Source organism: Delphinus delphis, chromosome 15 (assembly GCF_949987515.2).
Source record: "Delphinus delphis chromosome 15, mDelDel1.2, whole genome shotgun sequence".
NCBI lineage: Eukaryota > Metazoa > Chordata > Mammalia > Artiodactyla > Delphinidae > Delphinus > Delphinus delphis.
In genome coordinates this window covers 81,430,141-81,531,443 of record NC_082697.1, presented here as the reverse complement: position 1 = coordinate 81,531,443, position 101,303 = coordinate 81,430,141, and the positions used below count along the sequence as shown (strand labels likewise).

General features: G+C 48.8%; 8 protein-coding genes across 16 annotated transcripts; 5 read left to right on the top strand and 3 right to left on the bottom strand.

Moving 5' to 3' along the window:
• The first annotated feature begins 5,435 nt into the window (after window positions 1–5,435).
• On the top strand, window positions 5,436–15,166 carry ZSCAN21 (zinc finger and SCAN domain containing 21). Its single transcript, XM_060032383.1, has 5 exons — window positions 5,436–5,456; window positions 5,907–6,077; window positions 11,222–11,711; window positions 12,005–12,197; window positions 13,841–15,166. Exons 3-5 carry the CDS (start codon window positions 11,319–11,321, stop codon window positions 14,674–14,676), a joined length of 1,422 nt encoding a protein of 473 aa, XP_059888366.1. The 5' UTR covers window positions 5,436–5,456; window positions 5,907–6,077; window positions 11,222–11,318; the 3' UTR covers window positions 14,677–15,166.
• Window positions 15,167–25,907: 10,741 nt separating this feature from the next.
• Window positions 25,908–36,480, bottom strand: ZNF3 (zinc finger protein 3). 2 transcript variants are annotated; one of them, XM_060032398.1, is made up of 6 exons: window positions 36,215–36,480; window positions 34,943–35,071; window positions 32,068–32,196; window positions 31,057–31,148; window positions 30,640–30,766; window positions 25,908–28,927 (listed from the first exon to the last, which is right to left on the bottom strand). In XM_060032398.1, the coding sequence occupies exons 3-6, from the start codon at window positions 32,120–32,122 to the stop codon at window positions 27,858–27,860; spliced, it is 1,344 nt and encodes a 447-aa protein (XP_059888381.1). In that variant the 5' UTR covers window positions 32,123–32,196; window positions 34,943–35,071; window positions 36,215–36,480; the 3' UTR covers window positions 25,908–27,857. The 2 variants fall into 2 exon arrangements, with proteins under 2 accessions (XP_059888381.1, XP_059888382.1); XM_060032399.1 differs by lacking the exon at window positions 36,215–36,480 and adding an exon at window positions 35,542–36,071.
• A 14,871-nt stretch (window positions 36,481–51,351) lies between these two features.
• On the top strand, window positions 51,352–54,058 carry COPS6 (COP9 signalosome subunit 6). 2 transcript variants are annotated; one of them, XM_060032365.1, is made up of 10 exons: window positions 51,352–51,453; window positions 51,655–51,780; window positions 51,995–52,126; window positions 52,441–52,529; window positions 52,625–52,687; window positions 53,024–53,071; window positions 53,148–53,262; window positions 53,352–53,444; window positions 53,524–53,642; window positions 53,782–54,058. In XM_060032365.1, exons 1-10 carry the CDS (start codon window positions 51,375–51,377, stop codon window positions 53,920–53,922), a joined length of 1,005 nt encoding a protein of 334 aa, XP_059888348.1. In that variant the 5' UTR covers window positions 51,352–51,374; the 3' UTR covers window positions 53,923–54,058. The 2 variants fall into 2 exon arrangements, with proteins under 2 accessions (XP_059888348.1, XP_059888349.1); XM_060032366.1 differs by having other exon boundaries at window positions 53,542–53,642; window positions 53,782–54,057.
• Window positions 54,059–54,392: 334 nt separating this feature from the next.
• Window positions 54,393–61,743, bottom strand: MCM7 (minichromosome maintenance complex component 7). Of its 4 annotated transcripts, none has more exons than XM_060032355.1 (15): window positions 61,616–61,743; window positions 60,342–60,421; window positions 59,873–60,037; window positions 59,588–59,712; window positions 59,334–59,514; window positions 58,892–59,029; window positions 58,453–58,602; window positions 58,138–58,252; window positions 57,915–58,046; window positions 57,614–57,697; window positions 56,942–57,335; window positions 56,586–56,669; window positions 55,828–55,996; window positions 54,946–55,055; window positions 54,393–54,757 (listed from the first exon to the last, which is right to left on the bottom strand). In XM_060032355.1, exons 1-15 carry the CDS (start codon window positions 61,644–61,646, stop codon window positions 54,556–54,558), a joined length of 2,160 nt encoding a protein of 719 aa, XP_059888338.1. In that variant the 5' UTR covers window positions 61,647–61,743; the 3' UTR covers window positions 54,393–54,555. The 4 variants fall into 4 exon arrangements, with proteins under 4 accessions (XP_059888338.1, XP_059888340.1, XP_059888341.1 ...); XM_060032357.1 differs by lacking the exon at window positions 61,616–61,743 and adding an exon at window positions 60,717–60,744; XM_060032358.1 differs by lacking the exon at window positions 61,616–61,743 and adding an exon at window positions 60,510–60,541.
• Window positions 61,744–61,919: 176 nt separating this feature from the next.
• Window positions 61,920–65,825, top strand: AP4M1 (adaptor related protein complex 4 subunit mu 1). Of its 2 annotated transcripts, XM_060032363.1 has the most exons (15): window positions 61,928–62,121; window positions 62,223–62,311; window positions 62,688–62,794; window positions 62,873–62,969; window positions 63,100–63,210; window positions 63,299–63,379; window positions 63,594–63,656; window positions 63,755–63,821; window positions 63,922–63,975; window positions 64,103–64,209; window positions 64,311–64,405; window positions 64,751–64,795; window positions 65,029–65,079; window positions 65,214–65,325; window positions 65,497–65,825. In XM_060032363.1, exons 1-15 carry the CDS (start codon window positions 62,064–62,066, stop codon window positions 65,719–65,721), a joined length of 1,362 nt encoding a protein of 453 aa, XP_059888346.1. In that variant the 5' UTR covers window positions 61,928–62,063; the 3' UTR covers window positions 65,722–65,825. The 2 variants fall into 2 exon arrangements, with proteins under 2 accessions (XP_059888347.1, XP_059888346.1); XM_060032364.1 differs by lacking the exons at window positions 65,214–65,325; window positions 65,497–65,825 and adding an exon at window positions 65,376–65,473 and having other exon boundaries at window positions 61,920–62,121.
• An 88-nt stretch (window positions 65,826–65,913) lies between these two features.
• TAF6 (TATA-box binding protein associated factor 6) lies at window positions 65,914–74,597 on the bottom strand. Of its 3 annotated transcripts, none has more exons than XM_060032359.1 (15): window positions 74,110–74,597; window positions 70,628–70,843; window positions 70,449–70,535; window positions 70,171–70,324; window positions 69,908–69,964; window positions 69,704–69,823; window positions 69,330–69,475; window positions 69,155–69,232; window positions 68,941–69,042; window positions 68,652–68,834; window positions 68,192–68,266; window positions 67,931–68,056; window positions 67,210–67,383; window positions 66,722–66,919; window positions 65,914–66,578 (listed from the first exon to the last, which is right to left on the bottom strand). In XM_060032359.1, the coding sequence occupies exons 1-15, from the start codon at window positions 74,143–74,145 to the stop codon at window positions 66,198–66,200; spliced, it is 2,133 nt and encodes a 710-aa protein (XP_059888342.1). In that variant the 5' UTR covers window positions 74,146–74,597; the 3' UTR covers window positions 65,914–66,197. The 3 variants fall into 3 exon arrangements, with proteins under 3 accessions (XP_059888342.1, XP_059888343.1, XP_059888345.1); XM_060032360.1 differs by having other exon boundaries at window positions 74,449–74,597; XM_060032362.1 differs by having other exon boundaries at window positions 74,555–74,585.
• A 314-nt stretch (window positions 74,598–74,911) lies between these two features.
• CNPY4 (canopy FGF signaling regulator 4) lies at window positions 74,912–79,140 on the top strand. The gene is made up of 6 exons (XM_060032354.1): window positions 74,912–75,094; window positions 77,020–77,146; window positions 77,245–77,341; window positions 77,582–77,704; window positions 78,208–78,325; window positions 78,418–79,140. The coding sequence occupies exons 1-6, from the start codon at window positions 74,992–74,994 to the stop codon at window positions 78,540–78,542; spliced, it is 693 nt and encodes a 230-aa protein (XP_059888337.1). The 5' UTR covers window positions 74,912–74,991; the 3' UTR covers window positions 78,543–79,140.
• A 286-nt stretch (window positions 79,141–79,426) lies between these two features.
• MBLAC1 (metallo-beta-lactamase domain containing 1) lies at window positions 79,427–97,447 on the top strand. Its single transcript, XM_060032353.1, has 2 exons — window positions 79,427–81,244; window positions 97,281–97,447. Exon 1 carries the CDS (start codon window positions 79,812–79,814, stop codon window positions 80,625–80,627), a length of 816 nt encoding a protein of 271 aa, XP_059888336.1. The 5' UTR covers window positions 79,427–79,811; the 3' UTR covers window positions 80,628–81,244; window positions 97,281–97,447.
• The last annotated feature ends 3,856 nt before the right edge of the window (window positions 97,448–101,303 follow it).

The window sequence follows — 101,303 nt, the reverse complement described above, 5'->3', positions numbered from 1 at the left end:
CCACTACTTCATGTCCTTTCTGAGCTCAGTTATTCTCCCACCTGCATACGCCACCTCTGTGATCCCACAACTACGTTTATGGAGCAGCCTAGCATAGTGTTTACACACGCAGGCACTGGAGCCAGTGTGCCCAGGATCAAATCCTTCATCTACCACTTACGTGCTGTGTCTTAGTTTCCTCATCAGCAAAATGGACATAGCGTTGTAAGCATTAAATGAGCCGTTACATGTAAGGCAGCTACAGCAGTGCCTGACCTATGTGTTCCAGATATACTAGCTATTATTTCCTCCATGGTCCTCTCACTCTTTCCTGAATATTAATTTACCCCTCACAAAAGTCTCCCTTCTTTAAGTGAAACATGTTGGCAGTGTCCTCCATCCCATGAGTCCCTAAAAGACATTACCTTGAAATGAGGTCTTTGTGAAAATTTGGGACCCGTGACAGTCCCCGATGTTATGGACAGAATTTCACATGGCCTCTGAGTCTCTCAAACTGCACTAATCCCTACTCAATTCTTTCCCCTGCCCCAATCCTTCTTCAGCTCTTGCAATTCCAAATCCTCCGGGGAATGGTATTTCCTCTGGAGTCATGGGCATTACTGCACAGGTTTAAGAGGCCTTTCTTGTCCCAAACTATGCACATCCCTTCACCAGTAGTCACCACCACTGCCTCCAAGTCTCAGGAGTCTTTGGCATGGCCTCCACTCCAGATGCTTGAACACACACGTGCTAGCACGACTCCCCCCATCTGGATCATCTGTCATCGTGCACCCTGCATTTGGGTCTGGACTCCACATTTTAAAAGAGAGACAGACCAACCGCAGGATGGTAAAACCAAAACCACCTCAGATGTGCAATAAAGGGTTTTGCTTGGTGAGGAGAAAACGTATGAGAACTTGGTCTCTGCCCTCAAGTATCTAAAGGCCTGTCATGTAGAAGAGGCATTCAGTTTGTCCTGCATGCCTCCAAGAAATCAATCTAAATCCCTTTCAACAAACATTATTGTCAGGCCATGTGCTGGGTGTCAGGAATAATAAAAAAGAAAGAGGTCCAGCAGTGAGTAAGGCAGATAAGTAAAGCCAGCTCTTCCCAGCTGTTACCAGGACTTTGGACAAATTAGAAAAAGGCACCCCTTCCTCAAGACACTTGCCTGCCTTGTGCTAGTGAGTTGTGATAACCGTACAACTCCTGATAAGAAGATGACTGGTGGCCCCAGGGTTCTGCAGGGCCCAAGGTGCACACCCAGAAGGAATGGCCCTAGTGGAAGACGCTGGGAGAAGGAACCTCATTGCAGAGCCAGCCAGAGCAGGTGTCTGCATCGAATCAGGTCAGGTATGACACCCAGGGGTCCTGGACAGGAAGGGATTTTGCAAGGGGGAGGGCTGGGCCAGATGCCCTTGGTGATCTCCTTCTACTCAGAGATTATGCAATTTTTTTCTGGGTTCTTCCACCAACAACGGGGAACAAGCCGGCAACCTGCTCTTGTAAAAGCTTTGGCGGGAAACTTTACTGTCTCTTGTTAAGAGGGCAAGTGGCCCTCTCCAGAGCAGGTAGGACAACAGCAACAAAAAAGGACCTGTGATGGGCAGAGCCACATCCTAGGACAGGGCGGTGGGGAAGGGCAGTGCACTGACATTAAAACGGAGATCAGAAATAGTATGGTAGCCAAGAGTTTTGAAGATGAAAATGTCCTTACTATTGGTACAGGTAATTACAAAGCTAGTTCACTCTCATGTAATCCAAATGCTTTAAAGTTCTCAGAGCAGGTAATTATTATGCCCATTTTCCAGATAATTAAGCTGCGTCTTCAAGTCCTCCAAGGCACATTAGCAACAGCGCTCCAGCTCTAAGATATGGGGTTGTCTAACTACATCACCTTTATTCTCTTTTCATTTTCTTTAGCTGAATGAATGTCTTTGCAGCTTCCCAACAGGCTGTACAGGTGGACTCCCTCTGGGAAGAAAAGAGGCAAGTTTTCAGAGCTGTGATGGGTAAGGAGCTTGCCTTATTCTAAAAGAAACGAAGGTTTGATCACCCTCTGCTGGCCAAGCATAGTGATGGCAGCAAAAGTAAGTGATGGCGAGACTGAGCGAGGAAGATCCAGAAAGCAACCTTTTTAGAGAGAACCATGACCACCCTGCTGGAAGAGGAGGGAGGAAGCCCAGACCTGCAGTAACTAGCGTAGCTTTTCCCTTTCCAGACCTCTGCTACAAAGCGGGGTCTTTTTCTTTTTCAAACCAAATAATCTTTCAAGACAAAAGACTTCGTTGTACAGCAGAAACTAACACAACATTGTAAAGCAATTATACTCCAGTTAAAAAAAAAAAGACAAAAGAAAACCGAGTAATGCAGAGAAAGTTAAGTGGGAGAGTATGGAGGTCATTTAAATGAGGAACCGTGGACTCTCAGAGGGTCATTATACACTTCACATTCCAAGATTCAGAAGCAACTTTCAGACAAGATCATAGAACTGTTGTAGGTGGTTTTGGGGACAGTCACACATGGTAGTTTCCAAATATTTTGAAGGGCTGACAAGAACAACTACATGCATTTTGTGAGAGAAAATGATCAATCAAGACTAGGATCAATGTGGGACTTCCTTGGCGGTCCAGTGGTTAAGACTCCGCGCTTTCACTGCCGAGGGCCTGGGCTTAATCCCTGGTTGGGAACCTAAGATTCCACAAGACCTGTGGTGCAGCCAAAAAAAAAAGACTAGGATCAATGAGTTGAAATTACAAGAAAGCAGATGTTTGCTTTTTGTTTGTTTGTTTTAATTTATTTATTTTATTTATTTTTGGCTGCGTTGGGTCTTCATTGCTGCGTGTGGGCCTTCTCTAGTTGCGGCAAGCCGGGGCTACCCTTTGTTGTGGTGCGCGGGCTTCTCATTGCAGTAGCTTCTCTTGTTGCGGAGCGCGGGCTCTAGGCGCGAGGGCTTTAGTAGGTGTGGCTCGCGGGCTCAGTGGTTGTGGTGCACGGGCTTAGTTGCTCCGCGGCATGTGGGATCCCCCCGGACCAAGGCTTGAACCCGTGTCCCCTGCATTGGCAGGCGGATTCTTAACCACTGCACCACCAGGGAATTTCCCTAGATGTTTGCTTTAATCGAAAGAACTTTTAGCAAGTAGAATTCTCCAAAAGGCGGGAACTGTCCTCTAATAAACTCCCTGCCACAGAGCTTTGCATGTTAGGAGACATCACATTGTGCATCCCCAAGATGACACGTCACTTAGTCACCATTTATTGGTCTCGTCTGTATTATCATGGACCGTGTATTATTATGGACCATGTCCATAGTTATTTGTTTACATATCTGCCAAGAGCTACGTGTATTTTTCATTTTTCATTTTCTCCTTGTGCCTGAACCCAATGGCTGACACACTGTAGGTTCTTGGTTAGTGTTTGCTGAATGAATTCATTGGAAGAGTATGAGGTTCTTGTAAGTCTAAACTGTTCTGAAGAAGAAATGCAGAGCCACCAGCCACAACGGCTAACTTTTCCTTCGTCTGCTCTCTTGTGGTTTTGTCATATGGCCATGGTTATATCAATAGATGATAATGGATCATGTAAGTTAACTTATTTGACCACAGTCTGATTTGGATGGGACCATATTGATCTTTTTAATCTGCTGAGATATAGTAAGGACACAGGATTGAATTAGAGCATCTGGATTCTACTCTCAGCTCTGCTACTAATTAGCTCACTAGTGTTCCTCGGAGCTGACCTCTTCAGGCACAGGTGGGTTTCTTCATCTGAAAACAAGAACTTAACCAGTTTTTCCCTAAGGTCTCTCTTGCCATCAGTATTTTGCAACTCTAGGCCCTTTGCTGTAGAAACAACAATGGGCTTGGAACGGGAAGGATTTCCTTTAAGCCTCAACATCACAACTTACTGGTTGCATGACTCGGCAAAGATCCTTTTGTCTAAGAGGTTGGACAGAGCGCTGCCAAGGCATCAATACATGTGTGGCTCAGAAATTCCTGGGTGGTCCAGTGGTTAGGACTCCGAGCTTTCACTGTAGAGGGCACGGGTTCAATCCTGCAAGCCTCACAGTGCGGCCAAAAAAACAAACAACAACAAAAACAACAATGAAACGTGTGGCTCATAGAACTATGCAGGTTTCTGAGGTTTCTGGTTTCCCCCTCAGCCTGAGTGACTCTGTTCTATCTAGCTCTTGGCCACATTGCAAAAGAGCATGTGGGATGGGAGTTGTGACTATTTTTTAGAAACAATCTGCTACACACATTTATCTTCAATTTATCAATCCTTTGAAACATAATCCTGAGAATACTTACCCCTGTGAAATATTAAAATCTCTGTTTTATAGATCAGGAAACATGGGCTCAGGAAAGTAAGTAACTTCTCCAGTGTCATACAAGTGACATGTGGGAAAGTCAAGATCCAAACTTGGCTCTTTCTTCAGAGTCTATATTTTTAAGCCCCTTACTGCCTCTGAGTTAGAAGAAGTCAGGATAATTGTTGTGTTTAAGGCACTAAGTTTTGGGGTAGTTTTTTATGCGGCAATAAAGAATTGAAACCAAGTGCTTAACACAGTACCGGCCCACAGTAAGTACTCAGAGGAGGTGTGTGGAGGGAGTGGTAATGGTGAATGAATGCCATTGGGGCTGGAGGTGAAGGGAAAAACTAACAGGAGTCTGGGGCAAGCTGTAGGTCATCCAGCCCCAAAATTCACTCTGCAAAACTCCTGTCCTCCCCATTCCCAGGGCTCTCCCACTTCAAAGCAGCACAAGATGATGCAGGAAGTGGCCGTTTTTGAGCAACTCTCTTAGAAAGTCCTTCCTTGTATTGAACTTTTCTTTCATTTCCATTCATTGCTCTTAGTTCTGTCCTCTGGGCCCCAGAAGACAAACTTCATTTTCAAGTGATGACACTTCACAAATTTGAAAACTAAGACTGCTTTGTCTCTCATTCTCCCCTTGTCCTCTCCTACCTAAGGTAAGAAAAATTCTCCAGATTCTCCTAGGTGGAATGGCATGGTGTTCAGGGCTCACACCTCCTGATGATTTCATCATTTCTGGATGATCACTGGGTTTTGAACACTCCTCTTAACGTTTGCCACCCAGAAGGGGCCCATCTTAGACGTCTGACCAGTGCGTGGGGGAATGAACGAAACAAGACTGACTGTGTGATAACTGTTGAAACTGGTCAGTTGGTACATAGGGGATTCACTGTTGATCTTTTGTATGTCTTTGAATTTTGTTTTTTAATTTAAATGATCATAGAAAACATCAGGGAAAAACGTCTCATCTCTACAAATTTATGGTGCATTCAGACACGGTATTCCCTGCGCAGGCACGTTGCTGTCCCTCAACATGTGTGCCTTTTGAGGGACCAGCCAAAAGCAAACTCAGTGAGGGCCAGATGGGGTGGGGCTGAGATCGAAAACATTGAGAATCTACAGTCCCGTAACCTGCAGTTGAGCAACAGCGGCGGGGGAAAAGGTAGGCAAGGACCTCTGTACAAAGTCCTGCAGCATCAGGAGCTTCTGGAAGGCGGCCTCAGAGACTTCTGCCCAGGAAGTTTCGAACCCGCAAAGCCCCAAGGGCACAGCTACTTCAGGTGGATGCCGCCGGGCATCTGAGTGTGATAACTGAATCTCGGGCTTCGTGGGCTAAGCGTGGGGCTCTGTCCATAAATGGGGACCGAGTTCTCACGCGGTGACCGGCCTGAGGGTCACAGGGGAACCGGCCTCTGAAGTCCACGAGGAGGACCAAGGCCGCCGCGCCGAGCCCACGCCTCCCCTTGGCCCGGGGCGTCGGGGGCGGGGTGCGAAAACCGCCAAGACTTCATCTGGTCGACCCCTCCTTGGTTAAAAAAAAGAAGGAATGGGAAAGAGGTCCCCGCCTGTTCACGTTGCGAGGCCGCCTCCACTAGTCACTTTCGCTCCTCAGCCTCCCGAGTACCCGAGACACCGAGATGCCAAAAAAAGACCTCCCAACTTCCTAGAGGGGCCTCTGCGGCCCCGCACAGCTCTCCGTGGGCGGGGCTATGACGCACTTCCGGCTGCGTCGGCGGTGGTGCGCGTCGAGGTGTTCTAGCGGCCCCAGTGGATTTTACTCACGGTAAGCCTCCCGGTCCCCGGTTCGCGTGGCGGGCGGAAGCGGGAGTGTCCGCCGAAGGGTGCGGGGAGATACGGGTGGGTTAGGCAGCTGTGGCCTGTGGGGACTCCCCAGACCGGTCCTGGGAGGGTGGTGGGAGGAGCCCCCAGTCCCTGCCCAGCCCCAGACGGCGGAGGCGTTTGCTCCCTTGAAAGCATTCCCCCCGCCCCCACACCGCGCACACCCCCAGGGGTTTAAAAAGGTGAAAGTTGGTTTCTTTCGTGTTCCAGAGCAGTTTTTCTCTGCGCTCCCTGAGCCGAACGGCCCGTCAGTCTGAGCGGGGCTGCTTTCTCTTTTTCCCTGCCTCTCGGTAGGCGGTCCGATTTAAAGGCTAATTGATAAGAATTCGCCCGAGGGGGTTGGGGACCTCGTGTGAGAAACTGGGCCTCAGAAGTCCTGGGTAGTATCTGTTCCAAGGGAGGGAATAGGGAGGGCTTTGTTCAGGTTAGAAAGCACGTAACAGGGATCTGCTCCAGTTTGGAAACACATTTTTAGAGGACCATTTATTTATAAATAGTTTGTCAAGAGAAAGGTGATCTGGTGAGTGAGGTACTTGGAAACTTCTTATATAAGGAGCAATTGAAAGAACTGTGAAGAAAAGAGAACTGCTTTCAGGTATTGGAAGCCTACAACGGAGAAAGTAAGTTTTGGTCTAGGACCAAACTAGGATCAGTGAAGAAAGAAGATAAAAAGTGATGCAGAATTTGGCGCAGTTTAAAGAAAACCTGTAACAATTAGAACTGTCCAGCAGTAGAAATCTGTGCCTCATGAATTATCAAGTTTGCCTGCGTAGGAGTTTTCGGGTACAGAATGAGTATGTCAGAAGCATTCTAGCATTAATTGGTAAGTCGTGTTAAATTGTTAGACTGTAATAATTTGGTTTATTTATGCCTCATCTTGTTCTAGAATGGATTTGGGGCACTTTGATAAGGGCATATAAGCTTTGGGAAATCGGCATAAAAGAGGGGGAAAAAACCTCGGAACAGAACAAAGGCCTCTGCTTGTAGTAGACCGTGAACTTTTCCTTGATGGGCCTCTCGTGCTAAACATTCTAGCGAGCTTAAAATAGTTCACTGTGGATGAAGACAGTGTGAGTAATGAAGCCTCTGTTTTCTATTCACATGCTTTTTTATTTTATAAGCACCTTATTAAAAATTCGAAAGCTAAGACCTTGAGGGCATCCCTAAATGAACCTTTAGACAAACTCTACATGACCAGTGTGGTCATGACCAATACTGGCTTTGCTAGAGGCAGACAAGAGACAAGGAGATCTGAGAGGCAACAGGGGCTGAAATCTTTGAGACCTTGTTGGCCTTGTGATGATTTTGGCTTTTAATCTGTATGACACACAAAGCCTTGAAAGGTGTGAGCAGAGGAATGATGTGATCTGAGTTGTATTTAACAGGCAACAGATGATGGACTGGTGGGACACAAGTGCTGGAGGTAGCGAACTCTGAATCTCTTAGTTGTAGAGATTTGCTCATGAGTTGTGTGCATTCTGTGAAGGAGGAATTGGGTCCCCAGGTTTTTTTGGTCCGGAAAAAATGGTGGAGTTGCCATTAACTAAGATGAGCAGCTTTGGGTGAAAGATGGGAAGTACAGTTTCAGGCGTGTTAAACTTGAGATGCCACTGGACATGCTGGTGGCAACGTCAAGTGGGTAGTTTGTTATGTGAGTCTGGAGTTCAGAAGAGAGGTCCAGGCTGCAGATAAATTGGCGGCTGTTGAGTATATAGATGGTACTTAAAGCCACGTGACTGGATGAACTCTCCAAAGAGAGTGAGTACAGTTAGGAAGAAGGCTTCAAGCACCCAGCCCTCCACTTGTCTGTGGCCTTGCTGAGGCGTGAATTTGAATTGTGGGCACTGCAAAACTGGTGTGCTAGAATAAACCACTGAGCTATTGAGCCAGCCCAGCCAGTTGCCCAGCAGCAACATCTAGGGAAACTTTCTTCTTTAATTATGACTGTGTATGTGTTTTGCAAAGGCGATTGTGTGATATAGTGGCATCTGTGAGTTTGAACTCGCCAACTTCTGGGAACAGATCCCATGTGAACATGATACAGGACACTCACTGTTTAATGCCTCCTGTGCTGGGTTATAACTCCTAGTGTCTTGCAGAGTTTCCCAGGCTGGATCCCAGAAGCTGAGCAGTCTTTCCTGTTCTTGGGGTGCCCTCCTATGAAGAGAATGGGAAATTTTGTAACCAGTTATGTTACAAAGTTATTCCAACACTTAGGAGGTCCACTTGAAAGGATTTCTAAGGAATGCTCCCAGCGCTACTACATCTATATTTAGGTTATTTTAGCCTTTGGTGCTAATGCCTTTATTTTAAGAGACTAGATGACAGTGCTTCCCACCCCCCCACCCCCCGCTCAGTTTTCAAGTAATTCTGAACTTGGGAGCTTTCAGTAGTGTACTGGGTGCAGAGGATAGCATAAACGAGTGTTCAGTGCTGATGCTGGTCCACTGTGTTGGAATACCTGTTGGCACCTCATAGGATGCTTCAGAATTTGGGTACAGTAGAGGGGAGTCCCAGCTAGCATCCCAAGAGTTCTGAACTAATTAGCAGCTGATAATTATTGACTTTCTCGTAAAAGCAAGGTTACGTATTGAGGTTTTATTCCTAGAACCCCACTTCCTATATTTTTTTAATTACCAAAATTGATTACAAAAATAAAGGGGAAGAGTCATATAAAATACATGTTTTTAATACATATTTACTAAATGTGTGAAACTAAACATCTGATATAAAAGCTGTAACATAAATGTACCTTTTTTGGAAGGTCCTGCATGGGCTGGAATTGCTGCTTGTTTGTTTTTCTGGGTTTCTTTTTTTGAAGGGCATGGAATTTGGGCATTAGAAGTAAAATCTATTTTATTTATTAAAAACTGCTTATGATTCCTTTGGAGATTTTATGATTTTCTGGCTACAAAAGTAATAATACCCATTATAGAAAATGTAGGAAATAAAAAAAAGACTTTAAAAAATTGAAATCATTCGTAATTCTGTAACCCAGAAATATCACTGTTTGTGTTTTTATCTTTTTCCTTCATTGTGATTGTGTGTATATTATGAGTGTGTGTGCAAGATGATATTTCAAGTGCTCTCAAGCCAGATCCATGGAGATTGACACGCATGTTAGAAATTAGCATACTCAACTTTTTAAATGCCTTAGCTTTAGATTATCTGCAACTCCTGTTCCCTCGTCTTCAGCTTTTATAAGCCATTTATACATCCTTTTTATGTTCTCTACCATTGTTATCAATATAATTTCATGTAATGAACACCCACATAGATTTTTTATGTGTTTGGCTCTTTCTTGAGACTGCTGGAGTTTTCTTGGTCTAGATTATTCAAATTCAGTATGGGAACACCTATGTGACAGGAAAGGTGCTGCTTAGAGTTTGAAAACATGCTCATCAGGAAGGCCAGTCACAAGTGTGTAAGATTAATTAACTTACGTAGTTTTCTTTCAGAGTACTATATTTAATGAATGCCAAGAATGATAGACTGATTCTGTTGTCTGTTTACTCACTTCTTTTCCATCTCCCCCACAACTTGAAAGCTGTGTGAGTAGGCGTGTATCTGTTTTAGGCATCCCTGCAGTCCTAGCATCGAGCCCATGGCAGGTATTCAGCAAATGTTGAGTGAGTGGATTTCACTTTTTTGGTATATGAAGAAAATGGAAGTAATTATATTTACTATAGATGTTTTCAGTATTCTAATGTATCAGCTGACAGATATATATAATATTTAAAATTTAAAAGAAAAAATACTCTTAAACATCTTTTGTATTGTCTATTGTGGTTTAATTTTTCCCTTCAGTTTCCTCTCAGCAGTATGTGTCTCATCAAAAGAAATACCTCTGAAAGAACGTAGGTTACTTTTAGTCTAATCTCTTGTCATTCCACTGGTCTTTCTGTGAAAGCTAAACATAAATGGCATTTTAAAACAAGAGTATGCCCTGCTTAAAATGGGTCAAGTGAAGCTCAAATTATATCACTAACTATGCTCAATCATTTAAAAATATGCTAATTAATTCCAGGCTTCTAACATGATTCCTGGTTATGCTAACTAGCCTGTCATTTGACTAGTAAATTTTTAATCCTGAAGCTAAAAGTTGTAGGTTTAGACAGACTTCATTTGGCCAGTAGATGGTCTGTTGAGATCTCAGGAATTGTAAGATTCTGAAACAATTTTTGGAGCAAAGGTAATTTAAATTTAGTTTTAAGCTTACACCACAGTGCTTTTTTTTTTTTTTCCCAAATCGAGGTATAGTTGATGTGCAATATTATATAAGTTACAAGTGTACAACATAGTGATTCACAATTTTTAAAGATTATACTCCACTTATAGTTATTATAAAATATTGGCTATATTCCCTCTGCTGTACAGTATATCCGTGTAGCTTATTTCTTTTATACATAGTGGATTGTACCTCTTAATTTCCAGCCCTATATCGCCCCTCCCCCATTCTCTCACCCCACTGGTAACCACTGGTTTGTTCTCTGTATCTGTGAGTCTGTTTCTTTTTTATTATATTCACTAGTTTTTTTTTTTTAGGTTTTGCATATAAGTGACAATATACAGTATTTGTCTTTCTCTTTCTGACTTTTCACTAAACGTAATATCCTCCAAGTCCATCCATGTTGTCGCAGATGGCAAAATTTCACTCTTTTTTATGGCTGACTAGTATACCATTTTGTGTGTGTGTGTGTGTGTACACGTACACACCCCACATCTTCTTTATCTGTTTATCTGTTGATGGACACTTAGATTGCTTTCATATTTTGGTAATTGTAAATAATGCTGCTATGAACATTGGGGTGCATGTATATTTTTGAATTAGTGTTTTCGTTTTCTTCAGACATATATGCAGGAGCGGGGTTGAGCCACAGTGCACTTTTTCAGAGAGTGGAGGCAAAGTCAAATCAAAATAGGATATCCTGAGCTGACTCCAGAAAGATATTTGACAGTCATTGTTATATGGTAGTTTTACGATGGCCATAATTTCCACAATTTCCTGTGCTAAAGGTGTGGCTATAAAGACCAAAAAGCATACATACTTTTTCTTTTGGTAATTTTATGGTAACCATATTTTCATAGGTTTAACGTGTAGCCCTAAAGAACCAGAAACCCAAAGGAACCAGTACTCCTGCTACACAGAGCCCCATTTTAGTGACACTGTTTCTGGAGTACCTATATGATGACCAAGGTACTGGGCATGGCCACAGTTCTGGGCCCTAGAACTCCACAAGAGCAGGGGCCTGTGATTGTGAAGGTCGAGGAGGAGGAGAAAGGGAAGCGCCTTCCCAGCTTGGAGACATTCCGCCAGCGCTTCAGGCAGTTTGGGTACCATGACACCCCTGGCCCTCGGGAGGCCCTCAGCCAGCTCCGGGTGCTCTGCTGTGAGTGGCTGCGGCCTGAGATTCACACCAAGGAGCAGATCCTGGAGCTGCTGGTGCTGGAGCAGTTCCTGACCATCCTGCCCCAGGAGCTCCAGGCCTGGGTGCAGGAGCACTGCCCGGAGAGCGCTGAAGAGGCCGTCACTCTCCTGGAAGATCTGGAGCGAGAGCTGGATGAGCCAGCACAGCAGGTAGGCTGGGGAGACCTTTTACTCTGTGAGGTCGGAAGTGTAGCAGTCCAGGCAGGAGCGGGTTTGTTCACACACTGAGAATAACTGAATGGACCTTCCGCTGAGTTAGACCATGTTTCCTCCTATTTTTCTTCTGCTGTCCTATATGGAATTAGGGAATTACCCTTGGGAGTTGAATGGGATGGATGCTTTTCTCTTTCCTAGAGGTTCTACATAGCTGTCCTGAGGTTTTCTTTTGTTCTGGTTCTTAAAGTGAGCTGTGCACAGACCCAGCCATTCCTAATTGTCTCTAGGCCTCACCGCCTCCCAGTGAACAGAAACAGTGGTGGGAGAAGATGGCATCCTCAGGAACAGTGGAGGAATCCCTGAGCAGCCCGCAGCCACGGTCTGTGGAGACCAGTTACAAATATGAGTCTTGGGGGCCCCTCTACATCCAAGAGACTGGTGAAGAGGAGGACTTCACTCCAGAGCTGAGAAAGGTTCAAGGTAGGACCATCTGTCAGGCCCCCACTCGGTGCCCGGGCCTTTGTGGTTGAAGAAACACTCGTCCTAATTCCTGGTTGTGAGGTGGCCCCCCTAGGCTGACTCAACTGGTCTGGCTGACAAGGCAGAATGAGTTCCTTTCCTCCCTCAGGTGTGTCTCAGTCAGTCCTGGCGTGGGAACAGATGACACGCTCGTAAAGGGAGAGTTGAAGTGAGTTTAGTAAGGGGACTGTTCATGGAAGCGAGGACAGCTTGAATGAATCAGTAAGAGGTGGTGCTGGTTCATTTGTTAATGACTTAGTGAACCTGCTGTGATCAGTTCGGGATTATGCAGAAATGGTCCTGGTAATTTCTTTTTCAACTTATGCCTCATTAAGCTATTTAAAATGTTTAACTTTTCTTAAGTTATTTACTTCCCACACATAGTTCATGGCAACTTGAAGGGAGATCTGTACGTGTAGCCAAGTGACTGCTCATCATAGGGACTGAAAGGGATTTTAGCTGCTGCTTCAGTCAGCAGTGGACAGTGAGGAGGGGGTGAGCCTAGAAGCAGCTGGTAGCAGAGGAGGGAAATAGATGGTGGGTGGAGAGAGAGACAGGGACGAGGAGAAAGTGGCTTAGAGGAAAGTACCTTGTTGACTGAGGCTTCTGGACTTGCGGAGGGATGACAGTTCTCAAAGGGAGCCCATTTTTCAGTGTGAATTTCTCTTACTCCCCTTTTCTGTGTATGTGGATGGTTAGGTGGATTTTTTTTTTTTTTTTTTTGCGGTACACGGGCCTCTCACTGTTGTGGCCTCTCCCGTTGCTGAGCACAGGCTCCGGACGCACAGCCTCAGCGGCCATGGCTCATGGGCCCAGCCGCTCCGTGGCATGTGGGATCTTCCCAGACGGGGGCACGAACCCGTGTCGCCTGCATCGGCAGGCGGACTCTCAACCACTGCGCCACCAGGGAAGCCCTAGGTGGACTTTTAAGAGGTGTGACTGCCTCGTGAAGTGCTCTAAAAAAGCTAAACTGCTTCAGTCTGATTTTGACAGTTACTTTATAACTAAGAGAATGACAAGACATAGCCAATGTAGGTGAAATGATGAGAATTAAACCCTCATGGGAGTTAAGTACTGTCATTCAAATTAGTAAGGATCTGGGACTAGAATGATTATAAGTGGACCAAACGTTCTCTTTTATTGCTTTTATATTCAGCTTTTGTGAGAATAAGGATTTTGTGAGTTTGCCACTAGCCTCTTCTCCCTTAATTATCCTTTTTATTTTCCTTTATCAACTTTGACCCTTCCACAGTCTTTCTTTCTTGTTTCTTTCTACCTGAGCATCACCCATCTCCTTTGCTGCTGTCTCAGTATGCTTGGTTTTGCCTAATTGCCCTCTATACCCGAAGTTCTCCTGGCAGAGAACACCATGTACTTCTCATACCATGATAGCTTCTGGCAGGGGGCTTGCATGAAAGTTTGGCATCGTAAACTAGATCTGATAATGACTTATTTGTATTAGTGTGATACTGTAACTTCATAGAGCAATATTTGGTTACCCCTTAGAATCCATCAGTGTCACCTGGTGATTCTATTTCTCATTTAACAGTTTCTTCTCAGGACAGGAAACAACTGACATGTCCTTATTCTACTTACTGTTTCAGATCGTAAGTCGAACACCCAGAATGAGGAATCAACAGATAAGCAGGAAAGTTCTGAAGAATTTCACGCAGAAGGATTCAGAAGGGATTCTATTCCCATGATTATTGCCAACAAATGTGAGGCCAGGTTAGAAAGGCAGTGGGTTAACCTGGAAAAGGGAAGAGGAACAAAAATTCCTCTCCAAGACAAAGGTCCCTCAAAAGGTAGAGAAGTAATGACTAAACCTGCCCCAGCAGAGAGACGTTACATATGTGCTGAGTGTGGGAAAGCCTTTAGTAATAGCTCAAATCTCACTAAACACCGGAGAACACACACTGGGGAGAAACCATATGTGTGCACCAAATGTGGGAAAGCTTTCAGCCACAGCTCCAACCTGACCCTTCACTACAGAACACACTTGGTGGACCGGCCCTATGACTGTAAGTGTGGAAAAGCCTTCGGTCAGAGCTCGGACCTCCTTAAACATCAGCGAATGCACACTGAAGAGGCTCCTTACCAGTGTAAAGATTGCGGCAAAGCCTTCAGCGGGAAAGGCAGCCTCATTCGACACTATCGAATACACACTGGGGAGAAGCCGTATCAGTGTAACGAGTGTGGGAAGAGCTTTAGTCAGCACGCGGGTCTTAGTTCTCACCAGAGACTCCACACTGGAGAGAAGCCGTATAAATGTAAGGAGTGTGGGAAAGCCTTCAACCACAGCTCCAATTTTAATAAACACCATAGAATCCATACCGGGGAAAAGCCCTATTGGTGTAATAATTGTGGGAAAACCTTCTGTAGTAAGTCCAATCTTTCCAAACATCAGAGAGTCCACACTGCAGAGGGAGAAGGGCCTTAATTGTCAGGTATGCTCTCTTGATGGTTTTTGTTTTTTTAACTTCAGAACGTGAATGCTAGGGAGAAAGCCCAGTAATTGCAATGTAAACTCGGGGGTAGATTTCGTTTCACTCGACGTCGAGGGGACAGTGAGAGCTCAGGCGGGGACGCGGCGGGTTCCTCACCTTGCCCGCTGGCTGCAGCAGGGTCCCCTCACCGCACTTCAAGTCCCATAAACCATGTGGACATTGCCTTTTGTATAGTTAAAGTGCTGTGTATCTGGTATAATTAAGAAGGAAACATTAAAACTGTTTAACTGTTTTAACATATATTCAAGAATTATGATTTGTAAAGAAATGAGCCATGTTGAACACAGTTTAATCCGATTCAGAATAAACTTAAAACATCTTGTGATGCCTCAGGACTATTTTATTAAAAAATTGTATGTTAGTTATTCAACACTATTCTAGAGAGGAAACTTCCTACTGGTTTTGCTTTTGGAAAATTTGGATTTGGGGTAAATAGAACTTTTCAGTGATTGTGAGTGTGTGTGTGAGGAAATTGCAGCAGGGTGTGCAGGGTAGCTGCAGCTTAGTCTTCATCGTGCTTTTCCTGCATACAGAACACGTTTTTCCAGCATTTGGGAACATTTTGTCAGCCTCATGCTTTTGGGGCATGTATACTCGTGTCTCTGCCGAAGTCTGTGAAAATCTGACTCCTTGAGAAGCTTCCTACTAAATTCCAGAAGCCAATAATACACAATATGATTACCTTAAATCCATCCTGTTTTTTTCCCTGTGACTGCAAACTCTTTGATTTAAGGTATGGCTTTTGGCCAGTTGGTCCTCCTGTTACCTGGAAACCCAACAACTTCACTCTTCGCTCCTATCATTTGCTTATCTTCATATTGTGAGTTTTTTCCACCTCTTATTAGTAGTCACTGAAATATCTCTTTGTCTGCTGCTGCAGCCCTAGTGGTCACGCAAACCTGACATGCCAGGATTGGGGACAGCAAGAAAGTGTCATGTCTAGTACCAGTTCTGATCGCTGGAAACTGCCTCGTATGCCATCCTGGGATCAGATTAAACTACAGGTAATGAGTCTGTGCAGCAGCCAAAATATTAGGGCGGTGGGGGGGGGGGTCATTACTGAAAAAGAATCAATAGTGCTTGAAATCTGAAGGGTTCTTACTGTTCTGGTGGCCTGCCGACGATCTGGACGTCCCTGCCAGCTCCTTTGACTGGACGTTTCGTGTGAGCCATCCTGTTTGTATATTAACCGTCCCGGAGGCCGCAGAGAATTTAGTGATTAGGTAGCAGCTGGCTCTCTGTAGGGCCCCCTCCGAAACTGCTCCAGATGAAGGCTGAGCCTGCTGAGCCCTCGTCCTCCTCTGCTGAGAGTGGACTGGGCCCCCCATCTGTCCTGCCACTCACCTTCCTGACTCTGCAGTGGTAGTTTCTGATGGGTGTTACTGTGACGCAAAGGTCCACATACTTCCTTTCAGCTCCCATTGGTCCATCTGCGAGCTGAAGTCTTCCTGTGGTCTCCTTGTCTCCAGGCTTTCAGCCTTATTCTTTGCAGACCCCTTGTCTAGACAAGTCACAGCCCGGGAGGCCACTTCTCCCTCCATGGAAAGTTGGTGCCAGATAGACTGCTCACAGCTCTGCCCACCAGATTCCTTCCCCTCACTCTGGCCTTTAGGGCCACTCCTGAACAAGGCCGTGTGAATCAGCACATTTTTGGTTCACACACCAAAATATTGAGCTGATCCCTCTGTGAAACACAAACCCTCCTTGTTCCTTCCACCAAGTCAAAGGGGAGTGAATCCACAGGTGTGAGCAGAGGGAGGCAGCAGGTCAGCAAAGGTAGGAAACGTGAGGCCTGAGCCTCCTGCTTACACACCTTGGGACTTCTGGACCTGCTCAGGTCGCCTGAATGACTAAATCGTGTTGTTATAAATCACGGTATCGCAGTCTGTATGTATTGGGGAAGGCGGGGACGGATCTTGAGGAGAATGAGCATTATCTTGAGAGGCATCTGCCTCAGGTGAGATTTTTGCATGGTTTCCAGGCAAAAAGAGGCTCCTTTCCTGTATCAAGGGGGAAGGGAGGTGCTTTTGTTAGGCCAGAGGGCTTGGGAATTTAGGGTTCCAGGTGCTCAGGCACACCTACCCAAGTGTCACATACATCAGGATCCCAGTCTTTCCCGATCAGGGCCTGGAATTTTGGCATCAGTGACTTGGTGAGGCTTTTCATTTAGCCACCTTTGCAGTTCTGCCACCCTGACAGTTAAATCCTGCGCCTGGTTTTCAGGCCAGTCTGCTCTCAGTACACAAGGTGCGGTTCTCCTCCAACGCTGCCATGGAGGACTTCCGGCTGTCACAACAGGCCCTGAACTGGTAGTTGGCTGACCCAAGTCTATCATTTCCTTTCTTCAAAGCTTGAGAGAGAGAAACTCTGCAGCCCTTATAACTGCCACTCTCCCAGTAATGCTTGGGTTATATAGAACTATTGCATAAGCTGATGCTTTCCCTGGTGCCTGTGCCTCATCTCTTGCCAGAACTAGTAGGAACAGTAGCAGCTGCCATGGGGTAGAGCGCCAGGGGTTGCCACCGTTACCTTTATCACCAGGCTCCTTTTTTACCATCTGACCAGCAAGTGACGCGCTCCAGAATCCCATCCCGAGGGCTCCATTTCTAGGGCACTCCCACTACCAACTGTCATAGTTTGGAGTTCCTCTAAAACAGAGCCCAGGACCAGGGCATGGGGGCAGATAGGTTACTTAGGGAGATGACCAGAGGAAGCAAGGAGAGAGAGAGGAGGAATAAGCCAGTAAGAGACGCATTATTGAGCTGGTTCTTCTGTAGGCAGCCAGTGCTCAGGTCTGCTGGGGACCTTCAGAGACATGAGATCACAAATGGGGGAAGCTGGTATACCTGACCTCTGCTCAGTCCCAGTTCCCCCCTCCCATGGTTAGGAGACCAGTTCCTGCTTGGCTCCAAGAGAGTGGCTGAGGACCCCTGGTGGGCTGGGAAGGACACTGTCCCAGGGGGCTGCAAGGCTGGCTTGGTCTGGAGATGCTTGTGAGTGTTGCCCCATATGTCACACACGGACACACATTTAGACACACACAGATACACATGTACACTGGACCCCTGGCTAGGGCTGCCAGATTTAGCAAATAAAAGCACATTTAGATTCCAGGTAAACAGTATATTTGGAACATACTTCTTATGCTAAAAAAATAAATTCAGATGTAACTGGGCATCTTATCCAGCAATCCTACCCCCAGTATATGTGAACAGCGATGCTTCCACCTCTCTGTCTAACCTAATACAGATAACAAAAGCATAAAGAACCAAAGGAAATATAAGAGAAACTGGACATCATCAAAGTACTTCCAAGGACACCGTCAAGAAAGTGAAAGGACAACTCACAGAATGGTAGAACATTTTTGCAAATCATGTATATATGATAAGGCACTTTTATGTTGAATATATTTTACAACTGAGTAATAAAAGAGACAACCAAGGGCTTCCCTGGTGGCGCAGTGGTTAAGAGTCCGCCTGCCGATGCAGGGGACATGGGTTCGTGCCCCGGTCCGGGAAGATCCCACATACCGCGGAGCGGCTGGACCCGTGAGCCATGGCCGCTGAGCTTGCGCGTCCGAAGCCTGTGCTCCGCAACGGGAGAGGCCACAACAGTGAGAGGCCCGGGTACTGCAAAAAAAAAAAAGACAACCAATTAAAAGATAGGCAAAGGATCTAAATAGACATTTCTCCACAAAAGATACAAAAACGGACAAGTACATGGAAAGGTGCTCAACATAGCTATGAGGGAAATGCAGATCAGAACCACAATGAGACCACACCATACCCACTAGGATGGCTATAATAAAAAAGATAATATCAAGTATTGAGGATGCAGAGAAATCAGAAGCTTATATGCTGCTGGTGAGAATGTAAAATGGGACAACCACTTTGGAAGGCAGCCTGGCATTTCCTCAAAAGTTTAAACAGAGTGTTTGAGAAATTGCTACCCTAGATATATACCCAAGAGAAATGAAAACATTTACACAAAAACTTGTATACAGGGCTTCCCTGGTGGCGTAGTGGTTGAGAGTCCGCCTGCCGATGCAGGGGACACAGGTTCGTGCCCCGGTCCGGGAAGATCCCACATGCTGCGGAGCAGCTAGGCCCGTGAGCCATGGCTGCTGAGCCTGCGCGTCTGGAGCCTGTGCTCTGCAACGGGAGAGGCCACAACAGTGAGAGGCCCGCGTACCGCAAAAAACAAACAAACAAAAAACTTGTATACAAATGTTCAAAGCAACATTATTCATAATAGCCAAAAAGAAGAAAAACCCCAAATGTTTCCATCAGTGGATGAAAGAAAAAACAAAATGTGGTATATGCATACAATGGAATATTATTTAGCCATAAAAAGGATGAAGTGCAGATTCACATTACAACATACATAGATGAAACTTGACGTCATTGTACTAAGCAAAAGAAGCTAAACACGAAAGGCCGCATATATAATTATGAGTCCAGTTATGTGAAATGTTCGCAGTAGGCAAATCCATGGAGACAGAAAGTAGACCGGCAGTTGTCTAGGGCTGGGGCAGCTAGGGGGAAGTGGGGAGTGACTGCTAAAGGGTATGGGGTTTCTTTTTAGGGGGATGAAATGTTCTCAATTTGTGACGGTTACACAACTCGATACTAAAAACCACTCGATATGGTGTATGGATTATTTATCAATAAAGTTTTTTAAAAACACACACAAACTCAAGCAAACAAATACAGAGCCTTTGCCGAAGGGCCAGCCTTGGTGAGGCAGTGGAGGATTCATGCTGAGGAGACCCATGGATGCCCACACAGGCTGCTGCTTAGTAGAAGATGCACTGGGGAGTCAGATGTGAAAAGACATGAAAAGATTCATGCCAGCAGTTACCCTTGCATGTAATAACTAGGGAAATTTTCCATCAGTTTCAACTGGATTGAGGATCAAGACTTCTGTGTGAGGGCTTCCCTGGTGGCACAGTGGTTGAAGACCCGCCTGCCAATGCAGGGGACACGGGTTCGAGCCCTGGTCTGGGAGGATCCCACATGCCGCGGAGCAACTAAGCCCGTGCGCCGCAACTACCGAGCCTGTGCTCTAGAGCCCGTGAGCCACAGATACTGAAGCCCGTGTGCCTAGAGCCTGTACTCCACAACCACAGGAGCCACCGCAATGAGAGGCCCGCACACGGCAACGAAGAGGAGCCCCCGCTCAGCAGCGAGGACCCAGCACAGCCAAAAATAAATAAATTTATTTTTAAAAAGTGCTTCCCTGGTGGCGCAGTGGCTGAGAGTCCGCCTGCCGATGCAGGGGACTCAGGTTCGTGCCCCAGTCCGGGGGGATCCCACATGCCGCGGAGCGGCTGGGCCCGTGAGCCATGGCCGCTGAGCCTGCGCGTCTGGAGCCTGTGCTCCGCAGCAGGAGAGTCCACAACAGTGAGAGGCCTGCGTACCACAAAAAAAAAAGAATTCTGTGTGAGAAAACCCCCTCCCAAATGATGATCTGACTTTCAGAATGCAACCCTTTCTAGATTTCAATGCCTCTCGCTGTTCCTGGGATGTGGCAAACACGGTCCTCTTCAAGAGCCCTTTGCAGCTGCTGTTCCTTCTGCTTGGAATGCTTTTCCCCTGATATGAACGTACTAGGATTTTAGCAACCAGGGAAAGGAGGGAAGGACACTGCAAACAGGGAACAGTACCAGCAAAGGCAGGGTGGAGAGAGTATGTGGCACACTCTTGAGAGAAGGTGCTGGTGGGTCCTGGGGTGGCTGGTGTGTGGAGAAGCCTTAATGGCAGATCGTGGAGTCAGTGACGGAAATCTGTGACAGGGCAGCGTGACAGTTCCTGGATAGGTGTGAGACATGAAGAAAATGGGGCGGGGCTACCCCCAGGGAATCGTGCAGCTGCTGGGGTTCGGTGTTTCCATGGTGTAATTAGAGCAGATAAGTATTACTAAGAAATTCTGTGTTTAATTTGGGGTACATGACAGGTAATGTTAGTAGCTTTAAAAGCAACCTTTTTGTCACTTGCTACTCTTTATGATTCTGATGGTGCATCAGCTTCTTCCTGCAGAAGAGACGACATAAACTTTCTTTTCACTGGAACTTTTCACCTGGCGTCCACACTGTGACAAGGCAGATGGGGGCAGGTGGGGGGAGGTGGCAGTGGTATTTCATGGTTCTGGACAGTCTTGTCTAGACGATGCCTGCCTGCCCCTGGCCTTAAGTATCGTGCCGCACAGAACAACACGCAGCACAGAAATTTCTGGGCATGAAGGTGGCGGTGACTGCAATGTCGAGATAGTCTGGGGCGGTATCCAGGGGAATATGCTGGAGTCTTGAGGGAAGGAGAGGTCACACCCTGGTGACTAAAAGAGGAAGGGTTGTCTGTATTTACCAACCCACGTTCTCAACTCAGCTTTAATGCCGTTTCCTCAATGAAGCCTTTCGTGACCACCATGTGCCTCACCCCTCCCCATGGGGAACACAAGCTAGCTTCTTTTGATTCCCCCGTTTCATTTGTAAAGAGAGAGTACCGTGGTGTAATCAAGAGCCCAAGCTCTGGAGCCAGACTGCCTGGGTTTGAACCCCTGCTCCACTGCACTGTGTGTCTAGGTTTTCTCATCTGTAAAAAGGGGGGTGTTGGGCTTCCCTGGTGGCGCAGTCGTTGAGAGTCCGCCTGCCGAAGCAGGGCACACGGGTTCGTGCCCCGGTCCGGGAGGATCCCACATGCCGCGGAGCAGCTGGGCCCATGAGCCATGGCCACTGAGCCTGTGCGTCCGGAGCCTGTGCTCCGCAACAGGAGAGGCCACAGCAGTGAGAGGCCTGTGTACCGCAAAAAAAAAAAAAAAGGGGGGGGGGATGTTAATAGGACTAACAGCACGTATGACTGTGTGACAATAATACTGACTGTACTGAAGACGGTCCATGCTGGCGTGTAGGTGAGCGGCCAGTAAAGGGCAGCTGTCATGATGGTCACCAGCCTCTCCTGGGGTCTCACTCTGGCTCTCATTAGGCTGGCGCCTCCTTAGTGCAGAGCAATGGGTGGTTCGCCTCTGTGCCCCCCATGGCACTCGCTGAGCTGCTGGCGAAGGGCTTCAAGGATCAGTGAGAGGAGGTCTGGGGAGACTGTGATGAGGGAGGGCAAGCCCGGGCTTTGGGCTCCGAAGCCTCTGAGTCTCACTGCACCATTTATTGCGCCTGGAGAACTCCTCTCCCTCCTCTCCTTCCTTTCTTCTTTCCTGAAGAAAAGGGAATAAAAATGGGGGCAATAATAGTACCTACCTTGCAGGATGGCTACAAGGATCAAATGAGTTACCAGCTAAAATGCTTAGAACAATGCCTGACACATAGTAAGTGCTCCGTGGCTGTTCCTTCTTACTACTTTTCTCTTTTTCTTGGTATATTTCTTTCTGATTATGAACGCCATACTTATTTATGGTAGAAAAGTGTGAAAACATAGGAAAACCCCCCACCATAGTGAGGGAGTCAGAGGTATGAGCAAACAAGTAAAAGATGGAGGAGGGGGGAGATGAGCACAGTAATGAACACGTGTACAAGATGCAGAGGCAGCTCAAGGAAATGATGTACTCGGTGGGGGCGGAAGGTGCCGCCCCCCACGCCCTGGAAACACCCCACGGACAAGGTGAAGCTCACATACGAGGAGGTTTTCAAAGATGAATAGGAGTTTGTTAGGTGGACGAGGCAGGGAAGGGCATTAGCATGTGCAAAGGCACTGGGGCATTAAATAGCGTCTGCGCCGCCGTCACTGTAGTTGTGCATCGCTCCAGTATAGTGTGTATGGGAGGGCAGGAGGGTGGGTGCTGGGGTGAGAGGGGTGCTAGGAGGGGGGACGGGGAAGTAGGCAGGGCCAGGAAGTGAAAAGCCCTGTGTCATGATGAAGAATTTGGACTTCAACCTGGGGGCTGAGAAGGGGCCCCTGGAAGGCTTGGACAGGCTGTCAGCCAGTTAGCATTTAGGAGCGATGACTCACTCTTAGCAGGACAAATGGTTGGAGGGGACTTTGGGAGCGAAGAGACCTACTGTAAGGCTGGTGCCAAAGTCTGGGAACAAGTCAGAGACGGCCTAGGCCAATGCAGAAGTCCCAGGAATGGGCCAGGCAGGATAGGGAGAGACGTGGAGGGTGAGGAGTTGGTGGGCAGCAGCGCAGCCAGAACAAGGCCCGCGTTTGGGGATTGGCTGACTGGGAAGTTGACGCTCTCAGCAACCAGAGGAGGGGATACACAAGGGAAACTGTGCTGTGGATGAAGGGACTAAGAGTCCTCTGTCATTCCTGAGAAACCACTCTGGCGACCATGTTTATCTGCGTATGCAGAAAATGGTCCATGGGAATTTGGACTCATTTAAAAACTCTTCAGTTCTTCATTATTGATATATTTTAAATAATGTACCTGGGGATGTGTGTGTATGTGTAGCTGATTCACTTTGTTGTAAGGCAGAAATTAGCACACCATTGTAAAGCAATTACACTCCAATAAAGATGTTAAAAAGAAATAAAGACAAGGTTGTAAAAAAATAAACTAAAAAAAAAATAATGTACCTGACTGGGCTTTCTTTTTATTTTTTGAAGTGGAAAAACACCTTAAGCTCTATAAACAATTTATGAAAATGAAAAAAAAAAGGAAATGTCTTTGGGGAGCTTTTAAAAACAATCTTTTAATTAAAAAGGAACGGTTTGTTAAGATGTTCTTCTCCACCACCACCCCGTGGCTCACGTTCCTGTCAGCTGCAGGGTTCAGGTAAAACCAGGCTTTTCCTCTACTTGGAAACTTAACATCCTCTCTCAAAATTATTTCAGTTGGAGCTCGGACAGGCGTGACTTGGGGTGGGCGGGGGCATCAGGAATGAAATTGCTTTTGCCAGGACTGATAATATCCTTCGGAATCACTCCACAGGTGAAAAGGCAAAGCTAACCGTGGAAAGCAGAAGCTTACAGGGAGACAGCATGCAGCGCAACCTAATTTCCAGCAGTGAGAAAGCTCAAGAGTGGAATCACCTGCTTTTGCCTGGGGTAACAACAAGCCTCCCATCCCTAAAGACACCACAGAGACCCGAGAGCCGCCCGCCAGGATACTACCGTTTAGTGTCTGCGCTGAGCGGAGGTTGAAGGCCGCCTTGAAACAGGCCCTCTTAGACTCTGATTTTCACTGGCTGGAGGTAAGGAACTGGAGCGGGACGTGGGAACACCGTGCGTGAACAACCTCACAGGCAGGATGTAGGGTGTGTTCGGGGCCTTGTTATCATCTTGCTATATGATGTGACAGAGATTCTTTGCTTGACCAAACCTTACTCAGGCTCCCGAACATTTTCTTAGGCCCCTCTGTGCACTTCCTTGCAAAATCCAGTTCTAGCAAGAACCCTGCTAAGTCAGTTTAGCAAGAGTTCTGCATCCTTCACGTCTGGTCCCCCTCAGTCAGTATCTAGTCAGTTACCTCATCCTGCACCATCACCCCAGGGTGATGTCTGACCACCCTGGCCTTTCTTCAGCAAGAATCCTGCTAAGTCAGTTTAGCCAAAACCCTTCTTACCCCTAAAGCTTCCCCTTAGAAGTTTTCTATCCACTGACCTCTGCCCTACTCCTTAGCTATAAATTCCCATGTGGCCATTGCTGTATTCAGAACTGAGCCCAGTTCTACACTGAGGCCTCTTTTCCCCCATTATAATAGTTCTGAATAAAAATCTTTTACCGCCCTACTACCCACCTCTGTTTTCTCAAACATCTGGTTTTCAGATGTGTGAAGAGCAGTAGAGGAGAAGGCTGTACAGATATGTAGACACCAGCTCAAGGAAAGCCTGGACTATATGGCTAAGGAGTTTGAATTTTATCCTTTAAGGAGGGAGAAGACATTGAAACTTTTTGGTAAAGGAGTGACAAGATGGTTGTAGAGCTTAGGGGAGATTAACCGGAGAAAAAATAAAGGTATTAATCCATTAGGAGATTATTTATGTGATCCAGAGGAAAAGTCATAAAGACCCAAACTCTAGGGTTCGCAACAAAGGAAACAAAGAGGAGGAACTAGGAAGGAGATGGTAGAATTGTAACTGACAGGACAAGGCAATTTGCCTGGATGACGTTTGCTCTTCACACCGGCCTCCTGACCTCACATCCAAGGCGTCTGGGCCATGCCCTAGGCAAGTTCAATTGTTTTCTCTTCTGTAAGATGGGGTTAATACTAACACCTGCCTCACACACAGCCTGTTGTGAGGATTAAATGATTTAATATATGAACACCACTTGGGAAAGGGCCAGGAAGAGTGTATGCCACGTCTCCACTATTATTACCTTCACTGGAAACCCCACCGCCTCCATGACTCAACTCTGAAACCTTCCCCTCTGACAACAATCTGTCTTTCCACGTCTTGCTTACTGACCCTGCCCAGGACTTGACACTGGTCAGATGTAGGAGGATGAGCATAATTAAAGAAAACTCAGAAGTTTAGACCCTGAGAGGTTTACAGAAAATTTGGGGCAGCATATGGGGGAAAAATCATATTTGGTTTGAAGCAAATAATTTGCAACTTTAAGAGGCCCAAGTGTAAATGCCCCGCAGTCCACTAGAGACCTGAGACTGGAGCTGGAGAGCGATCAGTACCCCATGTGCAGAGTTAAAATTTAATTGAAGGTTAACAGTCGAAGCCATGGGAATAAATGGGTTCCAAGGATAATGGCATAGGAAGAGACCACCGATACAGTGACTGAACATTAAGGAATGCTCAATTAGGGACTGAGAAGAGGAATCATTAAGAGAAAAAGGAATGAACAATCAGGAGAATCAGGTGAATCGGATGTTGTAGCTGTTTCAAAGATATTTTTTAAAAAACATATTTTTCACACAATGGCCCTGCTCAGTCTCAGGGACCCCGAGATGCTCTGAGGAGTGTCACAAAGTCTTCTAGGGGCAGGGGTAGGGGTCGGGGTTGGGGGTGGTCAGAAGGCTGAGCCCTGCTGTGCAGTGACTGTCCATCACCCAGCAGTTCTACCTGTTCAGGGGTCTTTCCCAGAGCTTCACAGTTGAACCTGCACATGAGCAGCCAGGCTCAGGCCCACCCCAAACTGTCCTGCCTGGAACCTCCTCTCCTTTACACACGGGTCTTATAAGGCCTAGCTCAGGTTTCTCTCTTAGAAATTTCCTCCATTTTCTTACTATTTCTTCCTTCTCAGTGTAAATGTTTAGGCTCTACCCTCAGCAATTATACTTTATAGGTCTGACTTGGGGCTCAGACACCTGCATAACTAACAAGCAGCCTCGTGACCCTGCTATGATACTTCATGGTCTACACTTGGTCAATCTCAAGTCTGTGGCGGGTGTCAAAGAAGAGCCAAAAATGATGAGTTTCACGGTAGTTTTAAGAAATTAAAAACATATTAGTCACAATATATGATCCAAAATTTTTCAGAGGTCAGAATTCCAGACATTTCCTCGTCTTTTCCATCAGACTTTCATCTCAGCCTTCTCCATGACTGTAGCCTTCTACCAAGAGCGAAACCAAGAAATCTCAATATGCCTATTGGGTTTTTTTTTTTTTTTTGGGGGGGGGGCGATTTTTGGCCAAGCCATGCCGCTTGTGGGATCTTAGCTCCCCGACCAGGGATGGAACCCAGGGCCCTGGCAATAAGAGCACCGAGTCCCAACCACTGGGCCACTAGGGAATTCCCTCAATATGCCTACTGTTACCCAACATCCAAGTATGCTCTTGTCAAGAACCCCATACTCAGAAACACCTTTCTAGTTTTGGTTGCTGGTGTTAAGTATCGTGCAACACAGAATGCCATGCAGCACATGAAATCCTAAAGGTGGGTACGAATGTGTAAGCGGCTGTGTAAATGAGATAGTCTGTGGCAGTGTGTAGAGAAAAGGAGAGTCAAGGGAGAGAGGTCACAGGTTTGAGACTAGAAGACAAATAGCTGTCTGTAAAGATTCCATTTACAGTCACTAATGTTTCTTGTTTAAACCGAAATAAATTTGGCCCCTGCACAAAAACACACCCCATCTGTCCTTCTGAAAAACTATTCTGTTTAATAGTGCATTTGATTTATGCTACAGGATGAGCAGGATTTGGAAAATATAATGAAAGGTCATCCCTTCCGCTGGGAAAACTCGGAGAGCTCCATCCTAAGCCAGCAAGGAGCCCTGATGCCAGGCTCAGACCCGAGCTTCCTCCTCTGGGCTGTGCTCTCTGCATTCACACTTGGCTGTTGAAGTCAGAGGTGGGGTCGGGAGAGGTCGGGCTGCTGGGGCCAGATGTCAGAGGTCATCGGTATAAGAGGGCAGGGCAAGCTGGCTGAGCGAGATCCTAAAAGTGTCCTTAGTTGTCAGGGGTTTAGATTAAATCACTTTCCATCACAGGAGTGGCAGGAGGAAAAGGGAGAGGAGAGGGGAGGGAACGAGACAGAGGCCAGTGCTGAATGCTTTTGATCCTTTCCCTCATGTTAGACTCACTGTCACAAAAGGGAAGAGTGAGTTCTCCACCCATATCGTCAGACTGCTCTTGGAAACTTGGTCTTGCTGCTCTAAGAGCCCTGAAGGATATACAGTCACTATAGAAAACCTCTCTTGGAATCTTCCCCCATGCCCAACAAAATAACAAATCCCTCAGCACCAGATTCCCATAATTAATGAAGTCAAAATAGCACATTCCTTATCCAAATTTAAAGCTGGATTAGAAGCAGTGGCTTTGAAATACAGCCTCCATTTCCCCTTTCTAGCAAAAACATGACCAAGAACATTCTTTCCACTTTCTTCTGTGCTGTCTACGCTGATTCCAATTAGAGGAATCCTTGGAATTTTATTCCTATTGTGCTTCCATCCCCACCTTGGAAATGGTGTGAGAAAATGGTCTAGTGCAAACTCCCTTCCCAAATGGAAGGAGACTGGTCCCAGAGCTTCCCTCTACTCCCAGCACTTAATCTGCTGCTTGCACCCTAATTTTTCAGGGCTGGTGTCATTCCTGGGAAAACTGACTAGGTTGCTAACCACTGTGCCAGGATGATTTGCCCAATATGCCCCATTCTCTAAGGCGAAAGGATGGAGTCAGAAGGGACACGTCCCAAATTGTTCATACTTATATAGTAAGGCAGGAGCTCTTGAAACTTAGAGGAAGTGAGGAAAACAGGCGTGTGGCTCTCTTTCACATAGACTCTCTGATATTTAATTCAGCAGTAACTCGGAGAGAACTTTTGCTCACTCCCATTACATTCAAAGGCTTCTCTCCAGTGTGAATTCTCTGGTGGCGAACAAGAGCTGAGCTGTACCTAAAGGCTTTCCCACACTCACTACATTCATAGGGATTCTCCCCTGTGTGGATTCTTTGATGCTGAATAAGGCCTGAGCTATAGGTAAACTTCCCTCCACATTCCATACATTCATAGGGCTTCTCTCCAGTGTGGATCCTCTGGTGCTGATAGAGGTGTGAGCTCTGGCTGAAGGCCTTCCCACACTCGTTACATTCATAGGGCTTCTCTCCAGTGTGGATTCTCTGGTGATGAATAAGGGTGGAGCTCCTGCTGAAGGCCTTCCCACACTCGTTACAAGCATAGGGTTTCTCTCCAGTGTGGATTCTCTGGTGGTGAGTGAGGGTGGAGCTCCAGCTAAAGGTTTTCCCACACTCATTACATTCATAGGGTTTCTCTCCAGTGTGGATCCTCCGGTGGAGAATAAGAGCAGAGCTGCAACTGAAGGTCTTCCCACAGTCGTTACATTCATAAGGTTTCTCCCCAGTGTGGATCCTCTGATGCTGAATAAGATGTGAGCTCTGGCTGAAGGCCTTCCCACACTCACTACATTCATAGGGTTTCTCCCCGGTGTGGATTCTCTGATGCTGAATAAGGTCTGAAGTTCGATTAAAGCTCTTGCTACATTCATCACACTTATGGGGTCTGTCCCCCACAGGAAGTCTCTGCTGGGAAATAAGGTTGGAACTCACAGTGAAGCTGTTCCCCAGATCGCTGTATTTCTCACTTCTCCCTCCCACGGGGGTTCGCTTTTCCTCAACTGTCACTTGACCAAAATCCTGTATCTTCCTATTCAGTCTCTCTCCAGAGGAGCTCCCCAGCTGCCTCTTCAGACTGACTTCTTGTTCATAGGCTTCTTCAAACTTAAGACCCTGAGAAATATCCTTTTGGAATCTTCCCAATAGCACCCCGTGTGATCCTGTATCTTCAGAAATTTCTGGATCATGTTCAGTTCTGGTCTCACCATCTGGCACAATGCAAAACACAAATGTCACTTGTTCTTTGTGGGAAGAAGAATCAAAACCAGAGACAGTATAATCACATAATGTTCACAGGCTAAAAGCACATGACTCTTATCTGTGTGCAAAGAGGCCTCCCCAGGCTGTACGTAGCTAAGGCAGAATAAGAGAACCGGGCCAAGGAAACAGGGAAGGAGAAAGGCAGGAAGGAAAATCGAGAAAAGAGGTGGAGGTGGAAGTGTAGAGAAAGTTGGATCAGGCAGAGGCAGGGAACCAAAAACAGAAGAGACAGGACATACGGTTTAATGAAGTGACAAAGTCCTAGAGGTCAGAGACTGAAGATAACCTGGGAGATGGTGACTGCAGAACAGTTAGAGGATGAAGTGGGGAGCAGGTAGAAGAAACTAACCACAGACGGTGTGAAGAAAAGTGGGAAGGTGATGAATACAAAGCGACAAGGGTGAAGCCCTGTAGCCCCAGGAGAAAAGGACACTCGGGTCTGTAGTCGTGGCACCTATATGCCAAGTCCATGGAAACAGGCCTGAGACAGAGGTCAGTCCATCTCTGGGCCCCAGGCCTAGAAAGCTGTGCTACGATGTGAGGCTATGTCAACAGTTTCCAGGTTTGCCTTCGCTATTTTCACTGCTCTGGGGTTTCGAAGGGAACTTCAGGCACAGAGGACAAGGGTAAAGGGTCCAGACTGTTAGCATTTTTAGTCTGTCAACATTGTAAGAGTGAAGGCAGGGCAGTGAGTGTTAGGGACAGAAAGAGCTGTTATCTCCCTCACCTGAACAGGTACCTCTCAGGACCTCTCTGCTCAGTGCCCTTCAAACCCAGGACCCTTGGCTCTTCCTCTCACTGCAGCCCAGAGATCATGTCAAAATTCAGAAATGGGAATCCTGCTCACAGGGAAAGACATGGGACAAGGTTTATCCTGTTCATACCAAATGGCCCCAGAGCTCAATCCCAGACCCAGGATCTGCAGGGGACAGAGAGGAAATGCGTGGGGAGTTCTCAAATGGGAGTCAGGAAGACCCCCTGGTCTTGCCCAGGAGAATGTCCTCACTGAAAGCAGGCGAGGGTAAAGGAATGAAGAGTCCACAGACAACAGGTTAAGAAGCTAACTGCTCCCTAACGCAAGTTGAAATTTCTACAAGAGCAGCAGTTACACTAGGTCCATCCACAAATCAACAGATCCCTAAAGGAAGTCCGACAGAGAAGGGGAGGAGCTAGACAGAGTTCCAGAATGTTCACTTGGGCACTGAGCAGTACCTCACATGTTTAGGGATCCCAATATGTAATCTTTTGGGAAAATCTCTGGGTTATATGTTAATGTTAAGTCCTAAGAATAACATGGAAAAAAGTGCCAGATTAAAAAGAAGTATAGAATGAAAAGGCCAGGGCTCAAGTCCTGCCAGTCACTAGCAATATGACCGTATGCAAAGCATAAGATCTCTGAGCTCTCTTTCCTCGCCTATAAATGAGGCTAATTCCAGCGACCTCAACAGCTGCATCACTGTGAGGATTAAATGAGAGAGTATCTATGAACACTCTTTATGAACTGCAAATTACTGTACAAATGGGAGTTGCTACTATTGTTAGAATTTTCTGAGACTCAGTCAGTCCTTAGCTAATGATTTTCAGTGACTCAACTATTACTAGCAAACAAGGAGGCAGAGAAATGCCAAGGGAGTTTTACTGAGGAAGCATCACTCCTTACCCAGGGAGAACACGTTCCCGTAATTCTCCAGCATCACATCCCTATAGAGGTCCCTCTGAGCAGGCTCCAAACGCTTCCACTCCTTCCGGATGAAATACACAGCCACGTCCTCAAAGGTCACCAACTCCTGAAACAACATGTTCTCCCGTGCAATTTCAGGCTGCAGGATGGGACTGGCAGAGCCAAAAGCTAATCGGGATGGGGCTGAATAACGCATATTGGGAAGTGGGAGAGGAGGTCAGAGTGGAGGAGAAGAGAAGAGAGTCTGAGATAAAGCGAAGTTCCACTGTGTAGCAGGAAACGCCCACAGTCCTGACAGAGGGAATTGTAGGTTCAGGGCACTGAATGGGATGTTGCTACACAAAAAACTTCTGCAAAATGGGAAGGGAAAGAAGGATAAAGAAAAGCACAGCGTACCTGGGCCTTGGCTTTTAGCAGTGCAGCTGCCAACATCTCATCCCCCAGACTGTCCTTGTCGGAAAATGCAGGAACTTTTGAGGAAGGAAGAGCTGAGGACAATTAAAGGGTCCATGAGTCAGTCGATCTGCACTCGAGCCTCTCGACCTACAGAGAACTCACAGGTCCTGGGACAACCAAGGACCCACCCCCTCTTACATTTCTAAGTTCACTCCTTCTGCAGCTACAGGAGGTGCTTACACTTACGGCCAGCACGCTCAGCATGGGCCTTCCTGCCTGAGGAAAGACGCCCAAAGCCCTGGTGACCCAGGCTCTCTGGTCTGCCCCAGGTCCTTTTCTTTCTTTCCAGTCACTCTACTCTCCATGACATCTGCCCAGAACTACTGTTAGTGATTCGTGTATTCTCGTCCATCCTCCCAAGCCTGGCCAGAACACAGCTATCCTGTTCATGTCCCTTCCATCATTCTCCACATCTCAAACTCCTGGACAAAATTCTTGACCAGAGGAAAACGGGCTTCATCTCAGCCCTGACTGAAGACACAATGCCCACAACTGTTCTCTTTTTCTCTATCCCCAGATCAAATCTACACACTACAAATGTTTCCTGTTATCTGTGCTTGATCGTACATCTTTTCCTGTAATTCTTTTTTTTTTATTATTTATTTTGGCTCCGCCAGGTCTTTGTTGCGGCATGCGGGATCTTTAGTTGTGGCATGCGGACTTCTTAGCTGTGGCATGCAGACTCTAGTTCCCTGACCAAGGATCGACCCGGGCCCCCTGCATTGGGAGCATGGAGTCTTATCCACTGCGCCACCAAGGAAGTTCCAAGCTATACTTAACTAATGGCTTCATTCTGCCTTTCCCCACTAGGCGGGGAGCTAGTGAAAGGCAAGGACTATGTCCTATCCAGTCTGGATTCCAGAAGTTAGCCCAGCACTTGGTGAATGAGGGATTTCAACAGGTGATTGCTGAATGGCTGAATAAAAAGACGAGGGAACCCTGATTCCTTACCACTCTCAAGCAGGGCCTGAGGTTCCTGAGATACTCGATCAGCCTGAGTTTCCATGGGTCGGGCTTGAAGCTCGGATCTCTATTTGCAGAGTCAGCAAGAAGCAGGTTTTGAATGAGAATGAGGAAGCACTGTAGAAGGAAAAGTTCAAGGTTCAAAGATAATTATATATATATATACATATTTTAAATTTTATTTAGTTTTGGCTGCATTGGGTCTTCGTTGCTGCGCGTGGGCTTTCTCTGGTTGTGGCAAGCGGGGCTACTCTTTGTTGATGTGTGCGGGCTTCTCATTGAGGTGGCTTCTCTTATTGTGGAGCACGGGCTCTAGATGTGCGGGCTTAAGTAGTTGCAGCACACGGGCTCAGTAGTTGCAGCACGTGGGCTCAGTAGTTGTGGCTCAGTGGGCTCTAGAGCACAGGCTCAGTAGTTGTGGTCCACGGGCTTAGTTGCTCTGCAGCATGTGGGATCTTCCTGGACCAGGGCTCGAACCCATGTCTCCTGCATTGGCAGGCGGATTCCTAACCACTGCGCCACCAAGCAAGTCCCAAAGATAATTTTTAAAAACCCTCTTGAATACAGACAGGGGAACTAGCATTTCAGTTAGTACCAGAACAGCAAAGAGGAAATGTAGCAACTGGCATTAGTCTTTTAGGTCAAAGGCCAAAGTTCCTGGGCCACATCCCACTTTAGGCTCCCCCCCAACACTGAGTGATATTTCTCACAACAAAAAATGGGGAACATGGGTGCCAAATGATGCCATTAGCAGAATGAAATATGAAGCAACTACACAAATGAAAAATATTAAAGTGAAAAAGTGTTACACACAGACTGCAAAATGTAAGTTATCATATCAACTTTTAAGAATACTTGGAATAATGGATAATGCTAATGTATACAGATTTTTTATTTTATTTTTGGCTGCACTGGGTCTTTGTTGTTGCTGCACGCGGGCTTTTCTCTAGTTGAGCGCACAGGGGCTACTCTTCATTGCGGTGTACGGGCTTCTCATTGCGGCGGCTTCTCTTATTGCAGAGCATGGGCTGTAGGCACACGGGCTTCAGTAGTTGTGGTGCGCGGGCTCAGCAGTTGTGGCTCGCAGACCCTAGAGCGCAGGCTCAGTAGTTGTGGCGCACGGGCTTAGTTGCTCCACAGCATGTGGGATCTTCCCGGACCAGGGCTCAAACCCGTGTCCCCTGAATTGGCAGGCGGGTTCTTAACCACTGCGCCACCAGGGAAGCCCTATACAGATTTTTTTTAAAAACGCTCATAAATGTTAGAATTAGTAGAAGAAAAAGAAATTTACTGTGGTAAGTTTCTAGCTGTTATATTAAATGTAGATGCTATCCTTAGAGGAAGAGGGGCCATGAAAAAGCACCCAAATAAGAGAGACCATGGGGGAGTTTCCATAAGTTCTGTCTTAATTTAAAAACCCTGAGGAAACAATACCTGTCCCACAGAACCAGGGCAAATAGCTCAGATCTATTAAATTAAGATAAATTCAGGAACTCCCTGGCAATCTAGTGGTTAGGATTCGACGGTTTCACTGCTGTGGCCTGGGTTCAATCCTTGGTCAGGGAACTGATACCCCACAAGCTGTGTGGTGCGGCCAAAAAAACAAACGAACAAAAAAGATAAGTTTTCTGCTTCCAGTCTCAGTCAAAGGTGGGATGTTATTGAAGGATTTAGTCTCTTTTTGTGGTCCTTGTGTCGTCTCATCACAGGGGTGGGTGTATATATTCGCCAGGTTCTGAGAGACTAGTCCCAGTTGCTGTGTTTCCTCTCCCCAAGAAGGTAGCAGCCAACCTTCTTTTTTATCTCCCTTCTCTCATAAGAGATTTCCTTGGATCAGAATGTAAGTCCCTGAAGCAAGAACCAATGCTTTTTAAAAAGCATAAGATTATTTATTACTCCATTTTTGTCCCTACTAAGGTCCCCACTCCCCAGTTGCTGTTCTCTGTGGCTCCAGGGAATAAGATGTAACATTAGTACCTAGACTAAGGTTTGGATCTCAAGTACAAGTTTGTTTTTCACAACTGAACGCTGTGGCAAGAATCAACAGATGGAGAATGGGTGCCGCAGCTGCCAGCACATCTTTACACTGAGGCAAGAACAGGGAAAACCCCTGGATTTTGTCTGCCTCCCTCTTTGTTCATTTGCTCGTGTAACAAACATTTGGTGAGTGCCAATTAACAGTGCAAAGCACTACTGGAAGGAGTTAGAAAATCAGCAATGCAAAAGGTATTTGCTTCATCATTACAGACTATTGTATTCACATTAAGGCATAAAAAGGGGAGGGGCCCTAAGTCACCCAGAGTTCAGAGAACTCTAGTCTTTGGGCAGCAAGGGGATGTAGAAGGCCCATCACCAGTGCCATTACACAGTGAAAAGCAATGAATCAGGCATAAGCCAGACCCACTGACAATCAAGGTGACACACCCTCTTGCCACCATCGCCCTCTTGGCTGGGGCCCTTCAACTCTTTCTCAGAGCCAGCCATCTTTTTCTGTCAACGAACTTTACAATCTCCAGGATTGGTTATAAGCAGGCAACCCCAACAAATCCGCTCGCAGTCTAAACTCTCCTTTAGAAAAGAAGGGAAAGTAAGAGGCTCTGACTCCGGAGAAGAAAGCAACACTCCCTCCTCCCAGCTGGGTTAACCAAAGCTGGAACTCAAACGGATATTGTTGAGAACAAGTCCCCGGTGTCTGGATCAGTAAACAATGTTTCTCATAGAAAGAAAAACCTCCATTGTGCCCCAGAGCTTCAGGTCCTGGCAGGGCCCTTCCCCTGCTCCACTGCCAACCCCACTCTCTGGAGTGCGCCTGGGGACTGGGAAAGATGACCTGGCAGTGAGAACAAGTCATGGAAAGCTTTACCTCCTGGATTCTTTCCTTCCTTCTCTGGAGTTGGTCTCTAAACGGCCAGAGTAGCAGTTACTGGGAACTTGGCAGCCTCTGTTCAAGTTCTTGGGAATTCTGACTTTAGTTGATGCCAATGCTGTAGGACTAAGGAAAAAAAAAAGGCATTTTAAATGTTTATGTAAACTTCACTTCTAATCTAGATATTTAGAGATAAGAGGAAAAGAGAGGGGACATACGCTAATAAATACTGATTAAGACCACAACTGGTATTTGTGTTGAACCCTTAGAGCTGAAACAGAAGTCAAGGTTCTCCAGGTCAACCTCCCACCCAGGGCAAGAAACACCTTCTCAAGTTCCTAAGGTTCTGGCAGCTAACTTGCTAGACACTCTCAGCTGCTTCAGCAGGGAGTCTGTCCCATTGCTGCACAGCTTAGCCATTAGAGAGGTCTTCGGATGGTAAACTAAAAACCTGCCCCTTGGACCTTCACCTCTCAGAGGCTTAGTGCCCTATGGACCTTCAATGATAGAATCTTCTCCTTCCACAAAATTCTCCACCAAACACCTGAAACCAAATGATGCCCACTCCACAAACTTCTCTTCTTGGGGGTAAATACCTTCAGTTCCTCTAATTATCCCACAGACTTCAGGTTCAGCATCCTGCTTATCCTCTCCTGGAGTTTACACATGCCCTTCAGAATGGAAACACCGGTCGGTGTTCAGTCCCACTTGAAAAGCGAATCAAATCAGGGATCTATTACAACTGGAAATGGGACACAGTTGTACCACTCTACGAAAAAGACTCGATTTACTGGGCGCCAAGGGGATTATTTCTGGAATCTGAAGAGTTTTAACTGCGCACACTTCGTTGAACTCATTCTCTGGTCCTCAGACCCAGCCCAGTAAAAAATCGACCCTCTCTCGTGCCGCGGGCGCGGATAACTGTTAACTGTGTTAACATCAAATGAAAGCGTCTCGAGGAAAGACCAAGTTAGGGTCGTTGTCATCAGCTGTTTTAAAGAGAGGAACGCCTATCCAGCCGTACCAGAACTTTAAAGTACTCGAGTTGGGCGCTGTCACAGAACCATAACCGCAGCCCCTTTCCTCCCGCGACGCAGGGCCCGCTGGGGGGCGGGGTCCCTGGGGAAGCGGAGTCAGGACCAGAGCCTCCCGGCACCCTGCTCCGGGAGGGCCTGGGGACCCCGCGGGCCGCAGCGGCACGGACACCACCCCTTCCCCGGCGACCACTGCCTCCGTCCCACCGCGAGCCCCGGGGGCGGCCGGACTCACCCTGGGGGCAGGGACGGGAGATTTGGGGGGCCGGACACCGACCAGGCCCCGTCGGACCCTGTCACAGACCCACACACCGGGGACAGAACAAAGAACGGAAGTTCCCTCCGTTTCGCTTCCGGGTCGGTCCTATTCACCACCACCACCACCACCACCTCCCCCGGTCCCCCAACATCCACTTGTTCCTTCTAGGAAAATGGAAGGTCTTCGCCTCTCGGTGGTTTGCTGATTGGGCGCAGGGCCCCAGCACCGACGCGCCACTCCAGGCCTGCCGCACCGCCAGCTGCGCCTCCTGCTGGCCAGGCCGGGTGGGACGCCGCGCACCTGGTCCTCAGGGCGCATGCTTGGCCGGGGCGCGGAAGGCGGGGCGCAGGGGGCTGAGTGGGACCTGGCTGCGCTCCCACGTGGTCTTCCGCGGGGCCGCCGAAGGCCGAGCCTTGCTCACCGTGTCCGAGGGATCTGAGTCCCAAGACGACACGCAGCAAACAGGAGGACGCTGGAAGGATTCAATATAGAACATTCACCCTTACTTGAAGTTTCCAAATAAACCAAGTTTATGCTTCCAAACAAACCAAGTTTTGTGTTTGTTTCATGTAAAAATGCCTCCTTTAAATTACTAAAATCTGAAGAAAACATTCCGGCCCATCAGAGAGTTCACATGAGCACAAAACCTGTACAAGGCAAGCAAGTAGAAAAGACTTGGGGAAGTTACCGATGTAGATCCATCCAGATCGTAGAAAACTGGTGAAGCCCCATCACTGTGAAGAAGGTGTGAAACACGTGAAATGCTTGGGGGAATGAGGAGCGAGGCTACGTGGCTCGCTCAGTTTCACTCACTTTTATGCCCTCACAGGAGGAATCCTGGTAGTGAGAGAATCAAGTCTTTCAGATGATATACAAAATGAACTCTTGTGATCTCCTGATTTCCCTTATGGTCCTGCCTCGCAGTTGATCTCAATTTTTACTGCCTCCAATATTTATAGTGCACCCATTCAGCTCTGCAACGTAACAGACCTTACTCTCCTGGGACTTCACTCTAAGGACAGTAATCTAATCAATTCCAAGAAAATACGGTAAGTGCTAAGAAAAGGTGATGAAGAGCAGGACCCTGTCCAGAGGTGAGAAGACTTTCCAGCAGTGATACAGGCTGGTGAGGGGAAGAGAGAGTGTTATCTGCACAGGCAGCAGCCAGGGCAAAGTTCCCGAGGTATGAGAACAATTCACAGGTAACAAAACTTGAGGGTGGCCTGAGAGGTGCAGGTGTATGACCCATCTCCAGTCCTTCCAGACCCCAGTGAGAATCTGAGCACATACTTGGAATAGCCAAGCCATTCAGTAGTCTCAGTTCCCCCCCTCACAAAGGCATTTTTTTCTTTTCCTCTTCTCAATACCTTATTCTTCCACTCCTCTCTCCAGGACAAGAACAGAGATGTAGGAGGAGGCAGTGGCAAGGAGAGGAGGGAAGGGTGGAGCAGAGTGATGCTCCTCAAAGTGGGATTGTATGTTTTGTAAACGTTCACCTAATGACAGTCTTCAGGAAACAGCTCTTAGATTCCCAGCACCGTCAATCCGATCAACTCTATTACTCTGGGGCCTAGAAGTCAGTTTGCAGCCGCCTGGTTTAATTCCCAGCAAGTTCTCAAAAGCCCTGCTATTAATGCTTTTCTTGAGTCTGTGGACCTAGAAGTGCCATGAGTCACGGAGGGGATACCCAAGGCAGTCCATCAAGGTGGGGAAGAAAACACTTAAACTTCCATATAGCTTTAATCTAAAAGCAAGGAAAGAAAATAGAGTAAAAAATGTAAGCCTTGGTAAGCACAGCCACTGAGGCTTGATGGGCTCTGAGTAGGGTGTTCCTGACCTGGCTGGAGCCCGGGGCCCCCACTCGCCCCCGCCCTGCCCCTTCCTATCACCTGGGGCCAACGAAATGACCATTAAGAAGTGATGCCGGTGGGAGGGAGGGAGACGCAACAGGGAAGACATATGGGAACATATGTTTATGTATGACTGATTCACTTTGTTATAAAGCAGAAACTAACACACCATTGTAAAGCAATTATACCCCAATAAAGATGTTAAAAAAAAAAAAAAAAAAAAGAAGTGATGCCATGGGACTTCCCTGGTGGTCCGGTGGCTAAGGCTCTGCCCTCCCAATGCAGGGGGTCCGAGTTCCATCCCTGGTCAGGGAACTAGATCCCACATGCCACAACTAAGACCCAGCACAGCCAAATGAATAAATAAATATTAAAGTGATGAAACAGTCCATTTGTCCTAAAGTAAGCTGCAACTGTGGCTTTGCAAACAGATTAGAACAAAATTGTATCTATCTTGTCCTGTATCGCAGAAGAGACTTACACAAGAATTTATCTCTGAAGCCTAGAATTTGGCTTAGAATTGTTCATATCTCTATTTCCTCTTGAATCAGATTTGGTAGGTTAATTTCTTCTATGAATTTATCTGTTTCATCTAAAACCTCGAATCTTCCGGTATGATATTATTTGTAACATTATCTTGTCTTTGAAGTATCTAATTTTGAGCAGTTTTCAAAGTATGTTCTGTGGACCTGTGTGGGTCCCTGCGACCAGGTGGTCTGGGAGGTCAAAACTGTTTTCATAAGATAGATTTTTTTGTCTTTTTCACTGTGTTGACTTTGCAGTGATGCTACAAAAGTAATGGTGGGTGAAACTGCTAATGCCTAAGCATAAATTTCAGGTAATGGCACAAAACTGAACTATTATATTCTTCATTGCCATGCATTCATAGTTTTTTTAAAAATCCAGTTTCATTTAAGAATGTCCTTGATGAAGCAGTAAAAGCATTGATTTCATTTTAAAAATAATAAGCCTTATCAGAGGTCCATAGAAGGAAGGGTACTGGTGGCCGTATGTGGGTCTCATGTCAGACTGTAGCCGTTTTCAGACAAGGATATGAGGACCTGGGGGAGGGGGCATAGGGAAGGGGGAGGGTGGAGAACACACAAATCTTCCCAAAGAGTGTGAGGACACAGCCAGTTCTGAAAGAATCAATTCCCAGATCCTTCTTTCTTTTTTTTTTTTAAGTTGTTTCAAACTAGTTTATTTAGGGGTTCCATTTTCACTCCTCAATAGATTTCATGTATTTCTCATATGCTTCTTCACTCATTAGGTCATCTAGTTCTGAAGGGTTACTGAATGTCATCTTGATCAGCCAACCATCTTCATAACAAGATTTGTTGACAAGTCCTGGATTTTCTGCTAGAGCTTCATTCATTTCTGTTACATCTCCTGATAGAGGAGAGTGGAGTTCACTAGCAGCTTTCACACTTTCCAAAGCACCAAATTCCTCGTTTGTTCAATTTTGTCCCAACTTCAGGCAGACTACAGTAAACAACATCTCCCAAAGCTTCCTGTGCAAAATTCCTGATTCCCTCGGTTCCCACATCGTTTTCTGTTGTTACCCATTCATGTTTGTGAATTTACGACCCGACAGCAGAGCCAGGCCAGTGTGCCATGGCGACAGAGACGGTGCACAGGCTGCAGACCTCGGCCCTGCACAGTTCCCACAGCTTTCAGTGCCATGTTTGCCCCAGATCCTCATTTTCTATCTGTTCACGTTTACAACTGCTCTCCTGGAAAGCATCCCAGTGGCCAGAGCACCCTCTTTCTCGGTCACCTTCCCCACCTGGCAGAAGATAGGCTTCTCGCCCCCAAATCTTGCAATGGTGCATTGCCCTCAGGGTGTCAAAACTTCTGGGGTACCAAACAAAAGGATTCTTTGGGAATCTTGCGGCCAATATATATATATTTTATTATTGGAATAAAATTGCTTTACAATGTTGAGTTAGTTTCTGCTGTACAATGAAGTGAATCAGCTATATGTATACCTACATCCCCTCCCTCCTACCCCCCCACCCATCCCACCCATCTAGGTGGTCACAGAGCACCAAGCTGAGCCCCCTGTGCTATACAGCAGTTTCCCACTAGCTATTTTACACATGGTAGTGTATATATGTCAATCCTAATCTCCCAATTTATCCCACCCTCTCCTTCCCCCACTGTGTCCACACACCCATTCTCTACGTCTGCGTCTGTATTCCTGCCCTACACATAGGTTCACCTGTACCATTTTTCTAGATTCCATATATATGCGTTAATATGTGATACTTGTTTTTCTTTTTCTGGCTTACTTCACTCTGTATGACAGACTCTAAGTCCATCCACATCTCTACAAATGACCCAATTTCGTTCCTTTTTATGGCTGAGTAATATTCCATTGTATATATGTACCACATCTTCTTTATCCATTCATTTGTACTTGGACATTTAGGTTGCTTCCATGTCCTGGCTATTGTAAATAGTGCTGCAATGAACATTGGGGTACATGTGTGCTTTTGAATTATGGTTTTCTCAGGGTATATGCCCAGTAGGGGGATTGCTGGTTCATACGGTAGTTCTATTTTTAGTTTTTTAAGGAACCTCCATACTGTTCTCCATAGTGGCTGTATCAATTTACATTCCCACCAACAGTGCGAAAGGGTTCCCTTTTCTCCACACCCTCTCCAGCATATATTGTTTGTAGATTTTTGATGATGGCCATTCTGACCGGTGTGAGGTGATACCTCACTGTAGTTTTGATTTGCATTTCTCTAATAACTAGTGATGTTGAGCATCTTTTCATATGCCTCTTGGCCATCTGTATGTCTTCCTTGGTGAAATGTCTATTTAGGTCTTCCAACCATTTTTTAATTGGACTGTTTGTTTTTTTGATATTGAGTTCCATGAGCTGTCTGTATATTTTGGAGATTAATCCTTTGTCCTTTGCTTCACTGGCAAATATTTTCTCCCACTCTGAGGGTTGTCTTTTCATCTTGTTTATGGTTTCCTTTGCTGTGCAAAAGCTTTTAAGTTTCATTAGGTCCCATTTGTTTGTTTTGATTTTCATTACTCTAGGAGGTGGGTCAAAAAAGATCTTGCTGTGGTTTATGTCAAAGAGCATTTTTCCTATGTTTTCCTCTAAGAGTTTTATAGTGTCTGGCCTTACATTTAGGTCTTTAATTCATTTGGAATTTATTTTTTGTGTATGGTGTTAGGTAGTGTTCTAATTTCATTCTTTTACATATAGCTGTCCAGTTTTCCCAGCACCACTTATTGAAGAGGCTGTCTTTTCTCCATTGTATGTTCTTGCCTTTGTCATAAATTAGGTGACCATATGTGTGTGGGTTTACCTCTGGGCTTTCTATCTTGTACCATTGGTCTATATTTCTGTTTTTGTGCCAGTACCATACTGTCTTGATTACTGTAGCTTTGTAGTATAGTTTGAAGTCAGGGAGCCTGAGTCCCCCAGCTCTGTTTTTCTTTCTCAGGATTGCTTTGGCTATTTGGGGTCTTTTGTGTTTCTATACAAATTGTTAAATATTTTGTTCTAATTCTGTGAAGAATGCCATTGGTAGTTTGATAGGGATTGCATTGAATCTGTAGATTGCTTTGGGTAGTATAGTCATTTTCACAATATTGATTCTTCCAATCCAAGAACATGGTGTATTTCTCCATCCGTTTATGTCATCTTTGATTTCTTTCATCAATGTTTTATAGTTTTCTGAATACAAGTCTTTTGCCTCCTTAGGTAGGTTTATTCTTAGGTATTTTATTCTTTTTCTTGGTACCCCAAAACTTCTGGGGTACCAAACAAAAGGATTCATTGGGAACCTTGCTGCCAATATCAAGTAGGTGAATAAGTCCTTTGTGATTCAAGTGATTTCCTATTAGTTCCCTCCAAAAAAAATGAGAGGAGGCCAAGGCCATCGCTGGTGATAGATCACAATATGATTTTGGCAGATAAAATTGACATTGTTATAACTATATTCCTTTCACCACTCATCTCACTTAAGTAGGGAATTCCCTGGCGGTCCAGTGGTTAGGACTCGGCGGTTTCACTGCTGGGGCCCAGGTTCCATCCCTGGTCAGGGAACTAAGATCCCACAAGCTGTGCGGGGCATGGCCTAAATTAATTAATTAATTAAAAACCAAAAGTAGCAGGGCGATCAGCTCCGTACTTTGCGATGACCTAGAGGGTGGGATAGGGAGGATGGGAGGGAGGCTCAAGAGGGAGGGGATATGGGGACATATGTATGCATATGGCTGATTCACTTTGGTGTAGAACAAAAACTAACACAGTATTGTGAAGCAGTTATACCCAAATAAAGATCTATTAAAAAAAAAAAACCCAAAGTAGTAATAGACATAATATTTCATTCCAGTAATAAGTAATGCCCATCTATTGAGAAAAACAAGACAGTTCCCTCCATCTCACTGAGATAAATTCTAATAAAAATAACTTTTTGTTACTCATAGATCAGATTTGTTATACATTTCTTTTTTTTTTTTAATATTTAAGTTTTGGCTGCATCGGGTCTTAGTTGCGGCATACAGGATCTTTTGTTGCGGTGCACGGGCTTCTCTCTAGTTGTGACACACAGGGTCATTAGTTGCAGCAGGTGCGTAGGCTCCAGAGCAAGGGGGCTCAGTAGTTGTGGCACTCGGGCTGTAGGACGCAAGGGCTTAGTTGCTCTGTGGCATGTGGGATCTTAGTTCCCCAACCAGGGATAGAACCCAAGTCGTCTGCATTGCAAGGTGGATTCTTAACTACTGGACCGCCAGGGAAGTCCCTATTGTACATTTCTATTTTGATCAATTGTAAAGTCCTACTTATCATGATAACCCAATCCAGGAGAAATTTTTTAAAATACTTAAAGCCTTATATTCACGGAAAACTTTAATTAAATTTCAGTTTATATACAATTTTTTTGCAGAGAATTATGGTAAGTCGATCAGTTATCAGTACGTACCAATCTTGTTTCATCTGCAGTCCCACTCGTCCTCCTCCTGATTATTTTGAAGCAAATCCCAGATATAACATCATTTTTTGTGTAAATATTATTTTTCACACTTAAAAAAAATTGAAGTAGAGTTACAATATTATATGAGTTTCAGGTGTACATTATAGTAATTCAGTATTTTTATGTAAATATTTATTTTACAGAATAATTACAGTATAATTGCCCATATGATAAGGACTCATGAAACATAGAACTATGAAACCAAACCTCTGAAGGACAGAATCGCCCCCAGCTGAGAACCACTGGGTTAGGGTGAAAAGGTCTCTCCCTGAGATTAGTTAGGATGGCTGCCTTCCTTCAGAGAACTGGTGAGGCTGGGGAAGGGCACCTTGGCTCTGGAAGTAGCAGCTGGAGCCGAGTACCAGATTCCATGACCACACTCCAAACGTGGCTTTGGGAATAGCGTTGTTTCTCATGTAGTTTGTCTCCTTTGAGAGAGATTCAACCAAGTTCCTCAGCTGACTGAGCTCAAGCTGCAGTCCCATCCCTGAGGGACAATTGACAAGGAAGCTGCCCCATCTTTTCTGCTCCAGGGCAACCTGGCTCCCAGGATGTAGAAAAAAGGTTTTAGCCTATTTGTCTGCGAGCTGCCTTCATCCAGTGACACACTGTGGAAAGAGCTGGCCTGCAAAAGCTGCTGCCCTCAGGGTAAGACCCTGTGCCAGGCCCCAAGGCCAGCCTGGGAGCAAGGACTTCCACTCCACCCTTGTGCTCAGGAACCACCATCACCAGGCCAGTTTCTCCCCATCACCTGGCCCCTCCTGTCCAACATCTCAATATAGGACCCAAGAGGACTCAAGACAGGTGTCTAGGGAATTACCTGGTGGTCCAGTGGTTAGGACTCCACACTTCCATTGCAGGGGGCACAGGTTCGATCCCTCAGGGAACTAAGATCCTGCATGCCCCGGTGGCTTGGCCAAAAAGAAAAAAAAATTAAATTAAAATAAAAATAAATAAATAAAAATAAAATGCTGCTTCTTTAAAAAAAAAAAAAAATACAGGGTCTAAGTACTCGGGCATCCGGGACAGTGGAAGGGAGCAGGCTTGAAGCTCTGGAGAGGGACAGACAGGACATCTGGATGTCCTTCTATTCCAGCTCTGTGCGTGTGAGCATTCTTAGGGGATCCACCTGGACCCCAAACTGAATTAGAGGGGCATTCTAGTTAGTTTTTAGTGGTTATTGGAAACAGATGCATGATTCTATAGTTCTCTTTCACCTTTACATCCAGTGTCCTAAGATTCTGTACGGGGATGGCATTTTTTCTTCACATCCCTGGAATAAGAGAGCCCCCTTAATCCTGTCTTTTGGTCAGAACTGCTGTGCTAATCCCGTTGGATCACCACTTTACACCGCACAGCCCAGGGCAACAGCGGCTCTGGGGCATCCAGCTGTAAGCGTTTCCTGCTCAGTAACTGGAAGTTCCTGGCCTCAGGGAGGTGTTAGCGCTGCAATCCGGTGCTTCATCGCGCGTGTAATTTAGCCTCTCCAGGGTAACTCGTGCAAAGAAGGGGAAGGAGGGTGATGAAGGGCCCCGGACAGCACGCAGAATCCGAAGGCAGGATCCTTTTCAGAGTTGGGAACTCAAGGAACTTTAAGGGAAGCAGGCGCTCCCTAAGCGATCTGACCCAGCTTCCTCCTCTGTGGGTCGATTCCATTCTCCTCTCTACGAGCCCACTCCGCTTACTCATGCGCATGCGCACAGGACCCCAGGATTAGTTAGGCGTCTGAGCCACCGTTTCTTGTCCGTACTGAAGGCTTCTCTGAGGCCAGAGGAAGGGAGATAATGTGCTTTTACATCCAGGAGTGAGTCCCATTGGTGGCCACAGGACAGGAAGGCCTCTGTTGGGAGGTCAGCTCACTTGTCAGTTATTTTCAGCGGTGGCAAAAATTCATATGGGTTTTTTGCAAATGAAGTTTTCAATTTTGGATAAGTAGCCAGGTTCCCTGGATGGCACATGCTATGAACGGCTATGGCTGGGCTGGAGCCCAGAGTCTGTCTGCTTCCCGAGGGTGGAGGGCGGGTGTCCTGCACCCGCGCCCGGCAGGTCATCTCCCAGGGGCCGCCACACTTGACTGCGGCCCTTCCGTTTATCTCCACGGCCGCTGCTTGTTCCAGTAAGGCCTGCCTGTAGCCCTCGAGTCGTGACTGGCTCCCGCAAGATGTTCCGATGAAACTCCAGGTAAGATTCATCCTCTGAAACTACAGGTGAGGAGATGGAGAGAGATGTATATACCCGCTGGGATTGTTAGAGATCAGGAAGTCGACGTAAGTTGTACCAAAGAACCTGTATTTCCTGGTAAGCAGGAGGCAAGGTGAGAGTGGAGGGGTCAGGGTTGAGGAAAAAGGGGCTTCCGACCAGGTGCCCAGCCTGGGTGCCTGGGACGAGTTACAGGTGATCAGAGACTCCTCGGCACTTGGATGGCCAGCAGGCTGCGTGGTTTTAGGGTGGCGTCGTTGGAAACGGGGAGTAGGAGGTGGTATATGGGAGATTTCACAGAGGTAAAACCAAGAGCGCTTGGCAAAGGATTAAAACGCCCAGAACGAGGGACCCAGAGGACTAGAAGAGATGATAATTTTTTGACCTTCACTGCGTTGGGATCCACTCAGAGTCTTCTAGTTCCCTGCAACATTTGAATACTAGTCACTCTCTTTTTCTGGATTGTAACGGATTGTAACATTTCTCTCTCCCAGGGGAGAGACATGTGGGCAAATTTATCTTAGCTACCCCCGCAGAGCCTTAATCAATTAGAAAATTAATGCTGCTTTATTTCTAGATTAAACTCTTCTGGCCACCTCCAGGCCTGCATGAAGGGTGAATGTGTATCCTCTCTTGGCTTATCTTCCTGGATAAAGAGCTCAGTGGTGTGTGTGTGTGTGTGTGTGTGTGTGTGTGTGTGTGTGTGGCGTTCCGGGGGGTGGGGGGTAGGAAGTGCCCAGGAGATGTGGCCTGCCCACAGCTGACTAGCCTGTTGTGTGTTCCAGGAGCGTACTCGAGGCCGGAACCATAGGATTCTATGAACTGAAACTGGCCAGCTCGTCCTCTCTTCCCGCCACATGGGGGGCTGCCACAAGTGACCCAGGGGGCCTGTGCAGCCCCAGCCCAATAACAAGGCCACTTGTTTTCATCAATGTGGGTTTGGAGGGGGCAGTCATGGTGGCCTTGTGGGTCATCACCCCTCTGTGCAAGGCAAGGGTGTCCGGACAGGTCACCTTTCAGGCCACTGGCTTATGCCATTGCTGCCTAAGCCAGTGGCCTGAGTATCTGCTGGGCTGGGCTCACAACCCAGCCGCAGTACCTGGCTCCTGGTAGTCAGGTCAGGGTGCTCGGCACAGGGGTGGGCAAGGTCCTAAGGACTGCAGGGTGAAATGCAACAACATGCATGGGTGCAGAAAGAAAGGGGCCACCTGGGCTGGGGCATTTACAGGAGGCCGGGAGGTACCAACCCTCCATGCAAGGGAAGGGACAGCAGTGAATCGTGGGTGCTGACCCTGGAGTGCGAGGCCCAAGAAGGAGAAGCCTGAGGGTTCAGTTTCCCCTCTGCCGCCTCCACCATGCCCTGCAGGTTAGCTTTCCCCGCTGCCCTGCAGCTCAGCTGGAGGATTAGTGGGGTCTCCTGCTGGTGGTTATTGTTGTCCCTGGCAAATGTGTTAGGTTTCTTGGTCCTTGTTCCTGTAGGGGAAGAGGTGTCTGAATTCAACTGATGCTTCTGCACCTGTATACGTAGCAGGAATTGATGGCTTCTATGCCTGCACTTTTCCAGTCCCTTAAGTGTTAGAGGGGATTTTCCCATTCAGGGACTGCTGTATGTAGAGGGTGACAGTGGAACACGGAGATCACGCCTCAACCCTCCTTCCTTCCACCTCCGATGGTCCAACAGAAACAATAAAGACTGTGAAGCAAGAAAGGGAAATCACAGCTTTTCTTAAAAACGGGATTGCTGCCTGTGCTCTCAGAGAGGCCCCTCTCGCTGCAACAGCGCCACCTGCTGACACAGCCACAAGGTACCTCTGCCACTGAAGAACTCCAGACCCAGGAGGCTTTGTAGCTCTCCAGCTTGATACCCCATTTTCGGATGAGTCAAGTCGAACCTGACAGTTAACAAGATGGGAAGAGCCTAAGAGGCCTCGCTAAGTCAAATAGAAATGGTATATTTAAAAGCGCAGTCAGCCTGGCCCTTGAGGGATTTTACATGAAAAAGTGGCAGCTACTTACCTTGGGAGAAACCACCTGAAACAAGGTCCTGATTCTGGGGCCCTCATGTGTCACAGGTTCCCTTAAATGCCCGGCCTTGGTCCACTGATGACTTAGCCAAGGTGAAACCTGATGGGTGCGTTGGGTGGCCACTGCCATCCAGCCTCATGGCCAGCTACGTAAAACCGAAAGTGGATGTCACGATGGGCAGAAGTCAAGGCCATTCTCATCCTGAGTCTGGCCAGCACTCCCCTTGATGAACCTTGTTACATTTTACTGACTTGGGCTACTAGCCAATGGCCTGGCTGCTTGGTTCACTTGGAAGAGGACAGATATGGAGAATTAAAGACACACCCTTGGGGCGGTAAACTATGGAATCACACCTTGGTCCTATCTGACAGATGGGTCATTCATGTGGATGCCCAGAGTGGGGACCTGGTCTCTAACACTCCCTGGCTGTTGATCAAGCCTGCACCGCCCAGAAGCTCCCTCCTGTTCCTGGTAAACTGACTCCATCGAACCTTTAACACCTGCTATGGGCTCTCTTGATGCTGGTGTCCCTGTTCCAGGCCAGTCGGCTGACTCAGGCCACGTCATTATAGCCCTTGAAACTGTGTTACGTTTTAGGCTTTGCAGATACTCTACAGTCTGATATTGATGCACCTTCTGTTACAAAAGCCACTCACCGGGGGCCAATAGTCAAGGTGTTGGATGGACATTCCACACTCCCTACCACCCACAGCATCTGGGTACCACGCACTGGAATGACCTCTTTCAAGTCAGCTCTACTACCCTCACTTCCTTCTGGTCCACACACTGTAGTAAGGCAGCCTGGTCACTGAATGTGGCTGTCCCTTCTTGGTTGGCCATCTCTTGGGTAATGATCAGGATGAAAGGGATGGGGGGCTTTCTAGACTTATTTTGAAAATCCAAGAGTCTGCCCTGACCACTTGTTGGTATGGCATTTCTTTTCTTTCCCCTAATAGCTACCCTAGGCCAGCCTGGCTGGTAGACTCTCTTGAGTACAGCCCAGCCAAAAGGGAGCCTAGAGAATTCCAGCTTAATTCTGGCCCAGCCATCAGGATTCTCTTGTTGGATTGATGTGGTTCTAGATCATGTGACTGAGGACACTGCTCTCTCCAGCTCCCCTATAGTGGCTCACACTTGCTGTGGCAGGCTAGACAGTGGCCCCAAGATTTCTGGGTCCTAATCCTTGGAACCTGTGAAGGGGATTTTGCAGATATGATTAAGTTAAGAATCTTCAGATAGGGAGATTATCCTGGATTATCCCAGTGGGCACTAAATGTAATCCCAAGTGTCCTTATAAGAGGGAGGTAGAGACAGATTTTACAACAGAGGGCAATACGATAATGGGAATAGAAGGACAAAGAGAGAGATTTGAAGACGCTGCTAAAATACTGGATTTGAAGACGAGGAAGAAGCCATGAACTAAGAAATGTAAGGAATGCAGTTCTAGAAACTGGAAAAGACATCAAAAGGGATTCTCCCCTAGAAGGAATGTGGCCCTGCAGACACTTTGGTTTCAGGTCAGTGGAAACTATTTCAGACCTCTGACCCCCAGAACTGTAAGACAATAAATGTGTGATGTTTTAAGCCACGAAGTCTGTGGTAATTTATTTCAGCAACGATGGGAAACAAATACATGTGCCACGGTGGCCAGAGTAATGGGTCTTTGTAAATTTTGTAAAAATGCCTCGTCACTCACACCTGACCCTTCTGAACAAAAGGTCTGGAAATAGGGGATAATTGGAGAAAAGGAGAAGCCATAGTTACTGGGATGTGACATCCACCACCATCCATAGTTACTTTTTCTTGTGATGAGAACTTTTAAGATGTACTCTCGGGAATTCCCTGGTGGTCGAGTGGTTAGGACTCTGCGCGTTCACTGCCGGGGGCCCGGGTTCAATCCCTAGTCAGGGAACTAAGATCCCACAAGCTGCTTAGTGTGGCAAAAAAAAAAAAAAAAAATTAAAAAATAAAGGTGTACTCTCTTAGCAGCTTTCACATATGTGCCTTCTTTGCAGGCTCTCTGAGCAGACCCTCTGCTCTATTCCCCACCAGCCCAGTCACCTCCACTCTGTCTGTGGAAGGAAAAGTTAACAAAACAACAAAGTGATACAGTATGTTTAGTTTTGTTGGAAGGGAAAAAAAGAACAGTGGGATAGCTGCTTTAACACCATCATTTCAACCTGAGGTTTTGATGGTAGTTTTTTGTGTTTTTTTTTCAATTTATAGTTTTGGCTGTGTTGGGTCTTCGTTGCTGCGCGCGGGCTTTCTCTAGTTGGGGCTACTCTTCGTCGTGGTGCGCGGGCTTCTCATGGCGGTGGCTTCGCTTGTTGCAGAGCACGGGCTCTCGAGGCGCACCAGCTCAGTAGTTGTGGTGCAGGGGCTTAGTTGCTCCGCGGCATGTGGGATCTTCCTGGATCAGGGATCAAATCCGTGTCCCCTGCATTCGCAGGTGGATTCTTAACCACTGCGCCACCAGGGAAGTCCCTGATGGTAGTTTTTTAAAATACAATGCACTTTAAGGAAATGCTCAGTTGAGCTTACTTCCAAAGCATGTATAAACAACTGATTCAATTTCCAAGTCATCTTTAAATTTCACAATAACAACTGTTTTATGTGTTGTATAGTTATCTGAACAATGTTTCAAAAGCATTTGAAACAACAAAAAGACAAAGGAATTCTCTAATGATTGAAACAGCAATGCAAACTAGCAATTTCAACACCAGAATAATTTTTTTTTTTTGAGTCTTCAATCTAGCTGAGAAGCATTACAGTCCTCAGAAGCTGCCTATTATTTAAGAGATACATGTTTCTGACCTCACTTTTCCTAAGAGAAGTGAGGCATATATAGAGAAGTGAGGTTTTCCCATAACCCTCTCAGTTGACGGGGAGGTTCTTCACTCGTTGGGGATTAAAACGAGAGAAACTCTTAACTTCCCTTTGGCCAGAAGACGTCTCTCCCTGCAGGATTTCTCAGGCCCCTTCCTTTGAGGGCTGCTTGCCCTTTAACTTCCCTTCACTCAGGCTCCATTTAGGAAAGATTGCTTAATTCACAGAAGGCACCATTATCACCAGAAAACATCTCCTGGGACCTGCTGGTTCTGGGCATGAGTAGCCTCCATAGAGTCAAGATACAGGTCTCTACCTGCTCTCTAAGTGCTAACACTTTGGGTTCAGTGTAGACACACACTAAAAGAGCCAGCGAAATTGTAGGGGCAACAAGATGGAGTAAACGCAGTGTACACAACTTGCTTGGGTGCAGGGTTGGGGAGAGGGCTGGAGCAGGCCCGGTTTGCCAGAGGTGAGTTTGGAAAGAATGATGGAGATGGAGGGTAGAGGGAGGTTGGAAGAGGTTAGAAAACACTAGAGGGTGTTCCTAGTGCCCTAGGTAATACAGAAGGAGGAAAGATAGGACGTGTGGATGGAGCCTCTCAAGACCAGGCTCCACCGCCAAAGCATTCACTCAAAAATCATTTAGGTGCCCATGTTTCAGGTACAGTTTTGGTCACAGGGGTTACAGTGATGAAGGCGACAGAAGGCCCTTAGGTGGGGGTGAGTGAGGGGTGTGAAAGGAACAGACGTGAGGGCCAGTGTGGCTGAAGCACGGGGACCGAGAAGCAGAAAAGCAGAGGCCAGGGCCACCGGCAGGCAGTGGCCGGATCTTGCAGGGCATGGCAGGCCATGGTTAGAGGTTTGGGTTTTATTCTGAAGGCAGCAACGGGACGTTTCATTCATTCTGCAACAGCCTTAGGAACTAGGTAGTCTGATCCCACTTTTACTGACGAGGACGAGCAGGGTGGGGTTAGGTAATTTGTTCAAGGTCAGCTGAAGGCTAGAGGGGCTACGAAAACCTGCCGGCTCTCCCCACCCCAGGGCCGCCTGTGCCACCCCACCGAGACTAGGTAAATACAGCCGGTGCACCCCAGGTTTCGGGGCGTGCGCGCGCCACGGCGACACTGCGCATGCGCCTCTGCCTACGGAAGCCGGGAGGGAGGGGAGGAGGGGAGGGAGGGGGAGGAGAGAGGGAGGGAGGGGGCGGGGCCGACGCTGGCGGGCGCGGGGGAAATGGCGGCGGCGGCGGCGGCGGCGGCCCCTACGGCGAACGGGACCGGAGGGAGCAGCGGGATGGAGGTGGATGCAGCAGGTAATGGGCCGCGCGGGAGCGGCTTCTGGAGACTTCCTTGGGGGCGCGTCAAGGCCGTCCTGGACTCCCGGGAGAAGTCGGGAGGGCGGGTCAAAAGCGAGCTCCCTGGGTTAACTTGCGGGAGGGATGTATGGCCCGACTCTGCCGTCTCTCACTCCCGTCTCCCGGGAGGACTCTCACCCCCTCTTTCTCCTCCCTTAGTCGTGCCCAGCGTGATGGCCTCCGGAGTGACTGGCAGCGTTTCAGTCGCTCTTCATCCCCTCGTCATTCTCAACATCTCAGATCATTGGATTCGCATGCGCTCGCAGGAGGGGCGGCCTATGCAGGGTGAGTGTTCGGCGTAATTCTCCAGCCTCCTCTCCTTGGTCACCTCCCCCAAATGGTGGTCTTTCCCCTTCCTTTACTGAAGCCAGTTCCTCCTCCGCAGATCACCGTTTCCCTAATATTTGGTTCACACTGACCTCAGACCCTCAAGCTATAATGATTAGGGAAGTTTGGGGTTTCCTTACCCTCACCTCTTATGTGTCCTTCTCTCATCCAGTGATTGGGGCTCTGATCGGGAAGCAGGAGGGCCGAAATATCGAGGTGATGAACTCCTTTGAGCTGCTGTCCCACACCGTGGAAGAGAAGATTATCATTGACAAGGAATATTATTACACCAAGGAGGAGCAGTGTGAGAGGGGAATAGACGTGGGGGAGAGGAGTGGGAGTGGGGAAAAAAAGCAGAGTGGGGAAGATGGAGAGGGTCGGGAAAAAAAGTAAACAGGATAGGACGAGAACGGAGGAAAAGTGAAGCTAGAGTAGCTGAAGAGACCTTAGAAAAAGGACACATTCAGTTATTCCCTGCAAAGAAAGTGAGAAGACTGAGGAGATTAATTATTCTAAATAGAACCAACATGGGAAGGGGAGAAGCTGGTAAAAATACACCAGGAATTTCAAATTAAGGAAGGATGGTTTCAAGAAATATTCTGGCCCCTTCCTCTCCAGTTAAACAGGTATTCAAGGAGCTGGAGTTCCTCGGTTGGTACACCACAGGGGGGCCGCCTGACCCCTCCGACATCCACGTCCATAAGCAGGTATACACACTCACACTTGTGCATACTGGGGCAGAGACTAGAGGATGAGGGGAAGATGGGCCCTGACACTTGTGTGTATTCTCCCCCTCTTCCAGGTGTGCGAGATAATTGAGAGTCCTCTGTTTCTTAAGTTGAACCCTATGACCAAGCACACAGATGTGAGTAAAACTGACCCCGTGTCCACTTTGTCCTGCTTGTCCATCACTATGGCCATCTTTCATTCTCATCCTGCTATCTTTAACTGTATGACATTTTTATTGAATTGAATCTCTTTTGCAGTTTACCAGCTGTGAGACTTTGGGTTAGTCACTTAACCTCTAAAGTGCATTTTCCCCGTGTGTAAAATGGGGTAATTCCTACTTCACTAGGTCCTTTGGAAGATTAGATGAGAAAATGTAATGTGAAAGGGCCAAGCCCAAGTTTTTGGCACTTAACATATAGGTTCAGGTGTGTTTGATGTCAGTAAGAGCTATTCTCCCATCTCTTCTTTACAGCTTCCCGTCAGCGTTTTTGAGTCTGTCATAGATATAATCAATGGAGAGGTAGGTAATGCCCTGCCCTTCAACCCTCAGATTCTGCTCCTGGCATTTCCTCCTTTTGACTGTGTGTGCCCTGTAGGCCACAATGCTGTTTGCTGAGCTGACCTACACTCTGGCCACAGAGGAAGCTGAACGCATTGGTGTGGACCACGTGGCACGAATGACAGCAACAGGCAGTGGAGAGAACTCCACTGGTAGGGGAGGCTGGAGGGGCTTCCTAAGTGGGGGTGGAAGGTGTGGCCCCACTCCTTCTCCACCTTGGCCTGTCCCTGTCCCCCTGCAGTGGCTGAACACCTGATCGCACAGCACAGTGCCATCAAGATGCTGCACAGCCGCGTCAAGCTCATCTTGGAGTACGTCAAGGCCTCCGAAGCAGGTAGGACAGGTGTCTCCCCGGCACTTGAACCCCTTTTCCTCTCCCTCCTGGGGAAGCGACAGCATCCACGTTAACGCAGCCTCTGTTGTGCCTTTAGGCGAGGTCCCCTTTAACCATGAGATCCTGCGTGAGGCCTATGCTCTGTGTCACTGCCTCCCAGTGCTCAGCACAGACAAGTTCAAGACAGACTTCTACGATGTGAGTGTAAAGCCCAGGACAGGGAGGTGGGGCTTGCACCGTCATTTCTGCACGCAGGACCTGGGACCTGGCTGTTCCCTGGGCATGCAGCGGGGGACCCAGAGCCCCTGGGGAACTGGCTCTTTCTGTTCCCTCGCAGCAATGCAATGACGTGGGGCTCATGGCCTACCTTGGCACCATCACCAAGACGTGCAACACCATGAACCAGTTTGTGAACAAGTTCAATGTCCTCTATGACCGACAAGGCATTGGCAGGCGGATGCGGGGGCTCTTCTTCTGATGAGAGGATACTTGAAAGGATGCAGCACAGGGGTCGGACAGCTGTCGAGAGGAGGGTGCTACACTCCATTTAGAGAAACCTGTTGCTAATAAAAGGGGAGCAGCCCCTCCGCACCCCTTCTAGTGGCTCTGTCCTCTCTGTTAGGTGCCACGCTCTTTTGGATCTTAAAGCCTTGATCCTACAGGCTCAGTGGATGGCCAAGAAGTGTTTCTCAGTTACTGCAGCACTGAGTGTTTACCACAGGGAGGTATGTGCCTGAACCCCAGGAGGCAGAGGTACTCGTGTCCATACTTTGAGACTATGAACTGGAGCGGGGGAGGGAGTGGAGACCCCGTGCAGTCTCTTATCAGTGCCTGGCAGGCAGAGCAAGAACTCCCCTGAGTAGACTATGAGTGGCTGGAATAAGACAAGCATAAAGGGAAAAGACAGGAATCTAGAAAACTCAAAATACCCTGTTTTAACAGAAGGCAGCAAATCTACACACACTTTATTAGCAAAATGAGTAAGTAAAACAAGTGCAGCTTGGGAAAAAGAAGGGATCCTCCTTTCCCCTCAAGGGCATCTCTAGGTCTTTAAAGTAAGGGGGATTAGGACCATATGCAGAGTAGATACCAGTGTCTCAAGCGACTCGAATCACACAAAAGTGACCCGTGTCCGGGCGGCATTGACCTGCCAGACGTTCAGCTCCTCGTACTCGTCTAGGGCCGCCTGGAACTGAGCAGGTGTGAAGCCGCGAGACACGCAGCGCTGCTCTGCCTCGGAATACCGGACACTGCGGCCCTCCGAGGCCAACTCACGGACAGTGGCAAATATCACATCCGCTGGTCTCTGGGTCCTGGAGGAAACAAGCATGGGTGTGCAAGGTCAGGGACAACAAGAACACCCAGTACCAACAGAACAGCAGTGGTCAGGGTTAGAATTCTGAGGCCAACATCACAGACACAGGGATGCAGAAGCCACAGGATAAATTTTCTGCTCAAGAAGGTCAAGGTAACTCCTGACATCCTTCACTAAGCCGCTCACCTGGCTGCTTGCCCCTTGTCACCCAGAAGGGAGTCCTTGGACATCTCCATTAGCCGTATGGCTTCATTCACATCCTCCTTCTCCACTGTGTCCACCATTCGCAGACGTGCCTAAGGGGAAGGTAGGGAGAGATGGGAACGGGAGGAGGGGGGTGGAACAAAGTCAGGGACCCCCCCCCCACAGCTCCAGCTTTAAGGTTGGGCAACCCACGTGTTCCTACTCACAAAGGAGTAGAGGCCCCTCCCCTCCCGCCAAGCATCCGCAGTGTGGGGCCGGCACTGTCAGACCGAGACAAGTGCAATGCCCAGGGCAGCGTCCAGCAATTGCCCAAGTCTCCGCCTCTCAACACTGGCCAGTCCCGGTGTTCAGCTGTCCTGTGAGGGAGACCAGACCCTTCTGAACTCCACTGGGCTCCCCACCACGACAGATGGAGCTTGGGGAGCTCAGCCAAGAAAGCAACTGGCAGAGAGATAGTGTCCCTGGGGCTCGGGAAGTGCTAGCTCAGCAGTAGGTCAGGTAATCACACTACCTGCACGAACAGCACTTTGGAGCCCCCAGGACTAAGGTCCAAGATGTGAGGACAGAAATGAACGTTCCTAGCACAGGATCTGGGACACAGGGAGTGAAGTTAACTCATCCACCCCCTCGGTGAGGTCGGAGAAGCAGGGAGAAGGCCTTTCCCTCCACGGACGCTGGCCATGCCCTGCTGGAGCAGCAAGTACCCACAGTGCGGTAGCACGGAGAGGACCACTATCTGCACTGTCAGCACTTTAGCCCCGGCAGGGCCTGCGCGGAGGGAGGCCGCGAGAGGGGCCACGTTAAGGCAGGCTGCCCAGTACAGCCCAAATGGACCATCCTCCAGCAGGACAGACTGGCACTCACCAGAGCAGTGGACAGTCGCAGGATAGCCAGTAGAGTCCGGGCGGAAGTGTAGGTGGCGTCCTTACTGGCCCAGGCCTCGCGCCTCATCTCCACATACGCTGCTGTGATGTAGTCGGCCAGAGACTCTGGCACCGTGGGCTGCTTCTCCTGGCACATAGCTATGTAACGTCTGTGGGAAAGCAGGAGAGAGGGGTGCAAAGAGTATGTTTTTTCTGCATTAAGAGTTTTACTTTGGGGGGGGGGTATTTTTAAGTAGAAAAAAAATCAGCAGATGAGTATTTGCTTGCTTAAGTATCACTGATGGATTTCTCCAAATGCTGCATTTCAAATTATTCCCCAATTTTTAGGAAAATGGCCTTTACATGAATATGACAAATCCACCTGTCTTAAGAGGCGGTTTTGTTAACTTCAAGTGAATAGGTAAAAAGAAGAAAAAGTTGAGGAATCCCTGGGAGTCCCTGGACAGACTCCATGGAGAGAATAGTGCTATCAAGTATCTGTACAGCAGGATGCAGCTTTGCCAAAAATCTGAACCTGTCTCAACCCTGAGATGGGCAGGTGGTGGAGGTAGCATGAAAGGCAGGTTCTGTGTCATGGTCTCCCGTGGCCAGGCTGGGGGGACCTTGACTCACTGTTCTTAGACTCAGGACATGTGGTGGAGGAGGAGTGAAAGCTTTTCAAGAGACGCACACACAGGCCAAGACACTGCCACCCATGGCACTTGGGCAAGTACACCAGTCCTCGCCCAGCTCTCCTACCTCATAAGCTTCATGTCCAAAGGTTCAAACTGGGCGGGGGGCTGCCGGCTGTGCTGGTGCACATAGGTGATGTGCTGGGCCAACCTGGGAAGAGGGGAGACAAGTAGGAACCCTGTCTCTTTGGTGCTACACGTCACACCCAAACTCTACATCCTGGCCCCTCACCTCTCCACCTCACAGCCTGGCAGGGACAAACTTTCAACCCTGACCCACTCTTAACAACTGCCGAGCAGCCCCTGCTGTATGAGGGAAAGGTTGTGGAGTTTCCATGAGCAGACAATGCGTTTTCCAATTTCTCCTCCAACTCCAGAGACTGTTACTAAGGGGTGTCTCCTCGAGTGCTGAGCTGCATTCACCTCAGGTCGTTGTCTCGGTCAGGCCGGTCCTGGATCAGCCAGAGAAGGTCAAATCGGGAGAGCAGCGCAGCAGGAAGCTGTATGTTCTGCTCCAGGCTGCGGCGAGGGTTGTAGCGCCCATAGGCAGGGTTGGCGGCAGCCAGGATGGAGCAGCGGGCATTGAGCGTTGTGAGGATGCCCGCCTTGGCAATGGAGATGGTTTGCTGCTCCATGACCTCGTGGATGGCCGTGCGGTCAGCCTCCGCCATCTTGTCAAATTCATCAATGCAGCACACACCCTGGTCAGCCAGCACGAGGGCGCCACCCTCCAAGGTCAGCTCTCCACTCATGGAGTCTCTCAGCACAGCTGCTGTGAGCCCCACTCCGGAGGAGCCGCGGCCTGTTGTGTACTGGCCTGAACAAAAGGGCCAGGGAGAAAGAAAATAGACATGTTTAGGAAAAGCAGAGAACAAGGGAGCAACAACGGGGCAAAGGACAGAAGAAACAGGGCTAGTGAGGCAAGGCCTGTACTGAACTGCTCTGACCCAGCCAGGCCTTCCCAAGGCAGCTGCAGGTCTGTGGGTGGTGGCACTGAATCTCCATTCCCCAACGCTCCCAGAAGAGAACAAACACGGACGCGTGGTGGTCCTACTCCTGCCCTCAGTTTGCCTTTCCCAGGATCTGACTACTCACTGCGGGGGGCCAGGCGGTCAATGTAAGACAGGAGCTGAGACTTGGCCACACCAGGATCCCCCATCAGGCAGATGTTGATGTTGCCTGGAGGAAGGGAAGGAAGCCCCTGAATGACTATTCCTTCAATGCAAGTCGTCCAAACACAGAGAAAAGTGCTTTCGAGATCTGCCCCCATCATGCCCAGCACCATTTCTTTTAATCCCACCCCGTGCCCTGGAAGCCAAGACGCCTGCTCTTTTATTGTGGCCTATGGGACACGGGCCCTGGTCACCCATCCTTTCTTCCTGAACGCTGCACTCACCCCTGATCTTCATGCCTCGAGGAGACTGGTCCACCCCTCCCACCAGCAGGAGCAGCAGTGCCTTCTTCACATCCTCGTGCCCATAGATCTCTGGGGCGATGGAGGCTGCCAACTTTTCATAGAAATCCTCCTCTGTGGGAAAGGGAAAAGTAAAAGCGTTTTCTGGGGGATAAAAAGTGCTCGGATGAAACTCACATTCCCAGTCTTTCCCCCGACCCCTCACCTGCAATTTGCCTCAGTTCCTCCCTGCTCAGTTCTCCTGCCCCAGACTCATCATCCTCACTCTTACTCATCTTCACAATCCGATGGGCTTCCAGGTAAGTTTCCGAGAGTAAACCCTTGGGCAGGAAGATGCCAGGGTATGGATGAAGTTCTTTAACTTGCCCATCCACGTGATTCCCTCAGGAGTTCCTAACAAAACCTTTCGTTCTGCTTTGGTGTCCTGCTATTGACACTTTTCTCTGTGGGGCTGGATAAGAATAAGGGGATAAGAAGAAAAAGGAAAAACCACCTCCTCATTTTAAACTCCCTTTCTCACCTGGACCATCTGTCGGAACCCAGCGCGCAGGACTGGCAAGAAGATACCGGTGACGCTGACATGGTCCCCGGGCTGGGCAATCCTTGTGTTCTCTCCTTCTACCAGCACCGTGATGCTGCGAGGGATATTTCCCACGGGCACTTGGTCGCTCTGGGGGAGAAGGGTACGTGAGGCCTCCGAAGACTAACCTCCCCTCCCCAGGCACACTGCTCTTCCGCTTCCTGGCCTGCTCGGCCTCACAGAAGCCCACAGGAGGGAAGCTGAGCTCTCCTTTACCTCTTCCCAACTTAATCAGAAAGTTCCAGTTAAACTTCCTTGCTGCTCTTGATGACTTCTCTGCCTCAGCTCCTCTCTCGCTTGTTCTAATTTCTTCCTCCTACTCCAGTGGACTCCCAAGCTCCACCTTCCCTGGGTCCTGGACCACACACCCCAAACTCACATGTTCTTGCATCTTCATATCCTGGAATTTGATGAACTTGGAGCCACGTGTCTGTAGGTACAGCCGCCCTCCTGAGCGGTTGGTCTGGCACTCCTGGCTCGGGCACATGATCAGAGGCATGAAAGTGGGAGACTGGATCTAAGATACAAAAAAGGAAACACCAAAGGAAATCATAAGAAAAGGAGCCCTTTAGAGTCAGTTACTTGAATCACATTCCTCTTTGTCACAAAAGCCAGGGAACTTTCGAATGTCTTACGTTATCCCTAGTAGATGTCAACAAACACAAAAAACATAGAATGTACAAAAAGACCACTCCACGCTAAAAAGAAAATGAAAGGTGAACACACCAGCATGCTTTACAGTAATCAGAGAATATAACAAGTGAACGTCAGCAGACAAAACTAGTTCTTACAAAATGCACTGTTCGTTGCTCCATACATACCGGCTGATAGGTCTCTGCCCCACACTGGTCACACGTGTAAGTGGCCACCACCATCCTGGGTTTGACTTCAGAGACACGAGTGACAATTCCACGCACTGTTACCAATTTCCCCACAGAGTCAGCCCGTACTTCCCGGATCACGCGAGGCTTGTTACTACTGGGACCTTGAAAATACAGCTCACTAAGGGAAAAAACTGTCGTTAGCAAGGCTCTGGGGATCAAACCCCACACCCTTCCCAACCGAGACCACTCACAATCTGCGCATAAGTTCAGGAGGATACTGGTTCTGGGGGCTCCGGGCTGCCCCAGGGTCCCGGGTCCGCTGCTCCATCATCAACCGGTGCTCAATGTAAACGTCCAGAACATCTTTATTTACCACCTAAAGGAAAAGGCAAAAACCAGGATGGTGAAAGGACAGCACGTAAAGGGGGCCAGCAGAAATCACTGCCCCCTTTCTGCCAGCTTGGAAAGCCAGCTTTCTGCCCCCCCAAGAACCTTCTCGAAAAATACCTAAGTTCCATGCCCTGCATTTTTCTCACCTCCCTCTCCTTGTACTGAGGCAGCAGCTCTTGTATAGCATCAGCGAAGAGCTTAGCATAGCGCTTGGTGTTCTCACAAATTGAATCCACCAGCTCAGGGTCATCCTCAGCTACATCATCTAGGTCTATGTACACTGCCACTTGCTCCCGATGAGCCAATCGAACCTGGGGTGGAGAGGAGATAGCCACGGGGCCAAATTTACCTTACCAGTGTTGACAAGCAAAAATCTGTCACCACAAGCTCAGCACACAGGTCCCAGGCCCCACATGGGAGAAACAGCAGTGTGAGACAGAACAAGACTCACTTCTCAGCCCCCCAACCCCTGAAAATACCTTAATTATTGTGAATCTAGTGATACACTGGTATCAGGTATAGTGTTAAGCTTGTAACTTACACAAAAATGCATTTGCTAATAGCTCTTATAGCTTAAGTCACTGCCCCATTCCCTCTACCCAACCTTAGACTTACCAACTGGTTGCCATACTTGAACTGCTTCTTGCCAAATTCATCATCCTGGTAAAACTCTTGTAGAAACTTCTTCACCTTTTCTATAAGAAAAGCGTAAAACCGTAAAAGTCAACCTTTCTTCAGATACCTTACTGCAAAACCCGTCTGAGAGAAATCTAAGAAACTCACCTCCATTTAAAATCAGATCGATGAACTCATCAATCGAAACAACATTCAAATAAGCCTACCTAATTCTCCCCAAACAGGGCAGAACTCTTTTTCACAAGCCTGTTTTGGCCTAGGGAAGAAAAAGCGGCCCCGGGCAGTTTAGAGCATTAACCGATACCCTCCCCGCAGGGGAATTCCACTCTCTGCCTTAGTTAGAAATCTCAGTACCGTTTCCTAAGGGCCTCCCACAGCCGGCAACACACTCAGGTCTCAAGGTTCTCAGCGTTTCTTCTACGCGTTTTATTCTCCTTTTCTTTCAGTCCCCTAAACCGCTGCCCTCACTGGGATCTCCGCCACCAGGCCCGTCCTCCGCCCCACCCCCTCTCCCGCCACGGCTTCCGCTCTTAGTAAACAAAGAAGCACATGGGCCCAGATGCCGCCGCCTCACAGCCCGGGATTCCTCCGCCCAAGGCGGGAGCCCGTCCGGCGATTGGCCGGCTCGTCAAGGGCCACATCGTCCCACCCCACCACTTCCTCCCTCTGCCTCTGATAAGCACCCCAATTCCAGGCAGGCCCCCACCCTCAGCAGCTCTCTCCGAGGCCACCGCGCGGAAGGACACTGTTTACACACGACACTCCTTCCAGCGGCGTCGCGCAACTTCCGCCCGCCTCCACTTCCGCTTGGAGGTGGGCCTAACGCGGCCAATCCCGGAGCGCAGCGGCCGGCCTGCCCGCCCCCCGAGCTTCGGCGCGTCTCTGGCGCTCGGAGCACCTAAGAGCGCGGAGGGAAGTGGGACTACGGGTAGCCGACCCTGAACCTTTTGACAGGGTTCCCTGAGATCCTGGTCTCCCCTTGGCGCGACCCTTCCTTCTGGAACTTACAGCCAGGGTGTCCGCCCACCCACCACGACCCCTACTTCTTTTCCCGTACGCGGTTACCAGCTTTCCCCCGACCTCGGCGCCCCGTGCGCATCCCAGGCACCGCGTGCCTCCAACCCGCCACCTCCCGACCCTGCCTCGGGCCTCGCGCGCCGAACCCGGCCCCCCGGGACCCCCGCTCACCCAAACAGGTGTTGACCAGGAAACTTCCCGCGCAGGACGCCCCTCCCACACTTGCAGACCCTCACCTTTCTCGAGCGCGTAGTCCTTAAGTGCCATTGCTGCTGAGGGCTGTGCGGCAGCAGTTCGCGGGCTCTGAGCTCTCACTCCCCGGACAGCTAAAAACGTCCGCGCGGCGGACTGCAGGCGACCAACCGAAATTGGCGCGAAACGTCGCTCCCCACGTGACCAGCGCCGCTGAGTGCGGGCCAATCGGAGAAGATGCCCTCTGCCCCTCCCGCTCGCCACGGGCCCCTGCCACGACCAATCAGCGGGCGAATCTGGGCTGAGTGACGGGGGAGCGGCGCGGGTGTCAGAAGGGAAAGGCTGGGCGAGGCTTGGGCGGGCGCCGGGTTTCCCGCGGTCGAAGGAGAATCGCTCTTAAAGGGCCAGCCCACTCGCGTCCTTTTGTTCCGGGGCCGCAGGGCGGGGCAGGCCCAACTTTCGCTGTATCCTGGTCTACTCTCCAGAACGGCCATGATTTCCCAGTTCTTCATTCTGTCCTCCAAGGGGGACCCGCTCATCTACAAGGACTGTATCCTTGGCCAGCGGGGCCGGGGGGAGGGGCTGGGTGGGACTAGTGCCCCCGAGCCAGCCCGTGTCGCCAGCTCCTTAGCTGTCCTTCCACCCGGTCAGTCCGCGGAGACAGCGGAGGCCGGGATGTGGCCGAGCTCTTCTACCGGAAGCTGACGGGACTGCCTGGAGACGAGTCTCCGGTTGTCATGGTAACCACTGGCGGGGGTGGGGTGGAGGGGATGCGCTTGGTGGGTCTGGGTGGGGGGCGCCTCCTCCCAGGGCTGTTTCCTTGAGAGCTTCCAGTTGGGGGGTACATTCCTCTAAATAATATTAATAGAAGTTTATTGAGCGCTCACAATGCACCAGGCACAGCTCCCCGCACGTCTCAATCCTCAGCCACTCTGGAATAGGTACTATTATTAACTCCATTTACACATTAGGAAGCTGGGCCCTGGGGAGGTTTCGTATGTGGCACAAGCACGTTGCTAGTAAGTAGGGGAATCAGGATACCAGCCCAGGTCTCATGGGCCAGGAATCACTACAACTCTTTCTTGCTAATGCTTTTTCCCCCTGCCTCTGCCTCAGCACCACGATGACCGTCATTTTATTCACATCAGACACAGCGGCCTCTATTTGGTGGCCACGACTTCAGAAAACATTTCTCCCTTCAGCCTCCTAGAGCTGCTCTCCCGGTGAGGAGGGCGGGGCTGGGCACACGGGCGTGGGGGTCAGAGAGGAGGAGGGTATGCACACTCCGTCCTGTTCTGCAGGCTAGCCACGCTCCTGGGTGATTACTGTGGCTCCCTGGGTGAGGGGACCATCTCCCGCAACGTGGCTCTGGTCTACGAACTTCTGGATGAAGTGCTGGTGAGGTCCAAGGATGTCCCTCCCTGTCCCCCGTTCCCTGAAGATGCATCCCATGGTTGGGAGGCTGAGTCCATTCATTTTCACCCCTTCCCCCCCGACCACCCAAAGACTGCCCTTCTTTTACCTATAGGACTATGGCTATGTACAGACCACATCCACGGAGATGCTGAGGAACTTCATCCAGACGGAGGCTGTGGTCAGCAAACCCTTCAGCCTCTTTGACCTCAGCAGCGTTGGCTTGGTCAGTCCAGGGACAGATGAGGCCAGGATTGAGGAGGGTTAGTGGGAAGTGTCATACGTGAGGATTGATTGCTTTGGATGATTTCCAGTTTGGGGCTGAGACACAACAGAGCAAGGTGGCCCCCAGCAGTGCAGCCAGCCGCCCGGTGCTGTCCAGCCGCTCTGACCAGGTGAGGGAGGGATTGATGGGTTCAGATCCTCTGGTTTTTCTCTCAGCCCCCAGAGTCCAAGATCCCAGCATATCTTTCCACTTTCTCTAGACGTGGATGATCCCTTTCCTTACCCGCGTCCCCAACCCAGGGCTCCAGCCTCCACTGTCCTGTCCTTTCTGCCTGTCCGCGTTAGAACACAGGCTGATCAACCCCCAAATCCCTCTTTCCTTAGAGCCAAAAGAATGAAGTGTTTCTGGATGTGGTCGAGAGATTGTCCGTCCTGATAGCCTCTAACGTAAGTTTGGGCCCCCAGCCCTGCGGCTGAGGACAGGCGACCTTTGGGAAGTGTGTCGGGGAGGTCACGTCTGGGCATTGACCTCCTGTCACTCTCAGGGCTCGCTTCTGAAGGTGGACGTGCAGGGAGAGATACGACTCAAGAGCTTTCTGCCCAGCGGCTCTGGTGAGCAGCCTGCAGGCTGGACCAGGGTGGGGTTTGGGACAGGCTCCTTGGTGGCATGTATGGGGTATTTGGCTGCTTCTTCCGTTCTTTCCTCTGACAGAGATGCGCATCGGCTTGACGGAAGAGTTTTGTGTGGGGAAGTCAGAACTGAGAGGTGAGAAAGTGGGTCTTTCTCTCCTAGGTCGAGGTCACTGTCAAAGTTTTCATGGAGGGAAGTTAGAGACAGCTCCCCACCCCCTCCCAAAATATGGGTTAGGAGAGGGGTCTTTCTCTCTTTCCAGGTTATGGGCCAGGAATTCGGGTGGATGAGGTCTCATTTCACAGCTCGGTGCATCTGGATGAGTTTGAATCTCATCGAATCCTCCGCCTGCAGCCACCTCAGGGTGAGGTCAGGATCGGGCTGGCCTAGCATATTCCACCTACCGAGGGGAAGGGAGGCAGTTCAGGTGTGAGGAGACCAAACTCACCTCCATTCCTCTCTGGTCTCAGCTGACGGTGATGAGGTATCAACTCTCAGATGACCTCCCCTCCCCGCTCCCCTTCCGGCTCTTTCCTTCCGTGCATTGGGACCGAGGCTCAGGCAGGTGAGACCGTTTCCCCGTTCTAGAAGTTCTCTGGAGCCCAAGCCAACATGTGTACGCATGTAGGTGTGTGTGTGCACATGTATACACGTATCTGTTTACCCCTCGGGCTGGCTGTGAAGGAGTGGTGGTGGTGGTGATATTGGCTCCGAGTTAGTAAAAGCACCCTCCCCCACAAGTGGACCCAGCTCCGTGAACGTAATGGCTCGTGGAGTTGGGTGGATTTCAGCCCTTCTCTGTCTGTCTTGGGGCAAAATCCACGCAGCCACACGTGGGGGCCCTGTGTGAGGGATGGTGAGATGCCGGTAGGATAGGGCCTGAGTAATGGTGTTGTGCCCTCCCACCCAGGCTCCAGGTTTATCTGAAGTTACGATGTGACCTGCCCCCAAAGAGGTAAGTGGGGGTAGCCAAGCTTAGTCCAGCTACGTAGGGTAGGAGACAAGGCCAAGATACCTGCTGTTTCCACCTTCAGGTGCGGCCAACCAGCCTCAGAATCCAGCTTAGAGGCACTAGAGTTTGGGAAGGGGGTGGGACGGCACTTGTGCAGAACTCCAGTCATGACAGTAATGAAGATGGGACACGTCACGACCTTCCTGGGGCTGACTCTGGTCCTTTTTTCCTTGCAGCCAGGCTCTCAACGTCAGGCTGCACCTTCCCCTGCCACGGGGGGTGGTCAGGTGAGCGTGTGTGCACCGTGGGCCCACGGGTGGGTTTACCAGCTTCTCCGGACAACAGGACAGCACTGGGGGAGGAAAGTGGGAGCTGTGGGATGGCAGGGGCTAACCCAGCACCTTTCCTCTCCCAACTCCAGCCTGTCTCAGGAGCTGAGCAGCCCAGAGCAGAAGGCAGAGCTGGGGGAGGGAGCCCTTCGCTGGGACCTTCCTCGGGTGCAGGGAGGCTCTCAGCTCTCAGGCCTTTTCCAGGTATCAGCCGCTGAGTCTCAAAGGCCCTCTCCTCCCACCTCCACTTTCAGCCCTGACCCATAGCCTCCTAATGCGGTCGGTCTGCGTGGTCAGCTTCCTGGCCCCTCGGCTCCCCTGCCCTCCTTCCTGTTGATGCCTTCAGCACCCTCCTCCTGCCTCTGCCCCTCACAGATGGACGTCCCGGGCCTCCCTGGGCCTCCCGGCCAAGGCCCCTCCACCTCGGCTCCTCCTCTGGGGCTGGGCCCCGCCAGTCTCTCGTTTGAACTTCCCCGGCACACATGCTCTGGCCTCCAGGTTCGCTTCCTCAGGCTGGCGTTCAGACCATGCGGCAACGCCAATCCCCACAAGTGGGTGCGACACCTAAGCCACAGCGACGCCTATGTCATTCGGATCTGAGCCTCCCAAACGAGGACACGGGTGGCAAAGGAGGTGATCTGTGCATCAGGACAAGGACAACGTTTCCTCTCCCAGCATCCTGGCCTGTGGCTGTGGCTCTGGCTGGAAGGGTCCTGAGTCCTAGAGAGCAGGGGGGCTCCACGGGTTCAACCGCCCGTCCGTGGGATCTGACCCAGGAAGGACTGAGGTGGATCACAATTTAAAAATCAAACTTTTATTCTGAGGAACTGACTGTACAATACTGAAAGAGAAAGTCACGTGGGGGAAGCTGACTACTATTTCCTTTCACCCAGCGCGCGCGCGCACGTGTGTGTGTGTGTGTGTGTGTGTGTGTGTGTGTGTGTGTGTGTGTGTGTGAGAGAGAGAGAGAGAGAGAGAGAGAGAGAGAGAGAGAGAGGGAGAGAGGGAAAGAGAGAGAGGGAGAGAGGGAGAGTGAGTACAGGGGAGAGAAGAAGGTCAGCAGACGTGTGACAGCATCAAGGCGCAGGCGGAGGGGAGCCACATCCGGGGGGCTGAGAGCCATTAGCCTTCGGAGTCCCTGGAGCGGGAGGGGGGCTCTCCCCAGCTTCCGGTTTCCCCCCACATAGGGCGCTGACCCCAAGCGGGGAGGGGGCTGAGGTCGGGGGAGGGGCTGGAGAAGGATGGGAGGTGGGGCCTCCTTTGCCCTCCCCTGTGGGGGGAAGAGAGACCACGATGTACTTCTGGACACTCCCGGGACCAGAGGGGGCAGTGCTGGGGGGCGCGCTTGTGGCGGTGGAGACCAGCTTGACGATGGGCTGCACGCTGGGGACGGTGGTGGTAACAGGAGAGGTAGTGGTGGAGCCTGAGCCAGGGGCCGAGGTGCTGAGGGACAGGACCTGGGCGGGGAGAAAGGCAGTGCCGCTTGCCTTGCACTCTTCCCACACCCGAGGCCGGGGGATACTTCCCTTGCTCCAACCAAATAATCGGTGACATGGTGACACAGTCCCCACCACCCCTGGTCCCACACGGCTCCACATACCTGTTGGGTGGATGAGGCGCTGGAGGATGATGACATGACAATGAACTTGGTTGGGGGAGGGGAAGGCTGAGGCGGGGCAGCAGCTCGAGCAGACACCAGTGTCTGGACAGGCAGCGCAATGGAGCCAGGGACCTTCAGCAAGCCAGGGGTCCGAGGGCCAGGCTGGGGGGCCTGTGAGAGGGTCAGCGTCGGCCGGGGCTGTAGGAAGAAGCAGCAGGAAGAAAACGTCACCATCTATGAAAGATACCAGCTATGAAAAGAAGGGCTCCTCTTGCTCCTCGTGGGTCTCACTGCGTTTGGGACATCATCACAAAGGGGGCCTGGACACCCCCAAAGACGGCTGACTCAGGGGGCCTGTGTTTTACAAAAGTCAGTGTGTGTGCCCGAGTTCGTGGTGTGAGTCCCGCCTGGATGGGAACCACTGCCGTGTTTTTCTTCATTTTCACCTTACCACTTGCTCACCTGTCCTCCCCGGACCCTGTACTGACCTGAGTGATGGTCAGAGTGGTCCTGTTGACCTGCTGAGCCTGCAGAGCAGCCTGGGCCCGGGCCTTGACAACGTGGGAGCAGAGGAGGGGCCCGAGGGACCCAAATTCTGCCCGATAGGCATCCTGATTGTCAGGCGGTGGGCGCAGCTTTGCCAGAACAGGGGCACAGTGTTTCTGCAGAGAGAAGGCAAAGAGCAGCCAGGTAGAGGGAGGGCAGTGACTCTGAGAATCATGATGGGGGAAGGGGTGAGAAAGGAGGTCACCCACTATTTCAGTGTTCCTGCTGGAAGCCAGGCTGTGCTGGGTTATCAGTGTGTAAGGAATGCTGTGGTTTTTCTTCATAGAGAACTTGGGCACTAGCTGGTGGGAGTGGAGAACTTGCTGAGTAATTACGCTGGTGATATCTAAGGTCCACAGGGCATGTGCCTTGCACAGAATGGGCCAGAGTGGTGCAGAAGCATCAGGGGCAGTGCAGGCTTGAAGTCACAGGCTGAGAGTTAAGACTCTTATTTCTTACTTAACCCCTTAGTGCCTCAGTTTTTCCAGCTGCGAAACAATATGGGACTCTGAGGTGTGCCCTGAACGTAAGAGGCGAAGATGGGATAGATGAATGAAAGATGCTGTATGTTTGCTAAACATTATCCTTGCGTGTGTGTGGTGGGGGGTGGAGAGGGGGATCAGCGGGAAGAAATGGGGGAGGGTGGGGGTGGGGCTTTGTCACCAGGAGGAGGCTCTGCACGTGGTCAGCCCCTATGCGGTCGATGTTGCTCAGCACAGGGCCATCCAGGACCCCGCGGATCCGCTCCCCCTCCTGCTGTAGCCGCGGCAGAATCAGAGTCTTAATCACCTGTTGGAAGAGAAGGGGAGAAGCCGGGGCCCTGGGGTCACCACAGTGTCTCCCAGGTCAGGGGGCTGTTGCCCACTCTGACCTCACGATCCCTCCCCTCCCCCAGGGCTCCCCCCCCCCCCGCTGGGGCCTAACATCATGTCCCAGCTCTGCCAGGCCTGCGATGGAGCCGTAGCGCGTTGTCCACGGGGTCTTCTCATCCACCCAGCTCTGTAAGGGGATGGAAAATAAACCCAAATAAAAGGGTGTGAAAAGCTAACTACTAAGGACCAAAGTCTCTCATACACAAATTTTCCTAGTAAACCATTAAGACATGACAGCTCCTTCCCAGCCACCCTCTCCTCCCCAAAGTAGCCGCTATTCTGACCTCTACCACCAGAGATTAGTTTTTCTGGTTTTTGAACTTTAAGTTAATGGAATCACACAATTAGGAAAAAAAAAAAAAAAGACACCAGAGATGCAGCTCAAGTCCCAGTCCCTGTCCCCCTGCCCCCTTGCCCCTGGGTTTCAGCATCATTTCCTGCAGCCACAATGGTTTGAGTGAAGCTCTCATTGTTCTGGTGACAACCCCAGGTAGTGATGGGAAACGGCTCACCTTGGTGAAGGTCTTGGTGATCCGGGACTGGATGTTGTTAGTGGTTGTGCTGAAATGCTTGCAGATCTGGGCCACCAGGCGGGCGGCGAAGTCCCGGAGCGCCCAGTGATTGTCCACATCTGGCCGCAGGCACAGCTGTCTGCTCACGATGCAGGTCATCACAGCCGGGATCAACTCATGCACCTAAGGGAGAAGCCTCGAGTCAGCTGATTCTGACAAATGGTCTCCTGTGGGTGGTGGCAGGGTCCCCAGAGCCTGGGATGAGAGGTGGGCGGGCAGGTCCACTCACGTATTTCTCTAGATACAGAGTAGGGTTGTCCATCAGCGCCTTCACCATGCGCATCAGGTAGATGAGCAGGGCCAGGTTGTTCTGCACCACGTTCACGCGCACCTGGTTGCGGGGAGAGAAGCGATGGGGCAGCGGGACCCTTCCGGTGAGCTTCCTCTCCCTCCTCCTCACCCCGGAACCTTGTCCTAAGTCCCCCCCTCCCGCGTCCTCTCACCCCCTCTGAGATGAAGGTGCTGAAGCGCGGCAGCATCTGGTAGAGCCCCGGATCCGTGGCGATGCTCTGCAGAGCCTCCTGTGGGGGGAGGGGAGCGAGTGAAGAGGGGCCGACACTGCGGGGGGCGCGGGTGGCCTCGAAGGGGTAAAGCCAGGGCCGGGTGGCGGGGCCTCACCGCTCTCTTGGCCTCACATGAGCCCACACAGGCTTCTGTGATCTCCTTGTAGTACAGCTGCTGCTCCACAGACAACTCGTGGATGCTTCGGGGCTTCAGTCGCAGAGGCGCCCCCTCCAGCAGGGGTGGAGCCTTCTTCTCTTTCCCTGTGTGAAGTGGGAAGACAGGTTTAGAAAAGAAAGCTCCAGAGGAGGCCTCAGCGCCAGACACACCTCAACCCTCACCTCCCCCACCCAGGGAGACCCGGCTTCCCTTGGGCTTCTTGATCCTCTCTGGGGCTCCTGGCCTGAGGTCTTGCCCTCTGCCCTGACCTCACCCACTTCACAAATGACCATCTGGCTTTGGGGCAAGAGGCCTGGCCCAGCAGTACTGACCTTTGCCGTCAGCTGGAGTGGCCCCCTGACCTTTGCCTTTCAAGGGGCCGTCTTCCTCCTGGCCCGGCTTGGCTGACTTCAGGGGTTCTGTGGCCTCAGCCTTCTGCTGCTCTTTGGGAGCTGGTGGGAAAGCAGTCAAGGCAGGGGATGTAAAGGGAGGAGGAGGGAGAGGGGTGGGTGCTGGACGCTGGGCACGGAGGTTACCTGGGGGTGGGTTCTCTGGAATGGCTGGCTGGCAGCCTTCAATGCTCAGCCAGTGAGCTGCGAGGAAGGAAGGTGTCAAGGTGAACTGCTGAGCGCAGACATCAGGAAGTCACTCCACACCAAGGGATGCGTGCTTTCCTTCCTGTTCCTCACCAGGGATCTCACACTGAGGGCTCCTTCACCGCGTGCTTCCTCACACCCATACACATTGCTCCTTCCCCTCCCTGCTCCCCATCCCCTGCTCTCCCCTCCCCTCCCCCAACCTTTGAGGCAGACATCCAGGGGCACTCGGGGCAGAGGGGTATTGATGATGTCGCTCAGATCAACCTCCTTCTCCTCGTAGAAGTAAAGCTCCCGGCCGCCACCAGAGGCGAAACGGAAAGGAATGAACTCCTGAGCGTGGAAGCCATACAGTGGCTACAACAGGACGGAGAGACACTGGGATGAGAAGGGAGCCCAAGCAGGCAGGTCTGGCTGAGGCAAATGCACCGTATGGGAGGTCTCAGTACCCTGCCCCCTCAGTCCTGTGCATTCCCATCACCTCGACGTTCTTTAGCTTCAGTGCGTAGTCAATGTCACTGGTGGTGAGCTTCTGCCGCTTCCCCATGTGCATAAACTTCAAGGCATCCTAGGGATGGGAGGACAGATGTCAGCCCGAGACCCTGGGGAAGAAGGCGGCCTGGGCAGCACCCTCCATACAGTGCAGTGAGGCCAGGGTACCTGTGCAATCTCCTTGATGCGGTAGCTGACCTCATCTGTCAGCAGCTGGCAGGTCTCCTCCTGAATCTGAGCGATGCCCATGGACTCGGCCACCACCTTCATGGACTCCGAGGGCAGCACGGTGTTGCTCAGCTTCAGCTTCTTCTCCTCAGCCATTCTGGAGCCCCTCCTCCCCTCCCCTGAAGGAAGATGCCCCAGGGCGGAGAGATGGAGACCCTGGCAGGGGGGTGAGAGGAACCGTGAGAGGGACATCCCAAGAAGAGGGGCTGTCCGTTCAGGAGGGGCCGCAACAAAGGGAAAACAGTGGAGATGTGAGGGGGGAAGGGGCTCGGGGGGTGCCCTTTGTCCATCCCCATGTGAACAGCACCGGCTGAACAGGAGGAGGTAGCACTTGGACCCAGTTCGACACAATTTATGGAGCTGATTCTACGCCAGGCACAGTACAAGTGAGGTATAGTGGAATGATCTCAGCTCTCAGTTTAAATCCCACCCCCGGCACTACCTAGCTATGTTACCTGGGCAAGTTACTTAAATTCTCCCAGCTTTGGGTTTCTTCTCTGTAAAATGTGGAAAGCATCTTTTTTCCCTAAGGTTGTTAATGTGCCTGCTTTCATGTGTCTTGCTCCGTCATGCATCATTATTCACACTTGACAAAAATACAACATTGGTTAAAAACAACTCTCCCTGTCTGAGCCTATGTGCCCTTACAATTGAATGTGATGAGAAAATGCACAACCATCCTGACCAATGTGCACTTTTTTCATGGCCACGAACTTCAAACGGGCCCTTAATGCTGCCTGATGGTCCTACATTTCAGTGCACCCAGGTTCCTTCTGTCTCATCTGACACCTCTTCTCCTCCCTGATTTTTGGCCATCAGAAGAGACCTCCCCAGGCTCCCACGACCACGTGCACCCGCTGAGCAGCAAGGGCGCCCTCATGCTCTGCCTTCCCTTTCACTGTAGAGATTCTGGTCATGCCCCTCCCAACTCAAGCATCCCTCCAGCATCCCCCCCCCATCCCTGCATCATCGTCAATTCCTCGACCTACCAGATCACTCCCATTAGCCCTACAAAATGCAGTTATTTCTCCCATCTTCAAAAAACAAAACAGTGGTCCACCCATACCATGGAATATTCTTCAGCCTTAAAAAGGAAGGAAATTCTAACACACGCCACAACACAAATAAACCTTGAGAACGTTGTGCTAAGTGAAATAAGTCAGTTACAAAAGGATAAATACTGTATGATTCCAATTATATGAGGTTCTTCGAGTAGTCAAATTCATAGAGACAGAAAGCAGAGTGGTGGGTGCCAGAAGCTGGGAAGGGGAGAAGGGGGAGTTATTGTTTAATAGGTACAGTTTCTGTTTTACAACATGAAAAGCGTTCTGGAGGTGGATGGTGGTGATGGGTGTGAATGTACTTAATGCCCCTAACGTGTACACTTAAAAATGGTTAAGATGGTACGTTTTATGTTATGTGTATTTCACAGTTAAAATTTTTTTAAAAATCTTGGACTTCCCTGGTGGCGCAGTGGTTAAGAATCTGCCTGCCAATGCAGGGGACACAGGTTTGAGCCCTGGTCTGGGAAGATCCCACAGGCCGCAGAGCAACTAAGCCCGTGCACCACAACTACTGAGCCTGTGCTCTAGGGCCCGCGAGCCACAACTACTGAGCGTGCGTGCCACAACTACTGAGCGCACGTGCCACAACTACTGAAGCCCGCGTGCCTAGAGCCAGTGCTCCGCAACAATAGAAGCCACCGCAATGAGAAGCCCGCGCACCGCAATGGAGACCCAACACAGCCAAAAATAAATAAATAATTTTAAAAAGAGAAAAACATCTTTTCTTCATCCCACTTTCTCTACTAGCGATACTCTGGGGGTTTTTGGCTCCTCTTTGCAACAAAACTCCCTGAAAGAGCTGTCTTATCTCTAATTCCTCTTGAACCTACTCTAGTCAGGCTTTTGACTCCATTAGGTGCCTGAAACCACTCATCAAGTTGTGACTCTACATTGTCAAATCCAAAGTCCCATCTCCTTCCCCATCTTCCTCGACCTCTCAGCAGCACAGGGCATAGTTGCCTACTACCTTCTGGAGACACTGTCTTGACACCACTGCTACTCCACCTTCTCTTGGTTTTCCTCCTCCTTCACTGGCCACTTTCTCTACGTTTCCTCTGCTGCTGCTTCCTCTTCTCCTCGTCTGCTTGATGTTGCAGTGCCCTGGGCTTGGTCCTTGTACAGCTATGAGCTATACTTATTCCCTTGGTGACCTCAACCATTCTCACAGCTTTCAGTATCGCTTATAGGCTGATGATGGCAAATTTATATCCCCAGCCCAGAGCTTTCTTCCTAGCTCCAGACCTGTATATCAAACAGGCTACTTAGAATCCCTTCTAAACTGAACTCCTGATGACCCCACTCCACCAGCTCCAGCCTCGGCTTTTCTCATCTTCATAGCAACACCATTCATCCAGGCGGGCATTCATTATGTGAGCCCTCAAAGCTAATCCACCAGGTGATCCAATCTGATCCTCCACTCCCACTGTGTGACCAGCTCCCAGCATCTATCCCCTGGGGAACTTCAACAGCCTCCTGATAAGGTCTTCCTGCTTCCATCCTTGCTCCCTACATCTATTCCCAACATAGCAACCAGAGTGATTCTGTCAAAAAATAAACCACTTTGGGTCATTTCTCTGCTCAAAACCCTGTACTGGCTCCCAATGTGCCACAGTGTAAATTTGAAATCCTTATTATGGTCTACAAGCTCCTTCGTGATTTACTCTCTCCCCATCACATCTCTGACCTCCTTTCCTTCCTTCTTCCACGTTGATCCAGCCTCACTGTCCTCCTTGCTGTTCAAACCTTTGCTCTATTCCCTCTGCCTGGAATGCTCTTCCCCAGATGTTCCCTGGCTGCCTATTCCCATCACCCTCTTTAATACTGCACCCCACCCCCACTCTGCTTTTTTAAAAAAATTCCCATGGAATTTAACATCTGCTGATACATATTGTATTATTTCTTATTGTTTATCACCACCACATCTCCGCTTCCCGCACTGTGTGGACAGGGATCTTTGTTACGTTCACTGATGTATTCTGAGACCCCGGACTGCTGCCTGAGACACACTAGATACTCAATAAATACCTGCTGAATAAAGGAATGAACTGTAAGGCTTAGGAATTAGGTGCTCACTAAACCCTCAAGTACCACTGTTATCAAGTGAACAAGATATAAGCCCAAGCTTGGAATCTACTTTGTGTCCAAAAGGAAAGTGGCTCGCTTCAAGCTGGCATTAGGAAGACTAATGTCAAAGGTGTTTTGGACTGACTGCGAGGTGTACGTGGAGGGCGGGTGTGGGCCTGTTGGAGGGGCGGGAAGATGGGAGCGAAATACAAGTTAGTTCTTCTCAAACCATCCCAGGTCTCCTCCCCCGCTTTTATAAGTCTTATCTGCAGGGAACACATTTATTCAACATACTCTGTGCCTGGAGCCGGGTATACAGGAGGCGGTCATGTCCCAGTTCCCTGGCGAACTCCTACTACTCCTTCAATACCCCGCGGTACCCTCTGCCAGTACAGGCTCAAATAACACGCCACGGCCTCAGGAAATCTCAGGTCAGTGGAGTCGGCAGGAAGGCTTCCCAGAAGAATAACTTGACCTAGATCCGTGTAGCAGTTTCCCCAGCAGGGAAGCAGGTCTAAGGTCCCCAAGCAATGGGTACAGCGAGAAAGAAGGCGTAGAGAGCCCACCTCATCCCCCCAACATCCCTCCAATGCAAACACACAGAGTCCCCACGCGCACGGACACACAACCAACCGTCCTCCTCCGGGTCCCCACACGGGCCCTTCAAAGGGTCTAGTCCCGGGTACCACTCAGACCCGCCCCCGCCAGTCGAGCGCCCGGCGCAGGAAGAGCCTCTCACCACCGCCAAAGCGCCGCTCACCCGGCGCTCGGCGCCATGTTGGCCCCGCCCCCTCCAGGAGCAGCTCCTGGCAGAGACCGAGAGCAGGTCACTGCCCCTTCCACGAGACGGAATAAGCCCCCTAGGCTCACGGCCTGAAATTATATAAAAATGCTGTCTCTGTGCCTACGTGTAAGGAGCACACCCTCTTGCTGTAATTACTTCAGTTTATTCCTTTACTATCCGGCAGCCAGGACCTTTGGGAGGCGCCACAAAACCAGGCGGGGAAGCCCGCAGCGCCGCGAAGCCCCGCCCCCTTCGAGCCGGCACTGCGCTTGCGCTTCCCATGCCAGGCTGGGTTAAAGTTGCAGCCGACAGCCTTGGGATTTAAAGGGCCCGCTGCCTGACCGAAGTTGGTTTGAAGGCAGGAGGTGGTTGGCTGTGGACGGCACTTGGTCATGGGACCTGTGCGGTTGGGAGTGTTGCTTTTCATTTTGACTGTGTCTGGGACGCCGAAGGAGGAGGACGATGACACAGAACGCTTGCCCAGCAAATGCGAAGGTATCTAAAGGGAGTAGCCCCTACTCGCATCCCTCTGCCCCACCTCCGTCTGGGCCAGACCAAATGGACCGTGATGGGTGGGTCATCTGACCTCCTTCAGGACCTGAGGGAGGTTCTGATGGAGCCTGGTGGAATTCGAATGGGGTCAACGGAGGGAACGCATAGCGCTACCCCAAAACTATGGCACTACAATTCCCATGAGACATCCAGAGGGAGCCCGCTTTTTCTTGCTGGTTTGGGCCCCCCAATGGTTTGTGGGAATTGTAGTGCAGAGACTATCGGCTCAGGACCGACCACTTTACTGAGCATCGTGTGTGTGTGTGTGTGTATGTGTGTGTGTGTGTGTGTGTGTGTGTGTGTGTCCTCCATGCCACCAGACCTAAATCTGAAGAGACTGCAGGAGTGAGGTGTCAGGCTCATTACCTGTGGACATCCTCTGCTCCACCCCAGCGGAGACGCTCCCAAATTATAGGCCCCACGCCCTCCTGAGGGGTTTGGGAGTGAGTACGTCAGCCTTTGAAGCTCATAAAAGAAAGAGGAGGCCACACAACTGGGAGAGGTTCCCCATAATTGTGAGGTTTTGCAGAGGGTGTGCACTGTATGGATTTTACCGTGAGCAGCATCTTCTGTGACTCTATCACCTATGGGGCCCATCTGGGAGGGGGCACTTCAGAGTGCCCTGGTCCCCTGGTTTGTTGCCTCCCTGGCTTTAATTTCTTCCTGGATTCTTTTCCCCTTCGGCTCACTCCACGCTGCATTTCAGTAGCAATGTTCCTCCTGACTTGGTCCTCATCTCTCCTCTCCTTTCATTTGTGTCCCTACTCTTAATCCCCTACACCTGTCAGTTCTTCTAAACACAGACTCAATTGTGTACATCCTCGCTTTAACACCTCTTCAGGCCTCCTGCTGTGATTAGACTACAGCCAACGTTTTTGGCAGAGCATCCAAGTGTTTGTGGTCTGGCCTCCATCTTTCTTACATTTCCATACCCCACCTCCCATCCCCGAAGTGCCCATGCTTCAGCCATATTGAACCTCTCAGTGGTCACTGAGCCTGCCTCATCCTCTCACACCTCTCTGCCTCTGCACATTGTTTTTTTCTTTGCCTGGAATGATCCTTGCCCTTCTGTATTTGGTTCTTCAAGACCCAGTTTAAATGTCACCTCCTTTGGAAGCCTCCTTCCTTATCTGTCACCTCCCACTGCATTGGAGGGAAGGAGAGTACCTGTGTCTCCCTGTGTATCCTTAGCACAGTGCCATAGGCACATTTGGGACACTTTTGCTCCTTGCCCCTGTGTTTAGTTTGCTTGGCACTTCTGTATAGGCCTGTCCTTTTCTTGGGACCCACTGGCGCTGGGAAGACAGTGGTGGAAGAGACACAATGCTCATCCTTGAGGAAATCGTAGGCTAGTAGGAAGTCCGTGAACGACCATTGAATGAATTTTGTATTTCCTAGTGAGATTAAGTCTCTTGATAGAGTCCATTACACAATATTGTCACCACCTTTTTATCTATCCCCAGAGACATTGGCAATGTCCTGTGGATAGATCATGGGTCTTATTACTCTCTGTATTGCTATTGTGCATCCAGAAGGGGCTCAACAAATAACTGCAGAAAACAGCAAACACTTAGGCAGTGCTCACCACGTGCCAGGCACTATTCTCGGGGCTTTACATAGATTGATTGATTTAATCCTCACCACACCCCTGTGAGGGAGGTACTATTATTATCTTCATTTTAGAGGTGAAGAAACCAAGGCACAGCAGGATTGTCACCCAGCTACTAAGTGGCTGAGTCAGGATTCCAGCCTTGCCAGGCTGGCTCCAGAGCCTGCACCCATAACCATTGTGCTCTGCTGCCTTTGCTTATCTGCCGAATGAGTTGCTGCTTTGTCTGTTTATCTTTCACGTCCCCTTGGATATCTAGTATGTAAACTGCTGAGCCTGGAGCTACAGGACGAGCTGAGTCGCACTGGCCGATCTCGAGAGGTGTTGGAGCTGGGGCAGGTGCTGGACACAGGCAAGAGGAAGAGACACATCCCTTACAGTGTTTCGTGAGTTCTTCTTGGTGTTCTTCCACCTTCCAATCCCCGAAGGAGCCCTGGGAGCGCCCACAGCATCCAGGGAGTCTTTGTTTCCCCTCTTCCCACAGAGAGACAAGGCTGGAAGAGGCCTTGGAGAATTTATGTGAGCGGATCCTGGACTACAGTGTTCATGCCGAGCGCAAGGGCTCACTGAGATATGCCAAGGTCAGACTCTTCTCCAGGGCAGGATCCCATCTCTCAGAAACTACAACCTGTACCCCCTGAGGTCCTCACGATGTCTGCCCAGCTCCCCACAGCTCTGGAGTGTCCCCTCCCCATCGTAGACTCCCTCATCTCATCTCTATGGAACTCACCGGGGTCTCCAGTAGTTGACAAAGCTGATATGGCAAAAAGGGGAGGAGGCAGGGCAGTGGCCTGGGCTGATCTCAAATTCCCATCTCTCAGGGGCAGAGTCAGACCATGGCAACGCTGAAAGGCCTGGTGCAGAAGGGGGTGAAGGTGGATCTGGGGATCCCTTTGGAGCTGTGGGATGAGCCCAGCGTGGAAGTCACGTTCCTCAAGAAGCAGGTAGGATAGGATACTGCACTGCCCAGGAAGGTGAGAAGGGAACCTGAGACGGGAGCTAGATCCTAAGGAGGTCCATCTTTGAGCAGAGCAGGGACTCTGCCATTGACTGAAGTGGGCCCAGGAGCATATCAAGAAGTAATAATGGAGGCTAATGATATATACTGCCACTTACTGAGCACCTACTGTGTGCCTGCTTTGGGGCCACAAACTTTCCAGCTGCTGCCTCATTTAACCCTCACAACAACCTGATGTGGTAGGTACTATTACCACTTCCCATTTTACAGGCAAGGAACTGAGACTCAGAGTATAATACTTACTTGGCAGCGTAGGTGCTGGTAAATGTCTGTTGAATGAATGAGGATCACACATCTAATAGGCCAAGTTTAACCTCCTGGTTCCCTGCCTTTCCGAAGTGGGGTGGGGAGACAGGGAGTGAAGAGCAGAGAGGAGGGTCTGCAGAGGCCAGCAGAGCAGATACCCTTCTGACCTTTCCACCTGATCAGTGTGAGACGATGCTGGAGGAGTTTGAAGACGTCGTGGGAGACTGGTATTTCCACCATCAGGAGCAGCCCCTACAGCATTTTCTCTGTGAAGGTCATGTGCTCCGAGCTACTGAAACTGGTAAGCCTGGCGGCTGGCCCCTTTCTTGCCAGGTCACAACCTTCCCTCTCCCCAGGACCAATATCTAAATTGTTTTCTATCACCCAACCTAGCATGTCTACAGGAAACTTGGACTGGAAAGGAGAAGATCACAGATGGGCAAGAGAAGACAGAAGAGGAGGAGGAGGAGGTGACTAACACACCAGGCCACCCCAAGCATGACCCAGAGGAACTCTGAACTTTGCCTTTGAGCCCCCAGGAGGGACAGGGGTCTTGGAGAAGAACCCTCTGAAGTCTGAGCGCTCCCTGCCCCACAGCTTTCAGAGTGTGTGTATGTGCGAGTGACTCCACCCTAGAGCTTGTAGCTCTTCTCTCCCGTGTAGTCTCAGGCAGGATCCTGGTGGTGCAGCATGGCATGGCTATGGGGAGAAAGGTGGGAGCAGTAGGTGGAAGCCCGGCACCGACAGATGAGTCCTCCACCTGCCATTTATCCCCTTGTCAGGTGTGTGTGGTGACAGTATTGAGATGTTTAAATATGTCTGCTACTCCCCACCGGACCCAGAGGTCAACATGGCTTAGAAGCGGTGGACCTTGGCAAAGTCACTTTGCCCCTCGAGGGTCTGTTTTTAGACTCATAACAAAGAAGCTGAATGGACATTCTACGACCTATACACGCTGCCGGCGTCTAGGAGGCTACATGCCAACAGTCTGTGAACGGGAAGGGGACACTGGATGGGGACGGGGTAATATTGATAAGTTAGGTGGGGTAGACACTTGGTCTACATATTAATTTCACTGCAGGGCCACTACGTAATATCAAAGGTGCCAAATTTTCTATAACGCTAGTAAACTTTTTTTAAAATATCAGCTGGGCCCCAAATTTCAAACAACTGCCGTGCACACATCTTAGCTGGCCGGTACGGCAGCGCCCAGTGAATAGGGCCGTTGGTCGCCGTCCTGTTAAAAGCTAACGGTGCTTTGTAGTTTTGCAGCCCAAGGAGGGTGGCATGGATCAGGGCGTTGAGACAGGTTTCGGGCTTGGGACTGCGCAGCCGCGATCCGCGCATGCCTGAAAACGCGACGGAATTAAGTTACTTGCGCGGCGACGCCTGGGCCGCCATACTTGGGTGACGGGAGCTCGCAGAGGACAAACTCCCACGCGCTTTTCCCGTGTCTCTTCTTTCCTCAGAGTGAGGCAAGACTTAAGAGGAGCTAAAACTAGGTCCAAGGTAGAGAGCGGCTCCGGTTAGAATGAAGAAAATAACAAGGTTATCTCCGGAGGGTGGCGGTTGAGGACCTCACACGCGAGCTGGGTGGTGGCCGAAGACGCTGAGGGACGAGTGCATTCTCGCCGAAGTTCAGTTGGGCGATGCCAACTTAAGGGTCTGAGAGGGGTGGCAAGGAACTGAGATTCACTCCGCGGAGGCTGGGCGAGTGTGGAAACCCGAAGGGAGCGGACAGTCACCGAAGGCCCCACTTCCTTTCCCCAGCCCGTCCCTCTCCGGCCATGAGCGGTGTAGTGCGCACCGAGCCGCTGCGCGGGGAGCCTCCTCTGCGGGTGCCCGGCGACGCCTTTTCTGTGGTGGTTCTGCTGCAGGGCTACGCGGAGCCCGAGGGGGTCGGCGACGCCGTGCGCGCCGACGGCTCCGTGACCCTTGTTCTGCCCCAGGCCTGGGGCCCGGCCTCCGGCCACCGAGAGCCCCCGCCCGAGGGCTACGAGGCGAAGACCGCCCTGGAGGAGGCGGCCCGCGGCCCCATCCTCGTGGACACCGCGGGGCCCTGGGCTCGAGAGGCACTCTTGGGGGCCCTGGCGGGGCAGGGCGTGGCCCCAGGAGATGTGACTCTGGTGGTGGGGACCCACGGACACTCGGACCACATCGGGAACCTGGGGCTGTTTCCCGCGGCGGCCCTGCTGGTCTCGCACGACTTTTGCCTCCCCGGGGGCCGCTACCTCCCCCACGGGCTGGCTGAGGAGCAGCCTCTGCGGTTGGGGCCGGGACTCGAGGTGTGGGCCACGCCCGGCCATGGTGGCCAGCGGGACGTGAGCGTGGTGGTGGCTGGCACGGCCCTGGGTACCGTCATGGTAGTGGGCGATGTGTTTGAACGTGATGGGGACGAGGAGTCGTGGCAGGCGCTGAGTGAAGACCCGGTGTCCCAGGAGCACAGCCGGAAGAGGGTCCTAGCCACTGCCGACGTGGTCGTGCCTGGTCACGGAGCCCCCTTTAGGGTGATCAGGGAAGCCTCGGCGCCAGAGACAGAGGGTCTGGGGAACAGCCGGCCAGATCTCGTGATCGGAGACAAGGAGCCCACGGTGCACCGATAAACCCCAGTCTTGACTGAATGCCTTTCAGGGACCCCAGCCCCCCACCCCCAGACAAGAAACTGACGTCCAGGACACGAGAGGATGTGTCAGAGAGGAGTCATGGGTTGTCACTTCCAGCCCTCGCAGGAGGCCAGTTTTCCAGCGAGGACAGAGTACTTTTGCCACAGCTGTCACCAGTATCACTAGGACCATGGACTGGCACAGCTGTGTGCTACCTCTCGGGCTTCATTAGTAAAATGGCAGAATGTTCTTGGGAGAGTCTTCCAAAATAAAAGTAGAACCTGCATTGAAAATCATACTGCCCTTCAACTATGCTCCAATAAAAAATAAAAAAAGGTCATACTGCCCTAAATGTAAATGTGAAGCGTTCATAGTGATAATCATGCAGATATAATCCAGCAAGTGCCACAAGGAGACACTCTGGCGATACATCGCCTGCTTCTCAGAGGAAGCAGCTTGCGGAGAGAAGGTGCAGGGCAGACAGGTATTCTAGTCATCTGACTTTAAGTTATTAATTCGTTCAATGAATGCTGCTTAACACACCTGCAATGTCTCAAGCACGGCTCGAGGTCACGGGGATACAGCAGTGAGCAAGCCAGACAAACTCAAGGAGACAGGTAAATAATAATAGTAGTAAACCAAATAATTACAGGTTCTGGTTACTGATATGCAGAAAAAGCAGGGTGAGAAGGGTATAGAGTGCTGGGGTGGGAGAGTGGTCAGGAAAAGCCTCCGAGGTGATGTTTGATGAGAGAACTGAACGAGAAAAAGCTGGCCACATGGAGGTCTGGGAGAGGGGCATTCCAGGCACTGGAACAGCAGGTATAAAGGCCCCGAGGCAGGCTTGACCTACTTGAGCAGCAAGAGGACCTTGGGGTTGGGTTGCAGGGCGCTGGGGAAGAGTGGCAATAAATGAGCCTACAGAGTTGGGCAGCGACATCTTGCAAGGCCTTGGTAACCATGGTTAGGGGTTTGGATTTGTCCTGCGATAGAAGGCTTTGGCTTTATACTGATACAAAAGGCCAGGCCGTTGACCTGGTTTCATTTATGTTTTAAAATAACCACTCTTGTTCTGAGTGGAGAAGGGGTTGGAGTGGGGCAACAATAGAATGGGCTGGACTAGATCAAAAGCCATTACGGTGTTCCAGGTGAGAGAGCTTGATGGCACCTGCCCTTATCCCAGAAGTCCTGTTGTGGCTGTGGTCCTCTTCACAGCTGGGTTCCTGAGCTTGGGCCTTCCGTTCACACAGCCTCAGGGTGGACAGAAGCACTCAGGTTGGGAAGAGGAAAGAAAGGAGGAAGTCCACCTTGTGGACGATGAGCCTCTCCGGGTGGACGATGTCACGCAAGGGCAGGCTGGAGGTCATTTCCCAGGCGTCCACAAAGGCCACATGGTCAGCAAAGGCAGCTCAGAGGAGCGCGTTCACCTGGAGGGTGAACCAGTTGCTACTGTACATAGACTTGTAGCCGGTGTTGGCCAGTTCGATGATCACCAGGGTTCAGGGCTCCCAGGCCAGCAGTGCAGCCACGGCTGCCCAGATCTCTGCCAGTCGTTGCATAAAGATGGACAGAAGAAAGGTGGTGAAGTGGGTGCCCAGGCACCACCATGGTGTGGGGCCCCCCAGCCAGGCCCCTCCCACTTCATGGGCCACCAATTGTAATGAGGCCACTGGTGTGTGGAGGGAGCGCAGGGGCCAGCTGTGCGTTCCAGTGCCGCACTATGCCCCGAGCAGTGTCCACGGCCATCAGAGAACCCAACTGATACGTGGTGTGTAGATCCACTGGCTTCAGGGCTGCACGGAGGACGAGAGAGGAGGGGATGGGTTATTTAGAGCTGTACACTCTCAAGTTATACAGATAAAAGTTCCAGTCTTGACTTATTCTAGAACATGGATATCCTGCCCTTGACTCAGGGCTGGTCACCCAGAGCAACACATCCCTTTGGCCACACTGATTGTCTCCAGGATGGATGGGTCACCTACGCTAGTCCAGTCTTAGTAATCTTAGGGGTTTTGCTGGAGCTAAGGGAAAAAGTCTCGTTCTTTCCTGCAAGACTGACATGGGAGGATGGGTCATCTTGCCCCCTTGTTGGAAGAGCCCGCTGGTGCTGGGGCCACCAAAGAGGGACTGAGAATGAGAGAATGAAGCTGAACGGTAGGGGGCAGAAGTGGGCAGTGAAGAGAAACAGACCAGATGACAGGTGTGAGCACGGGAAGCCAGATCTGTGCTAACTCATCAGTTACCTGGGCTAATCAACTCCTTTCGTGCCTAAGCTGTTCTGACTGTGTTTTCAGCTGTTTTCAAGATGAGTTGTGAATGGATACAAACACTGATGGAAATGATCCCTTAGAGGCAGGGAGTGAGGACAACAGCATGAGGAGAGGGCTGACAACAGAGGGAAAAAGTGCTTAAGATATTAGGAGGTTGGGCCCAGAGTGATTGTTTCTTTCAAACTTCTTTTTTGTGAAAACTCTTAGGAAAACTGGACCTATATGATCAGCTTCCTCTACTCACAAGTCATTGGCAGACATTGGCTGCAGAATAACCCAGGCTTTCCTGCCCAGTGCTCTCCAAGAACAGCTCTCTGCTCCAGTTTGGGTGACTGCCCAGTGCCTTTCAGACACCCACACCCTCCTCTCCTGCGGGCCTTTGAGCCCGCTCCCCCTCCACTCCCCATCATCTCGCTTTTCTCCACCATCTCAAACACCCAGGCTCAGCTCTCTCACCTCCTACAGAAAACCTCCCCTGAATTTGCCAACCTTATTTTAAACTCTAGCTATGCCTTCTCTATATTGTTCACTTAGCATTAGGTGATACCTGGTGTTGGTCATTATTTCTGGAAATGTCCTCTCCCCACTGTGCCGCTTGAGAGCAGAAGCTGCAAGGCCACTTGAGGTCTAGGCTCAGAAATTGCAGAATATCACTTACATCACATTCTGTTGACCAAAGCAGGCCAGCCCAGATTCAGGGATGAGGAAATAACCTCTCCATCTTGATAGAAGGAGCTGCAAAGAATTTGTGGCCATTTTTTTCTGTTGCAACGTACCACAATGGGTTAGTGCACAACTTGGTGATGCTAAAAGTTCCCCTTTTTTGGGAGGTGGGGTGGTTATCCTAGGTTCTATTTTTATTTTTTGATTTTTTACATTGAAGTATAGTTGATTTATAATATTATATTAGTTTCAGGTATACAACATAGTGATTCAATATTTTTATAGATTGTACTCCATTTAAAGTTATTACAAGTGGCTGTATTTCTCTGTGCTGTACAATACATCCTTGTTGCTTATTTATTTTATACATAGCAGTTTGGATCTCTTAATCCCATACCCCTATTTTGCCCCTTCCCCCTTCCCTTCCCTCACTGATAACCACTACTTTGTTCTCTATATCTGTGAGTCTGTTTCTGTTTTGTTATATACATTCCTTTTCTTTTCCCCCCTTTGGCTGCGCTATGTGTCTTGTGGGATCTTAGTTCCCAGACCAGGGATCAAACCCAGGCCCCGACAGTGAAATTGCCAAGTCCTAACCACTGATCTGCCAGGGAATTCCCGTGTTTTGTTATATACATTCTTAAATGCAATTTTTATGCCTTCTCCCATTGCCCAAAGCACCTGTCAATCACATCACATCATTCCCTCTTCACTTCCGGAAGGGGGCAGCACTTACTTCACAGAGAAAGCAAAGACCATTGTCCCAGCTATCTCTGCTTCAAGCCACCTTACCAGAAAACTCTGCATCTGCACCCAGGCTCACCTCCAGAAGAGGGGTGATTTACCCATTTATTGTGGGTAGCTGTAATTCATTCATTTTCACATGCGTAGTAGTCAATTTTGTGAATTACCATGTAGTGTTGGGACTAGTTATCCACATGCGAAAGAATGAAATTAGACCCTTATGCCATACACAAAAATTAACTTAGAACAGATTGAAGACTTAAATGTAAGACCTGAAGCAATAGACTCCTAGAGGAAAACATAGGGGAAAAGCTCTTTGACATTGGTCTTGGTTGTGATTTTTTTGGATATGACACCAAAAGCAAAGGCAGCAAATGCAAAAACGAGTGGGACTACCTCAAACTAAAAAGCTTCTTCATAGCAAAGGAAACAAAATGAAAAGGTAACCTACAGAATGGGAGAAAATATTTGCAAACTGTATACTTGGTTAATCTCTAAAATATATAAGGAATTCATACAACTCAATTGCAAAGAAGCAACCCAATTTAAATATTGTCAAAGGACATGAATAGACATTTTTCCAAAGAAGACATACAAATGGCCAACAGGTATATAAAAATGTGCTCAGCATCACTAATCATCAGGGAAATGCAAATTCGAACCACAATGAGATACCACTTCACACCTGTTTAGGATGGCTATTATCAAAAAGATAAGAGATAACAGGTAAGGGGATTGAGGAGAAAAGGGAACCTGTGTGTACTGACTGTTAGTGGGAATGTAAATTGGTATAACCATTATAGAAAACAGTATGGAGTTTCCTCAAAAAATTAAAAATAGAATTACCATGGTAATTACCATTACCATATGATCCCAATCCCACTTCTGGGTATCCAAATGAAATGAACTCAGTATGTTAAAGAGATATCTGTACTCCCATGTTCACTGTAGCGTTATCCACAATAGCCAAGATATGGAAACACCATAAGTGTTCATTAATGGATGAATGGATAAAGAAGATGTGAGATACACATATGTATACACACACACAGGGGAATATTATTCAGCCTTAAAAAAGAAAATCCTGCCATTTTTTGGCAGCATGGGTGAACCTGGAGGACATTTTGTAAGGGAAATAAGTCAGACACAGAAAGGCAAATGCTGTATGATCTCACTTGTATGTGGAATCTAAAAAGTTGAACTCATAGAACCAGAGGATAAAATGGTTGCCAGGGGCTGGGGAGTGGGGGAAATGAGATATTGATCAAAGGGTACAAACTTTCAGTTATAAGTTCTGGGGATCTAATGTACAGCATGGTGATTATACTCAGCACTGTATTGTATACCTGAAATTTGCTAAGTGAGTAGATCGTAGGTGTTCTTGCCACATACACAAGAAAAGGTAACTATGTGAGGTGATGAATGTGTTAATTAGCTTGATCATGGTAATCATTTCACGATGTATACATATACTAAACCATCATGCTGTACACCTTAAAAAAATCACGCTATACAACCTAAATATATACAATTTTTGTTAGTTTTACCTCACTAAAGCTGGGGGAAAATAATTTTAAAAGCAGTTAATTTAATATTAGATATTGGAATGACAAATTCAAGTCAAAGCTGCTAACAAGAGCAAAAAACTAAAAGAAGAAATTGGAAAGATGGCCAAAAAGTAACAAATGGGAAAGCTGGTTTGAAGGCCACAGAGACTGTAAGGAACAGTAAATGGATCTAAATCATAAGCATGTTTGGCTCTGGGTTAGTTACCCCTATTAACAGCAACGCCTTATGGTTAATTTAAATGTGACCCAAATAAGATCCCTTGCTCATTAATCTGGTATTGAATTTTCTATTAATTTGGTACTGAATTCAGAGGTTACCAAATAGGCATAGAAGAATGCCATCTGATAGTGGGCTTCTCCAAAGAAAATTTTTGCTTCTGCCAAAAATTTAGGCTAATAACTTCCTAGAGTGTGTTAAATTAACACAGGTTGAGATTTTTCAGACCAACGGTTCTGTGAATTTGGACTGCACATCTACCTAAGGGCTGGCTTGTGGGTATAAATTCTCCAGAAAGAGTTTTCTCTGTCTGTTCTGGACCAAGGTCCAAGACAGTCAAATTCTTCAAAGTCCTCTGCTTGAGTGTGGCGTGGTGGTCTCCAGGTCACACAATATGAGGGTGTAGAACTTTGAGACCCTGACTTTATGCCAAGCGGGCAATTTCCTATTAGACTCACCACATTGTCAAAGACTTTGGGGTCTGTATCCTGCTCTTGGCTTCCTGAACACCAAATCGCAAGTTTCTTGAGCTTGGCAAATGCCCTCAAGGGGAAAGCAGTCTTTAGTGTATTACTCTCTGAGTTCCCAGTTTCATTTAGATTTTGCCCTCTGATAATTCCTTTAAAATTTGACAGATTATCAATGCATTTATTTATTTAAAGTAGATAGAATGTGTTTTTTTTTTAATTTATTTATTTTTGGCTGCATTGGGTCTTTATTGCTGCACGCGGGCTTTCTCTAGTTGTGGCGAGCGGGGGCTACTCTTTGTTGTGGTGCGCCGGCTTCTCATTATGGTGGCTTCTGTTGTTGCAGAGCACGGGCTCTAGGCGTGCGGGCTTCAGTAGTTGTGGCACGTGGGCTCAGTAGTTGTGGCGCACGGGCTTAGTTGCTCCACAGCATGTGGGATCTTCCTGGACCAGGGCTCGTACCTGTGTCCCCTGCATTGGCAGGCGGATTCTTTTTTTTTTTCTTCATTTTAATGTATTTTATTTAACCCATGTATCCAAAATAATGTGTCCATGTGTAATCAATATTTTTAAATTGAGAATTTTAAGATTCTTTTTATTGTACTAAGTCTTCAAGATCCTGTGTATTTTACACTTAACAGGGCATCTCAATTCATATCCTACATTTTCTTTTTTTTTTTTTTTTTTTTTGCGGTACGCGGGCCTCTCACTGTTGTGGCCTCTCCCGTTGCGGAGCACAGGCTCTGGACGCGCAGGCTCAGTGGCCATGGCTCACGGGCCCAGCTGCTCCGCGGCATGTGGGATCTTCCCGGACCGGGGCACGAACCCGCGTCCCCTGCATCGGCAGGCGGACTCTCAACCACTGCGCCACCAGGGAAGCCCCATATTGCTACATTTTCATCAGAAATACTTGATTTGTATTTAGATTTCATAAAACTTACAGTTGCAATTAGATTCCCATACTCAAGTTGTTCCAAACATACTTAGAAGTTGTCCGATAACTGAATTGAACGTCAGGTTTTTCTAAATTGATTTTTAAATTTTCTTTAATTTTAATTAATTTAAAGTATGGCATTTTAATTAAGGTGTGATTGGGGAACTGAATTTTAAGTTTCTTTTAATTGGATTCAGTTCCTCAGTTGCACTGAGTTCAATTCAGGTGGTCTACAGCCACATGTGGCTAATGGCTGCCATACTGGACAGCACAGGTCTCTTGGCATTAAGAAATGAGACAGCTTCATCCTCTCCCAGCTCTCACTTCGTGAGGGTTACTTCCCGTTTCTGTCAGTGAGATTCCTTTTGTGCTGCCATGAACCCAAGGTGATCCTCAGAGCCTCAGATTTGACCAGATCTCGAGACCTGCCATGAAGTTTGTCAGGTAGAAAGGGGTGCAAAACTAGCCCAACTTTCCCTTAAAGTCTTAAGAATGAGACTAACTGACCTTAGAAACAACTGATTCTTACGTTCTGCCTCTCAGTAGCCACTTGTCTGCTAGAAACATTTTAGGCAAAGATCTTTCCCTTCCACCCTGCTCCCCCAACCTACATGCATCCTCTCTGTAGGTTCACCCAGAATCTGTCAGCATTCCGTCGAGAAGTCAACGACTCGATGAAGAATTCCACTTATGGCGTGAATAGCAATGATATGAGCTGACACCTCCTTGGACTCTACCTGTACAAAGCAGCGTCCCTTTGGTCTGGCCCAGAGTGGCGAACAATTACAATGGAGAGGGCCTGGCTGATCCTGGCCCCGTCCTCCAGGGGTGTGGGGAAAATGGCAAAGGTCAACTAGCTTCTTCCCCAGGGAATAGGGGTGTGAGTGCACTCACTAGGGGGGCAGGGCGCTGCTGGTTCCTGGGGGATTGGGTGGGAAGGGTGGTGGGAGGAGACAGAGACACAAATGTGTGAGACTCCAGCCCTCTCCTCCTGGGGCCGCCCACGGGGAAAGAACCCCAGTGTCCTGTCACAACCTGCCTTGTATAAATATGTACATTTTTTCATAACATTTTGAACAAGGTTTATATTGACTCAAGTTTAAAAACAAAGTGTGACTGAAAATTTTTACAGAGTCTAGTGCACCAATGCTGATGTGAGGGGTTATGTATGCGAGTGAGGAAAACATGTGTATTCTGGTGGCCTGAAGCTTTACTGGACGAGGATGTGTGAACGTGCAGAGATATATTTAGTGACACAGTGTAGAGAGGCAAAAAAAAAAAAAGAAAAAAGTAAAAAATCCAAATGTATATTTTTTCTTATACCCTTTCCTTGCCCCCCAAATTATCACTTCCTGTTACTGTATCACCCTTGTTATTAGGAACTCTAAGCCATGCGGAGCACCATCCCTCCCCCTTCAACCCAGATGCTGCCCTAGGTCCCTTGGCCTCTTGTGGTGACAAACAACTCCAGCTAAAAGTGTTTGGTGTTCTTAGCTTCATCCTCTTTCCCACTTTGCTTATCCCCATCCTCAGACCCATGGCCTTGCCCTCCTCCGGGGATGAGAAGACAAGCAGAGCCTTCAAGGCCAGAGGGGAGGCCTGTGGAGGGGCCGCCTGCGGGGAGTCTCAGCACCAGGAGAGCGAGGACCAGGCTCCTTCCGAGGACTGAGGAGGGTAGGGGCCTTCCCCAAACCCGCCCACCCCTGCCATGACTGACACTTCCTTTATCAATCTGGCTTCTTTTCCTATATTGCAAAAGGGCCTCTCTGTGGTCAGTGCAAAGGGAACCGTGATCTAGGGCTCCCTGCCCCGCTCTGCACACTGAGGGGCTGGTCCTGACCTGGGCCAGCTGGGGCCTCTCCTCTCTCCCTCAGCTCCCTGCCTCTGCCACCCCCTTGGCATCTCCTTAGGAGTCAGCCTCTGTGTCTCTGTGTGTCTCTCTCTCCTTTTCTCTGCTTCTCTGAGTGTCTCTCTCCTCCCAGGGAAAGGGGTGACAGCAGGACCAGTTCAGGCTCCTTCAGGGAGAGGTCCATGGCCCTGAGTCCCTGCCCAGCTACAGCCCCTTAGAGAGGAGGAGGAGGGAGCTGCTGGTGGTCAAGCCTCAGCCCCCAGCCCAGGCACCAGGGGTACCCAGCATGCTGGTGGTCTCTCTCTCTGCAGGTAGGGGACACTGCAGTGCCCCCCTTCATCCCCAGGCAGAACCAAGGCCCACCAGGCCCCTCCCGCCCTGCTCTGCTCCCTGTGTGCAGTCTCACACCCTCCCTGAGGTGAGGTGAGGGTGGGCGCAGGTTCCCACCTACCCACAGGGTGGGCCTTCTGGAGGCCACGCCTCCACCCAGAGATGCAGGACTGGATCTGCAGGGCCCTCTGTCCTCACACTCTACAAGGAGGACACCGGGGCTCAGACACACCCTGCCCCACGTCCAGGACTCTGAGGTGGCGGGTCCAGGACTTGAACTCCAGTCTTGCTGAGCCCACAGAGCCTTCTGCTCCTTCTGGATGCTTCCTCCTGGCTGCACCACAGAATCTCTGGGCCTCACCCTGTGACTGCAGAGCTCTGGGGGGTGAGCCCGGAGGCTGTATTTAATAACGCTTCTCAGGAGGTTCCATCTGCAGCTGTGCGACCCTGGCTCATCCAGAGCCTTCCCTGGACAGAGGGGATGAAGGTCAGAGCAGTCATGAGCCATCCAGCTGACAGTCCCTGGGACCCCCTCTGATGGACGCCCTGCCCGCCTGTGACTGATGGTGGGCGGGGTGAGAGATTGGGGGCTGGGAACTTTGGTGGCCCCCCAGGGCTGGCTGGGATGGAGGCTCTGCTCACCCGCTCTCCAGGATGACGTTGGCATTGGTTCACAGAATGGACCATGGGGGTGGGAGGACATGATTTGAACTTCCTTTTTCCTTTTCTCAGTTTCTTTCCCAATCCTAATAGATGTTTTCCACAGTTCTCTCGTGGCCAGCCAGGTAGTCCTGGCTTTCTCTATGTGCCTGCACTTATAGGCCTCAGAGGACAGATTCTGCACTTTCATGGAACCCTCTTATCTGAGTCAAGCCCTAAACCTGCGTTTTCTCATTTTCAGCTTTACAGCATTCTGTGGTGATGTATCCTTATGTTCATTTTACCCAGGGAGAAACTGAGGCCCAGAGCCTTAATGGCATGGAGAGTCCCAAACTCTCCCATTCCTGTTGGGGGAAGGGAGGATGAACTCCTGTCACCAATTCAGCCCAAGCATCTTTCAAAGTCCACAGGGAGGTGACCTCACTTACTCTGGTTCCCTCCAGGTCTGGATTTGGACCGCACTCAGGTCTGTCTGCCTCGTGGGCTTGGTGCTTACCCAAGATTGCCCCTCCCCCACCAGCCACCCCCATTAACCTCCCTCACTTCCCCTTCCTTCCACAGCCCATCCTGGGGGGTCATTCATTGTGCTTCATTCAGCTGGCCACTTCTCAGGGTCTGGGGAAACAAAGGCAGGAGGGATGTGAGTGTGGCCCCTGAGGTGAGGCAGGACACATGAGACAAAGAAAGAGCACAGGGAAGGGGGAGGTACAAAGGGCAAGGTCTTGGTCTCTGCTCTTTCCCATGGGCTGTCCACGGGCCTCTGCTGACATCAGCACTCTGTGTACTTCCTCTTGTTTTGCAGGCAGGGAGGGGCCCAGAGAAGGCTTCTCCTGCCCTGGTTGGGTGCAGGCGTGCAGTGAGCCCTCCAGGAACTAGAGTCCAGCTGGGAAGGGAAGACTCTCAGCTTGCTTCACTATGTGAGGCAAGTAGAGGGAGACCCAGGCCCCACAAGTTGAAACAGGCAGGGATGACATCTCCCACTTCCTGTGTGTCGGGTGCTTTGCACTCGTGTTGGCCATGTTTTCTTATTTGCTGTATTCTTGATGCTCTGACATCTGGGGCCTCACTGACCAGGGAGAGACTGTCCCTCCCAGGGCTGCCAGTTCTTAGAAGAGCAATGGACGTGCCCAGGAGCTCACCTGTCATATGCAAACCAACCAGTCCAGAGCCCACACTCCCCACCACTTCCTCCATCTGGCTCTTATGCTCCAGGAGGCCCATGTTCTTCTGCCATATTCATCCCAGGGCCAGGTACCAGGCAACTAGGGACAGCCCCTAATCCCCAGAGCCCATAGACATTATTCATACCAGCTGATCCTAAACCTGCCTGCTCTCCCTTGCCTTGTCTTTCTCACAGAACCTACAACAAAGGCTCCTGCCCATGTTTCCCCTCCCTCCTTCTGCCTCCTGACCCTAGTGCCTCCCTGCATGGCCCTGCGTGGAGTGCTGGGCATCTTGTTTTTATGGTTTTGTGAATATAAACTGCTTCCTTCATAACAGTCATTTGCATGTGTGTCTTACCATACCTGATTAAAACACATCCAGGTTATGTTTTAAAATAGCTCTTAACTCTCCCAGCAGCCCCAGGAGGTAAGCAGGGTCTATTTTGATCCTCATTTTTTTTTTTTTTTTTTTGTGGTATGCGGTCCTCTCACTGCTGCGGCCTTTCCCGTTGCAGAGCGCAGGCTCAGCGGCCATGGCTCACGGGCCTAGCCGCTCCGCAGCATGTGGGATCTTCCCGGACCGGGGCAGGAACCATCGGCAGGCGGACTCTCAACCACTGCGCCAGCAGGGAAGCCCTGTAGATGATCTTTTTTATTCGAGGATGTGAATACTAGATTTCTATGATGCTCAGATCTCTTATATAAAATGGCATAGGTATTTGCATATAACCTACACAATCCTCCTGTACTTATTTATTTTTATAGAAATATAGATGATATACAATATTACATTGGTTTCAGATGTACCACATAGTGTTTTGACATTTGCATACATTATGAAATGATCACCATGATAAGTCTAGTAACCATCTGTCTTCATACAAAATTCTTACATTACTGAACATATTCCTTATGCTGTGTATTACATCCCCATGACTTATTTTATAAATGTAGATTTGTACTTAATCCCCTGTACCTCTTTTGCCCTCATCCCCAAACTTCTCCCCTCTGATAACCACCCATTTCTTCTCTGTTTCTGTGAGTCTGTTTTCATTTGTTTTGTTTGTTTTATTTTTTATATTCCACATATAAGTGAGTTCATATGGTGTTAGTTTCTCTCTGGCTTATTTCACTTAGCATAATATGCTCTACATGCACCGACGTTGCCACAAATGGCAAGATTTCATTTTTTTTTATGCCTGAGTAATATTCCATTGTTTATATATACCACATCTTCTTTATTCATCTACTGATGGGCACTTAGGTTGCTTCCATATCTCGGGTAAATAATGCTGCAGGAACATAGGGGTGCATATACCTTTTCATATTAGTGTTTTTGTTTTCTTCAGATAAATACCCAGGAGTTAAGTTGCTGTATCATATGGCAGTTCTATTTTTAATTTTTTGAGTACTCTCCATACTGTTTTCCATAGTGGCTGCACCAATTTACATTCCCAACAGCAGTGCACTGTGGGTTTCCTTTTCTCTACATCCTCCAACACTTGTTATTGGCGGTAGTTCATTATGGTTTCAATTTGCATTTCCCTGATGGTTAGCGATGTTGAGCGTCTTTTCATGTGTCTGTTGGCCTTCTCTATGTCTTCTTTGGAAAAATGTCTATTCAGGTCTTCTGCCTGTTTTTTAATTGGGTTATTTGTCTTATGGATGTTGAGTTGTATGAGTTCTTTGTATATTTTGGATATTAACTATTTATCAGATGTATTATTTGCAAATATGAGCAATTTCATTTGGGCAGGGCGGCCGCGGTGCCCAGGGCCCAGCGCTTCATCTGTTCCCTGGGTTCTTCCCACCCGGTCCCCGGAGGAGCCTGCAGGCCCCTGAAGGGAGCTGCCTGGAGCCTCCACCCGGGGTCTGGGGGTCACTACAGGGCGGTTGTGTTAAAATGTCGGAAGCCGAGAGAGGCCGGATGGGCGGTGGGCTACCCGGAGGGTTGGGAGTGGGCGCTGGGCTGTGGCGGGCGGGGAGCTTCAGGCCACGGGGACAGGCGGCGGGACCTCCGGGTGGGGAAGAGGGCTCCGGCGGGCTGGGGACAAGGGGCTGTGTCAGGGTCGGGCCAGGGGGCGAGTCCGAGGGTGGGTGGGGCTGGACTGGGGAAGGAGGGCTCTGGGGTCGCCGAGGGGCAGAAGGACGGAGTGAGCGCCTTCTCGTGACCCGCTGCTGGATTGCAGTGGCGTGGGGAGGGATAGTCACGGGGGAGGGAGGGTCCTAAGGACGGTCGGGGGAGGGTTGAGCTCGGGTCCCGGCTGCTGTCCGGGCTGCTGGGCCAGCTGCAGTGGGCGGGGTCGGGGCTTAGGGACCCAGCACGAAGGGGTTGGGGGTCTTGGACGTGGGTTGGGTCACAACTCTGTCCTCCTCCCGCGACCCCGACAGCGTCTCCCAGGACGCTCTTCTCTCCGGCGGGGCTGGCGTCCTCTGCAGAGGGACCCCTTGGGGGCCGCCCGCCATTGGGCCCCTTCGCGGCGGGTGTCAGTGGCGCCACCTAGTGGCGAGCCCACGGCCGGCTCCTGGCTCCGGGCGCCCGGTTCAAGATTCTTTTCTACAACACTTTACTTCATTGTCACTGTTGTAATAACAATCTGAATCTTGTTCCTTTGTACACGACTTGCTCTTACTTGGAAAGTTCTTAGAATTTTCTTTGTATTTGATGTTCTTATCTTTCATTATAATGCATCTACATGTTTCTCTTATTTCTTTGGTACACAATGGGCCCATGCAGTCAGGCCATTTCTCTTTTTAAATTAAATAATTGAGTAACTTTAGTAAATTCTGGGAGATTAGTTTCTATTTGTATCAGTCAGGGCAGGAGACAGATGACATTCTCAAATTGAGGGAATGGAGGAGAGTTTAATAAAGGAACCATTTCTAAAGGAATGGGGAGGATTATGGGACACCGACAAGGGAGGTGGAGCATCTTGGGCTAGCAAGAGTGGAGTCCTTGTTGCCAATATGCTTGAAGGAGCAAAGAGAGGGAACAATTGCCAGAAACTGGAATAAGTAGCCCTAGTTGTAGGGGGAAGGTCTTTGGTGGAGGAAAACAGCAGCCCAAGGTGATTCAGCAAGGAGGGGATCCCCTCCCCTTGATCAGCGGGTGTCTCCCGCTGGCAGGTCCCAATAGGAAACCAGAGGGCAAAGGCACCTGGGTGACGTGGTCCAAAGGAATCAGCCTCCTGGGGCTGAGTAATATTCCATTGTATATACACACCACGTCTTCTTTATCCATTCATCTGTCAATGGACATTTATTTTATTTATTTATTTATTATTTTAAAAGGTGAAGAGGACACTTTTTTTAAAAAAAGTTATTTACTTTCTTGACTTTTTTTTTTTTTTTTTGGCTGCGTCAGGTCTTCATTGTGGCTTGCGGGCTTCTGTCTAGTTGTGGCATGCGGGTGTTCTTTCTCTAGTTGTGGCTCGCGGGCTCCAGAGAGCATGGACTCTGTAGTTTGCAGCACGTGGGCTCTCTTGTTGAGGCGCGCGAGCTCAATAGTTGTGGTGCCCTGGCTTAGTTGCCCCACGGCATGTGGGATCTTAGTTTCTCCACCAGGGATCAAACCCTTGTTCCCTGCATTGGAAGGTGGATTCTTTACCACTGGACCACCAGGGAAGTCCCCTGTTGATGGACATTTACATTGATTCCATGTCTTGACTATTGTAAATAGTGCTGCTATGAACATTGGGGTGCATGTATCTTTTTGAATTATAGTTTTCTCCGGATATATGCCCAGGAGTGGGATTGCTGATCATATGGTAACTCTATTTTTTGTTCTTTGAGGAACCTCCATACTGTTTTCCACAGTGGCTGCACCAATTTACATTCCCACCAACAGTGTAGGAGGGTTTCCTTTTTTCCACACCCTCTTCAGCATTTATTATTGTAGACTTTGTGATGATGGTCATTCTGATAGGTGTGAGGTGATACCTCATTGTAGTTTTGATTTGCATTTCTCTAATAGTTAGTGATGTTGAGCATTTTTTCATGTGCTTCTTGGCCATCTGTATGTCTTCTTTGGAGAAATGTCTGTTTAGGTCTTCTGCCCATTTTTTGATTGAGTTGTTTGTTTTTTTTGTTATTGAGTTATATGAGCTGTTTGTATATTTTGGAAATTAAGCCCTTGTCAGTTGCATTGTTTACAAATATTTTCAACCGTTCTGTAAGTTGTCTTTTCATTCTGTTTATGGTTTCCTTTGCTGTGCAAAAAACCAAAAGCGTCTAAGTTTGATGAGGTCTCATTTGTTTATTTTTGCTTTTATTTCTATTGCCTTGGGAGACTGACCTAAGAAAACATTGCTACGATTTATATCAGAGAATGTTTTGCCTATGTTCTCTTCTAGGAGTTTTATGGTATCATGTAAGTTTATGTGGTATCATTTAAGTCTTTAAGCCATTTTGAGTTTATTTTTGTGTATGGTGTGAGGGTGTGTTCTAACTTCATTGATTTCCATGTGGCTGTCCAGCTTCCCCAACACACACCACTTGCTGAAGAGACTGTCTTTTCTCCATTATGTATTCTTGGCTCCTTTGTTGAAGATTAATTGACTGCAGGTGTGTGGGTTTATTTCCGTGCTCTCTAGTCTGTTCCATTGATCCATATGTCTGTTTTGAATATGTAGCTTTGCACTGTTGTCTGAAGTCTGGGAGGGTATGTTTATTTGATTGAATCCTCTCTCCCGACTATACATGAGAGCAGAGGCTGTGCTTGCTCTTGCTCTCTGTGGCATCCCCTGCACATTGCGCAGAGCCTGGCACATAGTAGGTTCTCAGTCAGTATTTTTGAATAAATGAATAGAAACCAGAGAAAGCCAGAAGAATGGAAGTCCATTCCACAGGACTCTGTGTCTGAGCAGTTGAGTATTGGGAGCTTTGCTTTACAAGTTTCAAAAAAATATATGCATTTTTGCCTTTTGAGTTGAAAGGCAAAAACTGTGAATAAATTTTTTAAAGTGTCTTTTGTTCTTACAAAAGAAATCTGGAAGAACCTGAAGCTGACAGAGGCATCATTTAAGACCCAAGATGTGAAGGTGTGGGTGTGACTGTGCCAGGTTGTACCTTATTAAGGGAAAAGAACTCTCTCGCATAAGGATGGAGAGTGGGGTTCCGCATATATGTGAGACCATACGATACTTGTCTTCCTCTGTCTGACTTATTTCACTTAGCATAATGCTGTCAAAGTCTATCCAGGTTGTTGCAAATAGCAAGATTTCCTTCTGTTATATGGATTAATATTCCATTGTGTATATACACCACATTTTCTTTATTCACCCATTGATGGACACTTAGGTTGTTTCCATATCTTGGCTATTGTAAATAGTACTGTATGGGGCTTCCCTGGTGGTGCAGTGGTTGAGAGTCTGCCTGCCGATGCAGGGGACACGGGTTCGTGCCCCGGTCTGGGAAGATCCCACATGCCGCGGAGTGGCTGGGCCCGTGAGCCATGGCCGCTGAGCCTGCGCGTCCGGAGCCTGTGCTCCGCAACGGGAGGGGCCACAACAGTGAGAGGCCCGCGTACCGAAAAAGAAAAAAAATAGTACTGTATGAACATGGAGGGGAGATCTTTTTGAGTTAGTGTTTTCCTTTCCTTCAGATAAATACCCAGGAGTAGCATTGCTGAATCTTATCAGTAATCTCTTATCTGACTGAAGTTTGACTTTTGTTGTTCTTTTAGAAAGTCAGCTGTATTTCCTGGATTATCACATATTTGAAATGTTGGTCTGTTGCCTTCACAGTTGTGTAATACTTTAGCTGAGTGTAAAATTCTTTTTTTTTTCAGGACACCTTTCTCTTTAATGAAATTGTTCAGATGTGCAAGGGATTACAGGCATTTGTGATCACAGTAAGTGTCCTGAGGTTGGAACCACACAACAGACCAGAAAAAAAAGATGCTATAGTCTGTGCCCATTCATGCTCTTCGTCCTCCTTCAATATTAATAAAATGTAATGGAGAGTCCCTACCTTTTGTTGAACTCATAATTGAGTTTTAGCATTTTAATGATTATTCTTTATGATTTGTAGGGGCCACATGGCCCATAATGCACAATTAGAGGTAAGATGCCCTTTCCAAGGTCATTGGCTCTATACAACTTTTGTAAATATGACTGGTACATTACTTTTATTGTTCAGTTAGCTTTGGCAATCAGGAACTTAAGACATAATTGGATCACGTCAAGTACAGTTACATTGCACATGAATCCAAGAAAAGAATGTGATGAGTACACCACAAGTTTAATTCAGGGTTATCTAATTGTTTAATCCTAAAATACAGTTCCTCTCATCTCACTGGAACCCACACACTAAATTAAGGACTTCTGGCTGCCAGAATTCATTTGTGTTCTTGGATTTTCACTTTGAAAACTTCCAAAGGAGCCAAGGAATCCTGCTGATAGCAGAGTAAGCCTCAGCTATGGAAGTCAAACTGGTGATAAATATGAAGAAAACCGTAATCAGTTTTAATGAATACAAATAGCATAATGCCTGGACCAGGGGAGTCCAGGGAAATGTTCAACGTAGTTCATGGGTGGAATTCAACAATTTTTTTTTCATACACACACACTGTATTTTATTTTTACAAGAGATAAATAGACTGACACCGAGCATTGTAAATGGATGACCACAACAGAAGCAACAATGACTGCAGTTACCAAACATGAAACACACTCACACTATGTCGTAATATTGACATTCAGTCCAGGAATCCTCCACTGTAACAGCTCCTTTACTTTGCAGTGAAAATTGATTTGTACATTTTTTGCCTCTGAGTCCTTGTGGGATTTTTTTTTAAATTCAAACAGAAAGTCACAAAACTTATAATCATCCTCATCAGTTCACTCAGTCCCGTGTAATTAATTTTTTTTTCATCTTGATCTTTTGTTAGCACTTTTATGAGTTCATCAGTTTTCCATTAGAGTTCTGAAAATGCTTATTCATTCAGTTCAGCAGTATAGTCAGTTACCAGAAACCTGTACTTGTCAGAGTCTTTTCCATGAATTCCTTGAAGATGTGAGTGTAAAATTCTTGGGTGTTTTTGTTTTGTTTTCTTATAGTTTGTGGTCTTTGCAAGCATTGTTCCACTGTCTTCTAGTGTTCAATGTTGTTGTTTATTAATGTAAGTCAATCTTAAATTTTCTCTTATAGGTGACTTAAACCTATTTTGCTTAAATGCCCAAAGGATTCTTTCTTTATTTTTTAATGTCAGTGATTTTACAAGTGATGCCCTGATGTTGGCTCTTTTGTGTCAGTTTTTTTTTGGTATGCATGTAATAATACAGATTTCAATCATGTGAAAGAAAAATGGTTTGAATTAGAATAAGCTGAAAAATCCACAATTGTGTGAAATATGGCATGGATTCAGCTCTGAAGTACAGAAACAAATAAACAAAACCCAGGAGCTTAAACAAATTAGAGAAAAATTGTGTGTCTCACATAAGGAGAAATCTGGAAGAAGGCAGCCTGGGTGCGGGGGCACAGCAGACCTGTGATCCCAGTAGGAACCCTGGCTCCCTGTAACTTTCCTTTCAACCAAACTTAGCATTTGCTTGTTTCCTATGGTCACAAGATGTCTGCTCCCTCCCAGCACCAGAGCTGCATCTTAGGAGGTCAGGAAAAGAAAGAGAAAAGGGCAAAAGACATTCACCAGCCAAGTCTCTCTGCCCGTTAAAGAACTTTCCTGAAGCCAAACTCAGAAATGTCATTGGCTTGAAGTATGTCACATGGCAATCCCTAGTTGCAAGAAAGTCTGAGAAATGTGGCTTTTTCACCAGCCACTTTTGGTGGGGGCGGTTCACATGCAAACTCTATTTATTTTATTTATTTATGTTTTTAACATCTTTATTGGAGTATAATTGCTTTACAATGGTGTGTTAGTTTCTGCTTTATAACAAAGTGAATCAGCTCTACGTATACATATATCCCCATATCTCTTCCCTCTTGCATCTCCCTCCCTCCCACCCTCCCTATCCCACCCCTCTAGGTGGTCACAAAGCACTGAGCTGATCTCCCTGTGCTATGCGGCTGCTTCCCACTAGCTATCGGTTTTATATTTGGTAGTGTATATATGTCCATGCCACTCTCTCACTTTGTCCCAGGTTACCCTTCCCCCTCCCCGTATCCTCAAGTCCATTCTCTAGTAGGTCAGCATTTTTATTCCTGTCCTGCCCCTAGGTTCTTCATGACCCCTTTTTTTTGTTTTTTAGATTCCATATATATGTGTTAGCATACGGTATTTGTTTTTCTCTTTCTGACTTACTTCACTCTGTATGACAGACTCTAGGTCCATCCACCTCACTAAAAATATCTCAATTTCATTTCTTTTTATGGCTGAGTAATATTCCATTGTATATATGTGCCACATCTTCTTTATCCATTCACTTGTTGATGGACACTTAGGTTGCTTCCATGTCCTGGCTATTGTAAATAGAGCTGCAATGAACATTGTGGTACATGACTCTTTTTGAATTATGGTTTTCTCAGGGTATATGCCCAGTAGTGGGATTGCTGGGTCGTATGGTAGTTCTATTTTTAGTTTTTTAAGGAACCTCCATACTGTTCTCCATAGTGGCTGTATCAATTTACATTCCCACCAACAGTGCAAGAGGGTTCCCTTTTCTCCACACCCTCTCCAGCATTTATTGTTTGTAGATCGAATATCCAAAGTAATCTTGAGAAAGAAAAACGGAGCTGGAGGAATCAGGCTCCCTGACTTCAGACTATACTACAGTAATCAAGGCAGTATGGTACTGGCACAAAAACAGAAATATAGATCAATGGAACAGGATAGAAACCCCAGAGATATACCCATGCACAAATGGTCACCTTATTTTTGATAAAGGAGGCAAGAATATACAATGGAGAAAAGACAGTCTCTTCAATAAGTGGTGCTGGGAAAACTGGGCAGCTACATGTAAAAGAATGAAAGTAGAACACTCCCTAACACCGGACACAAAAATAAACTCAAAATGGATTAAAGACCTAAGTGTAAGGCCAGACACTATAAAACTCTTAGAGTAAACATAGGCAGAACACTCTATGACATAAACACAGCAAGATCCTTTTTGACCCACCTCCTAGAGAAATGGAAATAAAAACAAAAATAAACAAATGGGACCTAATGAAACTTAAATGCTTTTGCACAGCAAAGGAAACCATAAACAAGACAAAAAGACAACCCTCAGAATGGGAGAAAATATTTGCAAATGAAGCAACTGACAAAGGATTAATTTCCAAAATTTACAAGCAGCTCATGCAGCTCAATATCAAAAAAACAAACAACCCAATCCAAAAATGGGCAGAAGACCTCAACAGACATTTCTCCAAAGAAGATATACAGACTGCCAACAAACACATGAAAGAATGCTCAACATGATTAATCATTAGAGAAATGCAAATCAAAACTACAATGAGATGTCATCTCACACCAGTCAGAATGGCCATCATCAAAAAATCTACAAGCAAACTCTATTTAGTATCTAACCTCCATAACACACTAAGTTCATCTTACAGAAAATAAAAATATATGTATTTAAAAATTGATCTGAAAGAAGAACATAATAACTGGAACAGAAATAAACAAGTCCCAAAAGAAACAACCATAACAATACTTAATTTTGGAAATGTAATTTTCCCTAATATAATTAATTTATGTTTATGATTCATGAACTGTTCCTTAATTTTCTGCTATAATTCTGTACCATTTGTGTAACAAGCAGAAAAGTTCCAGTTTATGGGAATTACAAGAAATAGAGGACAAACTAAATGCCACCATAAGGAAGCAATCAGAAATATCCAAAGGTGGAACATT

Bases quoted from the DNA above. Each gene is read 5' to 3' on its own strand.
- AP4M1 (XM_060032363.1), top strand. From the start codon at position 62,064: ATGATTTCCCAGTTCTTCATTCTGTCCTCCAAGGGGGACCCGCTCATC. The intron at 63,657-63,754 runs GTAAGTTTGGGC...TGTCACTCTCAG, and splicing joins CCGTCCTGATAGCCTCTAAC to GGCTCGCTTCTGAAGGTGGA. The intron at 65,326-65,496 runs GTATCAGCCGCT...TGCCCCTCACAG, and splicing joins AGCTCTCAGGCCTTTTCCAG to ATGGACGTCCCGGGCCTCCC.
- CNPY4 (XM_060032354.1), top strand. From the start codon at position 74,992: ATGGGACCTGTGCGGTTGGGAGTGTTGCTTTTCATTTTGACTGTGTCT. The intron at 77,147-77,244 runs GTGAGTTCTTCT...CTCTTCCCACAG, and splicing joins CACATCCCTTACAGTGTTTC to AGAGACAAGGCTGGAAGAGG. The intron at 77,342-77,581 runs GTCAGACTCTTC...CCCATCTCTCAG, and splicing joins GCTCACTGAGATATGCCAAG to GGGCAGAGTCAGACCATGGC.
- MBLAC1 (XM_060032353.1), top strand. From the start codon at position 79,812: ATGAGCGGTGTAGTGCGCACCGAGCCGCTGCGCGGGGAGCCTCCTCTG.
- ZSCAN21 (XM_060032383.1), top strand. From the start codon at position 11,319: ATGATGACCAAGGTACTGGGCATGGCCACAGTTCTGGGCCCTAGAACT. The intron at 11,712-12,004 runs GTAGGCTGGGGA...AATTGTCTCTAG, and splicing joins TGGATGAGCCAGCACAGCAG to GCCTCACCGCCTCCCAGTGA. The intron at 12,198-13,840 runs GTAGGACCATCT...TTACTGTTTCAG, and splicing joins AGAGCTGAGAAAGGTTCAAG to ATCGTAAGTCGAACACCCAG.
- MCM7 (XM_060032355.1), bottom strand. From the start codon at position 61,646: ATGGCACTTAAGGACTACGCGCTCGAGAAAG. The intron at 58,603-58,891 runs GTGAGTTTGGGG...CTTCTCCCCCAG, and splicing joins ATATGAAGATGCAAGAACAT to AGCGACCAAGTGCCCGTGGG. The intron at 54,758-54,945 runs GTGAGCGGCTTA...TGTTTCCTCCAG, and splicing joins GACAAGGGGCAAGCAGCCAG to GACCCAGAGACCAGCGGATG.
- ZNF3 (XM_060032398.1), bottom strand. From the start codon at position 32,122: ATGGAAACTCAGGCTGATCGAGTATCTCAGGAACCTCAGGCCCTGCTT. The intron at 31,149-32,067 runs GTAAGGAATCAG...AATTGTCCTCAG, and splicing joins TCAGGCCCTGCTTGAGAGTG to CTCTTCCTTCCTCAAAAGTT. The intron at 30,767-31,056 runs GTACGCTGTGCT...ATGTTGTTTCAG, and splicing joins TGCTAAAAGCCAAGGCCCAG to GAGTTGGTGACCTTTGAGGA.
- COPS6 (XM_060032365.1), top strand. From the start codon at position 51,375: ATGGCGGCGGCGGCGGCGGCGGCGGCCCCTACGGCGAACGGGACCGGA. The intron at 53,072-53,147 runs GTAGGTAATGCC...TGTGCCCTGTAG, and splicing joins TAGATATAATCAATGGAGAG to GCCACAATGCTGTTTGCTGA. The intron at 53,445-53,523 runs GTAGGACAGGTG...ACGTTAACGCAG, and splicing joins CGTCAAGGCCTCCGAAGCAG to CCTCTGTTGTGCCTTTAGGC.
- TAF6 (XM_060032359.1), bottom strand. From the start codon at position 74,145: ATGACCGCCTCCTGTATACCCGGCTCCAGGCACAGA. The intron at 69,233-69,329 runs GTGAGGCCCCGC...CTCCCCCCACAG, and splicing joins CATGTGAGGCCAAGAGAGCG to GAGGCTCTGCAGAGCATCGC. The intron at 68,267-68,651 runs GTGAGCCGTTTC...ATCCCCTTACAG, and splicing joins TCACCAAGACCTTCACCAAG to AGCTGGGTGGATGAGAAGAC.